A 140,064-nucleotide genomic window follows, 5' to 3' on the forward strand; every position below is an offset into this window, starting at 1 on the left:
GGACCGAACAGGATGAGTGAAGCTCCTGTACGACAATAAATAAATACGTAAATATATGGAAAGTAAATAAATACATCCGCATGCATTTTGCATATATTAGGCTATATTTTGTAAATAATAAAAAGAGTACACACTGGTACAAACCGTCTCTGGTCATTTTAAACTCTTCCATTGTAAAGATTTTTATATTTTTGAAAGAAGTCACCAAAGCAGAAAATAGTTGGTTTTTTTTTTTCCTTTTCTATATGACTACGTTTTAAGTAAGATATAATGTTTTTTTTCTGTGAGTTTGCAGCATCATTACTCCACTGACTTGTGGAAAATGTGCCAAATATTTTTAAAAACGACGTTCTGTTTCTCGGCGCTAGAGGGCGCAGCGAGCGGCAGGTTGAGCAGCAGGTTGAGTCTCTCGGGTTCTCGCCGGGTGCGGTGGCGGCGCCTGTAATCCAAGCTACTGGGAGGCTGAGGCTGGCGGATCGCTTGAGCTCAGGGCTTCTGGGCTGCCGTGGACTATGTCGATCGGGAGTCCGCGCTAAGTTCGGTATCGATATGGTGCTCCTGGGGGAGCTCGGGACCGCCAGGTCGTCTAAGGAGGGGTGAACCGGCCCAGGTCGGAGACGGAGCAGGTCAAAGCCCCCGTGTCGATCAGTAGTGGGATCGCTCCTGAGAATAGACACTGCAGCTCAGCCTGAGCGACACAGAGAGACCCAGACTTTTTGCGCTTGTTTCTGCACCATTTAGAGATGAACGATACGATTAAGTAGTCAGTGATCATGAAATCGTTTCACTCTCATCAACTCCAGATAATGGCGTTGTCTTGCTTTTTCTACATGTGGAACCTGTTTAATTAAAGAGAGTGTTTGTTAACATCAGGGACGCTGCTGTATGTCATGATTGCTACCATGTCGCCTCTCTCTGGAAGACACGTGATATTTCTGTTCGTGTGCAGCGTCTGTGTTTCTTGACCAGACGGAGGCGCTGTTTCACTTTAAATCATAAATATTTTCAGCATAGTAAAACATTTTCAAATATCTCTTGACTGGGCCGGCCCGGTGTCTACACACTTAATCGCTATTCATTATAATTCAGTCGTATGTAATGTATGTGACACGACTGAATTACATATAATAAGAAAGAACTGATCAAACTAATATAATTACATTTAACAGCAACGTAGAAAACAATCCTGAAAGAGATTTCCTCCTAATCTGGGCACAATATTCATCAGCATCAGGCCGTCAGTGTTAGTGAAAGATACGAGGCCCTGGAGAGAAACAGGAGAAGGATGGAGAGTGTTTATGTGGGGCCCGAGAGAAAGAGGAACAGGACGGTCTTGAGAACTTGTCCTCTGCTAACGTCTTCGATCCAGGTCAAGGTCAGCAAGAACAATCAGGAGCCTTCAAGTACTCTCTCTGCAGATCAACAACCCTTTCCGCTCAAGTTCAACACAGTCCAATCAAGTTCAGCGTCCCACAAGGTGGACATGAAAACTGAGGGTTGGTTACTGCCATAATCTCAAACATTAAAACAGAAAAACTGAATTTAAGGGCTCCCCTACGCTTTTTCAAGTTTTTAACGCATGCTTCACACAAAAAATTGATGTCAAAATTTTTAATTAATCACATTTTAATCTCCACAGTACAGCTGCTTTTGGATTCGTCTCATTTTTGCAGATTGCATAACTGTTTCTGTCTCGTTCCTGTTTAATGCTGTGAAGCTGCTTTTAAACAGTCTGCATATAAAGTGCTATAATTTGTGCTGACTTTAAGATGTGCAGGTCATTGCATCATTTTCTTACTGCAACATGAGCCTTGAGCGATATACACAAAAACTCAATTATGGCTTTTAAATATGTTTAAAATTTTTAATTTCTGTTTGAAAATGATTACGACTGAAAAGACATTTATTCAACGTGAGCAAATTATTATTTCCCTACATTTATTACATGACTTTTAAAAATTCATACTATAAGAAATTACTACGCAAAAATGTTTTTTTTCTTTTTATTATATATATATATATATATATATATATATATATATATATATATATATATGTGTGTGTGTGTGTGTGTGTGTGTATTATGCACTTTTCAATCCAACAATGTTTTAATGCATCAATCCTTCACAACAAAAATGATGACAAAAACATTTAAATAAAAATCTATTCATCTCAGTATAGCATCCAGGACACAATGCTGTCAAAATGATTTTATTATGTAGTTTAGGTACATCTGGCTGGTTTTGGTGCATCTTCATAGCTTGGATCTCCGCTGCTTGTTGTCTTTAGTTTCACCTGCTTTTTGTTCTTCACCAAAAGCTTTCATAAGTTGAAACTGTTTTCGAATCTGAAGGGAAAATTAAAAAAAGAAAAATCACCATGAGTTGCATTTAATCACACATTGCCATTTAATGCCATTTTATAACTTTACCGCATTTCACTTTAAACACCGTATCATCAACAAATGAATCAGGGATGCCAGAAGTGTTTCTCATTATTCACCAGCTGCAGCTGCTTGAAGGGGTCCTCAACAGCTTCAGACTCTTTCCAGTAAGGTGCGATCATTTGATACATCGAGCGAATCCCGGCCTTTATCTGAGCGTTCAGGACCTCGTCTTCATGTTCAGTGGTGAGCTCTTCCTCTAGTTTCAGTTTCTGTGGAACAGCTGTGATCTTTAAAGGCCGTAGCCTACAGAAGGAGAGGTCTTTTTTTGTGTCTAACGCTCTAAACGTGTGAATGTTTTTACCAATCTTTCTGTTTCTGCTGTGATGTCTTCCAGCTCTGTCTTCTTCTGCCTCAGCTCTTCGGAGAGGTGCAGGATACGAGTCTTCTCCTCCTTTATGTCCTTCTGCAGTTCCAGATTTGAGCGATCGATCTCTTTTAGTTCAGCTTTAAGTCGAGGTTTTCGTCTCTCAGGTACTCTGCTCTCACGGCATTCACGGCGTCGATCGGCGTCCTCAAACTCAATAAGAAAACAAAAGAAAACATTAAAACACGACTCGGTGTCTTTCTTTTTACTCCACCTGTCTCGTTCATCAGAAAACTGAAAACAGCCTGACGCTTTCTCTGAGTAGTTTCAGTATTTGTCCCCTTTCCAGACAAAAAAAGGAGCTATTAATACTAGGACTACCTTTCCAGGCATCTTTGCACTGCTCTCCCGGTTTAGTTTGGCCTGCCGTCTCGCCGGTGCTGTTCTTGTCTTTCTTGAGCAGGCCTTCATACCGTTTTCGTCAGTTCTTCAATGCTCTTTTCTAGCTTTTCGATTTTTCTTCCTCTTCCTTTGCATGTTGGATGGCTTGCAGCTTTTGGGCCTGATTTTCCTTTAGTGAAAGAAAGAGGAATACGAGGTTAGCAGTCATGTTTAACTCACTTTACTCGTTATCCATGCAGTGTTTCAGAGTCTAGTCTTACTTGCAGCTCCTTAGCAGTATCCCGTTTTAACTGCCTCAGTTCCTCCTTTTCTTTTGCCACCTTTTCGGCTCTTTCTCATAAACGCTCCCGCTTCCCCTGCAACTCCTGACAAGAACATAAAACACTACAGTCATTTAAAGTAGAACAGCTAAAATCTTTCTTTCTTTCTTTCTTTCTTTCTTTCATGCAAGCACCTTTTCCTGCTCTTCCAGGGCTATGGTCGCTCTCCTGTTCTCCTCGATGTCCTCCGCGAGAAGCATCGAGCTCGTCTTTCCTCCGACTCTTTCTCCAAATCCTCGATAGTCCTGAAAGATTCAGTATAAATCGCTGAATACACGAAGAGCTACATTTCAACGACTTCGATGAAACTCTATAGTCGACGACGCATTAATGCTCCTGATAAAAACTCTGCTTGTGGTGTAATGTACTACTTACGAGGCGAGCTGCTCGTCAAAAACCGACCGATAGTACTCTTCCGCGTTGAAACTCATCTTTTTTATCTCCCGCACACCGTGGACAAACTTTCTGCGAGTGTTTTATAACATTTAAAAAATGCGCTGTGGCGTTTGTTGTGTTTATGGTTAATTTTGTTGACGTGCTGTTGCCGGGAGACTAGTTTTATTTGTTTATATGAAATGCAATAGCAACAAATGCAATTTAATAAAGCATTTTTGTCACATTAAGAAAAGCACTTGACAGTAAAACATAGTTTTGCTGGAAACGTTCCTTCTAATAAATTCTACTTTTGGGGGCTAATACCTATCGACTAATATCTAAGATTACACGGACGCATCGCTTTTTTACTAGATGCCTGGAATCCTGTCCTCTGATTGGCTCCGGCTCTCACCGATGAGACTCTTTATTGGTCCAGGACCGAACAGGATGAGTGAAGCTCCTGTACGACAATAAATAAATACGTAAATATATGGAAAGTAAATAAATACATCCGCATGCATTTTGCATATATTAGGCTATATTTTGTAAATAATAAAAAGAGTACACACTGGTACAAACCGTCTCTGGTCATTTTAAACTCTTCCATTGTAAAGATTTTTATATTTTTGAAAGAAGTCACCAAAGCAGAAAATAGTTTTTTTTTTTTTTTTTTTTTTTTCCTTTTCTATATGACTACGTTTTAAGTAAGATATAATGTTTTTTTTCTGTGAGTTTGCAGCATCATTACTCCACTGACTTGTGGAAAATGTGCCAAATATTTTTAAAAACGACGTTCTGTTTCTCGGCGCTAGAGGGCGCAGCGAGCGGCAGGTTGAGCAGCAGGTTGAGTCTCTCGGGTTCTCGCGGGTGCGGTGGCGGCGCCTGTAATCCAAGCTACTGGGAGGCTGAGGCTGGCGGATCGCTTGAGCTCAGGGCTTCTGGGCTGCCGTGGACTATGTCGATCGGGAGTCCGCGCTAAGTTCGGTATCGATATGGTGCTCCTGGGGGAGCTCGGGACCGCCAGGTCGTCTAAGGAGGGTGAACCGGCCCAGGTCGGAGACGGAGCAGGTCAAAGCCCCGTGTCGATCAGTAGTGGGATCGCTCCTGAGAATAGACACTGCAGCTCAGCCTGAGCGACACAGAGAGACCCAGACTTTTTGCGCTTGTTTCTGCACCATTTAGAGATGAACGATACGATTAAGTAGTCAGTGATCATGAAATCGTTTCACTCTCATCAACTCCAGATAATGGCGTTGTCTTGCTTTTTCTACATGTGGAACCTGTTTAATTAAAGAGAGTGTTTGTTAACATCAGGGACGCTGCTGTATGTCATGATTGCTACCATGTCGCCTCTCTCTGGAAGACACGTGATATTTCTGTTCGTGTGCAGCGTCTGTGTTTCTTGACCAGACGGAGGCGCTGTTTCACTTTAAATCATAAATATTTTCAGCATAGTAAAACATTTTCAAATATCTCTTGACTGGGCCGGCCCGGTGTCTACACACTTAATCGCTATTCATTATAATTCAGTCGTATGTAATGTATGTGACACGACTGAATTATATATAAGAGAAAGAACTGATCAAACTAATATAATTACATTTAACAGCAACGTAGAAAACAATCCTGAAAGAGATTTCCTCCTAATCTGGGCACAATATTCATCAGCATCAGGCCGTCAGTGTTAGTGAAAGATACGAGGCCCTGGAGAGAAACAGGAGAAGGATGGAGAGTGTTTATGTGGGGCCCGAGAGAAAGAGGAACAGGACGGTCTTGAGAACTTGTCCTCTGCTAACGTCTTCGATCCAGGTCAAGGTCAGCAAGAACAATCAGGAGCCTTCAAGTACTCTCTCTGCAGATCAACAACCCTTTCCGCTCAAGTTCAACACAGTCCAATCAAGTTCAGCGTCCCACAAGGTGGACATGAAAACTGAGGGTTGGTTACTGCCATAATCTCAAACATTAAAACAGAAAAACTGAATTTAAGGGCTCCCCCCTACGCTTTTTCAAGTTTTTAACGCATGCTTCACACAAAAAATTGATGTCAAAATTTTTAATTAATCACATTTTAATCTCCACAGTACAGCTGCTTTTGGATTCGTCTCATTTTTTGCAGATTGCATAACTGTTTCTGTCTCGTTCCTGTTTAATGCTGTGAAGCTGCTTTTAAACAGTCTGCATATAAAGTGCTATAATTTGTGCTGACTTTAAGATGTGCAGGTCATTGCATCATTTTCTTACTGCAACATGAGCCTTGAGCGATATACACAAAAACTCAATTATGGCTTTTAAATATGTTTAAAATTTTTAATTTCTGTTTGAAAATGATTACGACTGAAAAGACATTTATTCAACGTGAGCAAATTATTATTTCCCTACATTTATTACATGACTTTTAAAAATTCATACTATAAGAAATTACTACGCAAATGTTTTTTTTTTCTTAAATTATATATATATATATATATATATATATATATATATATATATATATATATATATATATATATATGTGTGTGTGTGTGTGTGTGTGTGTGTGTATTATGCACTTTTCAATCCAACAATGTTTTAATGCATCAATCCTTCACAACAACAAAAATGATGACAAAAACATTTAAATAAAAATCTATTCATCTCAGTATAGCATCCAGGACACAATGCTGTCAAAATGATTTTATTATGTAGTTTAGGTACATCTGGCTGGTTTTGGTGCATCTTCATAGCTTGGATCTCCGCTGCTTGTTGTCTTTAGTTTCACCTGCTTTTTGTTCTTCACCAAAAGCTTTCATAAGTTGAAACTGTTTTCGAATCTGAAGGGAAAATTAAAAAAAAAGAAAAATCACCATGAGTTGCATTTAATCACACATTGCCATTTAATGCCATTTTATAACTTTACCGCATTTCACTTTAAACACCGTATCATCAACAAATGAATCAGGGATGCCAGAAGTGTTTCTCATTATTCACCAGCTGCAGCTGCTTGAAGGGGTCCTCAACAGCTTCAGACTCTTTCCAGTAAGGTGCGATCATTTGATACATCGAACGAATCCCGGCCTTTATCTGAGCGTTCAGGACCTCGTCTTCATGTTCAGTGGTGAGCTCTTCCTCTAGTTTCAGTTTCTGTGGAACAGCTGTGATCTTTAAAGGCCGTAGCCTACAGAAGGAGGTCTTTTTTGTGTCTAACGCTCTAAAGCGTGTGAATGTTTTTACCAATCTTTCTGTTTCTGCTGTGATGTCTTCCAGCTCTGTCTTCTTCTGCCTCAGCTCTTCGGAGAGGTGCAGGATACGAGTCTTCTCCTCCTTTATGTCCTTCTGCAGTTCCAGATTTGAGCGATCGATCTCTTTTAGTTCAGCTTTAAGTCGTAGGTTTTCGTCTCTCAGGTACTCTGCTCTACGGCATTCACGGCGTCGATCGGCATCCTCAAACTCAATAAGAAACAAAAGAAAACATTAAAAACACGACTCGGTGTCTTTCTTTTTACTCCACCTGTCTCGTTCATCAGAAAACTGAAAACAGCCTGACGCTTTCTCTGAGTAGTTTCAGTATTTGTCCCCTTTCCAGACAAAAAAAGGAGCTATTAATACTAGGACTACCTTTCCAGGCATCTTTGCACTGCTCTCCCGGTTTAGTTTGGCCTGCCGTCTACGCCGGTGCTGTTCTTGTCTTTCTTCGAGCAGGCCTTCATACCGTTTTCGTCAGTTCTTCAATGCTCTTTTCTAGCTTTTCGATTTTTTCTTCCTCTTCCTTTGCATGTTGGATGGCTTGCAGCTTTTGGGCCTGATTTTCCTTTAGTGAAAGAAAGAGGAATACGAGGTTAGCAGTCATGTTTAACTCACTTTACTCGTTATCCATGCAGTGTTTCAGAGTCTAGTCTTACTTGCAGCTCCTTAGCAGTATCCCGTTTTAACTGCCTCAGTTCCTCCTTTTCTTTTGCCACCTTTTCGGCTCTTTTTCTCATAAACGCTCCCGCTTCCCCTGCAACTCCTGACAAGAACATAAAACACTACAGTCATTTAAAGTAGAACAGCTAAAATCTTTCTTTCTTTCTTTCTTTCTTTCTTTCTTTCATGCAAGCACCTTTTCCTGCTCTTCCAGGGCTATGGTCGCTCTCCTGTTCTCCTCGATGTCCTCCGCGAGAAGCATCGAGCTCGTCTTTCCTCCGACTCTTTCTCCAAATCCTCGATAGTCCTGAAAGATTCAGTATAAATCGCTGAATACACGAAGAGCTACATTTCAACGACTTCGATGAAACTCTATAGTCGACGACGCATTAATGCTCCTGATAAAAACTCTGCTTGTGGTGTAATGTACTACTTACGAGGCGAGCTGCTCGTCAAAAACCGACCGATAGTACTCTTCGCGTTGAAACTCATCTTTTTTTATCTCCGCACACCGTGGACAAACTTTCTGCGAGTGTTTTATAACATTTAAAAAATGCGCTGTGGCGTTTGTTGTGTTTATGGTTAATTTTGTTGACGTGCTGTTGCCGGGAGACTAGTTTTATTTGTTTATATGAAATGCAATAGCAACAAATGCAATTTAATAAAGCATTTTTGTCACATTAAGAAAAGCACTTGACAGTAAAACATAGTTTTGCTGGAAACGTTCCTTCTAATAAATTCTACTTTTTGGGGGGCTAATACCTATCGACTAATATCTAAGATTACACGGACGCATCGCTTTTTTACTAGATGCCTGGAATCCTGTCCTCTGATTGGCTCCGGCTCTCACCGATGAGACTCTTTATTGGTCCAGGACCGAACAGGATGAGTGAAGCTCCTGTACGACAATAAATAAATACGTAAATATATGGAAAGTAAATAAATACATCCGCATGCATTTTGCATATATTAGGCTATATTTTGTAAATAATAAAAAGAGTACACACTGGTACAAACCGTCTCTGGTCATTTTAAACTCTTCCATTGTAAAGATTTTTATATTTTTGAAAGAAGTCACCAAAGCAGAAAAAGTTTTTTTTTTTTTTTTTTTTTTTTCCTTTTCTATATGACTACGTTTTAAGTAAGTAAGATATAATGTTTTTTTTCTGTGAGTTTGCAGCATCATTACTCCACTGACTTGTGGAAAATGTGCCAAATATTTTTAAAAACGACGTTCTGTTTCTCGGCGCTAGAGGGCGCAGCGAGCGGCAGGTTGAGCAGCAGGTTGAGTCTCTCGGGTTCTCGCCGGGTGCGGTGGCGGCGCCTGTAATCCAAGCTACTGGGAGGCTGAGGCTGGCGGATCGCTTGAGCTCAGGGCTTCTGGGCTGCCGTGGACTATGTCGATCGGGAGTCCGCGCTAAGTTCGGTATCGATATGGTGCTCCTGGGGGAGCTCGGGACCGCCAGGTCGTCTAAGGGAGGGTGAACCGGCCCAGGTCGGAGACGGAGCAGGTCAAAGCCCCGTGTCGATCAGTAGTGGGATCGCTCCTGAGAATAGACACTGCAGCTCAGCCTGAGCGACACACAGAGACCCAGACTTTTTGCGCTTGTTTCTGCACCATTTAGAGATGAACGATACGATTAAGTAGTCAGTGATCATGACATCGTTTCACTCTCATCAACTCCAGATAATGGCGTTGTCTTGCTTTTTCTACATGTGGAACCTGTTTAATTAAAGAGAGTGTTTGTTAACATGAGGGACGCTGCTGTATGTCATGATTGCTACCATGTCGCCTCTCTCTGGAAGACACGTGATATTTCTGTTCGTGTGCAGCGTCTGTGTTTCTTGACCAGACGGAGGCGCTGTTTCACTTTAAATCATAAATATTTTCAGCATAGTAAAACATTTTCAAATATCTCTTGACTGGGCCGGCCCGGTGTCTACACACTTAATCGCTATTCATTATAATTCAGTCGTATGTAATGTATGTGACACGACTGAATTATATATATAAGAGAAAGAACTGATCAAACTAATATAATTACATTTAACAGCAACGTAGAAAACAATCCTGAAAGAGATTTCCTCCTAATCTGGGCACAATATTCATCAGCATCAGGCCGTCAGTGTTAGTGAAAGATACGAGGCCCTGGAGAGAAACAGGAGAAGGATGGAGAGTGTTTATGTGGGGCCCGAGAGAAAGAGGAACAGGACGGTCTTGAGAACTTGTCCTCTGCTAACGTCTTCGATCCAGGTCAAGGTCAGCAAGAACAATCAGGAGCCTTCAAGTACTCTCTCTGCAGATCAACAACCCTTTCCGCTCAAGTTCAACACAGTCCAATCAAGTTCAGCGTCCCACAAGGTGGACATGAAAACTGAGGGTTGGTTACTGCCATAATCTCAAACATTAAAACAGAAAAACTGAATTTAAGGGCTCCCCCCTACGCTTTTTCAAGTTTTTAACGCATGCTTCACACAAAAAATTGATGTCAAAATTTTTAATTAATCACATTTTAATCTCCACAGTACAGCTGCTTTTGGATTCGTCTCATTTTTGCAGATTGCATAACTGTTTCTGTCTCGTTCCTGTTTAATGCTGTGAAGCTGCTTTTAAACAGTCTGCATATAAAGTGCTATAATTTGTGCTGACTTTAAGATGTGCAGGTCATTGCATCATTTTCTTACTGCAACATGAGCCTTGAGCGATATACACAAAAACTCAATTATGGCTTTTAAATATGTTTAAAATTTTTAATTTCTGTTTGAAAATGATTACGACTGAAAAGACATTTATTCAACGTGAGCAAATTATTATTTCCCTACATTTATTACATGACTTTTAAAAATTCATACTATAAGAAATTACTACGCAAATGTTTTTTTTTTTCTTATATATATATATATATATATATATATATATATATATATATATATATATATATATATATATGTGTGTGTGTGTGTGTGTGTGTGTATTATGCACTTTTCAATCCAACAATGTTTTAATGCATCAATCCTTCACAACAAAAATGATGACAAAAACATTTAAATAAAAATCTATTCATCTCAGTATAGCATCCAGGACACAATGCTGTCAAAATGATTTTATTATGTAGTTTAGGTACATCTGGCTGGTTTTGGTGCATCTTCATAGCTTGGATCTCCGCTGCTTGTTGTCTTTAGTTTCACCTGCTTTTTGTTCTTCACCAAAAGCTTTCATAAGTTGAAACTGTTTTCGAATCTGAAGGGAAAATTAAAAAAAAAGAAAAATCACCATGAGTTGCATTTAATCACACATTGCCATTTAATGCCATTTTATAACTTTACCGCATTTCACTTTAAACACCGTATCATCAACAAATGAATCAGGGATGCCAGAAGTGTTTCTCATTATTCACCAGCTGCAGCTGCTTGAAGGGGTCCTCAACAGCTTCAGACTCTTTCCAGTAAGGTGCGATCATTTGATACATCGAACGAATCCCGGCCTTTATCTGAGCGTTCAGGACCTCGTCTTCATGTTCAGTGGTGAGCTCTTCCTCTAGTTTCAGTTTCTGTGGAACAGCTGTGATCTTTAAAGGCCGTAGCCTACAGAAGGAGGTCTTTTTTTGTGTCTAACGCTCTAAACGTGTGAATGTTTTTACCAATCTTTCTGTTTCTGCTGTGATGTCTTCCAGCTCTGTCTTCTTCTGCCTCAGCTCTTCGGAGAGGTGCAGGATACGAGTCTTCTCCTCCTTTATGTCCTTCTGCAGTTCCAGATTTGAGCGATCGATCTCTTTTAGTTCAGCTTTAAGTCGTAGGTTTTCGTCTCTCAGGTACTCTGCTCTACGGCATTCACGGCGTCGATCGGCGTCCTCAAACTCAATAAGAAACAAAAGAAAACATTAAAACACGACTCGGTGTCTTTCTTTTTACTCCACCTGTCTCGTTCATCAGAAAACTGAAAACAGCCTGACGCTTTCTCTGAGTAGTTTCAGTATTTGTCCCCTTTCCAGACAAAAAAAGGAGCTATTAATACTAGGACTACCTTTCCAGGCATCTTTGCACTGCTCTCCCGGTTTAGTTTGGCCTGCCGTCTACGCCGGTGCTGTTCTTGTCTTTCTTCGAGCAGGCCTTCATACCGTTTCGTCAGTTCTTCAATGCTCTTTTCTAGCTTTTCGATTTTTTCTTCCTCTTCCTTTGCATGTTGGATGGCTTGCAGCTTTTGGGCCTGATTTTCCTTTAGTGAAAGAAAGAGGAATACGAGGTTAGCAGTCATGTTTAACTCACTTTACTCGTTATCCATGCAGTGTTTCAGAGTCTAGTCTTACTTGCAGCTCCTTAGCAGTATCCCGTTTTAACTGCCTCAGTTCCTCCTTTTCTTTTGCCACCTTTTCGGCTCTTTCTCATAAACGCTCCCGCTTCCCCTGCAACTCCTGACAAGAACATAAAACACTACAGTCATTTAAAGTAGAACAGCTAAAATCTTTCTTTCTTTCTTTCTTTCTTTCTTTCATGCAAGCACCTTTTCCTGCTCTTCCAGGGCTATGGTCGCTCTCCTGTTCTCCTCGATGTCCTCCGCGAGAAGCATCGAGCTCGTCTTTCCTCCGACTCTTTCTCCAAATCCTCGATAGTCCTGAAAGATTCAGTATAAATCGCTGAATACACGAAGAGCTACATTTCAACGACTTCGATGAAACTCTATAGTCGACGACGCATTAATGCTCCTGATAAAAACTCTGCTTGTGGTGTAATGTACTACTTACGAGGCGAGCTGCTCGTCAAAAACCGACCGATAGTACTCTTCCGCGTTGAAACTCATCTTTTTTTATCTCCGCACACCGTGGACAAACTTTCTGCGAGTGTTTTATAACATTTAAAAAAATGCGCTGTGGCGTTTGTTGTGTTTATGGTTAATTTTGTTGACGTGCTGTTGCGGGAGACTAGTTTTATTTGTTTATATGAAATGCAATAGCAACAAATGCAATTTAATAAAGCATTTTTGTCACATTAAGAAAAGCACTTGACAGTAAAACATAGTTTTGCTGGAAACGTTCCTTCTAATAAATTCTACTTTTTGGGGCTAATACCTATCGACTAATATCTAAGATTACACGGACGCATCGCTTTTTTACTAGATGCCTGGAATCCTGTCCTCTGATTGGCTCCGGCTCTCACCGATGAGACTCTTTATTGGTCCAGGACCGAACAGGATGAGTGAAGCTCCTGTACGACAATAAATAAATACGTAAATATATGGAAAGTAAATAAATACATCCGCATGCATTTTGCATATATTAGGCTATATTTTGTAAATAATAAAAAGAGTACACACTGGTACAAACCGTCTCTGGTCATTTTAAACTCTTCCATTGTAAAGATTTTTATATTTTTGAAAGAAGTCACCAAAGCAGAAAATTTTTTTTTTTTTTTTTTTTTTTCCTTTTCTATATGACTACGTTTTAAGTAAGATATAATGTTTTTTTTCTGTGAGTTTGCAGCATCATTACTCCACTGACTTGTGGAAAATGTGCCAAATATTTTTAAAAACGACGTTCTGTTTCTCGGCGCTAGAGGGCGCAGCGAGCGGCAGGTTGAGCAGCAGGTTGAGTCTCTCGGGTTCTCGCCGGGTGCGGTGGCGGCGCCTGTAATCCAAGCTACTGGGAGGCTGAGGCTGGCGGATCGCTTGAGCTCAGGGCTTCTGGGCTGCCGTGGACTATGTCGATCGGGAGTCCGCGCTAAGTTCGGTATCGATATGGTGCTCCTGGGGGAGCTCGGGACCGCCAGGTCGTCTAAGGAGGGGTGAACCGGCCCAGGTCGGAGACGGAGCAGGTCAAAGCCCCCGTGTCGATCAGTAGTGGGATCGCTCCTGAGAATAGACACTGCAGCTCAGCCTGAGCGACACAGAGAGACCCAGACTTTTGCGCTTGTTTCTGCACCATTTAGAGATGAACGATACGATTAAGTAGTCAGTGATCATGAAATCGTTTCACTCTCATCAACTCCAGATAATGGCGTTGTCTTGCTTTTTCTACATGTGGAACCTGTTTAATTAAAGAGAGTGTTTGTTAACATCAGGGACGCTGCTGTATGTCATGATTGCTACCATGTCGCCTCTCTCTGGAAGACACGTGATATTTCTGTTCGTGTGCAGCGTCTGTGTTTCTTGACCAGACGGAGGCGCTGTTTCACTTTAAATCATAAATATTTTCAGCATAGTAAAACATTTTCAAATATCTCTTGACTGGGCCGGCCGGTGTCTACACACTTAATCGCTATTCATTATAATTCAGTCGTATGTAATGTATGTGACACGACTGAATTACATATAAGAGAAAGAACTGATCAAACTAATATAATTACATTTAACAGCAACGTAGAAAACAATCCTGAAAGAGATTTCCTCCTAATCTGGGCACAATATTCATCAGCATCAGGCCGTCAGTGTTAGTGAAAGATACGAGGCCCTGGAGAGAAACAGGAGAAGGATGGAGAGTGTTTATGTGGGGCCCGAGAGAAAGAGGAACAGGACGGTCTTGAGAACTTGTCCTCTGCTAACGTCTTCGATCCAGGTCAAGGTCAGCAAGAACAATCAGGAGCCTTCAAGTACTCTCTCTGCAGATCAACAACCCTTTCCGCTCAAGTTCAACACAGTCCAATCAAGTTCAGCGCCCCACAAGGTGGACATGAAAACTGAGGGTTGGTTACTGCCATAATCTCAAACATTAAAACAGAAAAACTGAATTTAAGGGCTCCCCCCTACGCTTTTTCAAGTTTTTAACGCATGCTTCACACAAAAAATTGATGTCAAAATTTTTAATTAATCACATTTTAATCTCCACAGTACAGCTGCTTTTGGATTCGTCTCATTTTTTGCAGATTGCATAACTGTTTCTGTCTCGTTCCTGTTTAATGCTGTGAAGCTGCTTTTAAACAGTCTGCATATAAAGTGCTATAATTTGTGCTGACTTTAAGATGTGCAGGTCATTGCATCATTTTCTTACTGCAACATGAGCCTTGAGCGATATACACAAAAACTCAATTATGGCTTTTAAATATGTTTAAAATTTTTAATTTCTGTTTGAAAATGATTACGACTGAAAAGACATTTATTCAACGTGAGCAAATTATTATTTCCCTACATTTATTACATGACTTTTAAAAATTCATACTATAAGAAATTACTACGCAAATTTTTTTTTTTCTTATAATATATATATATATATATATATATATATATATATATATATATATATATATATATATGTGTGTGTGTGTGTGTGTGTGTATTATGCACTTTTCAATCCAACAATGTTTTAATGCATCAATCCTTCACAACAAAAATGATGACAAAAACATTTAAATAAAAATCTATTCATCTCAGTATAGCATCCAGGACACAATGCTGTCAAAATGATTTTATTATGTAGTTTAGGTACATCTGGCTGGTTTTGGTGCATCTTCATAGCTTGGATCTCCGCTGCTTGTTGTCTTTAGTTTCACCTGCTTTTTGTTCTTCACCAAAAGCTTTCATAAGTTGAAACTGTTTTCGAATCTGAAGGGAAAATTAAAAAAAAAGAAAAATCACCATGAGTTGCATTTAATCACACATTGCCATTTAATGCCATTTTATAACTTTACCGCATTTCACTTTAAACACCGTATCATCAACAAATGAATCAGGGATGCCAGAAGTGTTTCTCATTATTCACCAGCTGCAGCTGCTTGAAGGGGTCCTCAACAGCTTCAGACTCTTTCCAGTAAGGTGCGATCATTTGATACATCGAACGAATCCCGGCCTTTATCTGAGCGTTCAGGACCTCGTCTTCATGTTCAGTGGTGAGCTCTTCCTCTAGTTTCAGTTTCTGTGGAACAGCTGTGATCTTTAAAGGCCGTAGCCTACAGAAGGAGGTCTTTTTTTGTGTCTAACGCTCTAAACGTGTGAATGTTTTTACCAATCTTTCTGTTTCTGCTGTGATGTCTTCCAGCTCTGTCTTCTTCTGCCTCAGCTCTTCGGAGAGGTGCAGGATACGAGTCTTCTCCTCCTTTATGTCCTTCTGCAGTTCCAGATTTGAGCGATCGATCTCTTTTAGTTCAGCTTTAAGTCGTAGGTTTTCGTCTCTCTCAGGTACTCTGCTCTCACGGCATTCACGGCGTCGATCGGCGTCCTCAAACTCAATAAGAAACAAAAGAAAACATTAAAACACGACTCGGTGTCTTTCTTTTTACTCCACCTGTCTCGTTCATCAGAAAACTGAAAACAGCCTGACGCTTTCTCTGAGTAGTTTCAGTATTTGTCCCCTTTCCAGACAAAAAAAGGAGCTATTAATACTAGGACTACCTTTCCAGGCATCTTTGCACTGCTCTCCCGGTTTAGTTTGGCCTGCCGTCTCACGCCGGTGCTGTTCTTGTCTTTCTTCGAGCAGGCCTTCATACCGTTTCGTCAGTTCTTCAATGCTCTTTTCTAGCTTTTCGATTTTTTCTTCCTCTTCCTTTGCATGTTGGATGGCTTGCAGCTTTTGGGCCTGATTTTCCTTTAGTGAAAGAAAGAGGAATACGAGGTTAGCAGTCATGTTTAACTCACTTTACTCGTTATCCATGCAGTGTTTCAGAGTCTAGTCTTACTTGCAGCTCCTTAGCAGTATCCCGTTTTAACTGCCTCAGTTCCTCCTTTTCTTTTGCCACCTTTTCGGCTCTTTCTCGCAAACGCTCCCGCTTCCCCTGCAACTCCTGACAAGAACATAAAACACTACAGTCATTTAAAGTAGAACAGCTAAAATCTTTCTTTCTTTCTTTCTTTCTTTCTTTCATGCAAGCACCTTTTCCTGCTCTTCCAGGGCTATGGTCGCTCTCCTGTTCTCCTCGATGTCCTCCGCGAGAAGCATCGAGCTCGTCTTTTCCTCCGACTCTTTCTCCAAATCCTCGATAGTCCTGAAAGATTCAGTATAAATCGCTGAATACACGAAGAGCTACATTTCAACGACTTCGATGAAACTCTATAGTCGACGACGCATTAATGCTCCTGATAAAAACTCTGCTTGTGGTGTAATGTACTACTTACGAGGCGAGCTGCTCGTCAAAAACCGACCGATAGTACTCTTCCGCGTTGAAACTCATCTTTTTTTTTATCTCCGCACACCGTGGACAAACTTTCTGCGAGTGTTTTATAACATTTAAAAAATGCGCTGTGGCGTTTGTTGTGTTTATGGTTAATTTTGTTGACGTGCTGTTGCCGGGAGACTAGTTTTATTTGTTTATATGAAATGCAATAGCAACAAATGCAATTTAATAAAGCATTTTTGTCACATTAAGAAAAGCACTTGACAGTAAAACATAGTTTTGCTGGAAACGTTCCTTCTAATAAATTCTACTTTTTGGGGGGCTAATACCTATCGACTAATATCTAAGATTACACGGACGCATCGCTTTTTTACTAGATGCCTGGAATCCTGTCCTCTGATTGGCTCCGGCTCTCACCGATGAGACTCTTTATTGGTCCAGGACCGAACAGGATGAGTGAAGCTCCTGTACGACAATAAATAAATACGTAAATATATGGAAAGTAAATAAATACATCCGCATGCATTTTGCATATATTAGGCTATATTTTGTAAATAATAAAAAGAGTACACACTGGTACAAACCGTCTCTGGTCATTTTAAACTCTTCCATTGTAAAGATTTTTATATTTTTGAAAGAAGTCACCAAAGCAGAAAATAGTTTTTTTTTTTTTTTTTTTTTTTTTTTTCCTTTTCTATATGACTACGTTTTAAGTAAGATATAATGTTTTTTTTCTGTGAGTTTGCAGCATCATTACTCCACTGACTTGTGGAAAATGTGCCAAATATTTTTAAAAACGACGTTCTGTTTCTCGGCGCTAGAGGGCGCAGCGAGCGGCAGGTTGAGCAGCAGGTTGAGTCTCTCGGGTTCTCGCCGGGTGCGGTGGCGGCGCCTGTAATCCAAGCTACTGGGAGGCTGAGGCTGGCGGATCGCTTGAGCTCAGGGCTTCTGGGCTGCCGTGGACTATGTCGATCGGGAGTCCGCGCTAAGTTCGGTATCGATATGGTGCTCCTGGGGGAGCTCGGGACCGCCAGGTCGTCTAAGGAGGGGTGAACCGGCCCAGGTCGGAGACGGAGCAGGTCAAAGCCCCGTGTCGATCAGCAGTGGATCGCTCCTGAGAATAGACACTGCAGCTCAGCCTGAGCGACACAGAGAGACCCAGACTTTTTGCGCTTGTTTCTGCACCATTTAGAGATGAACGATACGATTAAGTAGTCAGTGATCATGAAATCGTTTCACTCTCATCAACTCCAGATAATGGCGTTGTCTTGCTTTTTCTACATGTGGAACCTGTTTAATTAAAGAGAGTGTTTGTTAACATCAGGGACGCTGCTGTATGTCATGATTGCTACCATGTCGCCTCTCTCTGGAAGACACGTGATATTTCTGTTCGTGTGCAGCGTCTGTGTTTCTTGACCAGACGGAGGCGCTGTTTCACTTTAAATCATAAATATTTTCAGCATAGTAAAACATTTTCAAATATCTCTTGACTGGGCCGGCCGGTGTCTACACACTTAATCGCTATTCATTATAATTCAGTCGTATGTAATGTATGTGACACGACTGAATTACATATAAGAGAAAGAACTGATCAAACTAATATAATTACATTTAACAGCAACGTAGAAAACAATCCTGAAAGAGATTTCCTCCTAATCTGGGCACAATATTCATCAGCATCAGGCCGTCAGTGTTAGTGAAAGATACGAGGCCCTGGAGAGAAACAGGAGAAGGATGGAGAGTGTTTATGTGGGGCCCGAGAGAAAGAGGAACAGGACGGTCTTGAACTTGTCCTCTGCTAACGTCTTCGATCCAGGTCAAGGTCAGCAAGAACAATCAGGAGCCTTCAAGTACTCTCTCTGCAGATCAACAACCCTTTCCGCTCAAGTTCAACACAGTCCAATCAAGTTCAGCGTCCCACAAGGTGGACATGAAAACTGAGGGTTGGTTACTGCCATAATCTCAAACATTAAAACAGAAAAACTGAATTTAAGGGCTCCCCCCTACGCTTTTTCAAGTTTTTAACGCATGCTTCACACAAAAAATTGATGTCAAAATTTTTAATTAATCACATTTTAATCTCCACAGTACAGCTGCTTTTGGATTCGTCTCATTTTTTGCAGATTGCATAACTGTTTCTGTCTCGTTCCTGTTTAATGCTGTGAAGCTGCTTTTAAACAGTCTGCATATAAAGTGCTATAATTTGTGCTGACTTTAAGATGTGCAGGTCATTGCATCATTTTCTTACTGCAACATGAGCCTTGAGCGATATACACAAAAACTCAATTATGGCTTTTAAATATGTTTAAAATTTTTAATTTCTGTTTGAAAATGATTACGACTGAAAAGACATTTATTCAACGTGAGCAAATTATTATTTCCTACATTTATTACATGACTTTTAAAAATTCATACTATAAGAAATTACTACGCAAATGTTTTTTTCTTTTTTTTTATATATATATATATATATATATATATATATATATATATATATATATGTGTGTGTGTGTGTGTGTGTGTGTATTATGCACTTTTCAATCCAACAATGTTTTAATGCATCAATCCTTCACAACAAAAATGATGACAAAACATTTAAATAAAAATCTATTCATCTCAGTATAGCATCCAGGACACAATGCTGTCAAAATGATTTTATTATGTAGTTTAGGTACATCTGGCTGGTTTTGGTGCATCTTCATAGCTTGGATCTCCGCTGCTTGTTGTCTTTAGTTTCACCTGCTTTTTGTTCTTCACCAAAAGCTTTCATAAGTTGAAACTGTTTCGAATCTGAAGGGAAAATTAAAAAAAGAAAAATCACCATGAGTTGCATTTAATCACACATTGCCATTTAATGCCATTTTATAACTTTACCGCATTTCACTTTAAACACCGTATCATCAACAAATGAATCAGGGATGCCAGAAGTGTTTCTCATTATTCACCAGCTGCAGCTGCTTGAAGGGGTCCTCAACAGCTTCAGACTCTTTCCAGTAAGGTGCGATCATTTGATACATCGAACGAATCCCGGCCTTTATCTGAGCGTTCAGGACCTCGTCTTCATGTTCAGTGGTGAGCTCTTCCTCTAGTTTCAGTTTCTGTGGAACAGCTGTGATCTTTAAAAGGCCGTAGCCTACAGAAGGAGGTCTTTTTTGTGTCTAACGCTCTAAACGTGTGAATGTTTTTACCAATCTTTCTGTTTCTGCTGTGATGTCTTCCAGCTCTGTCTTCTTCTGCCTCAGCTCTTCGGAGAGGTGCAGGATACGAGTCTTCTCCTCCTTTATGTCCTTCTGCAGTTCCAGATTTGAGCGATCGATCTCTTTTAGTTCAGCTTTAAGTCGTAGGTTTTCGTCTCTCAGGTACTCTGCTCTACGGCATTCACGGCGTCGATCGGCGTCCTCAAACTCAATAAGAAACAAAAGAAAACATTAAAACACGACTCGGTGTCTTTCTTTTTACTCCACCTGTCTCGTTCATCAGAAAACTGAAAACAGCCTGACGCTTTCTCTGAGTAGTTTCAGTATTTGTCCCCTTTCCAGACAAAAAAAGGAGCTATTAATACTAGGACTACCTTTCCAGGCATCTTTGCACTGCTCTCCCGGTTTAGTTTGGCCTGCCGTCTACGCCGGTGCTGTTCTTGTCTTTCTTCGAGCAGGCCTTCATACCGTTTCGTCAGTTCTTCAATGCTCTTTTCTAGCTTTTCGATTTTTTCTTCCTCTTCCTTTGCATGTTGGATGGCTTGCAGCTTTTGGGCCTGATTTTCCTTTAGTGAAAGAAAGAGGAATACGAGGTTAGCAGTCATGTTTAACTCACTTTACTCGTTATCCATGCAGTGTTTCAGAGTCTAGTCTTACTTGCAGCTCCTTAGCAGTATCCCGTTTTAACTGCCTCAGTTCCTCCTTTTCTTTTGCCACCTTTTCGGCTCTTTCTCGCAAACGCTCCCGCTTCCCCTGCAACTCCTGACAAGAACATAAAACACTACAGTCATTTAAAGTAGAACAGCTAAAATCTTTCTTTCTTTCTTTCTTTCTTTCTTTCTTTCTTTCATGCAAGCACCTTTTCCTGCTCTTCCAGGGCTATGGTCGCTCTCCTGTTCTCCTCGATGTCCTCCGCGAGAAGCATCGAGCTCGTCTCTTTCCTCCGACTCTTCTCCAAATCCTCGATAGTCCTGAAAGATTCAGTATAAATCGCTGAATACACGAAGAGCTACATTTCAACGACTTCGATGAAACTCTATAGTCGACGACGCATTAATGCTCCTGATAAAAACTCTGCTTGTGGTGTAATGTACTACTACTTACGAGGCGAGCTGCTCGTCAAAAACCGACCGATAGTACTCTTCCGCGTTGAAACTCATCTTTTTTTATCTCCGCACACCGTGGACAAACTTTCTGCGAGTGTTTTATAACATTTAAAAAATGCGCTGTGGCGTTTGTTGTGTTTATGGTTAATTTTGTTGACGTGCTGTTGCCGGAGACTAGTTTTATTTGTTTATATGAAATGCAATAGCAACAAATGCAATTTAATAAAGCATTTTTGTCACATTAAGAAAAGCACTTGACAGTAAAACATAGTTTTGCTGGAAACGTTCCTTCTAATAAATTCTACTTTTTGGGGCTAATACCTATCGACTAATATCTAAGATTACACGGACGCATCGCTTTTTACTAGATGCCTGGAATCCTGTCCTCTGATTGGCTCCGGCTCTCACCGATGAGACTCTTTATTGGTCCAGGACCGAACAGGATGAGTGAAGCTCCTGTACGACAATAAATAAATACGTAAATATATGGAAAGTAAATAAATACATCCGCATGCATTTTGCATATATTAGGCTATATTTTGTAAATAATAAAAAGAGTACACACTGGTACAAACCGTCTCTGGTCATTTTAAACTCTTCCATTGTAAAGATTTTTATATTTTTGAAAGAAGTCACCAAAGCAGAAAATTTTTTTTTTTTTTTTTCCTTTTCTATATGACTACGTTTTAAGTAAGATATAATGTTTTTTTTCTGTGAGTTTGCAGCATCATTACTCCACTGACTTGTGGAAAATGTGCCAAATATTTTTAAAAACGACGTTCTGTTTCTCGGCGCTAGAGGGCGCAGCGAGCGGCAGGTTGAGCAGCAGGTTGAGTCTCTCGGTTCTCGCCGGGTGCGGTGGCGGCGCCTGTAATCCAAGCTACTGGGAGGCTGAGGCTGGCGGATCGCTTGAGCTCAGGGCTTCTGGGCTGCCGTGGACTATGTCGATCGGGAGTCCGCGCTAAGTTCGGTATCGATATGGTGCTCCTGGGAGCTCGGGACCGCCAGGTCGTCTAAGGAGGGGTGAACCGGCCCAGGTCGGAGACGGAGCAGGTCAAAGCCCCGTGTCGATCAGTAGTGGGATCGCTCCTGAGAATAGACACTGCAGCTCAGCCTGAGCGACACAGAGAGACCCAGACTTTTTGCGCTTGTTTCTGCACCATTTAGAGATGAACGATACGATTAAGTAGTCAGTGATCATGAAATCGTTTCACTCTCATCAACTCCAGATAATGGCGTTGTCTTGCTTTTTCTACATGTGGAACCTGTTTAATTAAAGAGAGTGTTTGTTAACATCAGGGACGCTGCTGTATGTCATGATTGCTACCATGTCGCCTCTCTCTGGAAGACACGTGATATTTCTGTTCGTGTGCAGCGTCTGTGTTTCTTGACCAGACGGAGGCGCTGTTTCACTTTAAATCATAAATATTTTCAGCATAGTAAAACATTTTCAAATATCTCTTGACTGGGCGGCCCGTGTCTCTACACACTTAATCGCTATTCATTATAATTCAGTCGTATGTAATGTATGTGACACGACTGAATTACATATAAGAGAAAGAACTGATCAAACTAATATAATTACATTTAACAGCAACGTAGAAAACAATCCTGAAAGAGATTTCCTCCTAATCTGGGCACAATATTCATCAGCATCAGGCCGTCAGTGTTAGTGAAAGATACGAGGCCCTGGAGAGAAACAGGAGAAGGATGGAGAGTGTTTATGTGGGGCCCGAGAGAAAGAGGAACAGGACGGTCTTGAGAACTTGTCCTCTGCTAACGTCTTCGATCCAGGTCAAGGTCAGCAAGAACAATCAGGAGCCTTCAAGTACTCTCTCTGCAGATCAACAACCCTTTCCGCTCAAGTTCAACACAGTCCAATCAAGTTCAGCGTCCCACAAGGTGGACATGAAAACTGAGGGTTGGTTACTGCCATAATCTCAAACATTAAAACAGAAAAACTGAATTTAAGGGCTCCCCTACGCTTTTTCAAGTTTTTACGCGCATGCTTCACACACACAAAAAATTGATGTCAAAATTTTTAATTAATCACATTTTAATCTCCACAGTACAGCTGCTTTTGGATTCGTCTCATTTTTTGCAGATTGCATAACTGTTTCTGTCTCGTTCCTGTTTAATGCTGTGAAGCTGCTTTTAAACAGTCTGCATATAAAGTGCTATAATTTGTGCTGACTTTAAGATGTGCAGGTCATTGCATCATTTTCTTACTGCAACATGAGCCTTGAGCGATATACACAAAAACTCAATTATGGCTTTTAAATATGTTTAAAATTTTTAATTTCTGTTTGAAAATGATTACGACTGAAAAGACATTTATTCAACGTGAGCAAATTATTATTTCCCTACATTTATTACATGACTTTTAAAAATTCATACTATAAGAAATTACTACGCAAATGTTTTTTTTTCTTAAATTATATATATATATATATATATATATATATATATATATATATATATATATATGTGTGTGTGTGTGTGTGTGTGTGTATTATGCACTTTTCAATCCAACAATGTTTTAATGCATCAATCCTTCACAACAAAAATGATGACAAAAACATTTAAATAAAAATCTATTCATCTCAGTATAGCATCCAGGACACAATGCTGTCAAAATGATTTTATTATGTAGTTTAGGTACATCTGGCTGGTTTTGGTGCATCTTCATAGCTTGGATCTCCGCTGCTTGTTGTCTTTAGTTTCACCTGCTTTTTGTTCTTCACCAAAAGCTTTCATAAGTTGAAACTGTTTTCGAATCTGAAGGAAAATTAAAAAAAAAAAATCACCATGAGTTGCATTTAATCACACATTGCCATTTAATGCCATTTTATAACTTTACCGCATTTCACTTTAAACACCGTATCATCAACAAATGAATCAGGGATGCCAGAAGTGTTTCTCATTATTCACCAGCTGCAGCTGCTTGAAGGGGTCCTCAACAGCTTCAGACTCTTTCCAGTAAGGTGCGATCATTTGATACATCGAACGAATCCCGGCCTTTATCTGAGCGTTCAGGACCTCGTCTTCATGTTCAGTGGTGAGCTCTTCCTCTAGTTTCAGTTTCTGTGGAACAGCTGTGATCTTTAAAGGCCGTAGCCTACAGAAGGAGGTCTTTTTTTGTGTCTAACGCTCTAAACGTGTGAATGTTTTTACCAATCTTTCTGTTTCTGCTGTGATGTCTTCCAGCTCTGTCTTCTTCTGCCTCAGCTCTTCGGAGAGGTGCAGGATACGAGTCTTCTCCTCCTTTATGTCCTTCTGCAGTTCCAGATTTGAGCGATCGATCTCTTTTAGTTCAGCTTTAAGTCGTAGGTTTTCGTCTCTCAGGTACTCTGCTCTACGGCATTCACGGCGTCGATCGGCATCCTCAAACTCAATAAGAAACAAAAGAAAACATTAAAACACGACTCGGTGTCTTTCTTTTTACTCCACCTGTCTCGTTCATCAGAAAACTGAAAACAGCCTGACGCTTTCTCTGAGTAGTTTCAGTATTTGTCCCCTTTCCAGACAAAAAAGGAGCTATTAATACTAGGACTACCTTTCCAGGCATCTTTGCACTGCTCTCCCGGTTTAGTTTGGCCTGCCGTCTACGCCGGTGCTGTTCTTGTCTTTCTTCGAGCAGGCCTTCATACCGTTTCGTCAGTTCTTCAATGCTCTTTTCTAGCTTTTCGATTTTTTCTTCCTCTTCCTTTGCATGTTGGATGGCTTGCAGCTTTTGGGCCTGATTTTCCTTTAGTGAAAGAAAGAGGAATACGAGGTTAGCAGTCATGTTTAACTCACTTTACTCGTTATCCATGCAGTGTTTCAGAGTCTAGTCTTACTTGCAGCTCCTTAGCAGTATCCCGTTTTAACTGCCTCAGTTCCTCCTTTTCTTTTGCCACCTTTTCGGCTCTTTTTCTGCATAAACGCTCCCGCTTCCCCTGCAACTCCTGACAAGAACATAAAACACTACAGTCATTTAAAGTAGAACAGCTAAAATCTTTCTTTCTTTCTTTCTTTCTTTCTTTCATGCAAGCACCTTTTCCTGCTCTTCCAGGGCTATGGTCGCTCTCCTGTTCTCCTCGATGTCCTCCGCGAGAAGCATCGAGCTCGTCTTTCCTCCGACTCTTTCTCCAAATCCTCGATAGTCCTGAAAGATTCAGTATAAATCGCTGAATACACGAAGAGCTACATTTCAACGACTTCGATGAAACTCTATAGTCGACGACGCATTAATGCTCCTGATAAAAACTCTGCTTGTGGTGTAATGTACTACTTACGAGGCGAGCTGCTCGTCAAAAACCGACCGATAGTACTCTTCCGCGTTGAAACTCATCTTTTTTTATCTCCGCACACCGTGGACAAACTTTCTGCGAGTGTTTTATAACATTTAAAAAATGCGCTGTGGCGTTTGTTGTGTTTATGGTTAATTTTGTTGACGTGCTGTTGCCGGAGACTAGTTTTATTTGTTTATATGAAATGCAATAGCAACAAATGCAATTTAATAAAGCATTTTTGTCACATTAAGAAAAGCACTTGACAGTAAAACATAGTTTTGCTGGAAACGTTCCTTCTAATAAATTCTACTTTTTTGGGGCTAATACCTATCGACTAATATCTAAGATTACACGGACGCATCGCTTTTTTACTAGATGCCTGGAATCCTGTCCTCTGATTGGCTCCGGCTCTCACCGATGAGACTCTTTATTGGTCCAGGACCGAACAGGATGAGTGAAGCTCCTGTACGACAATAAATAAATACGTAAATATATGGAAAGTAAATAAATACATCCGCATGCATTTTGCATATATTAGGCTATATTTTGTAAATAATAAAAAGAGTACACACTGGTACAAACCGTCTCTGGTCATTTTAAACTCTTCCATTGTAAAGATTTTTATATTTTTGAAAGAAGTCACCAAAGCAGAAAATAGTTTTTTTTTTTTTTTTTTTTTCCTTTTCTATATGACTACGTTTTAAGTAAGATATAATGTTTTTTTTCTGTGAGTTTGCAGCATCATTACTCCACTGACTTGTGGAAAATGTGCCAAATATTTTTAAAAACGACGTTCTGTTTCTCGGCGCTAGAGGGCGCAGCGAGCGGCAGGTTGAGCAGCAGGTTGAGTCTCTCGGGTTCTCGCCGGGTGCGGTGGCGGCGCCTGTAATCCAAGCTACTGGGAGGCTGAGGCTGGCGGATCGCTTGAGCTCAGGGCTTCTGGGCTGCCGTGGACTATGTCGATCGGGAGTCCGCGCTAAGTTCGGTATCGATATGGTGCTCCTGGGGGAGCTCGGGACCGCCAGGTCGTCTAAGGAGGGTGAACCGGCCCAGGTCGGAGACGGAGCAGGTCAAAGCCCCCGTGTCGATCAGTAGTGGGATCGCTCCTGAGAATAGACACTGCAGCTCAGCCTGAGCGACACAGAGAGACCCAGACTTTTTGCGCTTGTTTCTGCACCATTTAGAGATGAACGATACGATTAAGTAGTCAGTGATCATGAAATCGTTTCACTCTCATCAACTCCAGATAATGGCGTTGTCTTGCTTTTTCTACATGTGGAACCTGTTTAATTAAAGAGAGTGTTTGTTAACATCAGGGACGCTGCTGTATGTCATGATTGCTACCATGTCGCCTCTCTCTGGAAGACACGTGATATTTCTGTTCGTGTGCAGCGTCTGTGTTTCTTGACCAGACGGAGGCGCTGTTTCACTTTAAATCATAAATATTTTCAGCATAGTAAAACATTTTCAAATATCTCTTGACTGGGCCGGCCCGGTGTCTACACACTTAATCGCTATTCATTATAATTCAGTCGTATGTAATGTATGTGACACGACTGAATTACATATAAGAGAAAGAACTGATCAAACTAATATAATTACATTTAACAGCAACGTAGAAAACAATCCTGAAAGAGATTTCCTCCTAATCTGGGCACAATATTCATCAGCATCAGGCCGTCAGTGTTAGTGAAAGATACGAGGCCCTGGAGAGAAACAGGAGAAGGATGGAGAGTGTTTATGTGGGGCCCGAGAGAAAGAGGAACAGGACGGTCTTGAGAACTTGTCCTCTGCTAACGTCTTCGATCCAGGTCAAGGTCAGCAAGAACAATCAGGAGCCTTCAAGTACTCTCTCTGCAGATCAACAACCCTTTCCGCTCAAGTTCAACACAGTCCAATCAAGTTCAGCGTCCCACAAGGTGGACATGAAAACTGAGGGTTGGTTACTGCCATAATCTCAAACATTAAAACAGAAAAACTGAATTTAAGGGCTCCCCCCTACGCTTTTTCAAGTTTTTAACGCATGCTTCACACAAAAAATTGATGTCAAAATTTTTAATTAATCACATTTTAATCTCCACAGTACAGCTGCTTTTGGATTCGTCTCATTTTTTGCAGATTGCATAACTGTTTCTGTCTCGTTCCTGTTTAATGCTGTGAAGCTGCTTTTAAACAGTCTGCATATAAAGTGCTATAATTTGTGCTGACTTTAAGATGTGCAGGTCATTGCATCATTTTCTTACTGCAACATGAGCCTTGAGCGATATACACAAAAACTCAATTATGGCTTTTAAATATGTTTAAAATTTTTAATTTCTGTTTGAAAATGATTACGACTGAAAAGACATTTATTCAACGTGAGCAAATTATTATTTCCCTACATTTATTACATGACTTTTAAAAATTCATACTATAAGAAATTACTACGCAAATGTAAATGTTTTTTTATAAATTATATATATATATATATATATATATGTGTGTGTGTGTGTGTGTGTGTGTATTATGCACTTTTCAATCCAACAATGTTTTAATGCATCAATCCTTCACAACAAAAATGATGACAAAAACATTTAAATAAAAATCTATTCATCTCAGTATAGCATCCAGGACACAATGCTGTCAAAATGATTTTATTATGTAGTTTAGGTACATCTGGCTGGTTTTGGTGCATCTTCATAGCTTGGATCTCCGCTGCTTGTTGTCTTTAGTTTCACCTGCTTTTTGTTCTTCACCAAAAGCTTTCATAAGTTGAAACTGTTTTCGAATCTGAAGGGAAAATTAAAAAAAAAGAAAAATCACCATGAGTTGCATTTAATCACACATTGCCATTTAATGCCATTTTATAACTTTACCGCATTTCACTTTAAACACCGTATCATCAACAAATGAATCAGGGATGCCAGAAGTGTTTCTCATTATTCACCAGCTGCAGCTGCTTGAAGGGGTCCTCAACAGCTTCAGACTCTTTCCAGTAAGGTGCGATCATTTGATACATCGAACGAATCCCGGCCTTTATCTGAGCGTTCAGGACCTCGTCTTCATGTTCAGTGGTGAGCTCTTCCTCTAGTTTCAGTTTCTGTGGAACAGCTGTGATCTTTAAAGGCCGTAGCCTACAGAAGGAGGTCTTTTTTGTGTCTAACGCTCTAAACGTGTGAATGTTTTTACCAATCTTTCTGTTTCTGCTGTGATGTCTTCCAGCTCTGTCTTCTTCTGCCTCAGCTCTTCGGAGAGGTGCAGGATACGAGTCTTCTCCTCCTTTATGTCCTTCTGCAGTTCCAGATTTGAGCGATCGATCTCTTTTAGTTCAGCTTTAAGTCGTAGGTTTTCGTCTCTCAGGTACTCTGCTCTACGGCATTCACGGCGTCGATCGGCATCCTCAAACTCAATAAGAAACAAAAGAAAACATTAAAACACGACTGGTGTCTTTCTTTTACTCCACCTGTCTCGTTCATCAGAAAACTGAAAACAGCCTGACGCTTTCTCTGAGTAGTTTCAGTATTTGTCCCCTTTCCAGACAAAAAAAGGAGCTATTAATACTAGGACTACCTTTCCAGGCATCTTTGCACTGCTCTCCCGGTTTAGTTTGGCCTGCCGTCTACGCCGGTGCTGTTCTTGTCTTTCTTCGAGCAGGCCTTCATACCGTTTCGTCAGTTCTTCAATGCTCTTTTCTAGCTTTTCGATTTTTTCTTCCTCTTCCTTTGCATGTTGGATGGCTTGCAGCTTTTGGGCCTGATTTTCCTTTAGTGAAAGAAAGAGGAATACGAGGTTAGCAGTCATGTTTAACTCACTTTACTCGTTATCCATGCAGTGTTTCAGAGTCTAGTCTTACTTGCAGCTCCTTAGCAGTATCCCGTTTTAACTGCCTCAGTTCCTCCTTTTCTTTTGCCACCTTTTCGGCTCTTTCTCGCAAACGCTCCCGCTTCCCCTGCAACTCCTGACAAGAACATAAAACACTACAGTCATTTAAAGTAGAACAGCTAAAATCTTTCTTTCTTTCTTTCTTTCTTTCATGCAAGCACCTTTTCCTGCTCTTCCAGGGCTATGGTCGCTCTCCTGTTCTCCTCGATGTCCTCCGCGAGAAGCATCGAGCTCGTCTTTTCCTCCGACTCTTTCTCCAAATCCTCGATAGTCCTGAAAGATTCAGTATAAATCGCTGAATACACGAAGAGCTACATTTCAACGACTTCGATGAAACTCTATAGTCGACGACGCATTAATGCTCCTGATAAAAACTCTGCTTGTGGTGTAATGTACTACTTACGAGGCGAGCTGCTCGTCAAAAACCGACCGATAGTACTCTTCGCGTTGAAACTCATCTTTTTTATCTCCGCACACCGTGGACAAACTTTCTGCGAGTGTTTTATAACATTTAAAAAATGCGCTGTGGCGTTTGTTGTGTTTATGGTTAATTTTGTTGACGTGCTGTTGCCGGGAGACTAGTTTTATTTGTTTATATGAAATGCAATAGCAACAAATGCAATTTAATAAAGCATTTTTGTCACATTAAGAAAAGCACTTGACAGTAAAACATAGTTTTGCTGGAAACGTTCCTTCTAATAAATTCTACTTTTTGGGGCTAATACCTATCGACTAATATCTAAGATTACACGGACGCATCGCTTTTTTACTAGATGCCTGGAATCCTGTCCTCTGATTGGCTCCGGCTCTCACCGATGAGACTCTTTATTGGTCCAGGACCGAACAGGATGAGTGAAGCTCCTGTACGACAATAAATAAATACGTAAATATATGGAAAGTAAATAAATACATCCGCATGCATTTTGCATATATTAGGCTATATTTTGTAAATAATAAAAAGAGTACACACTGGTACAAACCGTCTCTGGTCATTTTAAACTCTTCCATTGTAAAGATTTTTATATTTTTGAAAGAAGTCACCAAAGCAGAAAATAGTTTTTTTTTTTTTTTTTTTTTTTTTCCTTTTCTATATGACTACGTTTTAAGTAAGATATAATGTTTTTTTTCTGTGAGTTTGCAGCATCATTACTCCACTGACTTGTGGAAAATGTGCCAAATATTTTTAAAAACGACGTTCTGTTTCTCGGCGCTAGAGGGCGCAGCGAGCGGCAGGTTGAGCAGCAGGTTGAGTCTCTCGGGTTCTCGCCGGGTGCGGTGGCGGCGCCTGTAATCCAAGCTACTGGGAGGCTGAGGCTGGCGGATCGCTTGAGCTCAGGGCTTCTGGGCTGCCGTGGACTATGTCGATCGGGAGTCCGCGCTAAGTTCGGTATCGATATGGTGCTCCTGGGGGAGCTCGGGACCGCCAGGTCGTCTAAAGAGGGGTGAACCGGCCCAGGTCGGAGACGGAGCAGGTCAAAGCCCCCGTGTCGATCAGTAGTGGGATCGCTCCTGAGAATAGACACTGCAGCTCAGCCTGAGCGACACAGAAAGACCCAGACTTTTGTGTGCACAGTAATTCAGTTATGTTTATAAGAAACAGGCGAGCTGGGCGTAAAGTTAAGTTGTTTGATTGTAAAGCAGGTGATTCAAAATTTAGTATATGAAACCAATTGCATTGGTTTGTTAATATTAGGAAGACTACTGTATGTCATGTAAAATTATTGGTACTGGAGCGCCTTCCTCTGGAAGATACGTGATGTTTCTCTTCGCTTTCAGTGTCATTACATTATATGACCAGATGGAGGCGCTGGTTCACATTTTAAAACATTTTCACAGTCCGAAACGAGGCTTGACTTTCCTCAAGAACCGTTTTCTAGTCTAGAGTATATTAAGTGTACCTTTCTCTACTGAGATGGATAATAAATATTTGTTTTTAATGTCCTGGGCCTATGTCTGCACACCGAACCATCACTGATTTTTAGGCTATGGGTTGTGTCAGAAACGGATCTATTTCAGTCGTATGTTTCTAAAGATAACCTATATATAGTATATTAGTATAAAGAGGAATCTTTGCATTTACAATAGACGAATCCAAACTGAGCATTAAGATTTTATATTCATATGAGAAACTATAGAATTGTGCACTTTGCCCTTTCAAGCTGCTGTAATAGGACAAATGGTTCGTTGAAGATCTTCTTTTTACTTTTTCGTTAAATATATGAAAACATGGGTAAACAATGACATATAGTGTGAAATTCAATGAGATTCTAATAAAACTTCATAAAACTTGGGCCATGGCGCGCCCTCTATAGATCAAAATTTTATATTGCAAATACAGCTGAAGCCTTTTCTCGTCCAGATGTATTTATTTCTGTTGTTTCACTTTGACCATTCAGTCCGTGAGAGAAGACCAACTCATTTCGAGGAATCGGTTCTTTTAAACAGTTCATTTAAAAGAATCGGTTCAAAAGCGGATTAAACTTTATTTGCGTCATGACGTGGCATATTGCGTCCTTTGTCTAAATTTTTAAAACTAAAGAGTTAAAAAAAAGTTTGTTGGCACAAATTTTATAGTGCCTCATTTCTTAATTTCATTTCTTTCAGTCAAAATTTATCACATAAAAGCAATGTCAGAACAGTAATTGTCTATATAATTTGCATTTACTCTAATAATAAACCTGCTATTACGTTTTGTAGTGTCCATATTATTAATTTTTTAATTTCTTGCAGCTATGATTCATCACAAATGTATTATTTACTTCATATTCCGCCTCTTTTTTTGCTACTACACTAAAATCCTCAAATTACTATTGTTCTGCAATTTTACACTCGCGAAATTTGCCACAATGACCAACAGAAAGTATTTTATCTGCGAACTGCTTAAAACATTTACGCAATTGGACAATGGTTGATGCCATTGCGCTTCGAGTGTCCCGAGTTCGAATCCCAGCTAGCGGACCTTTCCCGATCTCCTCTCTTTCTGCCTACCAACTATCCTATCAAAATAAAGCCACAGACGGCCAAAAATAAATCAGCTTTTTTTTTGTCCACGACGTTTGACCTACATTTTAGACCCCTTAATCAGTAAACAGATTCAATCGGATTCGTGAACGACTCCGTTGGCGAATTAACCGTTCAGACCGGTTTTGTGAGTCAGTTCAACCGATTCACTGAAAAGCTCCGACTCCGAAGAACTATTTGGACGTCGCTAACCGAAGAGGGGGCGGGGCACAACGAGGACCATCTCCGACGGTTTGTATGTTGTTTTTCATGAGTTGTCGGGTGTCTCTGTCAGTCATACGGCTAGCCCTACCCCGCTTTCCGAGTCCAATAGCGAAGCCCGTGTCTCCGACTCTTCGAGCAAGCAGACTCCTAGTCCGTTTTAAATCGGTCTCCAGCGTATCGACATTATTCAGCATGCCTGAGCGGAGGCCCTTCGTGCGGTTGCCCACTGACGTCTACCCCGTCAACTACGGGCTGCGCCTCAAGCCCGACCTCATCGACTTCACCTTCGAGGGCAAACTGGAGGCAGCCGTGGAGGTAACGTTTAACCCGATGCCATGCAGCCCCTCAGCCCCCTCTGGTCTGGGCCCCAATGTCATGCCTTGTTCACGTTAAGCCTGGTTTTTCACTTTGCATTTTAATAACTGCTGATACTGTCGTTGCTGCTAATCTAACGAGCTACCTGCTAGTGCACAAGTCAGCGGCTTTACCCACCGCGTCTTTCACGTTTACTGGTCCAGCATGTTGGAATGCAATTTAATGTAAGATTAAACACCTAAACCCGGTGACCTCTGAGGTCTGCCGCTCGTAGTAAAGAGAATTTAGCAGTTAATTGCTGCCCCGCAAGCTAAAGCGCTAACTGGCGCCACACTGCTAACCACATTAGCCTGCAGAGCTGCTGTCATAAAGCGCGTAAATACACAAATGTATGTCGCAATTTAACAGCCTTCCAGGTTGTAGTTTTCACGTATTTGGCCGAGACGGTGAATCAGTTCCGTCTACAAGCTCCTGAGTCACTCTGAGCCTGTCTGACAGTTTACATGATACTTTATAGCTTACTATAATCACAGTGTAGTGCCCGAGGAAACACTAGGTGCAACATGGACTTTGTGTCTTGGAAGAGAATAACACACTTTTATTTAAAATCCTCAAAATATGAGGTTCATCAAAAGTTAATTGTTAGTTAGGTAGGACTGTCATGTTCTGATATGTTTGGTTTTATCAGGACAATCGCAGCACTTACTACCAAGTAAATGACTAAATGATCCTGTAAACAGATAGAAAAGATGGCAGAGGTCAGTAAAGAAGGCCAGATGTGACGAAATTGAAGTCTGGCCTCTAACATATCCCTCTGCATAAGATTGTTTGTGGAGCCTTTTTATAGAGACGGACAGCTCTACATGTTAAGTCATGTCGTACCCCACTCTAATGTAGGCCTGTTGTTAAAGTCGCCTTGCCGTTGATGTTGTCTTGATGCCAAGACTTATTGGAGCATGAGATTAACTACATCCCCCACAATGCAGTATGCATTATGGCCTTGATTGACTTGCATTTGAGTCTACTGCAAGTGGTGGCCTTTTGTCACATGGCCAGAGCACTCATTGCATCCAAGTCACATCCAGCTTCAACAAGCCACATGTGCTCTCTAAAGCTTCACCTTGGCAGATTCAAGCCTCCAAGCACAAAGCGTATCATTATTAAGGATCCATTTCACCGTAAATAAAAGTGTGGTAATAGTTCAGTTTTGGAATAATTAAAACAGTCCGTTTACTGGCTATGGCATGCATTTGTCTGTGAAAACTAGCTTATGGATGTGAGGAGAGCCTGAAAGCTATTGATCGTCCCGGGAAAGTTTCACTTCAGCCTTATGCAATAAATGCAGTCTTAAACGGCCTATTGCAACATAAGAGGCCATGCAAACTGTTGTTCTTTTTATTCATAATCTGATTATATATGCACACGTCAGAATTTCATAGCAGCAACAGCAGGAGATGGCCCTTGAGCCTCAGCAAAGCCGTGAGGATTCAGGCAGTTCTTTTTCCATGTGCGTCGTATTTACTTGTACTCCTGGAGATTTCCTACAACAAAACAGGAAGAGGGGAGTTGTACGATCTATGATATGCTCAAAGATTAAAAAAAGTTGAAGCAGATTAGGGTAATACACACAAGGGTTATTGAAAGACGTGTCTTATGCTTATCAATGCTGCCTTTTTTAAAAAATACAGTGAAAACTAATGCTATTGAAAATGAAGCAAGCTCATTTCTGTTTTAGTATGTATTTAAATGTAATAACATTTCTGCGATGCAAAGCTGAATTTTTCAGTACCATTACACCATCCTTCAGTGTCATGTGATCCTTCAGAAATCATTCTAATATCCTAAATTTGGTGTTTAAGAAACACTTGTTATTATTATTACATAAATACTTGGAGAAAACAGTTCTGCTGTTCTTCTTTTTAAGATTCTTTGATGAATAGAGAGTTTTTTTAAACTTTGTATATGCTTATGTCACTTCTCAGTGCATCATTGCTTATCAAAATTATTCATTTATTTAAAAAGTAGTAATGCGTATACAATTTGAAGTTAATTTCTCTTTTTCTGTCAGAGCAAGAGACTTGTTCTGTATTTACCAAACCAGGAAGGTTTTTTTCCCCCGCTGTGATTGGCTCTATTGTATGTAGGTGACGTGAGTTTGTTCCATTTTTATGGCTGTTATCTGATACAGTATGAAACAAAGGAAGGTTTCCGAAGCTTGCAAAAGGCAATGAAGTGTTGCTAGAAAAGAAACCACACACCAAACAATGAAAACTGGAGATCATGAAACAACCGGAGCCACATAAACATTAAAACTGAACTGTATGTCATTGTTTTTGACAGGTTACACAGGGGACGAACCAGATTGTGATGAACTGTGCTGATATAGACATAATTACTGCTTCTTTTGTGCCTGAAGGGGGGGAAGGTGAGTGGCAAACCGCAAATCCACATTTAGTTGATGTATTTGCCTGACTTTTGCCTGATTGCTGGTTCGACCTGCATTAAATGCTTTATAGTCTGTTTTAGTTTTAGGATTAACTGCGCTCATTTTCTCCCCGTCCATTTAGAAATTAACGCTACAGGATTTAACTATCAGAACGAGGATGAGAAGGTGACCCTATGTTTCCCCAGCACTCTGCAAAAAGGTAATGTGGCCTGGAAGGAGCCTGCTGCACTCATGTCAACAATCTCCGTGTAATTAGTTGCTATAGTCGGTTTATTGTCGCATGAAAGCGGCTCCAACAGCTTCCTGTTAAAAGATGAATGGGCCTTCCTTGCTCCGTCCTACTGTTTTATGTGCCTTTTGTTTTGTTTTAATCACGGGCTTCTTGTTTTTCAGGGTCAGGATCATTGAAAATAGACTTTGTTGGAGAGCTGAACGACAAAATGAAAGGCTTTTATAGGAGTAAATACACAACTTCTTCGGGAGAAATCCGCTTCGCTGCCGTCACACAGTTTGAGGTAAATTCATATCAGGGTATCGGTTCATTCATTTGTTTGCTCGCTCGCCTTCTCCGCTACTGTTTGCTTTAACCCCCGTCGTCATTAGTCACGTCCCTCAGTCGCTCTTCCTGCTCAATCATTCACTTTCCACTGAGAACTTCAGCGTTCGTCTCGACGGAGGAAAATACATTCAGCATATGCTTTTATCCCTCTGCAAGTGGGGAAAAACAAGCAATTCATTATACAGGAGCTGATAATGGAGTCGTGCAGAAGTAAAATTGTAGTAAAATTAAACCTGTTACATAATGTGTTGCTTGGCCGTCAATAGTATGCCTATTGTACCATTTTAATACATTTGCATGATTCACTTTAATGCTTACATTACAAATCCATTAAGGTGATTTAGATACTCTGGCTTATTACATTTTTACTTGGTAGATTTGAATGTGGAAGGGACAATTAACTGAAAGTTTAGCCTCTTAATTTAACTTAATCAGGCTCGATGATAAGGATGTTTCTGCTGACTCGTGGCCAGTGTGAGAGAGTTGATGGAAAAGTAATTTGCCCTTTCACTTTAATGCTTCATTGCCACTGAAAAATTTACATGCATTGATCTTTTGCATCCATTTTTATGGCTTGTTAAGCTTATGTTTGTTTGTTTTTCTGTGATGTAATTTACGCTGATTTAGCTGCAAGGTAATGTTGTCTAACTGACTAACATAGGTAAAAGTCTTGTTATGTGAGTTAATGTTTTGCATCACATGGCGTCATTTACCAGCAAAAGTGTGTATTATTTATGGTGTTTTATTACAAAATTGTAATTGTCACCTAGACAAAAAAAAAAAAAAAGGACACAAAATTATAACCAAAACATTAATAACATTTTTGCCATTGCCAAGCAAAGGTGTTTTTATTTATTAAGAAAAATGTAGCCAAAATATTTAGTGCATTTAACCCCCCAAAAAATCTACTGGACCCAGTGAAAATGTTGGCAGGGCTTTCTTGCAAAAGTGTGTTTTATATAACAGCAGTGTTTTATTTCCAGCTTGTTGCATATTTTTGCAGTTAAAACGTATTGTGAATTTAATTAAAAAAATTAATCAAGAATAAAAGATAAATTAAAATGTACAAATCCCAACTGCTGCCCTGACTGGGCCTTAGGAGTAAAAAAAAGGAAAAGTCAGAATGTAGTGCATTTGTGGTTTTTGATGCCATGCAAATATCCTGGCACATGTTCGAATCACTTCAACCCTGAGTCCTCTCTTCCTGTCTCGCCGTCTCCATCTCACTCGATGTCTCTCACCCCCTCCAGGCGACGGACGCACGTCGAGCTTTCCCTTGCTGGGACGAACCCGCTATTAAAGCCACTTTTGACATCACCCTTATCGTCCCAAAGGACAGAGTAGCCTTGTCAAATATGGTACGTGTCATTTTTTTCTTTCTTTCTTTTTTTGATCTTTCCCTCTGGAAACAAATGTCCCTAAATGACTAGATTCGCATTACTGTCAAACGCGTGTGCATTATCTAACACAGGTCCAGAGGCATTGTGCCTCCCGTTTTCTGACTTATTACACTTGTGCAGCATACAAGTTTTGCCCTGTGACGTGTGCCATTCGCATTCCTTCTCGGTATTGAAAACGAATTTTAGACCACTATATTGTTCTAATAACCTTTGCTGCTAGTTTTTACCATTCTTAGGAAGTTATGTTGTTGTTGTTGTTGTGGTTTCATCAGTTTTAATGTAAATTAGCCAGCCACAAATGGGCATTTGTCACACTGTTGCCGAAATACAAGAAATAATTTTTTTCTTTTTCTGCGTAGAATGTTGTCGATCGAAAGCCATATCCTGAGGATCACAGTCTGGTGGAAGTGAAGTTTGCCACTACGCCCATCATGTCCACCTATCTGGTGGCATTCGTCATCGGCGAGTATGACTTTGTGGAGAGTCAGTCATCAGATGGAGTGACAGTCCGTGTGTACACCCCTGTCGGAAAAGCAGAGCAAGGAAGATTTGCACTGGAGGTACGGCAGGCACTCTGTCAGTTTGTCATTTTCATTTTTTTTTTTGTCATGTCAAAATCAAACTAGTTTAGGTTTTTGCAGTCTAAACAGCAAAACCTCATGGAAAATTATAATACTGTGTATAATGCTGTATTCCCCCTACAGAAATCATATAAAATGTATATTTGTAAAAAAAAAATTTAAAACATCAGATTACATTTAAAAATGTTTTTAAATCGTTTCATGTCAAAGACGTTAAGATGTCCGCATCATAAGACATTTACAAAAGTGATTTTAATGTTCATAGAAAGCACATTAAATGTGCTTAATAAGTGCCTAATTTTAAGGTTTCGGATAAGTTTTTGGAGAATAAATTGTCATTCGTTTTAACGCCATATATGTCGAAAAATTCAAACAACATGCTTATTCTGACTTGTACATATATAAGAGAGCAAGGGAGTGTTATTGTGGTTTTAAATTGGTAAAAATGACAAATGGCCAAAACCTAGGATATTGTCAAATTGAACGAATGTAAAATTACAACTAATTAGTATTTGGGGTAAAAGTAATTAGTATTTTAATATGTCATAAAACTTAATTCAATTTTAGTGTCTTCTGTAAATTAGTGAAAAATGCATCATATTTATTTTTTGCTCAGAAAACCAAAAACAAAATTGCAATTGAATTTAAACAGAAAACTTTCCAATTTTGGGGGAAAAACAACAACAATTGATTACACTTTGTGTACAAATCGCTCTTATCTTAAACCATATGCATTTAAGGGCACAATAAATTAATCAAATGTCTGTAAAAGTGTAAAATAAAATAAATAAATAATAGATAAATAAATACAAAAATACATATTTTAAGTTTTGCAATGTTTTACTGTATTTTTGCATCTATTAACTTAGCCTTGGTCAGCTTAAGAAACTTTACTAGCCCCAAACTTTTGAACTATTTTTCTAAATATTATTAATATTATGTGATATTCAAACCAAAAGCTGACAATTATTGTCATTTTGGACTGGGATATTAAAAATAAAGCGATACAGTAAATAACATCACAGCATTGTAATGTACAACATTAAAAAAATGCTTAATGCTAGCTGTGATTATAACACTTTAGTTATCAAAGTATCATCCCGTGAAAAACGTTTTTATTTGTATTTTTTTCCAGGTTGCTACAAAGACCCTTCCGTTCTACAAAGACTATTTCAGTGTTCCTTATCCGTTGCCTAAAATTGATCTAATTGCTATTGCTGATTTTGCTGCTGGTTTGTATCATTTTCATTAAATATTAATCATCTCATAGACATTGTTATATTTAGCTTTAACCTTTGGTGCTCTTGCGTCCTGTAGGTGCCATGGAAAACTGGGGCCTTGTTACTTACAGGTGACTTTTAAATGAAATGATTAAATGACAAACCTAACACTTGATAAATCATCACGGAAACCCAGAGCCTTGTGCTTTTTGAAAGCGTCTGTTCAGGAGAGCTTCATTAATATTTCATCTGTCCTGGTAGCATGTTAATCTCAAGCTATACCTGAGCAATACGAGCCACGTTATGTTCTAGATTCTGTTCTTATGTATCTTCCCATCACAGGGAGACGGCTCTGCTGATTGACCCAAAGAACTCGTGTGCATCGTCCCGGCAGTGGGTCGCTCTGGTAGTCGGCCACGAGCTGGCACATCAGTGGTTTGGGAACCTGGTTACTATGGTGAGCATTCGGATGTATATAGTTTTTGTAGGTCACAGTGGTATTTGAATAGAACTGTGTTATTCTGGGTGCTGAGAAAATGTCTGTCGCTGCAGGAATGGTGGACTCATTTGTGGCTAAATGAAGGCTTTGCGTCTTGGATCGAGTACCTTTGTGTGGACCACTGTTTCCCTGAGTACGACATCTGGACCCAGTTTGTGTCTGCCGACTACACTAGGGCTCTGGACCTGGATGCGTTAGATAACAGCCACCCTATTGAGGTCTGCAACAGATGAGCGTAGCTTTCTCGTTCCGCCCCGGATCACCCGGTGTGCGCCTGTTTTGCTTTCGAGAGTTTGTGTGGACTGCAGGAAGTTTTGATTTGCACGTTGTTTGTCAGTCTGTTTGTCTGCTCAGCCGTATCACTTACAGCATTTAAATTCCAGACCCAGATTTAGCCTGATGAAATATTGATCTCCGACTCATGTTTCAGAGCGTATGTGTGTTTTGAATTGTAGGTTGACGTCGGACACCCTTCAGAAGTGGATGAAATATTCGATGCCATATCGTACAGCAAAGGGGCCTCTGTCATTCGCATGCTGCATAACTACATCGGCGATGAGGTGAGAGGTCGTGTTCAGCCGGGTACCAGTGTAAATCTGTCAGATAGGTGCTCAGTGTGGGTCCTCCAAGGTGTGCTGGAGTCAGTGACATTCTGGCTTTTGTAATTTGACAGATTCATTTTTTTTTTTTTTTATTGGGTCATATGATGTAATGTAATTTTAAAAAAATCTTTTTCTTTTTAAATGTATGACTTCTCCACAACCCCCTAAAACTGTTTGTTTAAACACGCCCCCACTTCTCTATGTCACAGAGTGGGTTTATTTTCATAACACTGCCCAAATGTTTACATAAAGAAGGCGGAACTAATATTCTTGCTCCAGTATTGCCACGTTCAGCACACACTGTGTTTGGTTATGAATGTGAAACTGCTAGGGATGCACGATATTGTATTTTTGCCAATATCCATATGCTTAATTCGGCCGATCACAACGCGTTGGATATCTGACCAATCAGAGCACACCTCGGAACACTTCTCAGAACAGTGAGCTTTGTAAAAATCCATGTGCTTCAGGGAGGCAGTGCTTAGAGGAGAAACAATAATATGAAAATGTGTTTTTTAAACGTTAAACTCCATAAACACATTACACCAAATACACAAAATAATGTTCTTTTAGCAACATCATATGACCCCTTTAATACTGACTTTTAGATTCATTTACACTTCCTTACAGTTATATTTAAGTCTTTAATGTCTGATTGAATTATCTTTATTCTAGGATTTTAGAAAGGGAATGAACACGTACCTTTTGAAGTTCCAACACAAAAATGCATCTACTGGTAAGTTTACACGCCACAATCTTTGCGTAGATTAAGCTTTGACCCTCTAATATTTTTTATCTTGATGACTAAACAGCCTAATGACCTTGTAAACCCAAGATAGACTTTAATGATTGTAACATAACCTGTTCACAATTATTTGACATCCAAATTTAGTTGAATTAGTAAATTAGTAGAATTTTTAGGCGTCTTATAGTTTTTATCTCATATAAGGATAGGGATTTCAGCATGAAAATAACCAAATAAGATGTAAAAAAAAAAAAACACCAAACAAAACAAAAATAGCCTATCCTGTTTTTTTTTTTATAATTGGTTACACTCGGGTATACTTTACATTACAGAAGAAAACATCTGTCGCTACTTCTGCTTCATGACATGAAACATTAATAAAAAGGCTTAGACTGTTTTTGACATGACCAAAACTCAAATCATAAATCACAATTATTTTTTTATGACAATTACTTGTCAGGCTAAACTGATAATTATGACAGTCCTAGCAGTTATCTTGAGCTATGGAAAGCTTGCTGTTTGTTATGGACAGAGTGCCCTGTGTATCAGTTTTGCTAGTTAAACTTGGGATGATGTTTCTAAAATGTAGGGTTTAACTTGATCTTCATCTGTGTTTCGTTTGAATTGCTAGGAATGTACACATCTGGAGTTTGAGGCGCACAGTGAATTGTAAAAGAAAAGAAAAAAACATGAATATGTTGGAAAATGGCTTCATAAGGAAATGATTAAGCATTGCTTGTGGCCCACGATCCGATCCAAACAAGTGATTACAGCTGTAGTAATTACATAGTGTAACATTGTAATTCGACATGACACAGTATTTGACGGGAGTGTTGTGGGCGTGTGTGTGATCATGCAGCAGTGTAGTTATTGTGCTTTGTTAATTGTTGTGTAGTCAGAAATGAAGGGTGTGACGTTCTCTTTTTCTCTATCCCAGAGGACCTATGGGAGTGTTTGGAGCAAGCAAGTGGAAAACCTATTGCTGCAGTGATGAATTCCTGGACCAAACAAATGGGATTCCCTATTATAGTAGTAGATCAAGAGCAGGTAACAGTTACAAACTCGTGGATATCAATGTTTGGTTTTGTTCTGATTTGATCCAGCACTATGGAATTGTGTGTCTGTACATATACATATATACACACAAACACATAGACATTTTTTTAAAAATGTTTTTTTCCCCTGAAGTTTCAAATATAATTTAAATACCCCTCGGGTATTAAGTAGCCTTGCTGAGATGGACTATGAGCTTCTCAGGGAGCATCTGGTAATAACAACTGTTGTCTTGGCAATACAAGATTTAATCAGAGCTGAAATAATTGGTTTGGGCTTTTTTTTTTTTCCCTCCAGCATGGCAGTGACCGCGTGCTGAAAATCTCTCAGAAGAAGTTTTGTGCTAGTGGACCACGTAATGGTACATGCATGATAGCAGTAAATCTATTTATGTAGCCTGTGACTTTAGTTTTTTCAATTGGATTTTTGCGATTTTATACTCTAATATGTGTTTTTATGTTCTAGATGAGAACTGCCCCAATTGGATGGTTCCCATCAGTATCTGCACCAGTGAGGACCCGAGCTGCACTAAGATGAAGGTTCTGTTGGACCAGCCTGAAACCACAGTTAACATCACCAACGTTGCACCTGACCATTGGGTCAAGGTCAGATTGCTGCGTTGCATATATTTTATGGAAAAGGCTGTTTAAAATGCAAATATCTGAGAAGATTAGAAAGGCTAAAATCACGTTGTCTTCTTCCACATGCAGATTAATCCAGGTACCGTGGGATTCTACAGGATTCAGTACAGCTCAGCCATGCTGGAAAGTTTGCTGCCTGGTATCCGAGACCTCACACTACTGCCTGTGGACCGCCTGGGTCTGCAAAACGACCTCTTCTCCCTGGTGAGATGCCACGCATCAGTCTGAATCAGTGTTTTGCAAGTCAGAGTAGAGGCTCAGGTCTCCACCTTGAGTCAATTCTCAAGATTAAGGCTTGAGTGAAGTGTCAAGTTACAAAGTCTTATGGAAGTCAGGTTCTTTCAAGCCTCTAGGCCTGACTAATACATTATAAATTATGAATCGAATCATGTGGGTTTTGTAACTTTAGCACCAACAAAAAACCTTTATATATATATATATATATATATATATATATATATAAAAAAAAATACTAAAGTCAATGGTTACCCAAAACAGTTTCTGCAATATTAGAAGTATAGAGGAAGTTGTTATTTTAATGTCCTTTGGATAACTTCTGTTGTTGTTTTTTCAAGATGTGCATAATACAAATATATATCCCAGCCCTGTGTGTGTGTGTGTGTGTGTGTGTATATCACCAAAAATTATCCAATTAAAGGGTCAGTTCACTTAATGTAATTTCTGTCATTCTTCTGCTTTTATGGTATTTTTTCTTTCCATGTTATGATAATAAATGGGGACTGTGTTACTCACATATCACATGTTCAGCAGAAGAAAGAAACTCAAGGGATTAGAGGAATGATGATAGAAGGAAGTTTGGATGAAATTTCACTTTAATTGTATTATTTTGTATTTTAAGTATAAAAATGTATACTTTAAGTATATTGTGTGTGTTTTACTTATTTAGTTTTTGGTGTGGCTACACACCCTTTTTTCCCCCCAAACTTTGCTATCTTTGTGTTCAGTGTTGCTGAAAAGAAAAGCAATTTCAGCAATATCATTATTTGTTCTGTTTCTTCTCCCCGTCCATTACCGCTGTCTGTTTTTAATAGCGTCTCTCTCTGTCTGTCATGCCCTCAGGCTCGAGCAGGTATGATCAGTACTGTGGAGGTGTTGAAGGTGATGGAAGCATTTGTGAATGAGCCAAACTACACGGTGTGGAGTGACCTGAGCTGTAATCTGGGTGTTCTGTCCTCTCTGCTCTCACACACTGACTTCCACGAGGCCATCCAGGAGTTCATCCGAGATCTCTTCACCCCTATCGGCATGAAGCTGGGATGGGACAGTAAAACCGGAGAGGGTGAGAGCCGGAAGTGAACACACATGAACACTGTGTATCGTAAATATTCACCCTCATGTCATTTCAAACTCGAACTTTCTTTCACCTGTGGAACATCAAAGATGATATTTTGAAAAACCCATTCACTTGCATTATATAAATAAACGCACTGAGACTTTTGTTCCACTGAAGAGAAAATTAAGACAAGACAATTTTTTTTATACTTTTTTTTTTTTTAAGTAAAAAATAAGTTTAAAGGTGTCATATTCTGCACTTTTTCTCTGCAATCCACTGTTGCACCAAAACAGTCAGAATTTATTTTCATATCACCAATTTCTCATCATCTTCAATTTAAACAGTTTTTTTTAATATCTTCTATATATAAATGACCATGCTTATGATAGACTAAGTGCAATGAGTGACAACGCTCCTGTCATTGTTAAAAACTAAAAGGGAGTTGATATAAAATTGTTATATCATGGCGATTTCACTAGCAATTTTTTTGGTTTTTAAATATATGGTGAGGATTTACACGATTAAAAAAAGTTTCTGTAGTAGGTAGCAGGAAGATTTATATTGCATTTTGCACTTTTGAAACCATTTTGGTTGCGAAGTCGAAAACAAATGTTATCAATTTATTGACTCGTTATTTTAATGAGTTCAGTTTGTGTTCATATTAAGTACTAATAAATAAAGTAAATGGTACTATGAATGTGTGTATTAATTAAAAAACATGACTATGGCTTTCAAGTATTTACTTCATCTAAATGAAAAATATATAAATCTAAAAAAATTACTAGAAGTAAGTAAGTAAGTAAGCGTGCCTTGGTAGTCGTTGTTATCGATGCTACAGTGTTCATTGCCCATTAACTGCTCACTGCCTCCACCATCTTCTGCTTATTAAATTATTTTTTTAAAACTTTAGTTTGATAATGGATGCCACAATAAATGGGTATCATCTTCTCCATACAGCATTAGCAGCAGGAGTCAGATTTCACTTGTCATGTGGTTAGTATAAGGAGAGATGACTGACAAGAAAATGACAGAGCAAAAGCAAAAGTTCCTATTTATATATTAATATAAGTTAAGTTTGTCTTTGTTTTATTGTTACTGTGTTTTTCATCCAAATTAATAATGAACCACTAACTAATGGAAAAAAAGTTTAGTTTACTAGACTGCGATATACAGCCCCTCACATGACATGCAAGAAGATATATATTTTGTTTCAGTGAAATGCTTAAAGGAATAGTTCACAGGAGTAATTTGATCTGTGCATTGTACAGATATCTTCATTAATGCTGTTCTGTTTTAGCTCAATGGTGTTTGTTGGATCATCATCAGTCGTTTGTTAAGAGACGCTCAAATTAAGTGTTCTTTTGTTGGTTGCCCCTCTCCCTTGTGTGTTGTTTAGGGCATTTGGACGCCCTGCTGAGGGGTCTGGTGCTGGGGAAGCTGGGTAAAGCGGGGCATAAGGCCACACTGGAGGAGGCCCGGCGGAGATTCAAAGAACATGTGGAGGGTAAACAGATCCTGCCTGCAGACCTCAGGAGTCCAGTGAGTCGTCTTGTGTTTCTGCTCATAGTACAGATACATTTACATCCGTGTGCACAAATAAATAAATGAATCGAATAGATGGTGCGTGTTAGTGTCCGTTTTATGCAGACAGTGTCAAAAAAATACAGCAGGAACAGCTGTGTGGATGCTAGCGCTTGAATAACGGTATCGATTTCTCATTTTAGTCGATGATCGATGATCTGGAAACGGCCTTTTTAAAATACTGTCATTATTAGCACAAAATACAGACAGTAAAATAGTTTCGGTGCTGTTTAATGTGAACTGTTTTGAAGTTGTTAAATTATACACACGATCATAAAGATGATCGTCTCATCTTTATAGCACAAACTAAACATGAATGAACATGACAAGGTGTGTTTAAAGAAACCGTAATACTTACTGAAATATATCAAGACTTGAATGTTCATGATGTCCAATCAATAGTCAACTAGAAAAAGAAAACTAGAAAGATGCGTTTTGCTACATTTATTGCATTTTTACTTGTTGTCTTTGTTATTTAATGTTTGAGGGAGTCTGTTATTTAAAGGTTACGGGAGTCACTCTTTGAAAGTTTATATTTCAACAAGAAATTGGAGTAGAAAGATGATTACTTGATTATAAGATCACATTCATTTTCAGTTTCAGTTATTGTTTTTGTTTGCATTAACACAGTTAATTATTATTATTATTATTATTATTATTATTATTGATTACAATTCCCGGTCAAGTGCATCCTGATCTTTGTTTTGCTTTTCTCCTTTTTATTCTGGTGCACACTAGTACTATGACCTACAAATTTTAGAAGGACAAGTCTGTTTTTGCAAATGGTGTTCCTGAATTGTTTTTATTAGCACTTGTTCAGCATGTCTCTGTAAACGGAGGTGTTTTTTTTTTGCATCCCTGTAGGTGTATCTAACAGTTCTGAAGCACGGAGACAGCACAACGCTTGACACAATGCTCAAGGTGACGGTTAACATGTGTCTAACCATTAGACAGCGACAGCCTTAAAGGTGCAGGCGAATAAAATGCGTCTCTCATGTTCCGTGTTCAGCTTCACAAGCAGGCAGACATGCAGGAGGAGAAGAACCGCATCGAGAGAGTGCTGGGAGCCATTCCCGCCCCTGACCTCATCCAGAGAGTGCTTAACTTTGCCCTGTCGGTACGCAAAACACACACACACACACACACACACACACACTTACTGTAGAAAATAGGTCAGACCGGAACATTTTAAAGCACCACAACCACACTTTGCAAGAGTGTGAAAATTTCGAAAAGGATAAAAGGATTGACACCAAACAGTCAGGTCTTTTTGGGTGAGCCTTTGCTACGTATTACATATCCTGTTATTATTGTTGAATTCGTGATATTTTATGTATCGAAGGGCAAGTATTATTTAGTCCCTGTGATTCATGTTTAAAGCTGCAACGCATCAGTTTTCACGAGGAGATCAATAAAGCACCATTTCATCTTTGAATTAGGCTATCGTTCTCAAGAAATCCGATCTGATCTGACACGCTCTAATCTGAGTCTGTGGGAATTAAAAATCTCCAGAAGTGTGAACGGTGGCGCTGAATGCGGCTGTGGTATTTTTAGGAGGAGGTTCGTCCCCAGGACACCGTGTCTGTAATCGGGGGCGTAGCTGGAAGCAGCAAACAGGGGCGCAAAGCTGCATGGAAATTTGTTAAGGACAACTGGGAAGAACTTCATAACCGTTACCAAGGCGGCTTCCTCATATCAAGACTCATCAAGGTGACAACAATATAGTGATACTTACTAAAAAAACTGTATATTACCTAATTGATTGATTATGTATCATGAATATATGTATGCAGTTTTTCATTTTGTTTGTTCACTGCAGCTGACGGTGGATGGGTTTGCAATAGATAAAATGGCTGCTGAAGTTAAGGTGAGCACCGTGTCACTTACAGTAATAGCAGCGTACATTTACTTATGTTCTGCTTCAAAATTTTCCAGAGGCTAAATATTGCTTTTAATATGGCTTGCATGCCATAACAATGCAAGCAAACTAGTCATTTGAATTGTTTTTTTTGTGATGAAGCAGGTTTACTATTTGCAATTAGTGAATCAGTTTGTACATTAATGAGTCCTTGTACAGTGGACAAATACATTCATGTAATGTATGCAAATAAGAAAGAAAAAACTGTTTAAGTTGAATGTGAATTGTTCTAGGGAACATTTATTAGAATAAAGCTTTTATTTATTTTTTTTATGGTAAGTTTAGCCATTTCGATGAGTTTTGAAAATGAATATACATTACTACCATTCAGACGTGTGTGGGTTTTAATGGAAAATATTCAGCAATTTTAAATTGATCAAACAATAAACACGTTCATAATGTAGTGTTTATTTTAAATAAGTTCTATTATTTTATTCATCAAAGTATATACGAAATCACAGAAATGAGAAATATATTTCCGTAAAAACAAAGGTCATTTTAAATGATATTGTAAAATATTCCTGTTTTTACTGTAGTTCTGAAAATGCGGGATTTATTTTCCAAAAAATATAATGGAAGTTAAAGTTTTCAGCAGGAAGTTTTACGTTTTCAAATAATAAAGCAATAGTTAAGAATTATTGAAATTAAGATAAAATGTATCGATACAAATTACTGCTGTCAAACGATTAAGTGCATCCAAAAAAAAGTATTTTTTTATATAGTATATGTCTGTGTCCCGTGTATATTTAAATACACACTCGTACAGAGTTGCATGGATATATTTATATAAATAAATGCAATATACAAATAACATTTTTCTTGAATGTATACATGCATATGTGTGTGTATTTATATATACATACACGCATTTTGTAAACAAAAACGTTCACTTTGATTTAATCGTTCGACTGCACTAACACTGTATTAACAGAACTGTCTGTGGTTTCTCTGCTTTCAGAGTTTCTTTGAAAGTCATCACGCGCCAGCGGCCGAGCGCACGGTACAGCAGTGCTGCGAGAACATTCTCCTGAACGCCGCCTGGCTGAAGAGAGACGCGGACGACATCCACCAGTACCTGCTGCAGCGGAAAGCGCCCCCCGTCTGACCTCTGAACTCTGACCCCTCCCTGACCTGCTCACTCACTCCCAAATGAGCGTCATCTGGCTATCTTCAGCGAAAACAGAAACGATTACAAAACTGCAACTTCCATCTTAAGAATTACCCAAGAGTCAATAAAGAGAAGCGAGACTAGGAAACCCAGACTGTTATTCACTCTCGAGTGCGGCGTAGTTCCCCATTCTGCCGGCGGGAGGCGCAAGTGCGCTCGAGCAGAGCTGAGACTGAACGCGAGAGATTTCTCCATGTTATTTTATTACGAGCTGGTTAATGCATGTACACACGTGGTTCCCTCAGTATGGCGCTCCTCTCATACAGTGGTATCATTACGCAATCATCTCCTTCCTTACACTCACAGATAGGAAAAAAAAAAGCAAGCATGACGTTGATATGCTCAGTTTTTAATTTGTGTTTATCTTTTGTTCTGTACAAACGACGATCTCCTCCTGTTTTATTAGTAATGGCTATATACGCGTTTTACCCATAATCCTCTGCGGTGTGACTGGGCAGAATGGGGGTTAAAGGTCGGGATGCACGGGTGACTGACTCTACGGTAACGGCTCTGAATCCCATCGTTAGCAACGGTTAGGACTGAAGACGCATAAGCATGGTACTGTGTGTATATTGTAAACTGCGAGCATTAGTTCTGAGACCTTCGATTATTCTCAAATGTGATTATATATACATGATGTATGATCTCTGATCTTTGCCCTTGTCTCCTGTACGTCACTGTCACCTTTTCTGCAGCACTTCCAGCAACCGAAATGGATGATAAATTACACCGGTGTCATTAGCATGGGCCGTGACGATACAAAGATTTTATGAAATGATTATTTTACCGTTGCTGAAATAAAAAAAAGCATTGAGGATTTGTTTGAAGACACCCCTCCAAAAAAATAAAAATAATCACGACTCAAGAGGCCTTAAATTAGTGAACCTGATTTGCGTAAATGATTATCTTACAAGCGGAGATGCGTATTAGCAAACCGGCAGACTTCATGATCATCGAATTCTGTCCGAATCTTTCCCCCGACATGCGCTTTTGTTTAAAATACAATTGATGTTCATTAAGATGAGGGGGAAAAAGATGGGCACAACTGTATTGTGGGAATGCTGTGTTGGATTTGTACATGTGAGGTATGACTCTTCATGCTCTTATACTTGTGTGCATTTTGTAAACTATATACAGATGAACATGTATCCCTTAAATGTAGACTATGCCATAGAGGTTCACGCAGTTCAAATGAGTGTTTCAAAAACATATCACTTACGGATATACTTGTAAATAATGATTTAAATCACGTGCAGCAGGTACAGTGGGAGGAAAGACCAGGACTTTGATCAGTTTTGGGACACTGAAGCACAGATGATGATGATGATGATGATGAACGTTTACCTGTGTGTGAATAGATTGATGTCAGGAGCTTGTGTTCACTGTGTGCACCGTGCATACTATGACTGACTATGACTTCGAACGTTAACGCGTCTGGTTTCACAAGAGTTCAATTGCAGTATTGCCGGAGACAACATAAAACTAGGCAATAAAGGAAATCACATCTGATGCAAGAGAGAAACCTTGTGCAATGGGTTGCTTGCGTTTATCGACCTATTGTGAGAAAACATCCTTCGTTAGAGCTTTAACACGTTAGCTGGTAGGTTAAAGGAATAGTTCACCCAACTATAAAAATTGTGTCATTTACTCAAATAGTTGCAGAGAACACAAAGGAAGATATTTTGAAAAAAGTTAGTTTTGGGTCACCATTGACTTCCATAGTAGGAAAAAAAATACTATGGAAGTCAATGGTGACCCAAAACAGCCTGTGACGACTGCTTTAACAATCAAATGCAGTCGTGAGGAAAACTACAATTTAAAATTTTACAGTTATCACGGGAAGTAATAAAATCATGGAAAACAGTACACTTATAATGACGTAATGTTTTTAAGATGCAGTTATGAAGCATTTTAAGAATGTTTTGGAAATGCATTTATATAAAAGGATTCTTAAAAATTTACTTCAGAATCAAGACTGTATATTTTCATCGCTGTGGTTATCGCTCGTTTTAGATACTGTAGTACCGCTCCTCTCCACTAGTGGGCGGCGCTAAAGGCAGATTCACACATGTTCGCTATTTTTCAGTCGCCCGAAGGAGACCGACGAGAACATGGCGACTTCCATATGTAGGACGTTGAAATACCTTCAACCGGTAACATGTCAGAATATAAAGGTATGAAATTACAATTACGTCTCATCTGGGCGTCTTTTGCAAATACGCAGTGTGATGGCGCGGTACTGCTCCCATAATTTTAGCGAATTTGCCCACGTATGCTGAAATAATGTTGATCGAGCGTCAACTACGGTTTATAAACGCTAAATGGATTTATTTACCTGTTTTTTTTTCTCTTTGTAAAGTGTCATATATACATGTAAGCTGTACTAATGTACTGTCAAAATCTCTGGTGTAATGCAGTGCGCGCGGCCGCCGCAGCCGATGTTGGTTCCGATCCGTACAAAGAAGCGCTACTTCATTCCTCCGGCGGTCAACGTGAAGCAGAAAACCCAAAGCGAGCATGAGCTTAAAGCCCGGGCTGCTGGTTTGGCGGTCCGGCAGCAGTACATAGAGAGAGCCATCAACATCTCATGCACAGGTACACGCCAAAATCTGTCTATTTGTATTTTATTTACATGTTGCTGCAAAAACAGTTTTCAATGGATTGAGAGCAGAAAATGTTTCTTAAGGACCAGAGAAGCCTTTTAGAATGATTTCTGGAGCATCATGTGACAATGAAGATTATAATAATGATGCTGAAAATTCAGCTTTGCATCACAAGCATCGATGTAAAATAGAAATGCTTATTATCAGTTTTTCACAATATTACTATTTTTGGTCAAATAAATACACGTCTGGTGAAAATCTGAAAGATGAAATTTGGTAATATGATTAGTGTGTTATTTAGAAGGATTGTTCTTTAGGTGATAAGCCAGCATTACTTATTTAACAGTTGTTTTTAATACTTGTTAACACGTCTGTCTGAATGGTACAATTCATTCAAATAAATCAATGATTATCTTAGCACTGTTTCATCTCTGTGTCTGATATGTAGTGGACAGAATGTTGGCGCTAATTAGCCATAACTCAAATATTGCTCTGCAAAGAGCAGCTAGTTTTAACTTGACTATAACTTGGCGCCAGGCGGTTCTCTTAATTTTCATATGTGTTTTTTTTTTTTTTTTTTTTTAAGCGGGGATCCTTGACCCGTACGTTCCTCCTGAAGGAGATGCGCGCCTCTCCACGCTTTCCAAAGAAGGTCTGAAGCAGCGCACGGAACAGCTGCGTCAGAGCGCAGCATCACAGCTGGCGTAAGCAGCACCGCAGCCTCAGTGACTCTCTGTATACGTCATATTTCAGATGCTGGTGTAATATTGGTCTTTTCTGTTTGACCAGGATTCGGAAAATAAAGACCCATGACCCCGAGTTCTCCACTAAAGCGTTCCCAGCAATAGCTCAGCAAATGTTCATAGATGCTCATGCAGCGCTCACACAGTAAGAAAGAAATGCTAGTTACTGCTCCGCGGGTTTATTCTCCATTTTTCCGATATACAAGATCTGCATTAATAAATAAGCATCGCTTGTTTTTGTAAATGTCCTCTTTTTTCATCTTTCTCAGATTTAACAAGGAAAAGCTTCACTCTTTGGTGACAGAGAGGTGTTACCCTGTAAGTAAATCAGTATATGAAAACCCCTGAACATATTTTATTTTAGCAAGCTGGCAAAGCAACTTCATTAACCAAAATAATTGAAAGACGTACCACTGAAATATGTGTATACTTAAAATTGCTATAACTAAAAAAAAAATCTAAAAAGAAAACAAAATGTAAAATATAAAAAATTCCATAGTAGTATCTCAATGTTACTAAAATAACACTAGCCATGTTTCCAGTACAGATTTGCACAAAACTTTGGCAATAGTTTATAAATGTTGATTTAAAAAGAAAAAAGTATTGTGAAATGACAAGTGTTTCCATTTTATGTATTTATTTATTTATTTATTACGTACACCATGTGACCTGTAAATGAAACTGAATTACTTGAAAAACACATAATGCAAGCTTAAAAACATTTTTGTGACGTATAGATTTTGTGGGATCTTTTTAATGGATAAAATGGGTAATGGAAACACAGTTACTGACTCCAATGTGTCCTTTTTCAACATTTCAGATTGTCCAATGTGTGTGCATGTTTTGCAGGAGATGGTCCGAGGGAACCGTTATAAGACTTTGCGATGGCACTTCGTTGAATCTCTGGAGCCGCCGCGGGTGGTTCATGCAAGGTGTCCTGAAATGATCAGCAAGGGCAACCTGTACGGTCAGGTGACTCTCCGTCTGCATTCTAGACAGGTCAGTGATTTAAACTAATAATTATGTGACTGCATAGGAGCACCCAGATTGAGCTCATAATACCAATCCAACTCTCAGACATTGGCAATCTATGACCGCTTTGGCCGGTTGATGCTTGGGGATGAAAATGAACCCAGGGACGTCCTGGAATACCTAGTGATGGAGAGGCATCTGGTCAACCCGTATGGGCGCTGGAGACTTCACGGCAAGATTGTTCCAGCATGGGCTCCACCAAAAGAACCCATTATTAAGGTAAAAATAATATAAATGAGAAAATGTTGAGTGTTTTAACTGAGACTTAACATCTGACATCTGATTTCAACAGACTGTCATAATTCCTGGTCCTACGCTGAAGCCTGGGGAGGAGTTTGAGGATCTGCATTACCAGATCCCAAAGCCCAAGGCAGTGCAGTGGTACAAGTAATTCTGAATGCAGTGCCATACTCCATCCAACACAGGTCCATTCTGTATAGATTTCCAATAATCAAAATAAATATTGCTGTATTTATAAAAAAAAAAAAAAAAAAAAAAAGCTTTGGTGGTTGTTGTCTCTTTTTAAATCACATTTTGCACTGTATGTGCATATTGATTTTGTATATGCGGTAATCAACTCAATGGTAAAGTAACTCAATGAACATCAACACCTTAGTGTTTGCAGTTTAAAAGTTTATTTCAGAATACTCAAGTGACACATTATTAAGAATATAAAAATAAATGTTGCATTTTTTACATTGATAGAAGTTAATGTAAACTTCCTTTGGCTACTGTTGAAAATTGACTGGTTCTTACAAAAATCTTACCTCATACAAAAGCACAGTCTTTATGTTCCTAGTTTGAAATGTTCACATTGAAACTCAAAAATAAACAGTTTTCTAACTCTAGTAGGAATTACAAGTGCAATCTAATGTCATTACCTTTGCTTATAGCTGTTATTATTTTTCAGAAGTAGCATGTAAATAGGTTGAATTAAACATGTCATGACAAAAGTTGTGTTGTAAACCCTGAACATTTAATTTCAGGTCCTCATATAAGATTTAAAACTGAGTTCTATGAAACATTGTTTAATTATAAGTTTATCAAAATTAATCATCCTATTTTTATAGATCAAGTACTTTTCCCTGGTCCAAGATAAAAAAAAATTAAAATTGTGTTATGTTATTTCACATAGTATAATGTAAAGTGTTACGTTTATTTTCTTTCTTTTTTTTGAATACTTGACTCCTTGTCAGAAAAATACAATAGTGCTACCCTTTAGATTGTAAATTAACCAGTTTGGTCGAAATGCCTTATTTGAGACATGAAAAATGCTACAATTACTGTTAAATTTATGTTTATCTAAACCTTTTGAGCAGAACATAAGGTCTTAAAAGCTGTACCTGTTTAACAGCTCTAAGCAACGTTGATGTGCATATCAGGACAGCTCATCTTAACTTTTTTTTACTGAAAATGTGTTAAAATTTTCGAAATGTTCCGCCCAGGGTTTGTTGGTGATGTAGGCTTTACCGACAATATAATCTACGTAGTAAAATGAACACAAATACACACAAAACAATACCAAATTAAACAGGGTGTTTGTATTAATGTAAGGCCAAAAGGGAATGTGCACAGGAGAGCAGTCTGTCATAATAGCAGTCAGTCTTCAGAAATAGTTTGTTAAGCTGCAGAGGGAGAAAATTGGCATATAGGTGGAATCATTTCTTTAATAACAGTCAGTGAAGTGTGCTGATGACATTGGAGGGACATTCTGCATAAAGCAGGAAAGTGTCCCAGTGACCAGTGGTCCCATTTTGCCACAAGTCTTTCAAGCTGAATAAAGCACAATGATACTGCCCTTGCAGATCACAAGTCTGGAGGGAAGATGAAGGCCTCTGCAGCAGTTTCTGCATCACCGTCATCTTCCTCTGGTATTGTCTCCTCCCAAGTGAAGACATCTAAATTGTCATGCACTGTAATAGATTCTTGTCTGCTTGCTCCCATATCCCAAGGGCACAGTGCATCACGTCGAGCCAGAGGAGGGTTAACTCTCATCTCTTCTGCTGTCTGCATGCCTGTGTTTGAAGGGTGTATCTCACTTATATCTGGGGCAGTTTGACTTGTGCTGGTTTCGGTTGCTGGTGGTGTCCCCATATCATTTTCCCTTGGACAGACAGATTCTTGAGCACTGTCTTGCCTTTTTGATAAGACAGCATGAGTGCAGTCCTGTGGCACAGATTGTTTGGGTGATTGTTTTGCCTCCCATGCACAGGCATCTGAGTAGACACTTTCTTGTTTCTGGAGGGTCTTCACTGGCTCACCAGTCTCCCATGGACAGACATCTGCATGGACACTTTCTTGTTTCTGCAAGGCCTTTGTTGTCTCTCCTGTCTCCCATGGACACACATTTGCACGGACACTTTCTTGCTTCTGCAGGGTCTTGACTGACTCACTTGTCTCCCATGGACACACATCTGCATGGACACTTTCTTGTTTCTGCATTTTCCTTGCTGGCTCTCCTGTCTCCCAAGGACAAACATCTGCATGGACACTTTCTTGTTTCTGCATTGTCTTTGCTGGCTCTCCTGTCTCCCAAGGACAAACATCTGCATGGACACTTTCCTGTTTCTGCATTGTCTTTGCTGGCTCTCCTGTCTCCCAAGGACAAATATCTGCATGGACACTTTCTTGTTTCTTCATTGTTTTTGCTGGCTCTCCTGTCTCCCAAGGACAAACATTTGCACAAACACTTTCTTGCTTCTGCAAGATCTTGACTGGCTCTCCTGTCTCCCATGGACAGACATCTGGATGAACACTTTCTTGTTCCTGTAAGGCCTTTTGAGGCTCTTTTGTCTCCCATGGACAGACATCAGGATGGATCCTTTCTTGTTTCTGTAAAGTCTTGACTGGCTCACCTGTCTCCCATGGACAGACATCTGCATGAACACTTTCTTGTTTCTGCAAGTTCTTCGTCATGTCTTCTGTTTCCCAAGGACAAACATTTTCACGAACACCTTCTTGCTTTTGTAAGGTCTCAACTGATTCACTTGTCTCCCATGGACAGACATCTCCACAGACACTTTCTTGTTTCTGCATGGACTTCACAGACTCACTTGTTTCCCATGGACACACATTTACATGAACTGGCCCCTTGTTTGTAGCACCCACCTTCTCTTCTGACCTCCCAGAATCCTCTGCTTCCCACGGACAAATAGTTGCTTTCTTAGGCATGGTCTCTATTAAAGTCTGTTTTATAGCATCTTTTGCGTTTGGCTCAGACTCACAGGGACTTACATCAATTACAGGTGGGGGTGGTTCAGGAAAATCACTTTCTTCTTGTTTCAGTATATGACTTGGTTCTTCTAAACCCACATCTCTCTGCATCTCTTGGTCTACTGGACTTTGTCTTGCATTGACATAAATTACCCTTTCACCGTGTTTTATTGAGTCACTAGAGTTTTTGATGGATCCTTGTCTAACCTGGGAGATATGTGTGTCTAATACATAAGAGCATGCCTCAGACTTCACATTTACCTGCTTCTGGGTGTCTTCAGTCATAGGGACTTCAACAGTGGTATTATATATATTGTCTTCAGGGGCTCTTGATGGCTCACCATCTGTTTCCCAAGGGCACACATCAGCATGTATGCTCTTGGTTTGCAATTGCTCTACTTCCACAACCTCCCAAGGACACACTTCAGAAATGCTGGTTTGATGAAAAGGTTTTGGGACATCCCACGGACACACTTCTGTATTGGGAACAGCCAGTAATGATTTCAGTTGGAACTCAGGGGGTTTGAAGACATCATTACTTACTGTCGCAGATAGTACTTGTTTGTCACTGTACTGTCTTTGTAACACACTGTCATTCAAATTCTGCTTCCTGACCTCCAAGACCACGTCCTCTGACTCCCATGGACAGATGTGAACTGGAGCAGAAGGAGCAGAATGTTTGGGACTCCTTTCAGGAGAATCAGTAGATGGCAGTCTTATCGCTGTTTGTTTGACAAGGCAAGGTTTTGTGCCTACGGTAGTCATAGCCCGTCTGTGTGTCTGAGGGGTACGCTTGTCTGAAGCTGCACTGCCTGGGGACAATCTCATGGATGTAGACAAAGATTTCTGTAGTGTTCCTTCCCTAACATTACTTTCCTGTAGGCTTTTCTCTCTGCTCATACTCCTTCCAACTTCCCCAATGCCCTTTGCCACAAGTAGACTTTGGGTAGTGGAGCGGAACGAGAAAACCCGAAAATCCTTCGGCTTACCAGAGATTGTGAGTGGCGACCCTGGAGCACTACAGGACATTGAAAGCTTGGGTTTTGTGGAATCAGCATCTGACTGAATACCATTCCCAGTTTCTGTTGCAGGAGGAGTAGGAGGTGGCAAGAATTCCCATGGACAAACATATAACATCGTTGGCGACGAGGTAGCACCAGGTGATTTGGGTTCTTCTTGTTTGGAAATAGAATATGTGACATGTTTTTGGTTCTTGTTTGCAGGGAGCTCCTCTGAGACCTCCCATGGGCAGACCTCGGCCTTGTCAAATGACTCTGAGAGCAAGGCACTTGAAGTCTGCCTCTTTATATCAACATCCACAGTTAGCTGGGGCTTATCTGCTGGGGCAGCTTTGCCAGCAAGCGAGACATTTTCAGTGCTTCTACAAGGAGTCACAGAGCGATGGTCATTGCGTTCTATGACGCTAAGTGACTTCTGAAACCTGCTAGGCTCTGGAAGTAGAAGGTTAGTGTCTACCGATAGATTGTGGGCACTGGCAGACTTGCAGACTAGCAATGTTGCGTTGATGGATCCTGAGTCAGAATGAAGTGAAACCCTTTTCTCTGTGCTCCTTATGGAGGAGTTTAATAGGGAGACCTCTCTTTCTGGGGTACAATCATAGGCACTATGGGACTTCCGCAGCTTTGGCGAGGGCTGCATTAAAGTTTCATTCATCTTGTTAATGCTTGCGGTTTGATGACTTTTGTAATAAGATCCTGATCGGGGTATACTTCCTATTGCAGCATTGACATCCTTATCTTCACGACTGCATTGCCTGCTTAAACTTTCTGGGATCTCACTGATCCGTTTTATAAGGGACCGTCCAATACTAAGGCGAGAACTGCGCTTCTTTGGAAGGTGGGGATTGCTGTTTGCCATCCTCTTGGTCTTGTGGACTTCCAGCTGAGAATACAGTTTCTTCAGCTCATCCTGGTGCAGAGGAGAAAAAGGGTTTCAGTTGAGGAAAGCTGGAGGGAGCAGTACAGTAGGATTGTTTTTGTAATGGTATGTCCACAACATGATGTTCAAGAGGCTCCAAGTTACAGGGTAGTATTTTAAAAGAGCGCAAGTAAAGGTAGAGGAGTAGGAGAATGTAATTATTTTGAAGGTGATTTTTAATAATAAAATTCCTCTGAACATGTTGACTCATGGGGACAAAGGTTTGAGTCCAACCTGTGTCATGTCCCAATTCCATTCCCCTTTTCTCACCCCTTGCTGCACTCTTTTCCATAGAATAAATACAAAAAGCTAAACTGCCTTCTTTTATTATTATTATTATATGTTTAGTAAATGTTCATGAAAAGTTAGTATCACATTTTAGACTTATTAGTTTAGATTATTGGATTTGCTGTAAAAGAAAAGGTCATTTTGCATTTATGCTTTTATGTAATGCATTAGTATGAAATTCCATTAAATATTGGTGTGTTTGATTTTATTAATATGTAGTTAGTAGAGCTGCTGCAGGACAAGATGTTTTACCCGAATGTCATCAGGGTCCAAGCTGTGGTCACTCCAGCAGTTAGAGTTGAAACTACTGTTGAGATAAGAACACGAGCGTCTCAAGTCCACCTCATCCTCATATACCTCTGCAGCTATTTCCTCTCGCCCGGGCCGAGACATGTGGAGAAACTGAAAAAACCCACCAATGCTTGATTTTTACTTGGAACAGGCAATGTTAATGTGAGAAATGTATGATATGTGCATATGTTTTTCAGAAAGTACTTAATAAATAGAAGCTGCATCTATTTTAAATACTTATGCTATTTACTGAAAGTAAAACCTTGCAAAAGTAAACAATGATACTCTTTGACAGTACCTTGGGTACAAAAAGCAGGCCGAGCGTTACAGTAATCGTGACATGCGTGTGGGTGAAGAACAGCAAGAGCATCCAGTCAGGATGAATTGATGGTCTTGCAAATCTGAAAGTTACAAAGAGAAATAAGTCAATAGTGCAACCTTTTACGATTAGTGATAAATCAGAACAAATTTATTCCCCCACCTGAAAAGATGAAACATGGAGGAGAGCAGTAGCTCGTTGTGGATTGCGATGCTCATGTAACGTGGTTCGTGAAATGCTGAAGGTACCGTCTTCACTGCACTGCACAGGAAACTGCCCCAGCATAGAAATAACAGTTCCGCTGACAGAGAAATATAGCTTTTTGTTAACTTTAAAGCTTTTATTTGTCACATATACGAACACAACAGCAATGTGGCAGTGAAATGTTTGAAATGTGAAATGTCTTTGTTCTTTTTATGAAGGGAAAAAAGGTATAAGGACAATGTGACTTTTTTTTTGTGTCATATAAATCGTACATATCAAGGGATACTCCAATTGGTCCAAACGAAAGGTGCTTTTCCAAGGTCTAAATACAATTTATAAAATGCATGTACTTTAAATTAAATTAAATTTAAATTTCCTGTTTTATAGTTTGCTTGTCAAATTAAATAGTTTTACTACGTTGACCAAACTTATTTATTTACCCAAAAACGTTACTGTTTAAGTCTTGTTTAAAAAAAAAAAGTGATTTAAATACAGTTGCATTGGTTCTAACTTTGAATCTGGTGTTGCTCTTTAATGTTAAAGTAAAATACAAAAATTTGCCATTGACAAAATGTATTTACATACAACATTAATATGAGTTACATATCAAAAAGGATTATCTGTTTAATAGAAAATATACAGTGTTATAGTGTAATAAAGTGTTGTAGGCTATGGTGTCACAGCATAAATAATCCACAGTTTGTTGTGTAAGCGTGAATGTCTTTGAATGTTCAAAGGCGTTCTGAGTGTGCCAGAGTGATTGTGTAAATCTATTTTATCTCCTGGTGTCATTTCAGGTCAGTCCCTCATTCACTTAGTCTAATTTATGACATTATAGCAGTAACATTATTATTATTTGTTGTGGTATGTTATTAGTATGGTAGGTAGTGGTTAATGCTGAATCATATCCAATGACAGCGGTAAACGGTGTTCAAATCATCAGCTAAATGCTTCAAAGAACATTAAATTATCCAGGAGCATTCATCCTTTCATTTGTCTGATCTACTAATGTGCCCCAGTTTCAATTAATCTCTCTGCCAGACACTCAAGAAAACCGATGGACTACTGCCACCGGTCAAAAATGACATCACTTACCCACAGCCATCATGTAGTCCCACCGGTCCAGGTCGCACACGTTGAAGCCCTGTCCTTCGGAGGTGGTGGAAATGATCAGCAGTGGAACGTTCCTGTCTCGATTCTGAAGGACGCCCACGGTCCATGCACAAAGGAACCAGCTGACAGTAAGCACTATAACTCCCAGCATCCTCAGCACACCTGTGGTAGTGATGTATGGCACTCTCTGGGCCGTACGTGACAGAAACACCTTCAGAACCCTGGAAACAAACAAAAAAAATCATGTGAACTCATTTGTAGCCTTGTAAAAGCCATGGAATGAGCTCATGGAGTGCAGAAGCTCTATTGTAATCAATAGAATGGACAAAGATTAGCGTTAACATTCTCCACCTTAAAGTGATCGGCCAAACCAAAGAGACTTGAAACTTGGAAGGATCATCTACAATGTCACCAAGGCTCACCCCCAGGTGCTACAGTGCTCTAAATAAACTGTACGGAATTGCACAGAACTTATACACCGTCAAGTGCCTTATGTTGTTGGAATCCTTCGCTCATGATGGACAAAATCAGAGGATGACAGGGTGCTCAAAAGGGGCAGAGCTACTTTTACTAAAACGTCTATAACTCTTGAGAGTTAACTGAGATATCTTAGAACACTTATGTAGCTCAATCTGAAGTAAAATGAAAAAAAAAGTAAAAATATTGGAGTTTGGCCACTTGGTGGTGCTATACCAGTTTTAAAAAAACAAAAAAAAAACAAAACATAAAAAGTACTATAACTAATCTGATCGACCTGACATTGCTGAAGTTGATATGTAGTGTCTTCATCCAAAGTTTAAAAAGGGGCTGTGAGTACATGTGTATCTAAGAAAAAACATGCACGTGACTGGATAATGAAATTCATCACCTATAAGACAAGGTTCATTTGAACTAACCTCAGTGAGCCTGTTTGTCTCTCGGCCCTATAGGTCTGTGGCAAATTTGAAAGAAATTGACCAAAAGGCCTCTGTAATCAGAGCCTTTCACATATATATACAATGTTCATATCATACAAAACACAACTTTGCCTCAAAAACCACTGCTGTCAATAGGTTTTTTGCGCAACTAGGCAGCCTCTTATTGGACACTTTTGTTAGCCAACTATATTGATTATTTCTATATATCTATTATTGCCATTCTAGAAATAATTGAGTTTAATATTGAGTTCGAACTGCATATTGAGTTTGAGTTGAATAAATTATTGAGTGAATTTATAAATGTCTTGAGAATAGCATCTTATTTTGCAGCATTTCATCTGACAGATGTGCAGGTGAGACCGATGGAAGGGAGGAGTGAGTTTGATAGATCTCGTATGACAGGAGTGAAGTGCTACAGACCGGTACATCTTGAGCATCACAGTTCCATAAACAATGGCGAAGCCAAGCAGACGAACCCAGCGGAGCAGAATACACCGGAAAGTGCTGGGTTTGAAATATAAAATAAAGACCTGAAAACAAAATCAAGAAGCTGAAATTATAGGTGAAAAGCACAAAATACTTATTAAAATTTTTTACGTATTTTGAAAATGCAAGTCTTTTGTATGATTGCTTTTTTAAATACCCAATAAAATGGTTTAAAATATAAAGTATATTACTGTTATGCAATGCTAAATTTTCAACATCTTCATGTCACGTGATCCTTCAGAAATCTTTCTAATATGCTGATTTGCTGCTCGAGAAACATTTCTTCTTATTATTATATTAACATTGAAATCAGCATAACATTTTGGTGGAAACTGACCATTTTCTTGACAGGATTATTTAAATAGAAATTGTGGCATTGTTAATGCATTTACTGTCAATTTAAAAGTGGCCACAATGTCGTATTGGAATCAGTAATTTCCTTCTTTGGAAAAATGTTACCTTTGTCTTAAATGTGATTTTGTTTTGCATAATAACCTCATATATATCCTAATTCAAAGTTTTTGTAGTATAATTACCAACATAGTGAATTTGTTAAATGTTCATTTTTGCAGTAAGCTAACTTTCTAGCAACCGTAAATATTCTCATTTTTGATCATTTTCTGCCTGCTAAGTGCAGCCCTAGCCATTATGATGTCAACTGCAGTCCAGTAATCTGAAAAGAAGATTTGAATCATACACTCACAGGGAAGTAAAGCAACAGAGAGCCACACAGGATCATCTCCAGCAGCAAAAGCCCTGACGATCGGATCCGCTGAGAGACAGAAAGATGGAGAGAAGATGAGGGTGAGAAGTGGAGAGGGGAAGCTGAGGTGAAATTACTAAAGCTGTCAAGCATGCATGAATTTTGTGCACATGTGGGGCGTGTCTTAAATGAAGCATCAAAACACATTGTACCATAATATTTAAGATAATAGATGCATAACATATACATCAAAAATCTTGCGCTAAAGAAGTACCTTGGTTCTCCTGCATTGATATGCCACCAGCATGCTGATAAGAACAAGCATCATGAAGAGACCCTGCACAGCCAGAACACCTGTCCTCAGGAGCCAGTCTTCCTGCACCCAACATGGAGCTCCATCCTCACACTCATCACAGCCGGCCCAACAGGGCAGACACACTGGGACATCTGGGTAACAAGCTCGGGTACTGTTCATACTGTTGTTCCCTGCAACACCATATACTATCATTTCTTATTCTTTTACATGAATACATTTTAAATATATAATTATACAGTATGTTAAAATATTATGTTGTAAATTTTATTTAATTTTTGCAGTAAGCAAACTTGTTAGCAACCATAGAAATGGTCATTTTTTAAATTATTTTCTGCCTCCTAAGTGCAGCCTTAGCCATTATAATTTCTTATTCTTTTAAATGAATCAATTTTAATATATATATATATAAATAAAATATAAATATAAATAAAATAGATGTATGTATGTGTGGGAATATGTATATGTATCTATCATATATATTATAAATTAATAATAAATAAATACAAACAGCGTGAGTAATTGCTTGCAGTTTTTGATTTAACATTTACATTACATTTTTATATAAAAACCTATAATAATACAGCTTATCAAAAATACATTTAAGCATTAATTAGTTAGTTTGTTCAAAAATAATGACCTCTCAGTTTGAATGACGTTATGGTTCTTACATTTCTGCCACATACATAAAGACGTCATTTCTCGTTCCAGAGAAAAAAAACGTGTTGAAGCATTCTTTCTCCTATAATTTGACTCTTTCCCAGTCATTAATAATAAATAAATAAAAATAAAACTGCAGCTAACCTGACAATCAGTGATCACCATGAAGTTGATTATAATATAATTTTATTAAAAAAAATTTGCATCTAATTTGAAAACTTTCAGCTATAATGATCATACATCATCATTTACTATAGTAAAGAAGTAATAGGTTTTGAATTATTTTATTTAATTTTATTCATATTCATATTATTTCATACTAAGTATTTAGTAAAGTAAAAGTACAACTGCAATTAATGAATTAAGCTGATCATTTTTAAATAAATTATTATTTATAAGTTTTAATTCAGAATCCATATTTATTTGTCACTGGGCTTATCAAAAATACATATTAGTTTAATAAATAATTCAGATACTAGTCATCATATGATTGAAGCCACTGTAAACTCACAATGTGACTGATTTTTGATTGTTTCAAGATTCTTACTTTTGCTTTCCGTGTCTGGATTTGGACTGTAGTAGCCCTTTTTACATCGGCAGCAGTACTGACCCACCCGGAAGCCCTGTTGAGGGATGGATTCACACTGAGGGGAAGAGAAAGAAAGAGACATGAGTCTACCTTCATCGGTAAGCAAACGTCTTGCTCCCAGAAAGGAGAAATCAACACTGAGTGTGATTGTGCTCTCTCTGCTTTCTGACACTAATTGCATGTGCAGTCAGTCCCTCATCAGCGGTTTATCTGTGAGAGTCGGCTGACCCACACATCAGACTCACTCTGAGTTAATCTAAGCTAAATCCTAAATGGAGGGGTAATACCTCCATTGACAGAGCTTTATCTGTTTATTCAGGGAAATCCAGCACTGTTCACATACATTTATGTTATTTTCCATTTTACCTTTATTTAATCAGGCAGCTCACTTAAGAACATGACTCTTATTTATAAAAGGATATTATCATTGTGGAGAGGAACGAAAATATATTCAGTTTCTTTTTCGGCCTTTAGTTATTATTAAACTCATTTAGCTGATTCTTGAAAATGAGTAATATATTACACCCGTGCGTTTTACAGTGATTGACTCCATTTATTGAAACGGTTTGGTCTGTTCTCTTAACTTAATTTTGTTAAAGGGGTAGGACACCCCCAAAAAAGGTAATTATTTGCTTACCCAACCTGTGTGAGTTTCGTTCTTCAGTTGAACACAAAAGAAGACAGTTTGAAGAATGTTGACAACCCAACATTTTTTGGTTTCTATTTGACTTCCATAGTATTTTTTTGCCGTAATATGGAAATCTGTGTGGACCAGCGACTGGTCACCAGCATGCTTCACAACATCTTCCTTTGTTTTCAACTTAAGAAATGAACTCTTACAAGTTTGGAACAACTTGGTGTTTAGGAAATTATGATGTAATCAGCATTTCTTTTTAAATGTTTGTATTGCACTGATTGTTGAATTTGTATCTTCCGTGTAATAGTCTGTGAAACTATATCATATTTCTTAAGTAAAACCAACACTACTTCTTGCCTATGTCATTTTGTTCATCCAAATAAGCAGAGTTTGAGTCCAACATCATATGTGACCTTATTCATGGGACTATATCATGCATCATGTCAAACTAATGTTTCATGTAATTAATGCATCATCATGACACTGTTCTATTAATATGCTGCTCCTTTCGTTTATAGGCGGATCAACTCAATTCTCATTAAATTCGTTCAGTGTGCCAAATCCTGCCGTTGCTTAACCTGCCAACACCTGTGAGCTTGTGCTCTGGTAGGACGGGACGATGGGGGGGTCTGGGTCTTGTGAAAGGGGGGTCAGAGTTAGGTGGATGAGGGGGGGGTTTGTGTGTGAGCATCACAGGATTATCAACCTAATCCTTCAGATCATCCTGCACCCAGTGCTCACATCTTTAAATAGAAGGTCTGGATGAAAGTGGGAGGATGGTGATGGAAAACAGGAAATGGTAAATGTATATAACAATCCAGCAAAATCATGAGCAAAGCAGGTGATGTACTAATGGATTTCAAACTTAATATCCAGATAATATACATAGAGAGATGCCAGATCTGATGGCGACAGGCTTAATGAAACTGTGTGTGGTTTTAAAGTTATAATAACAATAGTCTTTTCAAAAGTTTTTTTCAGGGGAGTAAAAAAAGGAAGATATTCTGAAGAAAATTGGTAACCAAACAGTTTTGGTTATCATTAGCTTTAATTGTATGAATTTAATAAACACATTTCTTAATTTGTCAGCTTTTATGTTGAAAGTCATACAGGTTTGAAACAACATAAGGGGGAGTAAATGAAAGCATTATTATTTTACCCGAGTTATACATTGAATTTTTAAGGAGCAATTTGATTTGAGTGGATCTCTGAATGTGTTCTGGACCAGATTGTCCCTGGTTAGTGAAACCCAGCCATGCAAAACCAGCCTATTTTTGGGTTAAGGTGTCTCTTTTTTCTTTCATTTTGACAATGAAAACATGATGAACTGACAATCTTGCGGCATTTTATTAATCTAGATATACTAATGGATATAAAATAAATGATGACAGAGTTTTCCTTTTTGGTCAAGCTGTCCTTTTAAATAATATTTAGAAATTTTAACTTATTGTAATGTGTTGATTAAACTCAGTGACACTGGAAGCCATGGTGCCTGCAGTAAGTCCTATATGAAATGACTGAATTTGAGTTCAGTGTACAGTACACTCACCTCCATGCTGGTCCGATTACATTGATGTGTGTTTGAAAACCAGAAGTCTCCACTGGCACACTGATCCACATTGAATCCCTGGATGTTGACGTCGACACGGATAACACCCCTACACCACCAAAACAAAGATACGGTAATGATGGAAGACTGTAATGCAGTTCACTCAAAAATGGTCATTCATTCTGTCTCATTCCAAACCTGATGACTTGCTTTTTTCAAATAAATAAAATAGATCATTTTTGTCTGTAAAATATGTATTTCTTTAAATTGTATGGACAAAAAAACACTGAAACATTAAAAGGAAAGTAATTACAGAAAGTAATGTGAACAATGAACAATGAAATATTTACACACACTTGAGAAACCATTTCAGCATGAAAGTACACTTACCTGAATTCTGGGTTTAGGTCTGGCTTCAACCCATAAAATGGCATTGAAAGACTAAGTAGCCATCCTGGCAAAAAACGGCCATCAACGCACTCAAGGAAAGGGGCTTCGCCCCACTGAACCCCACTGCTATTGATCACATAACTATCTCCACGTGCCCACTTGGGAGTGTCTAGGGTGCTTAGGTCATTTAGAAGAACCCGTTTCGACAAGGCATGGAGGGGTGGAGCGCTGGACTTAAACATATCAAACCAGCTTTGGTCAGGAGCAGGAGGACGAAAGCTGCTCCAGGCGGATGTCAGGTCCTGCAGAAGAATGTCTTGGGTTGTGCCTTTGGAGGCACGGAGCACCAGCTGCGGCTGTTGGATCGTGGGGTCAGCGTCGAATGTTAGAAAAGCTCGTCTGACTAGGCCCGGCCTGTCTCCTTCGAGCATGGCCCGCACCAGTGCATGGTACCACTCGATGTCCTCTCGTACACTGGTTTCCCTCAGCTCACTAGCTTGGAATATCAGGTTGAGAAAGTTGGCAGCATTGGTCAGAGATGCTATGGCTTGGTGCAAGAGAGGGAGAAGGTCTCTAGGCGGAGATCCCAGTCGAACAGGCAGCTGGAAACTCTTTGTGCATGTAGAGGCAGCCAAAGTAGATGAATTGCCAGTGTAGAGGTAGCTCTCCGCGGCAGACTGGTCCTCCTCCGTGATCGCTTTTACTGGACTGGTGGGTCGAGCACTGGTAGACGAGCTCTTTCCTGCTACGGTATTTAGGTCAGTGGGACAAGGTGTTGGGGTGATCTCCAAGCTGGACGTGTCTTCAAGTTCAAACACAGTGGTGGTCTGAGCAGAGAGCAGGTTGGGAAGTAGCAGCAGCAGAGGTAGTAGTCCAACACACCGGCCCATCCTTGAAGCAAGTGCTCCTCCAATGCTTTTTGTGAAAGTAAAGATCATCTTTGTGCTGTCTCACATCCTGAAAGACACTTAGCCTTCTTGTCTTCTCTATCCCTGGATTTGTTTCTTCTCTCCTCTTGTTGTAAGCTGATTGACAGGTGTCAGTGCTGATAGAGTTCTCGATTTCACAGACAAGTAAGCATGCATTCATGCACAGACCGACTATTCATTTTTGAAGGTGAAGGAGGCCATGCTTAAACTCCATTGCGATCAGTCGGTCGGGTCCACCCTAGATGCTGGAACCAACACAGCGTGGAGTTAATAGGCCTGCAAGAAACTGGAGTGAGAAACAGAGATGAACGAGAAACCGTCAACATACCCCGCATCTCTCTGCTTACCTGTTCACTCGCTCTCCAAATCTGTCCCTCTCTCCCATCTCTCCCAATCTCCCGGTAGTGGTGAGCTCTGAGAGTGGCACATCTGTTAATGTTGGATTGTTATGATGAGTGTATGTGCATGAGGATGGGCTGATGGATGAGAGGATGGGAGGGTAATCCTCTCTGTTGGGGTATGCATCAGAATCTCACCGCTTTGTGGATTAACCCAGCATTCCCCGGCTGGGTCAGTCATGAGTGGTCTTTTACGGACTGTGTATGTGCGTGCGACTTTGTGCATCTGTGAATATGTGCACGCGGCGGTTTACAAGTCTGCATCTGCCTGACAGATAAAGTGCACTGAAATGTTAATCTCGGATAGACGGACTGCGTTCTGGACCGCCAAGTGTTTAGTGCAACAATCAGGGAAATTAGAAAATAAAGGAAGAAGAAAACATGTTCCATATGTGTTATACATGAATGAACGTCTGTCAGATGTGTGTGTGTGTGTGTGTGTGTGAGAGAGAGAGAGAGAGAAAGATGATTCAGACAAATCCAGTCATACCGGGTAATGCAGGCGAATCCTTGTTTTGGTGCCATGGCAACAGGGTTCTGAGATTCAACACTCATTCCTGTGGGGCCCCACCCCCACTCAGGACTGCAGAGGCTGGGGCTGTACACATATGTGCATCTATATACAAGCACACAATTATCAAAACAATAAACTGTGTAAATGATTTTTTTTTACGGATGAATATGTGTTTTCAGCTTTGTGCACAGCTGCATGCATTTGATCGGAGAGGATGTAGTCTTCTCGTGTGATATTTCTCTGACGGCGTTCTGTGAAAACACATCTTCCTCTGGATATTTGAGTAAACCCATAACTGTAATAAAAATCCACTCTTCGTGTTATGAGATGGCAGGTTTTAAAGGGCTCTTGTGGGCATGAGTAAATGTTTGTGTGCAGCGACACCATTCGGTCCATCATCGAAATCGCATTTCGCAAATACAGCGCAAATGAAAAGTCTTGACCACAGAACAATGGGTGAATGTAAACAATAACTGTATTGTATCTCTATATGCGTTTTAATAGCCCTGTACATACGCGCAATGATCCATAGGCGTAGCTGACATAAAAATACTTTTGGAAAAAGTATTTGCCGTATATATTATATTTGCAGTTTGACAGGCTATAATCCAAATTATCATACTAGTTATTTACTGGACTATAACATCAATTGAAATAAATTCACCTATAAAATAAATGCATCAATTAATTAAAAACACCTAAAAGGTAAAAACATAGTATGTGTTTGTAATACGAAAAAAATACAAATAATAAAAAAACAATGCATTTTTTTAAAAACAAGTTTTACACGTCCTACAAAATATGACGTCCAGCATGTTTGATGTTCTCTTGATTGATGCTTTGCGTTTTTAGCAGCTACATGAGGATGAGAGTCATTATACAAATGATGATATCATGCAAGTCATTTGTCGTTGACTCATAACGCAGCCGATTTGCAGGGAGAGTTTCGCTGGCGCTGGAATCGTGCGGAAAGGCGATGCCATTACAATTGATGCATCATAAACATCAGTGGGTAAGGCCATCTTCCAGACAACAGCGCGGTAAATGACAAGAAAGCAACGTTACAGCACGGTGCACGTCACTAAGGGGGACAGCACATAGCCTGCAGCCAAGTGGACAGCAATGGCACCGATAAGACCAAACACGAAACGCATCGAATTTGCGGAAGTGAGCGAGCGGGTGGGGCCTCGACAGTAATGTGACCACAGACGCCGTTAGGATTGCGTGAAACGAAGCGTTATGTATGACCCTACAAAGACCCGTGGAGGTTTTTAAGGCCGGACGCGAAATGAGACGAGGACGTGCGCAATGTTGAAGGAGCGACTGAAATAGAGTTTATATGCACTAATTGTCTGGCGCTGAGTGAGGGGGCTAACTAACTAACACCAAGAGGATTACCATCATCATCATCACCATCATCACCACACGAGCGAGATCTCATGACTGGAAGCAATGTGAAACGCTGATATCGCTCATTCCTTCAGTATATTGAGGAATAATAATGAACAACGCGCAAGATATGTCTCCCGATTTTGTCTTGATGCGCCTGGTCTCCGCGGCCGAGGATGACCGCTTGGACGAGGAGAATGGGAATCTGTCGTCGGTGGCTATCAAGGGGAACTTTGAATGCACGCAGAATCACGGCCACATCTCGGCCGTGAACAAAGCTCCGCAGGCCAGCGGAACGGAGGCACCTGACTCGGGAGTGATGGCGACCAGACCTGCGCTGTCTGCGCCGCCTCCTCCTCTTCATTCAGCCGAGGCCCACGGTTACGATCTCACCCACCGGGGTGGAATGGGGCCTCAGCTGTTGGTGTTCAGAAACATATCGAGAGACTCCGAGGGATTCGCCGAGAGCAGCTCGGAGGATCAGCGCAGGGCTTTTGAGGACCAAGCGGCGCTCGCTTCCGAGTCCGGCGCTGTGGATGCTCAGCATCCGCCTACATGGACGCTGCATCCGCAGCTCAAGCTGCCAGCGGTTGCTACGGATACGGATGGAGGCGAGCTGTGCCACCGGCATCGCTTGATCACCGACAACCAAGACTGGCCGCCGGTCGTGGATCACAAAGCGAGCTCGGTGACGGCGCAGCGGCAGCTCCATCAGCTGCCGGACGGTCCTGTGCTGGAGCTGGCGAGGAAATTCGGCGAGCTGGGAGTCGCTCCGGTTCCCGAGTTTCTGCTCAAGGATGGCGAGCTGCAGCGCTGCTCGTGTCAAAGCGTGCTCGGCTCGGCTGGAATCAGGCAGGGAGAGGACCCTACCGAAACCAGCGATGCGCTGCTGGTGCTGGAGGGCCTCGGGTCAGAGGAGGTGAACGGCCTGGGCATCAACGCGTGCCAGAAGACCGAGTCTCAGAACGCGGAACCGGGAGCTTTTGCGCTCAAGTGTTTCCCTTCGGTGGTGTCAGGGGGACTTTGCTCGCCGGCGTGTTGCTTGTTACGAGACTCTGTAAACACAAGGCCTCAGGCTCCTGCCGGCGACAAACTGACTCCCGAGGTTCCGTCCCAAACCGAACCCAGCCAGGGTACCCCATGCTCCAGCCAGGCGTCGACGCCGAAGGCCCGGCCGGACCGGGGCGCGACCCGGGCGCATCTTTCCGCTGCGAGCGGAGGAGAGAAGACTTTGAAAGTACCAGGGAAATCCAGGAAGGGCTCGCTTAAAATCCGTCTGAGCAAACTTTTCAGAACTAAAAGCTGTAGTGGCTCTAACAACCTTTTGGACAAGAGACCGTCGGTCACGTTCTCCATATCCTCGGCGGGCAGTTTAGTTGACATGTCCGGAGCGAGCGGTGGAGAACAAGACGCGGCCAGGTGAGTCCTTCCGCCCAAAACAACCTTAATAAAAATACTGGAGGTTTAATCTTTTGTATAGGCCTACTTTGATTTGCACGTACACCTGTTTTCCTGTGACTGTATGACAGTTTCTTGTTTGTTTTCATGCAACTTAAACTACACACCTTAAATTCAAGTCTAAATCAGTTGTTTTTTTATATTGCTTGATGAATAGGACAACCACCAGTGTTGGGAAGTAACTAGTTTCATATAGGAACTAAGTAATGTAATTACTGGAATCTGCTAGCTACTGAGAAAAAAAAACTAAAAATGTTTCAAAGGGAGTTGCATCTGAATATTTTCACACACACATATACAGAAATAACTGATTTCTGTCCCAGCTGCAATGACTGCTTTAAAATACGAGACACCAATGTTTTGAGACGTTTAGGACAGAATAGAACATTTTTGTTTTACTGATTTTTGGGGGTTTATGTATACGCTTATTTTTTAAGATTAGGCCTACATTTTCCCCCAATGCATTGTTAGATGACAGTTTTTCCTGTCATATACAAGGATTTGATTAACATGCCTGCCTTAAATGTTCAAAAACATTTGAAAACCATTTAGAAAAGTAATCAGAAAGTAATTACTATTATTATCATATTTATTTTTTTAAATTAATTACTTATTACACTTTTGTAATTCAAAGTAACTTTCCCAACTCTGACAACCTTAGTCCAAATTATGGTTAGTAACCTATTTTGTGGCTAGTAACCCAATTTTAAGTTGTGGTACAACACATACCTTAATTTGCCATTAAATCTTACGCGGAAATTGTTTTATGGATATAGGTTTATGATTTAATGCAAGGCTTTTACTAGCATTCATTGTTTACTAATCTTTTACCTATGGCCTTTCTGCTTGTTGTGCAGCTTTACATTTGTAAAAATTTCTATCGAAGTTTTAGACCCTCATACTTACCGGTGATTAAAATTAACCAGGAAATGGGACACTTTTAGCATCATCAGCTAGTACTTTAAAAAATAACATCTTTTAGTCAGGATCACACGTAGGTGCAGTTTCTGTAAGACGTTTATAGTGTGATTATGCTTATAAAGCGTTGTACATTTTAGACTCACGTACAAAACAGAATTAATCAAAAATTGATATGCTGTCTTAAATTGCTTGTTTTCTTTCTGCAGCCAACCTGGACTAACAAGGGCACAAAGTGCCTTTTCTGCGGCCTCTTTTACTCCTGTTTTTACAGGTAAACAAAGATTTAAGGGAACGTAATAGCGTGGAAGCTAAAGGAATCCTTGGAACACATTAAATGAAACAAACCGCTAATGAGCTTTCACAGTGCATGGGAAATATATTGACACAGACACACGATTTGGATGAGATTAGTACCAATTATAGGCCATCATTTTTTTATTATGTTGTAACATTTTTGTAAAGAATGCTGTTAATGTCGTTCTTATGGCTCTTGTATTATGGCTGTGGTCACAGGGGAGACCGTGTCTTTGGTTGATGTGGACATCTCTCAGAGAGGCAGGAACTCCCCTCATCCTCCCACTCCTCCACCTCCTCCTCGGCGGAGCCTCAGTCTGTTAGGTGAGCTCCATTACAGAAGTTCACACATCTCCTTCGTTTCTGCTCTTCTTCATTCATACCTTTCACATCTCCGTCTGTTCACACTCTCGTAATATTTCTCCCCCATTACCTCGCGATATATTACCTTTATGCTTCGCACAGACATCTCTAGCTTGTTGTTTTAAACGCTACCGTTTTAAGATTTTTTTTAAAATGCTCTTTAAACAGTTCCTTATGTTTAACTAGGCTGCATTTGTTTTATTAAGTGTAATTGTATATTGTGAGCAACCATCGCTATTAAAATAAAAGTGTTATATTTTAATATAATGTAAAAAGTAATTTCTTCCTGTGATGGAAAGCTGAATTTTCAGCTGCTATTAACGTCTTTAGTGTCACGCGATCCTTCATAAATTATCTCACAATGCTACCCAAGAAACTTTGCTTATTATTGTCAATATTGTGGAACAAACTTTTGAACATGGAATTAACATCCATTTTAGGAGCACTAAATATAGACATAAAAATTTTCATTTCATTTATATCCTAAGGAGATTAAGTTACATAAGCTTCAGTATATTTAGAAATAGAGTAAAACGACTTATTTCTTTATATTGGTTAAGTATTTGTGCGCTAAATCTAGGACACTGACTGAAAGAAACAGTAGCGGATTTGTTAAATTTAATGATGACTTACATTTTAAGAGATAAATATACAGTTTTAGTCTGGGGACCTTCAAATTGTTCTTAAAGTGTGGAAAAGTTGGAAATGCGCTGATAGAAATAAATGCATAAATATGCTCAACGTATTTTGTGACCATTTAAACCAAACACATTTGTAATGTTAATGCTGTAACATCTAAGAACCGCCTACTCACCTGTCAATCAAATGTTCACTCCATTTCAAACTTTCCCAGTTACGTGTGGCTTTAAACGGAAACAATTATCTGATAATGTTGGATAATGCGTAAATGTTATTATTATTCATTAACGTGTGTGCTTTTTAAATGTTTTTCTTTTTATTGCTGTAAAAAATGCAATGTGCGTGGTGTTAAAAACAAAGCCCCTCTCCTCAAAAACCCATCAGAGGTGCTCGAAGAGTGAGTTTTTAACCTCACCTCTGCCATCAAACCTAAGGTGCAGTGTAGGACTACTACATGCTCGTTCTTTCACTTTGTCCTTTCATTTCTCTTTCTTATTCATTCTCTTCATTTCATGGTTACCGGAGTCTCTGATTGCATTCTGCAAGCATAAAATTCAAAGTGGGTTACTGTGTAAGTCTAGTTGCGCTTTGACTTCTGCGGTGTTTGGCTCACAGGCGAGCAGATCCGTTTCTGATAAAGTGAGGCCTCTGCAGGCGCTCTTCCAGTTCACCAGTTCAGTGTTTGGTCTTTGGTAGTGAAGATCGAAATGATCACAGGACTGGAGATGTAGCTACCGGATCTGAATATTTCTATATGATGAAACAATCTTTGTCGTGAGTGAATGGAGATGATTAGGTATGTGGATTATTCAGTCACTGTGTGTTTGAAGTTGATTTATCATGTTCAGGTCTGAGGTTTTAGGGAATATTCTGGGTTTCGGTACAAGTTAAGCTCGATTAAATGCTTTTGTGGAATTATGTGAATAGCGGGAAAATTATTTTGACTTGTTTTGTGCAAAAAAAAAAAAGTAAAAAGTAAAAGAAAAACCGAGGTGAAAGGGACTTATTTGTGGAGGATGTAAAAGAAGAAAATAAAATTTTATAATATTAACTTACATCATAACTTTTGCTACAAATGGTGTATTTTTGAGCTATAAAGAGGTTTAATTAATTGTTACGGATGTTATATTAACACTCACGTGTTCACGTACTGTGGCTTTACTGTTGACTATACAGTGACTATAATTCTTGTGGCAAACATTACTTAAAAGCGTTGGATCACAGATGTTCTTAAAAGAATATGCATTATTAGTGTAGTAAAGTAAAAAACAACAACAACAAAAAAATGTGTTATTTAAAAAATAACCTGAAATAAAATAAAGTAGCTGCCAAGGCAACATTTCTAATTTTAATTTACCTTACCTTGTGCTAAAATGACTAAATATTAAATAAACTGTATTAAAAAATTACAAAAGCATACAACGAAGTTACAGAAATTTTAAAAATGAGAATGTGTAAAAATAAAAGCTGAATCAAAGCTACATTAGTATCTCGCATAGAAACCGGAACATTTTGTAAAGTACATTTTTAGCATAATTTCTTTCCCAGCTGGGAAGAAATGAATTTCTCGTTGTTGTGAGTGTGTGATTGAATGCACATGCCAGCGTGTAGATTTATTTTTACAGACGCCCGTGTTTTTGCCCCACGTTGCTGTTCCCCGTGTCATGTGCTTCCTGTCACGGTGTCTTAGTCTTCAAGTGCTATAAGAGGATCAGATATTGTCACATAATTGGAGGATTTGTCCTGCTCCTTTATGGTTCAGACAGGCAAAACTACATGTTGCTCACGCATAAAGCGCAGGTCAATGAATGCAATCTTCGCGTTAGTTCCAATGCTGCGATGTAATCTAGCAGCGTTTTGATCTATTTCTGGTAATGTATGCAAGAGTGAAGGAAGTTGCGGCCCCTTTGCTCTGAAGACGAGTGGTGTTAGGGTTGAATTCGGTCATGTTCTGATTCCTCTTCATCGCCTGTGGCACCTGTCTCATTCTAATAGACCTGAACCTTCTCTTCGCTTCTGTCTCCCCTTCTATTGCTTCTTTTTCTGTGACATCTCCTTACTCTCCTGGCTCTGAACCCTCCCTCCTGCTCTCTTCCAGACGATATAGGTGGGCCGCAGCCTGGGCCTTTCCTAGTGAGTGTTATGGGGGCCTCCCTGCAGTCTCTCCCTCTGCCTCTTCCTCCTCCTCCCCCTCTCCACGCCACCATCCAGCATAGTCTCAGCCTCAATGGTAAGACTTGGGTGCAGTGGAGGGGCCGGTGTGTGTGTGTTTCAGGGTGTCTTTCTGGTTCTGAGAGCAGACTCCAACCTCCCTTTCCCCTGTTTTTTCGGAGGCCGGCTCAGTTTCTGCCCTCAGAAGCACCTTTATTCCATTCATTAAATGCAAAGAGAAGCGTAATAAAGTGCGAATGCAACTGTGGTATTCTTGTGAAAGGCAAAGACAATACATGCCACCCACCACATGTATCGTTTTGCTTGACAAAGGCTTTGGTTGATCGTGTGGTTTCGTTTTTCAGTTCCTGCCGTTCGGAGGAAAAAGGTGGTTTAATGTGCGTTTGTGAAGAGAGGAAGTGTGAGCGATGGTGTCATACTCTAGAGTTCAAACTTAAGCTTCTTATAATAGAACTTATGTATAAGATATAAAGGAGGTTAAAGAGCATGTACACATGGTTATTGGTAGTTGATATGACATTTCATCAGTGTGCTATCAGTGTGATGTGCTATATTGGAGGCCGGGGCAAGTTGTCACAGGGGGGAGTTGATTTAAATAGAAGGGTTTTGGTAAATTAACAATGGTTTTATATTATACACCCAGTTCAGAATCCTATGAAATTAGAATCACCAATCAGCTGTTGGGCAGACAAGTGCAAAAAATATAAAACTGGGACATGTTCCTGGGCAATGAAAATGTTCAGTTGTTTTTTTGCACAATACACAAATGAAATGAACATTCAGAAATAAACCTGCAATGGTAAATATTCACCATTGTAAAAAAACGTGACAACTAGCCCTGGTCTAATTCATCTAAATAATATATATTATGTTCTTGTCTAATTGTTATACGTAGTTTATGTACAGCTTGATATTAGACATTACAGACGCTTCTAGTCAATTGCAGGACCAAAATTATACACTTTCCTGTTTATAAATAATTTTTAATCTAACTGTTAATTGTTTTGTACTGTTATACTGGTATACATTCATAACGTTGCAAAAGATTTCTATTTCAAATAAATGTTTTTTCAACCATTTCTCAAAGAATCCGGACCGAAAATATTCATTAAGAAGCACTTATATAATAATAAATGTTTCTCGAGCAGAAAATCCGCAAATTAGAACAATTTATTCAACTTATTACTGATGCCGGATATTCAGCTTTGCCGTCACAGTAATGATTTACTTTTTTAAAATACACTACATATTATATTTCACGGTATTACTAAATTTATTGTATTTTTGATTACATTTTTCGTTTAGCTAGTTTTAGAATGCAACTCAATATTTGCAGTTGTGTTTAAAAATGCTTCTCCTTTGCCTCAGATGCTTTCTTCCGGGCACTTCCACATTCGGCCCCATCACCAATGGAGACTCCGGCTCCTGCTAGAGTGGCCCCGCCCCCAATCATGTGTCCACTGAGAGGGGCCGATTCCAGCAGCTTCACTGCCAGCCTGAGAGAGCTGGAGCGGGTGAGAAAAACGGTTTCCCCTCGGATGATTGTCATTTGCCGTTTTCAGTTACGCTTACTTTTTAACAATGAAATATGACTGCGGCTTCCTGCGGTTGTGGGTTTCGTGTGTGTTTTTCACCGTTGCGTGATCATTGTGTGTTTGTGTCTGCAGTGTGGCTGGTATTGGGGGCCGATGAACTGGGAGGATGCCGAAATGAAGCTGAGGGGAAAGCCAGATGGCTCGTTTTTGGTGCGGGACAGTTCAGACCCACGATACATCCTCAGCCTCAGCTTTCGCTCACAGGGAGTCACACATCACACACGTATGGAGCACTACAGAGGTAAACACACACACACACACACACACACACATACTATGGTGACCATATGTGCCATTTTCCCCAGGATTCTATATTACCTAAAATATTTAGGTTTTAGTTTCGTTTACGTGTGCAGACTAGGGGTATGTGATACTGAAAAAATATCTATATCTCTATATTTTCTGGTATTTTATCAGTAATGATAATAAGACGATATTTTGCTGAGTGTGTTATTGTGCTGGTACCTGAAGGACTGCCATAGAAAATAGACTTTTTGATAGTCTTCGTATTTTGTGCGGAGGTTAGTTCACACTGATAGAAATGAATATTTTCCAATAAATTTTAACTGGGTTATACATTTTATGGGCATTTTACCTTTATAAGCCATTCTTTTTGACGCTGATATTTGAAATTATTTAAATAATAAAATATACCATGAATGTCAAATCGCACATTGTTAAAACAACAATTACTATATATTAAATGCAGTTAAAGTGTCTACTTTTAAGGTTTCAAATAAGTAACTGGAGACTAAAATGTCAAAATTTGGTTGAAATAATGTTACGTTGTCATTCAGTGTAATACAGTATTCATATAAAAATTCAAACGTTTATTCTGTGTTTTACATATTAAAATATATAAAGCATATTACATTTTATTGTGTTTTAAATCAGTATTAAAATCTTACTGAAAAATAGGCAAAATCTTAGTGGCAAATTTTAAATGTAAAAGTACAATTAATTGGTATTTGGGGTGAAAGTAATTTGTCTTTTAATGTGTCATAAATTGATTTTTGTTGTAAATATACCTTAAACGGAATCACATTTTGGGGAAACGTGTGATATATGTTTTTGTTTTGGTTCAGAAAAACAAAAGAAAAATTGCTATTAATTTAAACAGAAAACTCAATTCAAACAAGAATTTAAAGCAGCGTTACACTTATTGTCAAAGACACGTTTTCGTGTTTAACCCATATACATGTTTGTAAATGTGCTCAAACTATTTTAGTGTAGCTAATAAACACACGAAAACCACATCCTCCAGGGGTTTCAGATTCAGATCAGATTAGTCAGATTAAACTGTGTTGCCTACACCACCTGAACAAAAACACTAGATTTCCGGTTGAAATTATTATACCATTTCAGGTTGAAATAGTAATATTAATAAAAACGGCAGTACATATTTAGTTAACACAATCATGTGGTCTTAAATGAATTCATCTTTTCACTTTGTATGAATATTTTTGTCTTTGGGAAAATAAATGTTTTGGATCAAAAATAAGTATCATTTTAAAAACAGCTCCTAAATTTGTCTGCAACCGATTTGTAGTGTATTTCTTTCCCTGAAAGTTTGTTTTTAACACTTCAGGAACCTTCAGTTTATGGTGCCATCCTAAATTTGAAGACCGCTGCCATTCTGTGGTGGAATTCATCGAGCGAGCCATCATGCACTCTAAAAATGGGAAATTCCTCTACTTCCTACGTTCACGTGTACCTGGTAAGGCTGCAAATATCACTTGCAGACAGGATTAACAGCCATTTCTACTGAATAAAAAGCATTTGATTGTTTTGTTCGCTGCAGGAAAAATATAGGAACAAAAAAAGGAGTGTTTTTGTTTTTTCTTATAAGATTATTGGTTCCCTCGATGCACGCAAAATAATTATTAGTTATAGCCTAATCCTGTCCACGTATGCATTTTTATAAACAAGTTGCTGTTATGTTATGCCATGGTATGTTATGGACATGAAACACATTAATTGTGTTTTATTTGGAGTCGGGTATGAGTTTGGCCTATATATATAAATAACATATAATGCGCACAGTTTATTTTTTCTTGCATGTCATGTGCAGGGTATAAATCTAATACACAAAGGACGGGACACAGTTGGCTAATTTGATTATCAACAATTGAATATTTCCCCCTTTTTAAGGGGTAATGCAGACAATTTATGTGTTTAAAACCAGCTGCTTTTCATACTACATTAAATTAATGTTGCATAATGTGAATAATAGTTTCAATAGATTAGATTTAGATATATTCAGCAACAAAAACTTGATACATTTAATTCCTTTGACGCAATCCTATTTTGTATAGTATTTGGATAGTATATAGTATTTTCTATATTATTATAGTATTCATTAATGTTTTAAATGATTTTTTATTTCTCGAATTTCACTTTGCATTTTAATTTACATTTTTGTCAATTTTATTTTATTGGCTTTTTAATATTTCTGATTAGCTTTAATTTATTTTCATTTCAGTTTTAGTCATTTTAATTCATTTCATTTTCATTTGAATTGTTTTCTTTTAGGTAGTTCTATGCATTATTCATATTGTTTGTAAACAGCAAAAGCCGGTTTGAGGTTGTGCGAAATAAAAGGTAATGAAATGTGTGCCGTCTGTTTTAGGGTTGCCCCCGACTCCCGTGCAGCTGCTCTATCCGGTCTCACGCTTCAGCAATGTGAAATCACTCCAGCATCTGTGCCGTTTCTGCATCCGACAACTCGTCCGTATAGACCACATCCAGGAGCTACCCCTTCCTAAGTATGACTCACTCACTTTGGCTTATTTACATTTCCAATACACAAATAAAACGGTCCAGGTCCAGAAACGTAGTAAATACATCGGTAAAACAGGATGTGACATCAGTAGCTCAACTTTAGCTTTGCCACGCTATGAGAATACTTTTTTCAGTTCATGGTTTCAGTTTATGGATCTTTGATTTCATCAAAAATATTAACATTTTTGTTCTGAAGACGAACGAAGGTCTTACGGGTTTAGAACGACATGAGGTTGAGTAATTAATGACCGAATTTTTGTTTTGAGGTCAATGTATTACAATGTATTGCAATTTTGGCAAAGCTGAATTTTCAAGCAGCTGTTGCATTCATTGATATTATCAGTCAAAATCATTTCATCATTGTAAATACAGTATATAAGAGATGCTTGAAAGACTCGTTGCTGACCTTCTGTCATAATTTGTCATAAATTAAGTGAAGAACACAGTTTAACATATACATAAAGAATATGGCGTTCAGTTGCCCTATTAAAGGTATTTTAAAGTAAATTATATTCACTGAAATGTATAAAATAGTACTGTCAAACATGATTAATCGCATCCAAAATAAATGTGTTTGTTTATGTAATATATGTGGGTGTACTGTGCATACTGCATATGTATTATGTATATATAAAAAACACACAGATACAGCATATATTTTGAAAATATTTACATGTATATGTTTATATTGGTATAAATTATATTTGTATGCATGAAATATATAAAGGTGTCATTTTTCAAAAACATATACATGCATGTGTATTTATATACATAATAAATATACACAGTACACACACATATTATGCAAATAAAAACACTTATTTTGAATGTCAAGAGAAATCATTTACAATCCTATTTTTGTCAATACTGAGCAAACTTTTAGTTAGTAATTTGCATGCGTTGTTGGGATTTATTGAAATAAGCATACATAACTTCGCCTACAAAGTGCCTAAAAAGACTAACTTTTATTATTTATTTCATCTTAGACCGCTCATTGTCTACTTGAGGAAGTTCTATTACTATGATCCAGAGGAAGAGATGTACCTGTCAATCAAAGGCATGCGCCAGGCGGCAGGTGTGGAACAGGAAGCCGAGTCTGAAACATAGCCAGATGGCTCCTTTTCACTGTACGTACCTGCATCTGCTGTACGTTCATTATTTTGATGCTCGGTGCCAGTATGTTCAAATTACAGAACACAAATGGATTGTCTTTTAGGCTTTCTGTGTGTGGATAATAGATGGAACAGCGCATGGACACTTCCTGGTGCACAGCTCTGCTCCAACTCCCTGCCAGTCTTCCAGCAGAAGCCAATGAACATCAGCCGACTGGCCCCTCCTCTTTGACCAATACGCAGACAGAAGGAGAACAGAGGAGTGCTGGAATACTGTCTATGTTGAGCGGGCAAATAAATCCAGAGACTGACATGACAGACTTGAAACAGCAAACTGGACAGCAAACAGTGGACTTGAAAAAATAATTAAGTTGAAGAAAAAAAACAAAACAAAAAACGATCAAGGACATTTGACTTGGGGTACTAGCAAAAGCCTTCATCTGTAGGTTATATTACACTGAAGTTTTTAAACTGGCCAGTTTGTGAATCCATCTCTGTTTGGTTCTTCTTTCTTTCCTCATCAGGCCCCTGACCCCTGGGTGGAGTGTGTGACCCCTTTATTTGTCCTTTCCCTGATTGTAACTCCTTCAGTCTGATCAGGCCACATGAACTGTATTTTGAGTAAAATACAAAGTAAACTTGAAAATAAGTGGTGGTATATTTGATGACTTTTCCCACATTATTTATGATTTAAGATTATAATCGCGAATTGTCTCGCCACTGGACATATCTGTTTTTCCTTGCAGATCACTATATTGAGTTACCCATTTTTTAATCATCATGGTGATTCCAAAGTTTTTCTTTAAAAGTGTTCTGTATTAAAGCAAGGCAGTACAGGCAAAAACATTGTTTTCCATGCACTGGTTAATTTTGAGATTTTAAGAATTGGCATGATGTTAGATTTCAGACCAGTGGAAAGAAACCATCCAAAATATACAAGGTTATTTTATTACACTTCTTCTTTTCGTGTCTGTTGATTTCGATTATGATGTATATCTTTAAAGGCCGTTTTCTTTCATGCTCCGAGCTAGTAATATCTTCTACTGAAGCGCTTTCACATAAACAAACTTTCCAGTGTTTCCTATTTATATTCTAAAGGGTTTTAGGGAGGAGTTTGGTCATATATCATTTGCCAATTGCATCATTTTATTTAAAAAAAAGAAAAACAATAGTGAAAAGCTTTTGTTCTGGTTGTTTTCTAAATATTGGAGTTGATATATTCAAATTTTTTCGCCGTAAAAACACTCTAATAGTCAACTAAATGAAATAATTTTGAACCCAGTTTCATTTAATGTTCAGATTTCTGTTGTGGAAATGTAAGCAAATTAATTCACATTTAAACATAACCTTTCATAAACATTTGTGGTTATAAATGTATTGAATCAATAATAGAATCAACTGGGAAGGTACGGTGATATTATTAGTTACATTTTTACCTGGAATGCCTTGCCTCAGAATACCATGGGATTTGACTGTGATGATCATTAAGTATGATTGTATTACTATCTGCTACTGTCATTGTCATAGTAACACCACAGTCCTTTTTTTGTTGGGGACATCATACACAATTAACAAACTAAATGGGTGCATTGCATTGCATGGATTTTTATTGTTTTTTATATACAGCTAGTTATAAATACTATAACCCAGCCCTAACAGAAAACTTATATTTTTATAATTTTACAAAAATCTTTGCATTTATAATTGATTTTCAACTGTGCAAGTCCAAAAAGGAGGCTTATCCAGATTTAACTTTTGTCTCCAAAATATGGTTAAATACACACACACACACACACACATTTTTTTTTTCTATCCTTTGCTGTTATATATACAGCTAACGATGCCTAAACATCAAATCGAACTGCCACAAAACAATTGGCATATACAAATATGCAAAATGTGATGTTAAAAAGTCAACGATGCACCATATATGCACCCATGTATTCTTATGGAGCACCTGCTTTGTATTACAATAGAAAAGTAACAAGTTCTAGGCTGATCGATCGAAATTCTTGTTTATTACTTTTGATTGATATGCTTTACCCTTTTTTAACTGGGCGAGCTAAACGTCCATGAAATCAAGCCTGTGTATTATTGGTTCATCATATTATTTTGACTTCTTTACAACGCCCACCTTTCTCTTGAAAACTCGACAATCTATTGGCCAAAAATATATCCTTCATCTGTCATAGAAATGCTGCCTTATCGCATTGGTCGGAACAAACGTCAATCGAACAAATGCCATAATGTGATTGGTCAGGTCAGCGAGCTCGCGTTGATTGACAAGTACCCTGATTGGCCAGAGGTCGCGGGTGGGGCGGTATCTAGTGTGGGCTCTTCAAGGCTTCACGGAGAGTGAATGTCGTCATGAGCGGTGGGTAGGAATTATAACGTTGGTGTTTATATTACTATGTTACTTTCTTAAACATTTTCTTGAGCGAACGAACCGATATACATTTTATGTCGTAGCTAGCACACACGAGTTAAAAAAAAAACATGCGTAGCATGGCGATTGTACCAAATGCACACTTCCGGAATCACGGTTCTTTTCCGCAGCGAAGAGTTTATCTGGCTAGTTAGCGCTTTAGCATGCTAAGCCAGCAGTTTCCTCCTCCATCAGCGCACTCTCGAGTCTGTTTGCCCGCAGACAGAATAACGTTTGAAATAGCGCACTGCATGCTCGCAGAAAGACGAAAACGTCTAAACGGCTGGTTAATACATAATAAGATTGGAGATTAAAAGGATATTTTAGAGAATTCGGTTAGCATAGCTCAACCACTTGCAGGCGTCTGACGTTTAACGTTAGCCCGTTAGCGTTAGCCGCTGGTTTCAGCTTGCAACTAAACTGTATGTTGATTATATATAAGCTTAGAAACACCACTTCCTTCTCTCCCAAATGTGCAGTACCCGCACAAGCGTTGGTTATCGGCGGTTGTGCCCTGGTTTTCAGCCTGATTAGCTTGTTACGAGAGCAAGTTATTCTTCAAGTAAAGTTGCAAAACCGTTAAACGCGATGGCAGAAAGCTCGCCGTGGTCTAATTCCTTTAGGCTTGCTATGGTTTTGATCCCGTTCAAATAAATGCGAATAAACAGTTAATTTTGGTCCAGTTAGCCGCCTAGCGAGAATCATAACGTCAAGTGTTTATTTGGTTTGGGGTCTGAGGTCTTAGTACATGCGGGGTCAATGGGGTCAGTGCTGGGTGTTTACCATAGATGTATATATACCAGAGCAGCGGCTCTTGTAAGCCCTAGTTCTGATGAAGCCCAGCACTTCAGGACCAGGATTGAGAACATCTTATGGTGTGCTATTAGTGGATTGAGTTTTAAACCCTGTCCCGCTGAATCACTCCTCTCCAGGGTTTAGATTATCACAGGTAACGCCTCCTTGGCTTCGCTGTCATAACTGAAAGTGCATGCTTTTCTGTTTTGTTTTGCTTTGACCAGAACAATCTTGTTTTTTGATTCGTTCGGTGTTTCCAGTTTCTGTGCAAACATTGATCACTTTGGAAAATAAGGAGACTGCAGGCATGCACACAATTAATTTGACTGCATTTTTACTGTCAAATGGAGATTGATCGTTCAGAGAGTTTGGATGGTTTCTTTGCATTAATAGATTCACCTTCTTCTCACAGATCTAAAGGACAGTATGGCCACCACTGTCGCAGTCAGCCCCAGTGAATATCTTCAGCCCTCCACCACCACTTCTCAAGTAAGGTCCCGTCTGTCTGTATTTTTAGACTATATCTTGAATGTAATGGCAATGTTAAACCGATAAGCCAATAATTAATTTCATGTTACCGATGAAAAGTAATTTGAAAGGCTTTAGTGAAACTACATTAACTGGTTATTCTACGTTTTTATAAATTTCATGTAAAGACATTCAAATAAAATGATGTAGAAATACTGAGAAAAAAGTTTAGCTATAGGTAGTGTAATTCAGATTCTTATTTTTATTTATGAAAAAGGGGTAGAAATAATAAGTTGAAAAGTTCACAGAATCTAAACATTGGTGTAATTTATTTTATTGGTTTCTTTAGTGTGAGAACTTGAGATATTTGTGAATTCGCTGATGAATAAGATGTTATTACATTTGTAATGTGCCACGGATGTCGATATTCATTTTGAAAATTATACTCGATAGATATTCAATTATATTTTTCTCAAAAAAATAAAATTTGACAGTGTCATTAAATTGATTGTTTTTAAGATTGATTTCAAGTAGAAGCTAAACGACAGAAATATTGTTGGAATTTAAAAACGTAAAAAAAAACATGGTACTGATTGGTTAATTGCTGCGTTCCACTCTCAAATATTTACAAACACTGAGTTAGAATTTCGTGCGTCTTGTTCAGTAAGATTTTACAAGAAAAGATTTTCTTTTTTTTTTTTTTTTCATTTAAAAAATCCTAATTTTAACTTCTGTGTTTGCTTGTTTTTATTTTGTGTTTATGCTTCTCTACTCATGTTTATGTAATTATTCCAACTGCTGACATGGCAATAAAAATAACTCAATCCAGAATCCATTCAGTCAGCAGAGATCAAACATGTCGAGCCGATTTTAGAACACATTTTTTTCATTTGTCACACACGTCCTAGCAACAAGCACATAATGCCCAGTTTTTCTCTTTAACCATTTACACGCTGTTCTTATTTTAAAAGTCATGTGATGTATTCTGGCCTTAAACTGTATATTTGACAGCTGTGCCCCAAAAAACAATAGCTATGCCAGTTTAATATCTTTTCTTGTACTCTGCAATCTCTTTCATCACCATGAAAGAAACACTGCTCTGTTCTTTTCATGATTGCGTTCTAAAAATATCAGTTAGCCGAACTCTGTTAAATATTTCCTGCTGCTAACTGTGTATCAACACACTCTCTCATATAGGATTCTCAACCCTCCCCGTTGGCGCTTCTGGCGGCTACCTGCAGTAAGATCGGGCCTCCGGCCGCCCAGGCTCCAGTCAGCACTCCACCGTCTCAGCCAACCACTCGCCGCCTGCACCCCATCAAGCCCGCCCCTATTGCTCCGGCTCCACCCAAAAACCTCGGATTCCTCTCAGCGAAGGGAAATGTTATCCAGCTGCCCGCGGGACTGGGTTCATCAGGGGCCAGCCCGATCGTCTTCACTATTCAGAGCCCTTCACGTCCAGCAGGCACATCCACTGCCAACATCCAGTACCAAGTGATTCCTCAGTTCCAGGGCTCTCAGACCATTCAAATGATGCCTCAGGGAGGACAGATCCAGATCATCCCCGGAACCAACCAGGCCATTATCACCTCACCCGTCACAGTTCAGACTGCCACGGCGGCTCCGCAACCTCTGGCCCCGGCCCCCCAGCAGAAGACGGTGGCAATCAAGCCGTCTTCTCAGAAACGGCGGCAGAACAATGCCGGCGTGAACGCTAATGTTGTACGGCTCCCCGGTGGACTCACGCTCCCACTCAATGTTAGTACGGGCGAGGTGGGAGGAGCGCAGGTTGTTACAGAGACTGCTGCTGCTCCAGTGAAGGGTAAGAGAGGCAGGAAGAGACAGGTGGCTATAGCCCCACCCATTCCGACCCCTCAACCCGCCTCACCACCACCTGTAGCTGAACAGGTTGAAGCCTTGCTAATAGAGACCACAGCCGACAACATTATTCAGGTAAGTGAGTTTTTGTAGTTCTGCTGTGGCTTCCTGCTTAAAATTGTGAAATTCTTGTTTTAATAGCTAGTTTCCTTGATGTTGTTTTATCTGGCAGATAGCTACGTCAAAATGACCTTTATGGTTTACGCTGTTCTATGTCGGCATGGGTCTCAAGGGAAAAATCAAGGGATTTTTTTGTTATTTTCTTTGCATAACCGATCCTGTTAAAATTAGATTGAAAGTATGCTAAAATATGCATTTTTTTTTTAAGATCATGACATTATTATTATACATACAAGTACATTTCATCACCAGTGCAAAATAATTTCTTCTCAGCATTTAAATATACATAAAAAGTATTACTTAATAAATTTGTATTACAAATTTGCTTGTAATGTGCTGTGATTTTTTTTTATTTATTTAATTATTTTTTTATTGTATGGTCAAGTAACTGGGCTTCATTTTAGTTTTAGTGTACTTTTAGTTTTATATAAAATTCACCCCGGACGTATGCAGCCAGCTGTTTTTGTCCCTAATAATGTCGTCCTGTCCCAGGCAGGAAATAATCTCCTGATCGTGCAGAGTCCAGGGGGGAGTCAGCCTGCTGTGGTGCAGCAGCTGCAGTTGGTTCAGCAGAAAGCAGATCAGCAGGTTGTTCAGATCCCCCCGCAGGCTTTAAAAGTTGTACAGGCCGCCTCTGCCACACTTCCTCCTGTACCACAGAGGCAGACAGTCACACCCAGTGTGCAGGTGTCTCCTCCAGAACCAACGCAGGTACTCCAGAAAACAACATTATGGTTTAATCAAGCTTTAAACTAAGGCAAATAAGATTGCATTGCTAAAAAAAAGTTAGAAAAAATAAGTTATTTAAAGATTTCGTTCATGTGTTTTGCTCCCCCAGGTGCTGATTAAAACAGCCTCAGGTGAATGGCAGGCTGTACAGCTACAGGAGACAACTGTTACCACGCCAACAACACCCACCAGCACACCCACACCTGCTGTGGTCACTAAGAAGTCTCAAACGGGGACACGGAAAGAAAGAACTCTCCCTAAGATCGCCCCGGCTGGAGGAGGTCTGATAACGCTGAACGCAGCCCAGCTGGCTTCTGCTGCTCAGGCAGTTCAGACCATCAATATTAATGGTGTCCAGGTGCAGGGTGTTCCTGTGACGATCACCAACGCTGGGGGTGAGTGAGTGAGTGAGTGAGTGCGTGAGCTCTTAATTTCGACGGATATCCAGCTCGTGATGTGATGTTAACGGGATCTTGGCTGCATTTTGACTGGTGTCTTTCAGGGCAGCAGCATCTCACAGTGCAGACGGTTCCAGGTGCGGGTCTGCAGCTGGGCGGAGTGCAGACACAGACGCAGACCATGCAGGTGGAACAGACGCAGACGCTCGCCCTGGAACTGCAGAGTCAGCCAGGAGAGAAAAAGCGGCGGATGGCCTGCACCTGTCCAAACTGCAAAGACGCAGAGAAGAGGTGGGAAAGCTTCACATATAATGGATTTGTTTGTAACTGGGCTAAGATAGGTCTTTGGATAGAAAGTTTTGGATTTAATTACAAACATGCAGCTTTTTGCTTCACAAGACGTAAATTGGTGAACTAAAGCCATGTAGATCTTTTGAAATGTAGTCAATTAATGTATTAAAATATAAGAATTAATTTGCAACAAAACATTGCATAGTATAAATAAATATATCCTAAAATAATAAAATAAATAAATAAAATTGAAATTGTTTTTTTATTAGTTTTTGGCGTCAATAATTGTTCTAATCATCTTCTTTCCCCTTTAAAAATATGTTAAATGTACAACAGTAACCTAAAAAGTGGGAAAGTGCATGTACATATATTATATATATATATATATATATATATATATATATATATATATATATATATATATATATATATATATATTATTATTATTATTATTATTATTTTTATTTTTTTTTTTTTTCTAGTTAATGTATTTTTTTTTTTGATAAATATCAATTAAATTCAAATTGTCAGCAAACTGCTCTGTGTTCTTTTCCATCTAGATTATCTATCATTAGGTTGTAACTGTGAGGCAGATCTCAGATCAGATTTGACAGTGACCAAGTTTCTCAGTGGCCCGATGTTGTTCACTTTTACTTTTATATTGAATGGTTTTCATTGAAATACTGATCACGTCAAAAATCACTTTCTACTTGCTGCAGGCCGGGAGAGGTGGGGAAAAGAAAACACATCTGCCACATAGCAGGCTGCGAAAAGACCTTTCGAAAGACTTCTCTGCTGCGAGCGCATGTCCGACTGCACACGGGAGAGAGGCCCTTCGTGTGCAGCTGGGTCTTCTGCGGAAAACGATTCACACGCAGCGACGAGCTGCAACGACACGCCAGGACACACACGGGTATGCAAGCTTCAAACACACACGCGCGCTAAATACAAGCGTGACGGATCAGGGCCGAAATTTTCATGCTTTTTTTTTTTATCTGTTTGCAGGAGACAAACGCTTCGAGTGCAATAAGTGTCAGAAACGTTTCATGCGGAGTGACCACCTCACAAAGCATTACAAAACGCACATCAACACAAAGAGCCTGTGAGCGACGTCTCTCACAGGGTTTCAAGGACTCCGAGGGGGATAAGAAAGGAAAACGCTGCTCCCGGGGGTTTGTGAGATGGGAGGAAACGGAGGTCAGCCCGCCCTCACGTGTACGACGGGGCCCTGGAAGAGCATCGTTTCGACCAGCCGTTTCAGGGTAAACTACTCCCGCTGACCACTTTTTTTTAACTCGCCCTCGTCAACAGAGGAACTTAAAGTGTGGCCCTCAACTGGGATTCATCAAGAACATGGATGTCAGTTGTGTTTTGGCTGATTCCTCTGTAATACAGAGCAGATAAGACATCTGTCTCTGCACCAACAGACACTCCAGCCAAAAAAACAAAACCGCTACTTTTCCCCCGGACTTACAGCTTCTCACATGATTTTGGTGGTTTTAGCTAAACCAAGCCCCTCCTCACATGAAGTGTAGCAGCTAATGGACAGTGTTTCCTGGCTTTTATTGTGTAAATGTTTGTTTTCATACATACAAACATACATTTGTACATACTATGGCAAATTTGCATACGCTTTGGACAAACTCTTTGACCCAGTTAAATTATATTCAGTTGATAAATGATTTTTTTTTTTTTTTTTTTAAGTCTGCTTTGGAATTTTAAACAGAAGCTTGAAACTTTGTATAACTTTGGTTGGTTGTTTTTAATATTAGTGGAGGTTTGGCAAAGAAATATTTTGGCTTTTACATACTTGTCCATGTTAGACAATCATGTCTGATGTAGAGGAGATGAACAGGAGGGTAAATATCTTTGGACTTGCTACGTGCGGAAAGATTGATCATCAAAATAAGGAATAATTTATTTATTAAGAAAAAAAACGGCGTTGAATGAATGCAGGTCGTGTCTTTATGAAAAGATTGCAAATGTGTCCATTCAAAAAAATTGATATATATAGTAGATAAGATGATCTTGTGTTTTATGTTCTCATGTAAAGCAGGATGAAATGTCTCGCATAACAGGATGAAAATGTGATTGTTGTTACATTACACCAACTGAAATGTTTTATTTCATTGAAGGTACACGCAAGTCCACGCTGATGGATTTAATGGTTCACTAAATTCAGTCATTCCATTTAAGTTCATCCAAGTTTTTGTCCAAGCTCTCTAAAAGAGGCCTTAAGAAGAAAAAAAAATCTGTGCTTATGTATGTTTGTATAGTGTCCGAGTTCACGCTGTTGTGTTTGGGTGTAAAATGTAGGATAATTGTTACACAAACGTGTATTGGCTGTTGTTGCCAAACATGAAATATGTGGACTGTGTACAGTGTAAATGAGAAGGAAAAAAAAGTTGTATAGTTTCATTCCTATAATATCTAAGACTAATAGATTACCCTTTTTATTGACTAAAAGTTGCCTTAGTCTGCAGCACCCCATATTTAAAGAGATTTGTCTTTTTCCAGGGAACTGCATTTGTAGACCTGCTTTTTTTTTTTTTTGTCTAACTTATAAAGTGTGAAGAAATGCCAATTTATGTGCACTGACCAAATTCAGGGTTTTCACTGAGTGGATAATTTAATTTTTGGTTCATGTACCTACATCTGATTTGACAGAATAAAAAAAGTTCTTTATCTATCCTTGATAAACCCCACATTTAAAGAGCCCTGGCTTTGAAAATCGGTAGGTAACCCTGTGTTTGTATAACTTGTATTGAGGAGCTTAGACCAGAGAACTTGCTATCTTTTTCTACAGTCAGACCACCGCTCCCACTCACCCAATAAAGCATAACACAAGACACTTGAGTGTTTCTCTGTTTTTCCACTCACTCTGATGTTTAAGTCAAGATTACATAGTTCATACTAGCATCAACAACAGAGCCCATTTTAGAGTTAATAATCTTCTTATTATATTAATAAGATTGGAGGAAGAACTTTAAATTTCAATATATTTTTTTAGTTTCTTGCAGAGAATTACTTTTTTGTGATTATTTGTAAATATAGCAGTGCTATATATATAGCAGTGCGTTATATACTTGAAACCTGAAACCTTAATTTTCATGTTTTCATTTCATCTTTTTGGGTGAAAAAACATTTAAAGTGACACGCACATCTTTGCTTTTAAAGGTGTAGGCATAATGTTATTAAAATTTGGAAAGTAACATTCCATACATTATCAGAGCTTGGTAAACATAATTATTTTATTTGTAGACAGAATTAGACAGGTGAATTAGCCTAATGCGTTATAGTTAATGTTAGTTAGGTGTAGTTCTTAATTTATCATTTATATTAATCATAAATATGTAAAACAAAAAAAAATATATATATATAATGATCATATGTCATAATTTGACATTGTAAATTATTTTGATAACAATGGGCCACTTATATACCAAACTTTCAAAAAAGACCTATTGTAATTAATAATTATAAACAATCACATTTAACAGTATTTACTAACTAATAACAATACTTCTGTTGCAAGTTTGCATGTCATGTCATGGTTTATACTCATGGTGGCCTATTTTAGGTCTCACTATATAAGCTTAAACAACTACAAATCAAAATATATATATACTCTTTCTTTCATTTTTAGCTGTTTTTTTACTACACTGTACAATTTTTTTGTCATTTCCTTGTTTGTGCTCCACAGTCTTTACGCATTTACAACTTGTTCTGTCTAACATCTACTTTCTTTTGGATTTGTATGAAGAAAGAAGTAAATTCTATATAATTATATATATGATATATATATATATATATATATATATATATATATATATATATATATATATATATATATATATATATATATATATATATATATATATATATATATATATATATATATATATATATACATATATATATGGTGATTTTTATTTAAAGGTTTCTACATAAATATATGCACAACAACTGTTAATAAACTGTATGAAAAGATTCTGACTTTTATTATGAAGGGCAGATACGCTACTACGCTGCAGTTTGAAGTGCTCGCAGTGTTTGGCTTCACGCTCAGCGCGTAAGTGAAAGATGCCTGGAGAATAACAACATTGCCGGTAAATCACAGGTAAGAAACAGAAAGCGCGATATTTTGAAACAAAAACGTCCTACAAAGTATAAGGTTGCAAAATGATCTAGCAACAAGAGAGTTGTACGAACTGACGTCCGACGTGACTTTGGCTGCGTCTGAAAACCTGGGCAGCTGCCTACCTGGGCAACATCTATGTTGCCCAAAGGTGCTGTATAGGCAGGATGCTCACCAATTACTTGTTTTACATCCAAACCTTTTTTCATCCCTCAGGGGTCTTCAGAAGACCATGGGGGGAAATACAGATGTGTTTGGAGCAGCAGAGTTCATATCAGAGCTCTGTCACACTAATGTGGACAATCCTTTTCCTGTGTGGCAGAATGGCACCATCAGTCCTTGTGTCAACCAGCTTCTGCTGGGATCACTGTCACATGCTGTTATCGCAGTCAGTAGTGCCTGTTACATTAGTGTGCCCAGGTGAGTGTAAAACTATCATATAAGTCCACTTAAAAATCATATAGGAAGAAAGAATTAATCTGATCCCAAGTGACAGTAAACACACCATGTAATACACAAAATGTAACAATGTAACTGTTTTTAATAAGAATTTTTAATAAGAAATGAATCAGCATATTAGAATAATTTCTGGATCAAGTTACTCTAAAGACTGGAGTAATGATGCTGAAAATTCAGTGTGGCGTCACAGGAACAAATTGTATTTTCAAAAATATATATTACAGTAGAATACAGTTATATTAATTGTATATAACATTACATTATTTTATTTAGTTTTTTTAATCAACTTTATTTTGATCAAATAAATGTAGCCTTGGTGAGCATTTCCTTAAAAAAAAAAAAAAAAAAAAAGAATTTCTCAGGCTGGATGATATGGTCAAAAATTATATCATGATATATTTTTTTAATTTTGATTGATACAATATAATTCCGATATCAATATGAACACTGTTTATCTGAAATGGAATTTTTTTAACATTATAAATGCCTTTATCATCACTTTCGATCAATTTTGAGCACCCTTGCAAAATAAAAGTTTCAAATTATATAGTTTAAAAATACAAACTATACTGACTCCAATCTTTTGAATGGAAAAAGCTTTTTATTTCTGATGATTTCTGATCTTTGGACCCTTCTGTTAATCGAAGAATCCTGAAAAAATGTACTGAGCTGTTTTAAATATTGATAATCAGCAAATCGGCACATTAGAGTGATTTCTGAAGGATTATTATGTTTTTGAAAAACATTTAAAAAAAATAATGTCACCATTATTGAAAATAATTATGATACATATTGATATTGAATTATCGTCCAGCCCTAATTTTACCTTACACTTTTGTAGTGTATGTGTGAAACATCGGTATGGTTATAATGGCTGTTCAGTGATTTTTCTTGGGTGAGTGGGAATCCATGCAATTGGAAAATTCACAAAAGGCTGAAATATTTTTGCAATATTTTTTTAATGGGTTCAAGTTGAAAAAATGGATTTACTGTGATGACCAACAGCTGATTTTTTTGAAAGTGAGCTGTGCTTTATGCATCACTACATTACTAAAGTCATGATCCAGTCAATGGTTAGAAATACATCAGTATATTGATTTTTAAATGGGTTGCATATCATGTCGACTTTCATTTTATTCATGATGATCTTTTTTTGATAATCCTTGTTTTGTTACCCACAGACTCACCCATGTTGTATCCTCTCTTCCCATTGGCTGGGGGTTCAGGGCCATCTCGACCTTGCTGATGACTCTCTTGTTTATTGGAGACTTGGTCCTGGTTTATAAGCTCCAGGCTCCAGGCTTATATCTGGACGTCTTTGCCGATGGATGTGGCGTACTGGCCTGGCTGGTGCATTTCGGGGCCGTTTTGTCATTACAAAGGTCCATGTACAGAAGAACTCGAGGTCCTGCTTTGCTTCCGGTGCTGCTTATTCTCTCCATCCCTAATCTAGCTTTTATCCTCACCGCTTACGTTCAAGAAATCGATCGCCTTGGAGTCTTACAGCCACTTCAGGTTGTCCGTCTAGCTCTGACAGCAACCAGGGCTGCTCTGGTGTTGGTTTACCTGCTGGGTTATATCTTTCCATGTTACAGGACTCAAAGAGACCTTCTGTCCTGTAATGCAGAAGACGTAGCTCCATTAATCGTCACCTTTGAGGCCGACGGAGGGGTGAATGTAGCTGAGGATGGATGTAGCTGGCTGTCCAGGCTCCTCTACCTCTGGCTGAACCCTTTGCTCAGACGAGGTAAACGTGGAGAGCTGGAGAGGCCGTGTGACGTCTTCCAGCTGCCGCATCGGCTGCGTACCAAAGCAGTCACTCTTCGGTTCTACCAGTGCTGGCAGAAATGCCTTTATCCGAGAGGTCTGGAGAGACCCGAGAGACAGGATCGGCTTCTGAGAGGAAACCTGCAGGGCAACAATTGGAGTGAGGCCGAGCCGGAGAGGATGTGTGAAGGTGGAGCACAGCATGAAGTCAAGCTCCTGCAGGTGTTGCACAAGGCCTTTGGTCTGCGCTACTACCTTCTAGGCGTGTTGAAGTTGGTAGCAAGCATGCTAGCCTTCGCAGGACCCCTGCTCCTCGGTGGGTTAGTGGGTTTTATGGAGACAGAGGGGGCGCCACTGAGCAAGGGTGTGTGGTGTGTCGCGGGGCTCTTTGCTAGCACCTTTGCTGCTGCCGTGCTGAAGAACGTCTTTGTTTATGAAGTATCGAAGGTGGCGCTGGAGGCAAGGGCTGCTGTGATTTCCACCATCTACAGCAAAGCCCTAAAAGTCAGCTCGGCTGCTCTGGCACGGTTTAACATGGGCGAGGTGGTCAACTTCATGAGCACTGACACAGACCGGGTGGTGAATTTCTTCAATAGCTTCCATGAGGTTTGGAGTCTTCCCTTCCAGTTTGTCCTCGCACTTTACCTGCTTTACCTACAGGTGGGCGTGGCCTTTTTGGGTGGAGTGGGTGTGGCCGTGCTGCTCGTGCCTTTGAATAAAGTCCTGGCATCCCGAATTCTGGAAAACAATAAACATATGCTTTTGCACAAGGACGGACGAGTGAAGGTGTGACTGCATTGCATTTGTTAATGTTTTTTCATGCGTTGTTAATATATCTTTTATTTTTGCTATAATAGTTATAGTTAATGCACTGCTGTTTAAAACATTTAGAGTCAGTAATATTTTTTTTTCTCAAGTAAGAGAGAGAGAAATTAATTATTGTTTTATTCAGCAAGGAATTTGATCAAAAGTTTCAAATCTGTTATTTTAAACTTTTATTTATTAAGAAAAAATAATAAAATAAATAATGTATAAAATAAATAAATAATAAATATATAGCTTATACTGAAAAATTAATGCTGTTCTTTTGAACTTTGAAAAGTTTTTATCCACTTCAAATGTTGTATGTATATAGGTTTCTACTTAAATATTATGCAGGACAACTGTTTTCAACAGTGATGATAACAACAAATTTTTCTTGAACACAAAATCAGCGTATTAGAATAGAATAAAACAAAAAAAAACCCTATATACTTTTGAACAGCCATGTAGTTTCTGGGTAATTAAATCTGATGTCGGTAACACTTGTTAACTATTAACTATGACTTTTCTGTCTATAAATTCAGTAAGGTAGTTTAGGTATTGTGTAGGAATAGGGATGTAGAATAAGGTCATGTAGAATGAGGCATTATTATGTGCTTAATAAGCACTAATACAAAGCTAATATTTTAGTAATATGCATGCTAATAAACAACTAATAGGTGCAACACATAAAGTATTACCCCAACGTCTCTTTTTCTTTAGCTAATGACTGAGATCCTCTTTGGGATTCGGGTCCTGAAGTACTACAATTGGGAGGAGCACTTCACTCAAAAGATTGCAGAATCCGGAAAAAAAGAGCTACATCACCTGAAACTTCTGAAGTACCTGGATGCTGTGTGTGTGTACACCTGGGCTGCTCTGCCCGTGGTCATCTCTATTCTCACCTTCATCACATACGTCCTGCTGGGAAACAACCTCACCGCTGCAAAGGTGTGTAGGACGCTTTAAATGAATATTCCAGGTTAAATCAAAGTTCAAGAGTTCATATATATATATATATATATATATATATATATATATATATATATATATATATATATATATATATTATATCTATTTATTTTTAATATTGCTCTATTTATCCTGCATTTTCTATTTTGTTTGGCAGGTGTTCAGTACTCTGGCTCTGGTTGGGATGCTCATTCTGCCTCTCAACGCTTTCCCATGGGTGCTGAATGGAACCCTAGAAGCCAAAGTGTCTTTGGACCGTATACAGCGCTTCCTCACACTACAGGACCAGGACCTCGCCGTCTATTACAGTCAAGGTACATGACTTATTTAAGGTTAAAACTAGTTCATACTTGAAAGAATAGTTCACCCAAAAATTGACATTTGCTGAAAGTGTACTAAGATGTAAATGACTTTGTCTTTTCATGGGAACAGATTTGAAGAAATTAAACATTGCATCACTTGCTTACCAATAGGTCCTCTGCAGTGAATGGGTGCCATCAGAATTAGAGTCAAAATGGTTGCTAAAAAGTCCATTTATAAAAATCTTGAAGCAAAAAGTGAAGCATAATCCATTATTATGGTGTTTGAAAAAAACTCATTCTGATGGGACCCATTTACTGCAGAGGATCCATTAATGCTGTTATGCTAAATTTCATTTTTAGCAAGTACTCATTTTTGGTTGAATTATTATTTTAAGCACAACCCAAAAGTCTAGTGCTCGGTTACATTTCTCTCATTGACTGTTCATCCAATGGCAGATTCATTAAATTAATAATATGCATAAAACACTGTTTAATGCATTTACTTTATGCATTTTATATCAGTCATGATTTTTCTGCAGTGCGTCCTGAGGACCCTCTGTCTGCTGTTGAGATGAACCAGGCGAGTTTTTCCTGGAAACAGTCTGTCAGTGTAGCTGATGACAAGACAGAGGATGGCTCCCCACCACACAGCTTTTATCTGCATGCACTCAATCTCAGCATTAAAAGGGTATGTGCTGCAGCAGGAGCAATTAGCTGTTTATTCGTACTTAAGTGGACCATCAGAATATCAGTAGCTTCACTTTAATTTATATAAATATATTTGTCTCCTTTAAAAGTTTTCAAATGTGTCTTCAAATATTTCGACAAATGTTTGAATAATGAAAAAGCGTATACAATGTTTCTGATTTCTGGCTCTAGGGCTCTCTGGTGGCTGTGGTGGGAAAGGTTGGTTGCGGGAAAAGTTCGCTGTTGGCCGCCATAACAGGAGAGCTCATCAGGTACTGGTTTATAATATGCGTGTACAATGTATAAAGGCAATTTAAAGAGAAAGTGTAAAAAAAGTGAAAAAAAAATATTCTGCACACTATAGCTTGTAAAAAAATCTTTATTAACTACAGTGTTTCAGTTGGTGTCTTGATAAAGGTATATAAATGTAAGGAATTATTATTTTATATATATATATATATCTTTTTAATTATTTAGTTATTTTTATGTACCCTGGAGTGTGTGGAATAATTTTTCTTTTTTTGTCTACTAAAATAGAACAAAACAAAAATAAAATTTGCTCAACAGGCTGCATTTTTTCACCAAAACAGAAATAATGTGAATATTATTACTATCTAAAATAGCTTAAATATAAAAACAGTTTTGTATTTTAATCTATTTTAAAAATAGAATTTCATTTACTTTGGTGATCTATCAGAAATCATTCTAATATGCGGATCAAGTAACATTTCTTATTCTTACTAATCTTGAAAAAGGCTGTGCTGCTTAATAAAAAAAAAAGAGATGAAATTTTCCAGCATTCTTTGATTAATAGAAAATTCTAAATAACAGAATTAATTTAAAAAGAAATCTTAGACGTTTCTTTATGGCCACTTTTGATCCATTAAATGTGTCCTTGGTGAATAAAAGTATCAGTTTCTTAAAAAACTTCATGATTTTGGGCTTTGCCTCGTGTAGGAGTGGAGGGGAAGTATCTGTTCAGGGAAGAGAGCAGGGATTTGGACTGGCTGTTCAAGAGCCGTGGATCCAGCATGCAACAGTACAGGACAACATTCTTTTTGGCAGGGACTTTGACAGCACGTTCTATCAAGCTGTGATCGAGGCCTGTGCTCTTGCTGACGACCTAAATGTAGGTGTATATCTAGCTATCCTTGCCAGCAGGTTTTCCATTTTCTTTTCTATGAGTAAAAGCTGTGTCTGACACTGAGTCGTACTGTTTTGTTCAGATCTTGCCTGGTGGTGATCAGACGGAGGTTGGAGAGAACGGTGTCACTCTGAGCGGAGGACAGAAGAGCCGCCTCGCTTTGGCTCGGGCTGTTTATATGGTACCGTTTCTAATTTATTTAAAACCTCAGTTTGATGCTCAGACAAAACGTTCTTACAGGTTGAGGCAAAAATATGATGCATTCTCATGTTTCAGGATAAAGAAATCTACTTGCTAGATGATCCTTTAGCAGCTGTGGATGCTGATGTTGCTCACCACCTCATGGAGAAATGCATCTTGGGAATCCTCAAGAACAAGACCAGAATTCTTTGCACTCATCGGATAGAGTTCGTTGATAAGGCAGATGTGGTGGTGCTGATGGACAATGGGACGATTGTAAAAACAGGTACTAGTTTTCACAAAACAATCACTCTTGGTTCTTTAAAGTGCCCCTGCTGTGGGTAATGAAAGATTCATATTTTGGTTTTGGGAGTCCCTAGCAACCGGTTGACATGCATGCATGGTCAAAAAACACTTTTAGTGTCGTATAATAAACATTTTTTTACATTACTTGCTTAATGACTGCCAAACGATTTGCTCAATGAGAAATCTTTCCAACCTCTTCTTTGCAGGATGCTAATCTGCCGTGATTGGTCGATTGGTCTCATTTTCATTTCATCCTCATTTTCTGTAATGCCTGTTAAAGCAGCGTTCGCGAGCTTAATGCTACATTGTGTACAGCGTTTCCGGCGAAACCAGAGTCGACTCTTTCTTTTGAGAGACAATAACTTTATACACGGTGCACTTTTATATTTAAAACTTTGCGGGATGTTTTCTTTCACAACAACTGTTTTACACACTGCATAAAAGTTCATTTTCCAGAAATCCATAATAGGGGCACTTCAAATAAAAACCTTCTGAGTTTACTAATGCATGGATTGCTATTCTAATAAGTATTGTTATTTTTGTTTTGGTTAAGGGACCCCGAAGGAAGTTCTTTCTTTGGTAAAAGCCCCTAAAGACTGCAAGAACAACAGCAATGCTAAGGAGAAAGGTATGGATTCTCTTTAAATGAATGAGTGAACCATATCCATTAACTTAAACAAACCTTCTTTCTCAGATTCTATGGGCCGAGAGAAAGAGGAGGCCAGTGAGCCGGAGCTAGAGGCAGAGATTAAGATGTTTGGGGAGGAGCAGAAGCAAATGGGCAAGCTGTCCTGGGCTGTTTATCGCTCCTATTGGAGGGCAGTGGGTGGATGCATGGCTGTGGCTGTACTGCTTTCTCTTTTCCTAATGCAAGGTAATAGCAACTGTATCAATATCAGCTGTATGTATTATAAAATAACACTACGGCACTACAATAACTACTTGGATTTGTCCTACACAGCCTCCAAAAATGTGTCCGACTGGTGGCTTTCTCATTGGATTTCCCATTTGAAGGACAATACGACTGAACTGGTGTCACTGTCGGCTGATCCACTCTTAACGTTGACCTGCCTCTCTCCTGAGAGACTTATGTGAGTTAGATGTTTCATAAATGGTTTTAATCATGTAATGATTTTATTTAATGATTCTATTCTATTATTACAGTAACATTCAAGAGTTTGGGGTCTGTAAAAAAGTTTTTAAGAGCATATGGCTGCATTTAGTTGATTAGTAATACAATAAAAATAATAATATTTTGAATTACGAGCATGTTAAAACCGTGTCAAAAGCATAATTTTTTTATGGAAGCCATGATAATTATTTTTTCTGGATACTTATAATAGCATTTATTTGAAACGGGCATTATTATGTCTTTACCATCACATTTCTTCAATTTTATGCATCCGTGCTGAATTAAAGTATTCATTTATTAAACAATCCCATAACGTATGAACAATAAAGTACCAGAAAACTGAAGATAAAATCATTAATTCATCTTTAAATAGGCATAACATTATATACTTATATGAAGTTATATGAGTTTATTTGCAAAAACAGATAACTCAAAAATCATGTTTTATCAGTGTGCATTTCAATTAAGCTCAGTTAAAATAACTAAAAACAGCTAACTAACACAATAAAAACATGATAGCATAATAATAAAACATGATAAACATTTTTAAAAACACAGTTATCACAGTTCTTTATATATTTTCTACAGTATATTCAAGTATTCCTATTTTGTTATTCCCCCCCCCCGAAATAATACTTTTATTTGACATAAAAAAAACATTTTTAACACAAGAATATCTGGATATCTCATTTATATCTATGCCAAAAATCTTATTTAATGTCTTGTAACATCCTCTTTTAGGTGGATATCACCTAATTTGCAGACATTTTGTTTCTGTGTTGTGCCACAGTTGCAGCTTGTTTAACTTGTCCCAATTAGATTATCTACATTTACTCTCTGATCAGGTTTCACACACCGGCCCGAGGTTCAGAGACTTCGGGGAATGTGAGCTCTGAGCTGAAGTTTTACATGACCGTGTATGGATCTCTGGCGGCAGCAAACACCGTCTTCACAGCTGCCCGAGCCTTTCTCTTTGCTTACGGAGCGATCTGTGCTGCGACTGTCGTTCATAAGAGACTGCTATCCAGTGTGCTAAAGGTAATGATCGAAAACCCAAGGTGATGCTAAACTGCCAAAAAAATATAATGATGATGTGTAAACACATACAACTTTCATATGTCTCTTCCATTTTAGGCCACTATGACGTTTTTTGACACTACACCCTTGGGCCGCATCCTGAATCGATTCTCCTCAGATATTTACAGCGTGGACGACTCTCTGCCCTTTGTTTTAAACATTCTCCTGGCCAATGTGTTTGGGCTGCTCGGGATGCTGCTTGTCATGAGCTACGGGCTGCCTTGGGTGCTGCTTCCTTTACTTCCTCTGGGGGTGCTCTACTACCAAACTCAGTGTTTTTATCGCCACTCGTCCCGTGAGCTGAAACGTCTGTGTAGCCTCACGCTCTCTCCAGTTTATTCACACTTCTCAGAAACGCTCAGCGGCCTGTCTACAGTGCGGGCCAGTGGACACACTACCAGGTCTGAAAACTATACCGTTGTACGCTGATCATTTCATTTGCATTCATTCAAAAGCTTTGTTTGGTTTAAAGAAATATCTGGGTCACATTTCCAGCAAAAAAAAAATATTGCATAAAACGAATGATGCTTTTTATGTTGTGTTGTTTTTTTTACCAATTATTTTGTGATTAAATTTTTTTTCAGCATGAATTAGAATCAGTAAAGAAAATGCTACTATTTTGCATTCTATATGAAATAATTATGACATACTGCATTATGATTTTTTGAAAAATTATGATTTTCTGCATTACAAAATAATTATTATTACAGAAATTAAAATTATAATTTCATTTGATATCTTAATAACTTTTTTCTTTAAGTTTTAAGTTTTATTTGTCATATGTACAAGTGTTAGTGAAAGAATGTACATTGACAATCTTTTTGTAAGGCTTAGGCAGCCTGCAGCCTAATTATATTTCTAATATAATAGAAATAAATTAAGAAACAGAAATGCAGAAAATTGGTTACAACAGATTTGCATCGGAATACAATACAATAACCATAAAAGTAAAAATTAAAATAATAATAAAAAAAATAAATAGTGGAAAATTTTGCTTTGAGTTACATAATTAATTATGTGCAAGATTGGAAAATCCATTGAAAAGATTCAGTTATATATATATATATATATATATATATATATATATATATATATATATATATATATATATATATATATTATTTATTTATTTATTTATCTCAATAACACAAACAAACTCAAATGTTCCCTCAATATCAAATAACATCTACTTGATAAAGGTAAAGTTAAGTTTGATATTTATCTGACAGTGCTGAGTAAAATCGTATTTTTGTGTGTTTGAGAGCAGATTTGAGGAGGAGAATGAGAGGCGTCTGGAACAGAATCAGCGCTGTCTCTTTAACAGTAATGCTGCCATGCAGTGGCTGGACATTCGGCTGCAGATGATCGGCGTCACCGTAGTAACCGGCATCAGCGTGATCGCTGTGATCCAGCATCAGCTCAAATCCATCGACCCAGGTTAGCCTCTTAATAAGATAAGAGTATCAGTTCAAGGCATTTAGCAGGCGCTCTTTACCAGAAGCTTTAGCTTCATGTCAGACAGCCACGTTCAACAGAGCAACTTTTGGGGAAATGATAAATTCAAATAAGTTTAGAAAATAGGTCTGTGCAGAATTGATAACTTATCCTAACTAATCTATATCTTAACTAATTTTCAGAGCAACATCTTATCTGAAATCATTTGAAAAAAACTTGTCTGCAGACAGATTCACATATTTTTGAACTTTATTGGTTCTTTTAGAATATTTAACTCATCTCTACTACAGTATTGTCCAGTTTAAGAACATCATCGTCCAGTTCATCCATAAGACCTTCAAAATGGTCTAATGTGTTTGCTGAAGTCTCTTCTCCGTTCTTTCAGGGCTGGTGGGTCTGTCTCTGTCCTATGCACTGTCCATCACCAATCTGCTGTCAGGCCTGATTTTCAGCTTTGCTCAGACAGAGATGCAGTTAGTGAGCATAGAGCGTACAGAAGAGTACTCCACCAACATCCCGCAGGAGCCTCAAGAAGCCAGCACTGAGGTTAGAGGACTGATATATTTACCCTAAAAACTGAATCAGAGCCAAGTGTGATTAAACAACCTTTTTGGTAATAATTTAAAGGAATAGTCATTGTTCAGCATAATTTATTCTTCTATAATCTTGGTTATTCAGTCGATTTGCCAAAAGAAAGCTTTTTGCTATTTTCGGCTGAACTATTTCAGTTGCCATTCAGTGCATCCCTAATATGTTGTGAGACTTTGTATATCATTCAGAATTAAGTGTAACACATAAACTTATCATGAAATCTACATCTGCAGGTTTTACAATCGTGGCCTGAAAAGGGCCGGGTTGTATTTGTGGATGCTGTATTGGTGTACAGGCCAGGCTTGCCAAACGCTCTTGACCGGGTCAGCCTGGAGGTGTTACCTGGTGAGAAGGTGGGCATTGTAGGGCGCACAGGCTCAGGAAAATCCTCACTGTTCCTCGCCCTTTTCCGTATGGTGGAGCTGAACCAGGGTCAAATCCTGCTGGATGGAGTTGACATCAGCACGGTCAGACTTAGTAACCTGCGGTAAGGGGTCAAGTCACTGTATGTTTGAAGGTTTAAAATGCAAAATCAATGCCATTTTTATTATTTAAATTCAGCAAGGATGCATTACATTTTTCAAAAGTGATGGTAAAGACATTAATAATGTTATGAAAAAGTTTCCACAAAAACATAAAGCAGCACAGCACTTTTCAACATTAATAGCAAAGAGAAATATTTCTTGAGCACCATATTAGAGTAATTTCTGAAGGATTATGCGGCACCAAAGTCTGGAGTAATGATTCTGAAAATTGATCTTTGCCATCACAGGAATAAATTGCATTTTAAAATACTCTATATTAAAATAAAAACTAATTATAAACTGTATTTCTGATCAAATAAACACAGCCCTGGTCATCATAAGTGACTTAAAACATTAAAAGCATAAAAAAACAATACAAACCACAAACATTTGAACGTAGGTTTCACATATATGACCCAGGTCTTAAGTTGCTGGGGTATTGTGCTTTTCACATGGTCTCTGCAAAAAAATAAAATAGATGATAAAGAATTTGTTGTGTTTGGGTTGCCCTCTGTAGATCAAAGCTGGCCATCATCCCCCAGGATCCCTTCCTGTTCTCCAGCACAGTGCGAGAGAACCTTGATCCTCACGGCCGTCATCCGGACTCCAGGCTGCTGGATGCCCTTGAGCAATGCCACCTGGGAGATGTAGTACAGAGGATCGGTTAGAGTCAAACACTTCTGTTGCGTCTTACTTGACAGGATTTATTTACAGCATGAGAAAATGCTGTCTTTTAATAGTCTTTTTTTGTTGTTGTTGCTTTGTCTATGTCTCTCATTACAGGTGGCCTGGATTCGGAGGTTGGAGAGAGGGGAAAGTCTCTGTCTGTGGGCCAGAGGCAGCTGCTGTGCCTTGCCCGTGCTCTACTTACAGAGGCTAATGTATGAAACTAATATATAATAAATACACCATAAACCATGTCAAATAAACAACCTTACCTTTTTACTTTAATGTTCTGTTTTAATAGATTTTATGCATTGATGAGGCCACGGCAAGCGTCGATCATAAGACCGACATGCTTCTGCAGAAAACTATCAGAGAAAAATTCAAGGATAAAACTGTTCTTACCATCGCTCACAGGTATCAAATAATTGTATACTTGCATATGATTTCTATATGATTTTTAAATTTAACTTGGCTATGGAGTGAAAATAAAGAAGGAAAATTCCAACTTATTTTATAGCAATGCAAAACTGATTTTCTTAAAAAAAAGGAAAAAAAGCAGATAAATAAATAAAGTGCACAGTTCTGTGAGGCATTTCTTAAATAAAACAAAGCAGATAGTTGTAAAAGAATATTTGCAACTATTTTATGATTGTTAACCTTAAATTACTATAATTATCTCAGTTAACCTTTGTACTGAACAGTCAAGCATACTAGCAAGCCATTTAGTAACATTTAACATTACTAGTAAGTGCATGAATAGTTTTAAGAGAAGCTGCCAAAGAAAATGGTTCATCACTTCTTTGAAAGTTTGAAAAAAAACAGTTTTCAGGGTATATTTAGTTACTGGGTGTTGTCTTGTTTGATTGATGGAAAAAAACTGATAGTGAATACTTTTTGAATTAACATAGTATGTTAGAATTTAATTAGAATAAAATTTTGTTGCCATACATACCCAACCAGTCTTTCTTATCCCACAGACTAAATACAATTATGGACTCTGACCGAGTGCTGGTGATGCATGCTGGGAAGGTGGTGGAGTTTGACAGCCCTGCTGCTCTTTGCCAAAGAGAAGACTCTGTTTTCCAGAGACTCTTACGTGGTGGGGAAGGCAGAGATTAAAATGTACTTACTGTATTTCCAGCTAAGAATGTAGTTGGAGTCTCATGCATGACCACTGCATATGTGTGAATACCTGCAGTTTATCATGTTATACAATGTATACAATGTAAAACTCAGGGAGAATTGTTTGTTATTTTATAAACGGTCCCATTTGTATGGAATTGTTTTAGAAGTAAATGGTTTTTTTTAATTATTGGTCTGTTTTCAGATTTTTTTTCATTCTTGCAAACTAAGATGTGAGATTCCCACCATGTTCTAATATTTATTTCTGTGGTTTGAATGCATTCTCTCTTCTGAGAATTCACAATGCCTAATTGGTTTCATTAGAGGTGTGAACGTTCATAAAAAGCTGTCTCCACCCAGTGACTACGCCTTGTACAAGGTGAACGTTTTCCAGCTTGTATGAGTCATATGGGAGTACATGTGTGCATAGTTTTACCCTATTTTATAACCATTTCTTTTGATTTCCTCCCATCAGTTTAGAATTAGGGAGAGGTTTGTTTTTGTTATGTGACCCTGCCTCCAATGCAGAACAGGTAGTGATGCTGAAGCTTTATGAGGTATGCGTTTGTCCTGGTTAAACCAGTTGGTCCACTCTTCAAGTGTATTACTTGCTGCAGTGAGAATATCATAAACAGTGAGAAGAGGACAGAGGTAAACGCGGTCTCATCTAGTGAAAACTACTTTCAGCATGGCACTTTATCACTGCTGACACTGAACAAGGATTGTAGCTCAAAGGGATACAAGGTAAGGCTGTTTTATTTACAACAGTACTTTGGACTGAAGTATGTTGCGTAAAGCGGTTTGCATGGTACTTAAAGTAAAGTTTAGTTGTTTACCAAGCGCAGATGTCCAGCTGTTTTTGTTATGAATGACTGCAGCACTCGCACAGGTTATGCTGATTTAATTGTTTTTTACTTTAGTTTGAGAGTGGTTTAATGTACATTACACTTTGGTTATGTGTTAAAGCACAGGGATGGTTACAAGATATTTAAAGTTGTGAAGTACATTAAATCGATTTCTTTGAGGACCAGTTTTTTTAATATTGTTAATGACTATTACATGTGTCTGAAGTCCACTTTCAGGTCCTATACCTTAACTTAGTGTTTACTGTAAATATACAGGTTATTAAAAAGGTTTTGTGTATGTTAAATTCATCATATACTGTAGATAATGGTTAGTAATTGGATGTTATTTGAAACCTGTTTCAATGAAATGAGACAATTAAATAATGGTAATAAATAGTTGAGCAAATTATGAAAATATGTGCCCTTACAGATGAACATGGGAGCACCTGGTACCTCTACGATTACGCATGTTTAATACAGAGGGTGTGGTTAACAAGGTGAGGTCTGTTCAGTTTCCTTTGTCTGGCCTAACCTGTTCCTAACGCCCTCGTTACACTATCCCTGAACAATTCCTTGAATACCTCACAGTTTTATCTAACTGCCAGTGGGATAAATACAGATGTTTTGTTAAGCCTTAACGTCTTTAAGAATGAACTGCACACCAAGATATACGTTCTTGTGTCAACTGGCAAAGTGTAAAGTAAATTTAAATGAAGTTAGTGTTGTTCGCGCAGTCTTGCTTCATATTGCAGCAAGGGCTTATTTCAATCAGTGGTGTTCATAGTTGCATCATTTCTTTTGCATCAACAGGTTTGAGATTGAGGCTCTTCTTTGCCATAAATATATACTAGTGATATGGTATGTAATTCTTTTAATCCAATATGTATCTCAACCATATTTTGTGTGATCTATCAAATATATTTGAAAGTTTATATGCTTGTTATTATTAATAATAAATACTAATTTAAATGCTAGTAGCACATGTTTATCACCAAAAATCTTTAATTCTGTTTTTTATCATTTTTTTCTATACATGCATTGGATTTCAAAAAAATAAAAAAAAAACCACACAGTGATATTATCTTGTATCTTGCAGGCCCTTCGAAGAAGCTATTCTGACAGCTTGCTACTAGAAGATGACAATGTGTCTGTAGAGGGTTTGGAATACACAGACCTGCACTTTCATGAAGGTACAGTTTCATAACTGTTTGAATATGAAAATGTTTTTTTTTACATGTCATTGTAAATTAATTAAGCTTTAGATTGCTGGTTCGCTTTTACGGGTCGGAAAATGGCTTGCTATGAACATTGATATGGTAGTAATTTAAGAACTACTGTTCTTAATAACATTTCACGTTATTTTACATTTCCATTAAAGATGACGAAATTGTGGGTGCAAGTCATCAGTTTGCACTAAAGAGGAATGAACCAAAGAAGAATGAAGCTGTGGACATTTTAATGTTGATTGATAATGACAAAGAGATATCGAAACATGGTTTGAAATCCAGCAAGAGCTTGGAAAGCCTGGATATCAAAGCTCCAAATGAGGTCTGTACACATCACATTCACATTTTTTTTCCTCATGAAACCCCCAAACAAATGAATTTACAGTTCAAATGTATCAACAGGTGTGGAAGGATTCATATGACAGGCTCTTCAATGCTAAAGTCAAGAAATACATGAAAGGAAATAAAACTCTTAAGGAAAACAGACATGGCGTACACAATGGGCCAGTGACAATCCAGACACTTGACCGCAAAAGCGGGCAAGTAAATGTTTCTGCTTTACTTGAGAATGCAGATCGAATGCGTCTTACTTCATATGAAACAGAGTTTGGCGATCAAGCAGGGCCATTCAAGCAGGGCCATTATGATGCCAAGGATTTTACGGGTGAATATGACTCCGAAATGTTAGTACAGGGATCTGACCTGCTGAGATCAGCAAAGCTCAAAACCAGTATTTCAAAAGATGTTCCATCGCATCATTTCACAAAGAACTTGACCACTGTTGATAGGGAAATCAACAAAAGTGGAGGAACATATACAGATCCAAAAATAGATGTTGGTATTAATGCACCAGATTCAAATCTTACACTGTCAAATACTCAAGGATCTCCTGTGATGCACCTCACAAAAGGACATTTCAAAGGCCCAAAAGCAGTGCTTAATTCTTCTGATATGGATATGGATGTACCATCGGGTAATGTCAAGAAGCCAAAATTTAAACTGCCAAAGTTTAGCCTCTCTGGAAACAAGAATACAGACATCAGTTATGATGGAAGTATTAAGGGGTCAAATCTGGCATATCCTGAAGTAACTGCAGGTCTTAATGGCTCAGATTTACAAATTGATGGACCAAAGGCTGATTTCAGAGGTTTAAAAGCAGACCGTCCAGACATTGATTCACCAGATATCACAGCACTTGACATGGATGTTGATATTCCTGAAGGTACATTTAAAGGACCAAATTTCAAGAAACCTAATCTTGACTTAAATGCCCCTAATCATAAACATGACATAAATGTTCCTTCTGGTAATCTTAAACTGTCAAAAATTGGCTTCTCTGGTAGCAAGCCAGACGGACCTGATATTAAATTCAAATCTCCAGACCTGAATCTCAAAAGCCCCAAAATTAAGGGAGGAATCGATACCCCAGACATAGATCTGAATCTGCCTCAAACTGATTTGAAAAGCATGAACCTAGATATAAAATCACCTGAGATTGATGTTAATGGCCCATCAGGTAAATTGAATGTGCCAAAGCTAAAGATGCCCGGTTTTGGCCTGTCAGGTTTGAAGGAGCCATATATGAACATGGATGCTGACATTGATAAGCCAGACCTCAATCTGAGTGCATCAACTCCCAGACTAAATGCAGGGATAAACAGTCCTGATATTGACATTCACGGACCTAATCTCAAAGGTCAAAAAATCGATCTTGCGCATCCAGACTTGGACATGCCATCTGGAAAAATGAAAAGGCCAACTTTCAAGATGCCCGATTTTGGTCTCTCAGGACCTAAAATGAAAAGGCCCGACTATGATCTGACGACTCCAGACATGGATCTTTCAGTCCCAAAGTTAAAGGCAGATTTTAATTCACCAAATATCACAGCACCTGATGTGAATGTTGATTACCCTAAAGGGAAAATTCAAGGACCAAATTTGAAGACACCCAATATCAACATGAATTCACCTGACCTTGACATAAATACTCCTTCTGGTAAACTGAAGATGCCAAAATTTGACATCTCTGGTAAAAAAGCAGAAGGACCAAATCTTAAAATCAGATCTCCAGACCTGAATCTCAAAAGCCCCAAAATAAAGGGAGGAATCGATACCCCAGACATGGATCTGCCTCAAGCTGATTTAAAAGGCCCAAACCTGGATATAAACTCACCTGATATTGATGTCCATGGTCCCTCAGGTAAATTTAATATGCCAAAGCTAAAGATGCCCAGTTTTGGCCTGCCAGGTTTGAAAGGGCCACATATGAACATGGATGCTAATATTAATCAGCCCGATCTTAATTTGAGTGCATCAACTCCCAAAATAAATGCAGGGTTAAACAGTCCTGATATTGACGTACATGGACCTAATGTTGATTTCAAAGGTCCAAAAACAGATCTTACATTTCCTGACATGAACATCCCATCCGGTAAAATAAAAGGTCCCACTTTCAAGAAGCCTGACTTTGGTCTCTCAGGACCCAAAATAAAGACTCCTGAATATGATCTAAAAACCCCTGAAATGGATCTGTCAGCTCCAAAGTTTAAGGCAGACTTTGATTCGCCAGATATCACAAACCCAGACTTCAATGTTGATATCGCTAAAGGGAAAATTAAGGGACCAAATTTCAAGAAACCCCATCTTGATGTGAATGCACCTGACCTTGATGTAAATGCCCCTTCAGGTAAACTGAAGCTGCCCAAGTTTGGTATCTCTGGTAGTAAGCCAAAAGTTAAATCACCAGACCTAAATCTCAAAAGCCCCAAATTTAAGGGAGGAATCGATACTCCAGACATGGATCTGAATCTCCCTCAAACTGATTTGAAAGGCCCGAACCTAGATATTAAATCACCTGATATTGATGCTCATGGCCCTTCAGGTAAATTGAGTATGCCAAAGCTAAAATTGCCCAGTTTTGGCCTGTCAGGCTTGAAAGGGCCACATGCGAAGATTGATGCTGACATTGATAAGCCCAACCTTAATCTGAATGCAACAACTCCCAAACTTAATGCTGGGATAAATGGTCCAGATTTTGATATTCATGGACCTGATACTAATTTTAGTGGTCCAAAAACAGATCTCGCACTTCCAGACATAGACATGCCATCTGGAAAAATGAAAATGCCTACTTTCAAGATGCCTGATTTTGGTCTCTCAGCACCAAAAGTAAAGACACCTGAATATGATCTGAAGACTCCTGAAATGGATCTGTCAGCTCCAAAGTTTAAGGCAGACTTCGATTCCCCAGATCTCAACATTGTAAGCCATAAGCCAGGGATCACAGCACCTGACATGAATGTTAATTTCCCAAAAGGAAAAATTAAAGGACCAAATTTCAAAAAACCTGACCTTGACATAAATGCACCTGATCTGAAGGGAAACATAAATTCCCCTTCAGCTAAGCTGAAGCTGCCAAAATTTGGCTTCTCAAGTAGCAAGCCAAAAGGACCTGATCTTAAAATCAAATCTCCAAAGCTGAATCTCTCTAACCCAAAAATGAAGGGAGGAATCAGTTCCCCAGACATGGATCTGACTCTGCCTAAAACAGATTTAAAAAGCCCAAATGTAGATATCAAATCACCTGATATAGATTTGAATGGTCCTTCAGGCAAATTTAATATGCCAAAGATGCCCAGTTTTGGCTTGTCAGGTTTGAAAGGACCACACATGAATATGGATGCTGATATTGATCACCCCGGCCTCAATCTGAGCACATCAACTCCCAAACTAAATGCAGGGATAAATAGTCCTGATTTTGACATCCATGGACCTGATGTTGACCTCAAAGGCCCGAAAACAGATCTTAAACTTCCAGACATGGACATGCCATCTGGAAAAATGAAAATGCCAACTTTCAAGATGCCTGATTTTGGTCTCTCTGGACCCAAAATAAAGACACCTGACTATGATCTAAAGACCCCGGAAATGGATCTTTCAGCTCCAAAGTTTAAGGCAGACTTTGATTCACCAGATCTAACGGCACCGGACATGAATGTAAATTTCCCTAAAGGTAAACTTAAAGGACCTAATTTCAAGAAACCCAATCTTGATATAAATGCACCTGACCTTGACATTGGTGCCCCTTCAAACAAATTTAAATTTCCAAAATTTGGCTTTTCTGGTAGTAAGCCAAAAGGCCCAGATATTAAAGTCAAATCTCCAGACCTGAATCTCAAAAGCCCCAAAATAAAGGGAGGAATCGATGTCCCAGACATGGATCTGAATCTGCCCTCATCAGATTTAAAAGGCCCGAACCTAGATATCAATTCACCTGATATTGATGTTAATGGTCCCTCAGGTAAATTGAACATGCCAAAGCTAAAGGTGCCTAGTTTTGGCCTGTCAGGTTTAAAAGGGCCACATTTGAACATGGATGCTGATATTGATAAACCAGACCTCAATCTGAGTGCATCAACTCCCAAACTACGTGCAGGGTTAAATAGTCCTGATATTGATGCTCATGGACCGAATGTGGACCTTACTATTCCAGACACTGATAAAACTTCTGGAAAAATAAAAATGCCCACTTTAAAGATGCCCAAGTTTGGTGTCTCAGGACCAAAATTAAAGACGCCTGACTATGATTTGAAGACCCCGAACATGGATCTGTCAGCTCCAAAGTTTAAGGCAGACTTTGATTCTCCAGACCTGAATCTCAAAAGCCCCAAAATAAAGGGAGGAATTGATACCCCAGATATGGATCTGACTCTACCTCAAACTGATTTGAAAGGCCTAAACCTAGATGCCAAAACACCTGATATTGATATTAATGGACCTTCAGGTAAATTGAATATGCCAAAGCTAAAGATGCCCAGTTTTGGCCTGTCAGGTTTGAAAGGGCCAAGTATGAATATGGATGCTGACATTGATCAGCCCAACCTTAATTTGAGCGCATCAACACCCAGACTACATGCAGGGATAAACAGTCCTGATATTGATGTACATGGACCTAATGTTGATCTCAAAGGTCCAGGAACAGATCTTACTTTATCAGATATTGACAAGCCTTCTGGAAAAATGAAGATGCCCAATTTAAAGATGCCTAAGTTTGGTGTCTCAGGACCAAAAGTAAAGACGCCTGACTATGATCTAAATACCCCTGAAATGGATTTGTCAGCTCCAAAGTTTAAGGCAGACTTTGATTCCCCAGACATCAACATTAAAGGTCATAAGCCAGATATCACAGGTCCAGACAAGAATGTTGATTTCCCTAAAGGTAAATTTAAAGTACCAGACATAAAGGCACCCAATATTGACATGAATGCACCTGACCTCGACCTCAAAGCACCTTCAGGTAAATTAAAGCTGCCAAAATTTGGTTTTTCAGGTAGTAAGCCAAAGGGCCCAGATCTCAAAATCAAATCTCCAAAGATGAATATCACAAGCCCCCAAATAAAGGGAGGAATCAATACTCCAGACATGGATCTGACTCTGCCTCAAACTGATTTAAAAGGCCCAAATCTAGATTTCAAATCACCTGATATTGATGTTAATGGCCCTTCAGGTAAATTTGATATGCCAAAGGTAAAGATGCCCAGTTTTGGCCTGTCAGGTTTGAAAGGACCACATATGAATGTGGATGCTGATATTGATCACCCCGACCTCAATTTGAGCACATCAACTCCCAAACTAAATGCAGGGATAAATAGTCCTAATATTGATGTACATGGACCTAATATCGATCTTAAAGGTCCAAGAACAGATCTAACTCTTCCAGATTTTGACAAGCCTTCTGGAAAAATAAAGATGCCAAATTTAAAGATGCCTAAGTTTGGTGTCTCAGGACCAAAAATAAAAACGCCTGACTATGATTTGAAGACCCCTGAAATGGATCTGTCAGCCCCAAAGTTTAAGGCAGACTTTGATTCTCCAAACCTGAATCTTAAAAGCCCCAAAATATCGGGAGGAATTGATACCCCAGATATGGATCTGACTCTGCCTCAAGCTGATTTAAAAGGCCCGAACCTAGATATCAACTCACCTGATATTGATGTCCATGGCCCTTCAGGTAAATTTAATATGCCAAAGCTAAAGATGCCAAATTTTGGCCTGTCAGGTTTGAAAGGACCACATATGAATGTGGATGCTGATATTGATCAGCCAAACCTTAATCTGAGCGGATCGACTCCCAAACTAAATGCAGGGTTAAATAGTCCTGATATTGATGTACGTGGACCAAATGTTGATCTCAAAGGTCCAGGAACAAACCTTACTTTACCAGATATTGACAAGCCTTCTGGAAAAATGAAAATGCCTACTTTAAAAATGCCAAAGTTTGGTGTCTCGGGACCAAAAGTAAAGACACCTGATTATGATTTGAAAACCCCTCAAATGGATTTGTCAGCTCCAAAGTTTAAGGCAGACTTTGATTCCCCAGACCTGAATATTAAAGGTCATAAGCCAGATATAACAGGTCCAGACATGGATCTTGACATGAATGCGCCTAGCCTCAAAATCAATGCCCCTTCAGGCAAACTGAAGAAGCCAAAATTTGGGTTATCAGGTAGTAAGCCAAAAGGCCCAGATCTTAAAATCAAATATCCAAAGCTGAATTTTAAAAACCCGAAAATGAAGGGAGGAATAGATGCCCCAGACATGGACTTGCCTCAAACTGATTTAAAAGGCCCAAACCTAGATATCAAATCACCAGATGTTGATATTAATGGCCCTTCAGGTAAACTGAATATGCCAAAGTTAAAGATGCCCAGTTTTGGCCTGTCAGGTATGAAAGAACCACATATGAATGTGGATGCTAACATTAATAAGCCTGACCTTAGTTTAAATGCATCAGCTCCTAAACTAAATGCAGGGTTAAGTCGTCCTGATATTGACTTAAATGGACCAAATGCTGATTTTAAAGTCCCCAAAACAGATCTTACTCTTCCAGACATTGACAAGCCTTCTGGAAAAATGAAAATGCCCACTTTGAAAATGCCCAAGTTTGGTATCTCTGGGCAAAAAACAAAGACACCTGACTATGATTTGAAAACCCCTGAAATGGATCTATCAGCTCCAAAGTTTAAAGCCAACTTTGATTCCCCAGACCTGAAGATTAAAGGTCATAAACCAGATATCACAGGTCCAGACATGAATCTTGATTTCCCAAAAGGTAAATTTTTAGGACCTGACTTAAAGACACCCGATCTTGACATGAATTCACCTGACTTTGATATAAATGGCCCTTCAGGTAAATTTAAGATGCCAAAAATTGGCTTCTCGGGTAGTAAGTCAAATGTTCCAGATCTTAAAATCAAATCTCCTGACCTGAATCTCAAAAGCCCCAAAATGAAGGGAGGAATCAATACCCCAGACATGGATCTGACTCTGCCTCAAACTGATTTGAAAGGCCCAAACCTAGATATAAATACACCTGATATTGATGTTAATAGGCCTTCAGGTAAATTGAATATGCCAAAGATAAATACGCCAAATTTAAATACAGGGATAAATGATCCTGATATTAACATCCGTGGTCCTAATGCTGATTTCAAGGGTCCAAAATCCAATCTTGTATTTCCAGACATGGACATGCCTTCTGGAAAACTAAAAATGCCCAACCTCAAGATGCCTGATGTTGGTTTCCCAGGACCGAAACTCAAAACATCAGGTTATGATCTGAATAACCCTAAAATGGATGTGTCAGCTCCAAAGTTTAAGGCAGACTTTGATTCACAAGATCTCAGCATCAGAGGTCATAAGCCAGACATCACAACCCCAGATTTGAATGTTGATTTTCCTAAAGGTAAAATTAAAGAACCAAATTTCAAGAAACCCAATCTTGATTTGAACACTCCAGACTTTGACATCGATGCACCTTCAAGTAAATTTAAACTGCCAAAGCTAGGCTTTTCAGACAGCAAGCCAGAAATACCTGATCTTAAAGTCAAATCTCCAAAGCTGAATTTCAAAAGCCCCAAAATAAAGGGAGGAGTCGAAACCCCAGACATGGATCTGACTCTGCCTCGGTCTGATTTGAAAGGCCCAAACCTAGATATCAAATCACCTGATATAGGTTTTAATGGCCCTTCAGGTAAAATGAATATGCCAAAGTTAAAAATGCCCAATATTGGCCTGTCAGGTGTAAAAGGGCCACATATGAATATGGATACTGATATTGATCAGCCCGACCTTAATCTGAGTGCATCAGTTCCCAAATTAAATGCTGGGATTATTCGTCCTGATATTGACATTCACGGTCCTAATGTTGATCTGAAAGGTCCAAGAACAGACCTTACACTTCCGGACATGGACATGCGATCTAGTCAAAACAAAATGCCGGCTTTTAAGATGCCTGATATTGGCTTCTCAGCACCCAAAGTAAACACACCTGACTATGATCTAAAAACACCTAAAATGGACCTCTCAGCTCCGAAGATTAGAACAGAATTTGATTCCCCAGACTTCAGTATCAGAGGTTATAAGCCAGATATCACAGCCTCAGATATGAATGTTGATTTCCATAAAGGCAAAATAAAAGGACCAAATATCAAGAAACCCAATGTTGATGTCAACGCACCAGACTTTGACATTGATGCACCCTCTAGGAAGATGAAACTCTCAGGAAACATGCCACAAGGAACAAATCTTAAATTCAGTTCTCCAAAGATGAATCTTAAAACCCCTCATATTCAAGGAGGAATTGATAGCCCTGATTTTCATGGCCTGGGGTCTGATGTTGATTTTGGTACCTATACACAAATGCATGCTAACAGCTTTGCAGTCCCAAGAAGTAAAACAATGGCAACCAAAACGTATGGGCTTGATGCTCCCTCAAGAGACGTCAGAATACAGACTCATCAGAAATATAGTGCCCCAGAATTTAACATGCAGGACCCCAATTATGACTTGAACAGAGACATGAAAGTTTCAGGAAAAGCTCAGAGGCCTACAATGCAAAAACATGTCTCTGGTCAGAGCAGAATCTCTGGATTGGGCCCAACATCTTCAGATGTTTACTACAATGATATGTCTGGGCCACTCATGTCAGGACATCGTAAAACAAAAGCAAGTAATTTTGATATTGATGGCAACTGGAACAATACATCATTGCCTAAACTTCAAGTTTCAAGAAATAGAGAAAATGCAGCTGTGAGGAATCCAAATATGGGAATGAATACCATGCAAAGATCAGGTGATAATGCTGGTGGTTATAGGAAGATGGGTCCTACACGTTATTACACTACTGATGATATATGCTACACTTACAAAGGGATCCCTAGAAAAGATGGATGGGGCAACGGGCAAATAGATCATAATCGCAGACAGACAATGAGACACCTGCAAATACATGCAATGGATCTGGAGGTTCCAGATAGCACTTTGAAAGGGTCAAAATTTAATGTTCTTAAACTAATATAGTAAGATCATTAAAATTAAGGGATGTGGGAGACAAGAATAAGCTTGTCCATGGCAATCACATTTACAGGGCTGATAAGAATAGCATATTAAAAACTATGAAAATGTTATATTTATAATGTTAACATAAACCTGCACTTACAGTATCATAGATCATTAGGTTATTATATAAGTTTGAAAAGAGTTATATATATATATATATATATATATATATATATATATATATATATATATATATATATATATATATATATATATATATACATATATATATGTGAAAACATTATTATGGATCTTGCCTGGTTGAATATTGTAAATCGTATATATTTTGTAAAATATGTAAAATGCTACAGTAATGTATAAATACAGTGTGGATGAATTATACACATGTAAAAATGTTTTGTCTGGAAAATGGTATGTTTGAGTAATATCTTGATTCTTGCCAAATTGTTTTTTTTTTTTTTAGTTTTCACACTTTTTTGTGTTATTGTGCTCATTGATACAGTAAGGTACACATAGGGTGATTTGTTTTTAAGGATGTATACAAATAATTTGTGAAATATTCCTACTCACATTGTTTATTTCAAGATACAAAATCAGTTGTAGTAGAACACTTAAAATGTTATGCAATGGAAATAAACATAAAAGTGTTCCATTTTCTGCAGTGGTTATTTTGAGTATTTACCTTAATGCTACTTTTAAAAAAAAACTAGCTATATTATGACCTGCATATAAGAGTATTTTGTAGTCAGTCATGATAATTTAAATGTTTTGCAGTGTTGGTATTCTTTGTAAACATTTTAACCCACGTTTGAGAACTGACCGTAAATGTAGCCTTTGACATGAAAATCTCAAAAGATTCACACTTAAAAGATAGCAAAGAAAAAGAAATGTATGGTTACAATTTTCTCATGCACTTCTTGGCACTAAATTGCGACTGGTCTTGTGTCTGTCATCTATTTGCACAAAGAATTTTGCTGAACGCATTTTGCACTGTACTGTGTAGATTCTTGTGTGCTGCTGACTTGTCTGTTTTTGGAGCTGCGGCCTGGAGGGTGGAGCTTTATCAGGTGTTGTTGTGATCATGGCATTAGTGTTGAAACCCAGCAGGGTCATGCTGTTCTATCCTTTACTGTAGCCTACATCTTTTACCTGAGATACCAATGAATAATTCCAATTCATGTACGTGTTGTGAAAAATTATCGTAAGCTAAAGAAGCAATCAATTATGTATTGGACCTAAATGCGAAAAGGTTTTCAAATTATTTTTAAAAGCAAAGCGACACAATTACTTGTCGAAAAAATGATTCTGACTTTATTGTTAATTTGACTAATTATTAGAACTAATTACAAGTTATTGGGAATACCATAAAGTTCCTGTAGTCACCAGTGTCGTCAAATATATAAGTAGTTAGTAACAATAAACTACTGTTGAGTTTTGGCAGATGCTACAATCAGATTACCACTGCAGCGTGACGCAAGGGGAAAAGGTTAGCCGTGTGGTGGCAGGTCTTGCTTTCCGGATGCAATCGGATTTTTTCGGCCTCGCGCCTCCATTTTGTACCGACTCGGTGATTTCCGGGATTTCGCAGAACTGGGTTCGCTAAAGCCCAGAGGTCCACCGCTGGAAGAGTATCGCCCTCAAACACTGGGCAGCGATGTTAACAGCAACAGGACATCCGGTTTTGTGAATCTTTGCCTTTCGTGCTGTCGTTTTACGCTGTGAACTGCTGGGAATAAGTTTACAGAGTTGCAATAACCAGCTGTCAGTATGACAGCGGACCAGTGTAAGCTTTCTTACTGACTAGTTACTTAGTTACCGGTTTTTTCGGTGGTTAGTCAGACTGCGGATCATCGGCGAAAGAGCAGCAGGTTACTGTCTAACATTAATGTTGTTTGGGACAGGATCTCACATCGACCGACAGGTAAGCTTTGCTAACGTCTTAACAGCCGGAAGAGTGAGAAGTTGACCTATTTGTTATTTATTGTACTTAGTACGTATTTAATAAATAAACAAGTGACTTTTCGCAAAGTTTGTGCACGTATACGGCTTCGCTGGGGTTGTTTTTATTTATCAGCGAGTCGTTTAGACCGGTTTTGTGAACCGGTTCAACCGATTCATTACAAAGATCCGACTCTTAAGAACAATTCGTTTACGAATAATCATCGGTTGCGCTGTTCACAAAGTAGTTATTTCAAAAGTTTTGGTTTTACCTAATCCATAACTGTACGTGCTTGAACCTGTATTGCATTTCACGACTGTTCAGGATCGTGTATGGCATGACAGGTATAGTCTGTGTACTGTTCAAGTATTTGTTGACTCAGTGATGCATGATCATGTTAACCAACACAGACAACACGTCATGTTTTAACAAACTGGTTGAGCTTCTTCCATTATTAATTTCCTTTATTTTGCTGTAAAATTACTCTCGGCGAAACAAACTTTTTAATTCTGTGAACACATTGTTCTGACATGGCAGTGATTTATGATACTGAACACAAATAGTATATGCTATAGATATTTGCATTATGCTTTTGAATCTTTTAGGGATAAATAAAAGTAGACCTTGTTATGATGATACAAATAAACCTTTCTCAAAAGCCTAATGTATCATATTTGGTACTTTTGTATTTTAACCTGATTTTTTTTTAAAAGTATGCATAATCAAGTAAACTGAAGTTGCTTCAGTCTAGTAAGTGTTAATCACGAAACATCACTAAGGATATAAAAGTTATTCTAATGTTTTCTTTTTATACTATGTTTTTAGAATCATACTAAAAGGCATTTTGCTTGCAGAAAAAAAAAAGAGTATAAATTATTAATAAGGCAACTGAAAGCATGTAGAAGATTGTGTGCTGCAGCATTTATTTTTTAGCAATGCTTTGACCACATGGATAATGTAGGTTTAGAAATTCAAGTTTTAAATGCTAATAATAGTGTAGGCTTTATATAGGGTTAAACGCTTCTGGTCATGGGACATTTACAACTGTCAAGCAAAAATGTACATACAACATCACGTCTGAACTTTACTGTTGATTACTGTGTAAAATGCTTTTTTTCCTAGACCTGTCAGTGGCAAAAGTGCATTTTCTCAGAAAATGTTATTTGACACCAGGCGTTTTGTTTTGCGATCTTGATGCGACTCTTGCTTTCCAGATCAAATTTAAGCACAGAATCTTTAAAGACTAGACTCCTGCTTCCTTGCATATTTCACATATGCTTTTATGTGTACCACAAACAGATTCTTGCAAAAGTTGGGTGTAATATTTAAGGCAGATTTGGCATGGCTGATTAGAGCGGAGATAGTTGTTCGCCTGTTTTGGCCTGTTATGCGATAATGTAAGGAATGCCAGGTTTGTTTTTCTTGATCGAATGTGTTTTGCAGCCATCATTTTCTCGCTGTCAGGTTGTTTCGAAATCTTTATGAATTTCTTTCTTTTGGCTGAACAGCACTGAAGATGTATTTTTTTTAATACTTATATTTTCCATTCGCCACTTTGGAAGTGCAGATCATCAACTATTCATTTACCAGCATTCTTCAAAAAATCTTCTGTAATGTTTAGTATAACAAAAAAGTGTAGTGTCCGTGTGCTCGCGATCACGTGTAATCATACATGTTTGTGTAGTGCCTTAGATATGTTCATAAATAAAGCCATGATTAAATGGAGCAGCATTGGGCGTTTCGATTACAGCATATAATAGCTTGAATGTACTAAAGATGAGCCATTCGGGTCACAAGCACACAGGTGTTATACGCGTTTTGCAGTGCTTCACCCATTTTAACGCTCTCTCAATTCCATCAGCGGCAGATCCTGCTTAGTGACATTCCAGTTAGTCCTGCTGAAGTTTAGTATCACTGCACATGTGAGCGAGCACTGCCTGAACTGGTGGGGAAATTTTTGGAGTGCTTACAGGAAGTTTAACCTGTCAAAAAAAAAAAAAACCAAGAGGAATGCAGGTTTTTCGTTTGAGTATTTTTTTGAAATGTAGTTAGTATGTGGAGCCTGCTATCTGCTGTTGTGTAGTTCCTGGAAGAGTTTGGGAGGTACCGTGCCGCCATATTTGTGACGTTAATCACTAATTTGTCACTGGGATTCGTCACTGTTTTTGGATTGTTTTAGTTACAGCCATCTCTTGATTTTTCTGCTCATGGAAGTCTGATGGCTGTAGTTTTCCCACCTTGCAGAGTTTTTGTGAGAACCTCAGACCGAGCGCTGAAGATTGAGGTGACTGTCGACGTCTTCAGTATTTTCCAAGATGCCTATTCCTCCACCTCCCCCTCCGCCTGGACCTCCACCACCCCCCACCTTTAGCCAGGTCAGTATAAAGCAAAGAACGGGTAGCATGCGTTTTGCCTCACTGCCGCAATTTATCCTCTTTGTTACTTCCTTGAATTAATGTTTCTAACTCCCTTTATGTGACCAAAAAAAAAAAAAAAAATATATATATATATATATATAGATAGATAGATAGATATGTAATTAAAATATTTCAATTAATAATTTTAATTTTTTCTCATAAAATATTAATAATATAATATGACATGATATTATATTTAACTTAAAAATGAGTAATAAAATATCATTAGATTTTTGGAGTTTGAAAAGTGACACTAATTGTCATAATAAAACAAAAAAAAAAATTTTTTTATAAGTTTTTATGTCATTTTTATCATGTTTTTAAAAATCTTCTCACTCTTTGTGCTCCACAAAAAAGAATAAAAATTCTGAACATTTTTTTTTCTTAAAGATAAATTCAAGTCGATTAAATGCATTTTTAATGTAGTTTTAAAAAAATGAATAGATACGATTTATATTAACTTACAAATGTGTCGACTTCTCAGGCAAACACCACACCTCCAAAATTAAATCGAGATGAAGCTAAAGGAAGAGGAGCTCTGCTGTCAGACATCTGCAAAGGCACCAAGCTGAAGAAGACCACTGGGGTCAGTGACAGAAGTGCACCTGTCCTTGAAAGTACGTCATCTGTAAAGCATTACTGCAGAAAATACAATTAATGTTTGACGAGACCCAGCTAACCGTGCAGTGTTGTGTTTTGGTTTTTTTTTTTGGCAGAGGCTGGAGGTCGAGGTGGCAGTGGAGGAGGTGGAGGTGGAGGTGGAGGTGGAGGTGGAGGTGGAGGTGGAGGTGGATTTGGAGGTGGTTCTGGGCCAAAGGCCATGGGAGGACTGTTCAGTGGAGGAGTGCCTAAACTACGACCAGTCGGAGGTTTGTTTCGCTTTCACAGTGATGTAATATCACAGTGTTTGCAATCATGGATTTTTTATTAAGGCTAGCAGACACACTACTAATAGTCTAATGAAGGCTGCTTGACATGTAGTTGACAGAGTTACTTAATTAAAATTAACTGATATTCTAAAAATAAATAAATAAATGTTCAAAGCAAATGTGTCACATGTGCCAAGATATGAGACTATGAGAAATATATTCCATTGTAACTTGGATGAATCATGTTCATTGTGTGTTATAAATTATTTAGTTGAAACCACAAACACATTAAAACTGTTCTTATGAATATACAACATATAATAAAGTTATTTATTATGTATTATGCGTTCATTATAATGCCTTAAGAATATCCTTATCATGTATTAGAAATACAGGCTTTATAAAAAAAATAAATAATTAAAAATCAAATAACAATGCTTAAATAAAATTCTAATTGAAAAACAAAAACAAAATGTAAAGATTATGTTGCATAGAACTGAATAATAATATATTGATATATATTTTCTGGTCGACTAGTTGTCGTTCATTTAGCAGCAGTCGACTAATAAACCATTTAAAACGTTATTATGAGATTTGAATTGTCTTCATCCTATTAAGTACACAAGCACACACATAAAGCTTGCCGCATCGCATCAGCAGAAGTAATAATTATGAACATGTCAGTGAAAAACATTTGAATATTTTAATCAACTTGTGCTTTCTTTGTTCTCGGTGTAAAAGATGAAGTCTGTGACACTCATCTCTGCAGTAATGCATCTGTATGAATGTTTCTTGAGTATTACATAATCTAAGATTATTTGTTTTCCATTTGAATTGGTTCATTTGAAAGTAGACATTTCCCTGTCTATCTCTATAGATATATGTTAATGTCTGTAAGGCAAAGATATCCGAGAAACAGAGAGCGCATCCTGCTTGCTTTCATTAGTTCATAAAAGTGCGATTTGTTTTTTATTGTGATTGCACACAAATAAAAGTAAAGTCGTTTACAGATTTGAAATATGTATTACTCTTATCTGTATGGCCAAAAATGGGTTTCGTTTTCAGTTTCGCTTTTTGGCCAAGTGCATCCAGAAATTAAATTTTCAGCATCGGCTTTTAATTTCAGTGTAAGCCCTGATTTTTATTTTCTATGAAGATGCACTAGCAAACACAATCACCATACTAGCTTTAGAGTGATTCCTTCTTTACAATTATGAAGTCGACTGGCTAAAATGTAATCCTTCACGTCGCAATATAAATTGCAGGAAAAAATATTGCAATGTCTCAAACTGTTTGATTGTGTCTACACAGACAGCTCTGTAGGACGGTCAGCGCTGAGGCCGCCCGGCTCTCGCCCGGCAGTCCCTCGTGCCTCGAGTCATTCTGAACCGGACAGCTCCGGTCGTGGTGATGGAGGCCGCTCCTCTCCTCCAGAACAGCCACGAAATCATCGTCCCTCCGTGCCGGACATCTCCAAATCCTCAAAACCCACCAGCTCCGCTCCTCCTCCGCCTCCTCCGTTCAATCGCGGTGGCAACCGCGGGCCTTCCTCCGCCCAACAGGGTTCTGGGGCACACAGTCGTGAGAAACCCCTTCCACCACCGCCTGCAAGCAAGGGTCCTCCACCGCCGCCATCTTCAGCTCGGGATGGGCATCCTAGACACCCTCCTCTTTCATCTCGCTCCTCTTCATCCTCCTCCACTTCCTCAAACGCTCCTCCACCTCCTCCTCCTTATCGCCAGCCGACCACTGCTGCAAACGGTGACCCGGCCCCCGAGTTGCCACAGAGACGAAACTCGTTGAACAAGAGAAGCCATGGCAATGCCAACGTCCGTAGCCAAGCTCCTCCTCCACCATCTGCCCAGCTAAACAGACGACCCCCGCCACCATCACGAGATCCAGTGGTGCGAAGCTCAGGTAAAACACAAACTGAATATTCTCCCGCTAATACATATAATACATACCATTAAGTACATATCACTGCAGTTTCCAAAGGAATGAACACTAGAGGCAGTAAAACTCTTGACACATTCTATTCCTTTTACACAAATTTACAGAGTTTGGATTAATAAAGCATAATTTTCGCACAATTGCTTATGTTATGATTTTAAAACAATATTAGTATGCTGGTAAAATTTGGAAACTGATGCTGATGCTGGCAAAATTTGGAAGCTAAAGAATCGCTCACATCCAGCTTCATATACGTGTGTTTTCATAGCTCACGGAAATTTAGTTACAAAGCAAAAAATAATTGATTTCACAAAAATATAAAGTTGAGACTATTATTATTACTGAATAAACCGCCGATAAGGTAATTAATGCTATTAATTAAATATCAGTCCCAAACTAGTTTTTGTTATTAAGCTGGGTTGAGCCACCAACAGTCATTGAAACATAAAAAATGAGTGCATATAGTGCTTTTTTTGACATGCACACAGCACTGATGATCTAAAACATTACCATGATCAAAAATGAAGCTACAGTAGCAATACTTAAAATGTGTTGCAGCCAAACTTTTCATTTATCTCCCTGAACAATACAAAAATCTGATTATCCAATTACTAAAATTTAATTAGTTTTAAATGGCAAATTAATAAATGATGAGAATTTCTCATGAACTCAATGGTTTTTAAGTAAATGTAGATCTAATTTTTTACATAAAACGTTCATTCAGCTCCTCAGGTTCCTCCTCCTACGAATCGTAACGGGGTTCGGGAAACACCACCCCCTCCACCTCCTTATCGTGGCGGGCCACAGACGTCTTCTGAACCCCACAGTCGAGGGAAGCCTCCTCCTCTGTCCTCTGCTGGACGTCAGCATTCAGGACATGCACCTCCTCCTCCTCCACCTCTCCGCAATGGACATACGTCATCTGCCTCCAGGTCTTTTGTTGGTGAGTTCCATCAGATGATGCAATCTTTTTTGGTGGCGTCAGTTCAGTTCGTTTCTTAGCTGCTAATTTGTTTGTTTGTGGGCTATTCCCGTAGATCAGAACTTTGATTTCCAAAGTGAGTCTGTAGTCTACTGTGCATCAGCACATGAAAATAGCCCTGGAGTCAAATGAGCTCTCAGCAATTCAAATGCAGCCCCTTTATTTCCTCATTACAACCGTCACCAAAGCCTTCTCAGAACACGGAGATAAGTAGTTCTGAAAATACAGGTTTCTCAAACTAGGGAACTGCCCGCCTTACCAAAATGATAAAAATGTCCAATTAAAGTAAAAAGAGCTGCTAAATAGAAATGAGGATATAGTGTAATATGATTATGAAATCACAAGAGGCTGTATTTGAATATGTTGCATTAGGTGAGTTCATTTACACGTGAGCAGCTCACGATGCAGTGTTTTCAGTGTCCCATGCAGTTTGGTACAAATTCCACCTCTGACTGTTGCTTTTAATGTAGGATATATGGGATAATTGCAATATATGACAAAATAATTACAATATATTTTTTTATGACCAAATCATAAAGGCCTGTAGTATAAAGAAGTAATTTTATACAAAAAAAAATCAAAATAAATTATTTGTTTACCTGCGTATCATGTTACAGTAAGAAACACATGAACATGCAAATGTGTTGGTAAATAAGTGAAATATTAACTTCTTTATATTAAAATCTAGAAAGTGTTTTGTCAAAGATTCAGCTGAAAAAAAAAAGGAAATCTGTGGACAATATAGCTAAAGAAATATCAGCTGTTTTGATTTTGTTCTGTTACTGGTGGGATTATTTTGGATTATCAGAAGAATTGTTGTTTTCAATAGCTGTTGTGTCCATTTTTCAAATGTTTAATAAAATTTTTTTTTTGTTTGCTAAACTATTTCGAAAATCAATTTATTAAACTAAACTATTTTATGGTTTAACTATTTAGTTTAACCTGAACTATTTTATTCCTGTGTATCTGAATTTTGAACATTATGTCATGTTTATGTTAAATTATGTTTTCAGTCTCACGTGATCTTTCAGAAACTCTTTAGAATATGCTGATCGAAAAACATTTCTTCTTCTTGTTAATGTTAAACATTTTTTGTAACGTAAAATGTTTACTGTCACTTTTGTTGAACTGAATAGTTTACTTTCCTCAAATTTTAAACGGCTTTTTACCACAGACCTGTTTTCTGTTTTAATAATAACAAATTATTATTTTTAGGTTTAATAAAGGATTTACTACATTTGATCTTTTTTTAACAAATAAATGTAGCGTTCGAGACGTTTTTCATTGTGTGTACACTAATATTGAATGTATAGTTTTGGATTTTTTAAGAATCTGCAAAAGAATGAAATAGATGGATTAATTATAATTTTTTTTCACAAGTTTTTGAGCTAGCAAAAACATCTTTTATCCAACAGCCACATACTAAATTTCATTATTGTGCTCATCTTTACTCGGCAGTTAAACATCAGAATATGTTACGCTGCTTCTCTGTTAAGTAGTGCATAAACTGATAATGTTTTCTAATTCTTAAATGTTTGATGTCTCTTCTCAGATGATTTTGAGTCCAAGTACGACTTCCACCCTATAGAGGACCTTCCTCCGCCTGAAGAATACAGACCCTTCCCGAAGATCTACCCCAGCCAAAGCAACAAGGGTAAAGACCTTACTTTAAACTCTGACCCATCATTCCTCCGTAGAGATAAACACCTTCTTATTTCCTCTTTATCTCTATTCAGGTTTAGTGAGAGGTGCTCCTCCACTGCCTCCTGTTGGAGGGAAGTGAACACTGTTCAGCGAAGAGAAGGACCAAGAAGAAATGACACAAACGCATAAATATGTAGTATACATTAATTGTACCTACAAATACATTGAATAACGTGACATCTTTCATAGGACAACACTATAAACACCTACATGATCTCTGATCCAAACCACTCCAGAATGCTGTACCTCTAGACCCGAAAACACTGTGCAATATTCCCGCGCTGCCTAGAAATGCACCTTTTAATATCGTGTCAGATGACAGCGGCACAGCGGACAACTCCAGGTCACACGAAGCTAGATGTGTACATTCCACCCGTTTTTCACAAAAACCAAAGTTTTTTTATTCATTGCGAAAATGTGTAGCACTTGTGTCAATGACTATGCATATCAGACACGAAGTCTGTATTTCTCTGGACAATCATGCAATTGTATGTATTTTTACTCTTAATTCTTTCCAAATCGGTCAGGAATGAGTTAAAAAGTGTTCGCTTACACTACAAAGGCCGCGAAACGGCCTCGTTTCTTGTTCATTCCACAGTTTTGTTTTCCTCGACACACTACAGAGTCAAAAACTACAATAGCCCATACGGTCACGTGGAGCTGATTTGAAAAATAAATTAAATAAATCAGTTCTGTGTTGAATTGAAACTATGTTTTTACTGACCAAATATACACTAAGTGCCATCGAAGACTTGGTCTTGTTGGAGATTTTTTTTTTTGTTAGTTTTTTTTGAAACAGTATACGGATGGTGCCATCTTCTGGCTCATCTGCACCCTTTCTCCTGCAGGGTACCAATGTTTCTGGGTCATTTACGCATTGCTTTTCATCATTAGTGTTTTAAACCTAAACTGAATTTCAGGAAATACAATTTTAGTCGATTTTGTACAAAACACTAATGGGCATATTTTAATTCTGTGACATTGTGTTATATGTTATAAAGTGACCAAGTATGTTAAGAATGTTCAGGCACTTCTGGCCATTAATATAGAAGCTATTAATTGGGATTTGGTGACCAATCAGTCTGACTTGTAAATGTCAATTTATCCGTTTCTGAATGTGTTAAAATATGTGTCGGTATAACTCCAATAAAAAAGATGGGAATGGGATTTAATGTGCTTCTTTAGGATAGTGGTATGATATAAATGTGTTGATCTTTGCTCATACAGCTTGCTTTATAAATAACATTAATAACCAGTTAAACTAAGTTATTAATCTGTCTAAATAATGAAAAGAGACCTTTTTTGTCACACTATTTCTAATCGTTTTTAAACACATGTACACAATATGAAACAAGATATCCTGTAAATTTGTGTATTTTGATAGCTTAGTTGAATAATTTAATAACCAAATCGAACACAATCAGCTGATTACATGATTATACAGGGCCTCCATTTTCACTGAAATGTATGTTCATATACAAATATGACAATCATTGATGGCACTGTTGTTACAGACGCAAAGACAGCCTGTAGATCTAAGGAAATTAAGCAATGATCAAACAGAAAATAATTAGATTATTCTATGGAACTAATTTTTTTTGTTTTTAGAGACTTTGTCCCAGGAGAATTCAAGCATGTTCTCCGAAGAGATAAGTTGTTTACAAAATGTTTATGGCACTTTAAATAGGCTTTATTTGCCACATTTTATTTATATTAATACAGTATATTTGACCTGCAGAGTAGAAACAACACTATTATTTCACATATTCTAAAAAAAATATTGCAATAATTGAACTAGTATAGTGAAGATTTGGTTGTTGTTTTTACCTCACTATTCCGATAAGAAACATGTGTAACAGCTCTTTTATAGCTGAGTGAATACGACAAAAACAATACAAAAATGGCCATAAAATTGCCAAAACCTTTCAATAAATAAGAGCTTGTACTAACAGTATATCATAGATCAGGTAATCTAGAAACTAATGTATTCAGAATATTGGAGCATGTGTCTTTTAAATGTGTGCGCCAGGCAGAGATGATGTGGAAACCTGGTTTACACAAGGTAGATTAAAAAGTGGTAGAACGCCTTCCTTCAATTTATGTGTGAAAAGCAGGAAAAACGTTCTTAATATTTCCCGGGAAATTCTTTGCGCCAAAATACCAACAAAGAATTACCCGCCTTTACAGTCAAGTCAATGGGGGAAGGGACTAAGAATCCTATTGGTTCCTTAAAACCAACAAAAACTCCAACAGCCAATGGAATGCGTTGTCATGAGCTCTACGTCACACGCCAGCGCATCAGCTGTTTAGAGGAGGACGACGCTACAGAAGATTTGGCGCTAGTTTGACGGCGGGGAAGTGAGTGCAGCGAGGAGCGGACTCAGAGCTCTATTACTTAGCATACTGCAACGATCGTCAACACAAATTCAGCTTTAATCAGGTAAGACATCAAATATATTAATTCCATCGTTTTAAAAGACTGTTGTGTCGTGTTTTTTAAAAAGTAAGATTAGTTTTGTTGAATGTTGTTATGCGTGTGAACAAACAGCTTGGCGCCAAATGACCCACAGCGGGAACTGCTCGCTTCTTTTTAATTCACAGTGTTTGTTAGACATGTGTTTTAAGTAAAATAACATTTTGTTAATGTAGGTGTTTTCAAAGCGCGTTCGTGGGGGGAAATACCGACAAGGAGACGTTAACAAAATAGGCAATCGCGAAGTAGGTTCAGGCCGCCAAAATGGAAAGGAAAATACAACTTGAGATCTTTTGATCCGTGTGATTTTTCACAAAATGGTCACAAATGATTGTCTTTTGTTGTAAGGCTTGATGATATAAAGCAACCAACCCCCAACAGGTTTTATGCTAACGTTAGTATGGCTTTGTTAATGACTCGCTCCTCAGAGTCTACACTACTTGCTAAATTCTTGATGAATTATCTCAGTTTCAACAATTTTGATGCTACAAATGTATTTAAATCGCATAAGTAGGTCTGACAAATAACATATTGCAAACTATTGTGCTTTGGATATCCCTGATTAAAAGTCATCCCTGTTCTTTTCCTTTCAGATCTGCTCTCTTTTAAAACCAAAAATGCCCAGCACTCGCTCACAGAATCAGCCCACCCTTCAGTTCCCCCGAAGAAAGTCTTCCAGATTGGGTTCTCGACCTAAAAGCTCCTCTGAGAATGCAGTGGACATCCAGACCACCCCGCTGTCCCCTAGAAAGCCAAACGTTGGAGATCCGCTCGGTGTCTGTCCGTCTCCGAGGAGCTCCGTGTTGAAAAACGCCTCTTTGTCTGAGAGGCTGCCACTGAGCCCCCGCAAACGTACAGGTGTGTAAATCATCACCTTCAAACGGCCGTCGCGGTTGCTGTGCTTACAGTAATGTGGCGTGGTTTAGGTTGTGTGTTGTTAACCGTGCTCTTGTTTTTCAGGTGACGAGAATGGCTGTAACCTCCCGGTCTCTATGCTTGGCTCTCCTCCTAAGCAGCGCTGCGCTCCTCTGTGCTCTCCTCGTAAACTGTCCTTCACTGAGAACACGCCGGTCTTCTCCTCACCCCCGCGTCCCACCCAGGCCTCACCCAAAACTCCTTTATCTCCTATTTCGTGCCCATCGCCAAAGCGGCAGCAGGAGACCCCCTGCTCAAACCCGATCGCCCGCACACAGGGAAAGCTCCCTGTCACTCGACTCTTTCCTGTGAAAAGTATGTTTTGTTTATTGTTTATTAGCTAATTTGTGTAGGTGTATAAATAAGTAATCTGTATCTGTTTTTTTGTTTCCTCCAGAATCGGGTTATCAGGGTGTAAAGCAGGCTCTTCACACTGCGGTACCCGAGCGTCTTCTCTCTCGTGAGGCAGAGAGAGCTGCCATCATCTCCTTCCTGGAAAACCATGTGGTGACGGAAAAACCCTCCAGCCTCTATATTTCTGGTGCTCCCGGCACAGGAAAGACCGCCTGTCTGAATTGTGTCCTCCAGGAACAAAAGGTGAGCTCGAGAGGAAATACGGGACCTGAAAATCTCAAATCAAATGGAACTACTGTTTAAGAAAGACCCATTCAATTGTTCTTGTGCCGTTTTGAATTTTTCAGCATTTCACAAAAATATTAAGAATCACGGGCACTGATAATATAGAAATATTAGAATGATTTCTGAAGGGTTGTGTGATACCGGTGGCTGGGGTAATGGTGCTGAAAATAAATATAAATAATAAAAAAAATTTCTTTGAGGAAATGAAAATAAATGAACAAAACTAACTTCCTGACACCTGTATATCAGCCTTTACTTTTAAAAATGTGGTTGTAACGTGAATTTAAAATGAGATGATCCATAAAAAAGAAAGCAAGTGTTCTTATCTGGTCTTTGTTTCCAGGCTCTGTTGAAAGGCGTTCAGACTGTGGTCATCAACTGTATGAATCTGCGTAGCTCACATGCCATCTTTCCGTTGCTGGGAGAAAGACTGGGGGTGTCGAAGGGTAACAGCGAGGCTCGGCTGGAGAAACTTCTGACCAGCTCTGGGCCCACTGTGTAAGTCGACTCATGCTAATTTGTTTTTTGAACTCGTTAAATACTGTGAGCAAGGCCATTTTGTGTTTGATTCATTCTAACTATGGTGTTTTTGCGTGCAACAGCCTGTTGGTCCTCGACGAGATGGACCAGTTGGACAGCAAGTCTCAGGAGGTTCTCTACACGATCTTCGAGTGGCCTTTCCTGCCCAGCTCTCGTGTTTGTCTCATTGGTAAGATAATCGTGCATTTATCTCCCCAAATTTGTGGTCTGTTTCTGTTAACAATCTACACAAAGAGGGTCGTTTTGGACGTCTGCTTACCGGTGAACTTTGACCCCCCCCCAGGTATTGCTAACGCACTGGACCTGACGGATCGTATTCTGCCCAGACTGCAGGCCAAACCTCACTGCCGACCCAAGCTGCTTAACTTCCCTCCCTACAGCCGTGAGGAGCTTAATGCAATCGTTCAGGACCGGCTCACGCAAGTACGCCTGCTTCCATATTTCCTGTTATTCATACTTCTCGTGTTCAGAGGTAATAATGCGCTGATGTGTTTGTGCGTTCAGGTGTCAGGCGAAGGTGTTTTGGACGCAGCGGCCGTTCAGTTCTGTGCCAGAAAGGTTTCAGCCGTGTCAGGAGATGCCCGCAAAGCACTTGACATATGCAGGTAAGAGAACCGGTTTCAGATGATAAAACCGGTGACTGTCGGCTTCGTAAGGTTCTCACACATCTGTGTGTTTCTCCGTCAGGAGGGCCGTGGAGATCGTGGAAGCGGCCGACAGGTCTAAAATAGCATCCGAACCTACGGCAAGCCCTAAAGGTAGGAATTATTTTGCATTTGACTGTGAAACTTGCATTTGATAGGGTAATAAAAGCTACATGGTTTTATATACGCTACCAGTCAAAAGTTTGGAACCATTTTTAACGTTACTGTTAGTTTCTTATGCTCTTATCTTCTTATTTGATCAAAAATACAGGGGAAAAACAAATTAAATGCATAATATGCTGATTTATTTATCTATCAGTGCTGGGAGCGGTTGTGCTGCTTCATTATTTTTGGATCCTTTTTTTATTCTTTGAATAAAGTAAAAAAAAAATTATTTAAAATAGAGGTCCTTTCTGACAATATACACTACTGTTTGGGGTCAGATTATTTTTTTTTATATATATATATATATATATATATATATATATATATATATATATATATATATATATATATATATATATATATTATATATATATATATATATATATATATATATATATATATATATATATATATATTACATTACTCAATTTGTGGCAGGCCAAACGGGTAATTCTGATAATAAATCAACATTAGAATGATTGAAGCATTACTTTAGATTGGACATTTAGCTTTGCATCATAATTTGCTTTTATGTCTTATTTATTTTGATCTAATAAATTCAAGCTTGACCATAATATTGTCATTGGGGTGTCTGCAGATGTTTAATCATGCAAAATCTCCTGGTCCCAATTAACAAGGGGATCGTCTCTACTCTCTCGTTGCAGTGTCGCGGGTGAGCGTTCCTCAGGTGGCACGAGTGTTATCAGAGGTGTATGGTGACCGTATGGCATCCAGCAGCGGGGACGGTGAGAGCTTTCCTCTGCAACAGAAGCTTCTGGTCTGCTGTCTACTGCTCATCATCCGCAACGGCAAGAGCAAAGAGGTCCAGTTGGGCAAGGTGAGGCTACATTTGATTCAACATGAAGCTTGTTTCTAAACCCTGTAACTTGAGGAAGTGAAGTCATGGATAACCCTGTTTGTGTTCCTGCAGCTGTGTGAAGTGTACAGTAAGCTGTGTAAGCAGAGGCAGGTGGGCGGCGTCGGACAGACCGAGTGTTTGTCTCTCTGCAGTCTGCTGGAGAGCAGAGGAATCTTCACTCTCAAAAAGGCCAAGGAGGCTCGACTGACTAAAGTAAGAGCGGTTGTGAGTTATCAAAAGTAGAATGTAGTTTACACAAGCCGAGATAGATATATAAATTGACTCAGTGTCTTAATTCATTACAGCTTAATGTGGGGTCTAATTTAATCTTCTTTTTGTCTTCTTCCTCCTCCTCACTAGATATCCCTGAAGATTGAAGAGCGTGATGTGGAGAATGCTTTGAAGGACCGAACTCTCCTTGGTAGCATATTAGCAGCTGGTCTGCCGTAAATTACATCAGACTTTAAGTCCATTCTTATTTTCTTTTTACTTATCAGATTTTTAATGCTTTGATGTGGAAGTCTTGTTTAAAATGAGACGCGCTGTTTCAGAGTAATGATTTGATCCAGAAGGGTTAAATTTTTTTTTTTTTTTTTTTTTTTTTTTTTTTTTTCTCCTCCAGTATGTTTGTGTCAAACATGTGCCTGCCTTTTTTAAGTGTAGGTTAATTTTTTTTAATTTTTTTTTTATGTATATTTAAATGGGCATAAATTCTTCAAAATAGGAGACATTGCCTCCCATTTTATTTTGTGCATCAGCTTTGTGTTAGTTTTGGTGGGATGTACACTTTTAATAAAGCAGAATGTACACTTGTTTCTGAGTTACTTGGTTCTCTCAAAAAAAAAAAACCCAAATCTATTTTTTTTTTTTTTTTAAATTCTATGGTACAATTTAAACCAAGCCAGTTTTTGATTTTTGGTTTGCCAACCTTTTTTTGTTTTGTTTTAATTCTACACCCTGTGTATGTTGACCAACAAATTGGCTTTTCACAAACCAAAAGCCGAATATGGATTGTAATGAACAAATACATAAATATATATTTATATGGCTTCTTTCAAAACAAAGTTATAAAGTGCTTTACAGACCAGTACAGTAACAAAATACATCAAATTTAAGAATATAAGATGCAAGATTTCTCATACTAATACCACAAAAATCAAGTCAGGAAGTGGTCAAAGCATGAATGATCTTTTCCAAATCTACAAAAGAAAAGAATGACTTTCTTTGTTCGTTGTCTCACCTGAACTTCATAGAAGATTTCTGAGTCAAAAATGACACAAGCTGCTTTGAGTGTTATTAGATGAGGCACCCAGACTTGAGAAAAGATGATTGTTATTAGCACTACTGCGACCACACAGGGTACTTAAAAGCAAGTCAAATTTTTTCAGCATCCAAAATTTAATCTCATAACTGCATAATTTGACAAGTTCATAAAGTAAACAGAGGGGACCCGAAATTGATCCCTGAGGGACCCCACAAAATAAAAGCGCACAAGAGGAGGATGGATCTCCCAACTTTACGGAGAAAGATTTTGATAAGAAATATCGGTGTCAGAGATGTGTTCTGAATTGGTGTATGGCAGGGGTGTCAAACTCAGTTCCTGGAGAGCCGGAGCCCTGCAGAGTTTAGATGCAACCCTAATTAAACACACCTGATCCAGCTAATCAAGTACTTCAGACATACATAGTATATGTGATTTAGCAGGGTTCAATCTAAACTCTGCAGGGCTCCGGCTCTCCAGGAACTGAGTTTGACACCCCTGGTGTATGGTGTAGTAAGTTTTAAGTTTTTAAACGACATGCATTATTTTTAACCCATCACTTCTGTCTGATACATAGGTCCATAATAACGCTTCACACCTTCAGTGAAAAAGTCTGTCTTCTCACATAAAAATGCACCCCACATATTTGTTTAGACCTGATCTACGCTGGTTTCACTTGTAAAAAAATACAGTGATCACTGCATGTTTCTCTCCTGATAAAGACGATGACTTCCACTTTATCACCGTTTATTGACAGACTGGAGTCTTGTAGATTATTGTGGCGTTCTTAACTTTATCTGTTCTCATTCCGACGGCACCCATTCACTGCAGTGTATCCATTGGCGAGCAAGTGATATAATGCTACATTTTTAACTCGGTTAACCTAAAAATGAAAATGTTTCATTGTTGGAACAATTTCTTTATTGTAAATTTTTTAAACACCATTTCAACCTAGTACTTCTAAAATAGTAAAATGAAGCACGTCACAAAGTATTAGTTAACATGATTTTATTTTGTTTTTTTTTGGACAAAGTGTGAAGTAAAAACGCTACAAAGAATCCCTTTGTCTGTTCTGTTTGCCTCCTAAGAGGAGTTAGTAAATGAGAAGCTAGTTTAACTCTCAAAGTTTAATTGTTTGGTTAAACATTAGTCCCTTTCAATCAGCACAGCATTTATCACGCAAATAAAAAAAAAAAATCTCCATAAACATTGCAATGCAAAACAAACAAAATCAGTATTTCCTTGTCTATACATTAAGACACTTTTAGCAAAAACAAATATATGGAGTGAAAAAAAAAACAAGTGGGAAAAAGTTAACGTAAAAAAACTCCATTATTTGACAGTCTCAGCAAGGGAGGAAACACAGAGATGCACTGTATTGAGTCCTAAGCGCTGTAGAAAATCAACATGCCAGACATTTCCGCTCACAAAAGCCAATCAGCTCTGATCACCTGTCTAAAACCACCGTGAACGAAGCTATAAAGCTGACCTCAGGTCAGTTATTGTGAGAGCACAAGTCTAAATCATTGATTGCATTTTCCAAAATCTTAAAACTATAAAAAGCAACGTGATTATCATTATAAAATATTATAATAAAATCTCTTTGGCATAGTTAACCAGTCCTCTTACCAACAATGTATTAATGCACCCATAAGAAACACTAAAATATAACATTTTCTACAAAAAGACGTGTAAATTGCATCATGCTGTCATCCTTTTATAAAGGCAGGTTAAAGTTGTGCTCGATTCTGTCTCTCCCAGCACAGTGAGAATTGCATATATTACAGCAGTGTCAGTGTGTGTTTGCTGAGAAATGGACCACAGGCGTCCAGCCATGAAAAAAAAACAACTCTGCCAGGACTGTCTGTCTCTTCTATTTTTCCTATTCCTCTATCAGTGGCATCATCGGGCTGTAAAATAAATATAACACTCAGTTTAATGCAGACTTTAGCACAACAATCCCGTTTGAGTATTAGAAAGACAGGTACTGACCTGTTAGTAATCATGGTAGGGTCTGGCCATGGAGTTGTAACCCATGCCTGACACAAAATCCTCTGGCATTTCTGGATCTAGCTGCATACTCTCCATATGCATGCCATCACTGTACCCTTGATATGCCGCAGGGCCGTAGCCATCGAGATCTGTGTGAGACAGCACAAAAAGTTAGCTATCTGCACAATGTTGTTGCCATACAGTCGTTAGAGACATAACGGGCATTCATGGAGATAATTAGCTGACAAATCATAGTGAGAGAGACAATATACTAACCATCCTCTGGAAGGCCAGGTTCTATTATGGTGTTGTGTGCCTAAAACACAACAAGAAAACGGTCAAAAAACCTGCACTCTATGTACATATTTATATCATACACACATACATACATATATACATACACACACACACACATACATATACATACATACATACATATATATATTTACACATACACACAGAGAGAAAATATTGGAGAAAAAAAAAGACCAGAATGTTTCTGAACTGTAAGTTTATATCTCACAATTCTTAATTTTTCTCAGAATTGCATAATATAAACGTGCAATTATGAGTTATAAAGTCAGGATGGCCAATTCTGGAAAAAGTCGCAATCGATTTTTTTATTGGATCAGATATAATAAAATGTCTAAATGTGTGTTTAATTGTTAAATACACTCGCAAAGCATTTCATCTCCACAACTGATATTTTTGAAAGCAATATCACGTTTAATGCGTTCAAATCATACGCCAAATAGCCTCCACGCCACCAGGGGGCAGACTCACCAGCTCCCAAGCAGCGGGGTCGTGTTTGAAGAGCGAGTGCGTGAGCTCCACTGACACTCGTTTCTTATAGTCTGGGTTTTTGTCCTCAGAGATTCGGAAGAGAACGGCAGCGGCATAGGTGGCTGGAAGAAAGAATGCACCCTTATTACGCGCTTAAGTCCAAATTATACATCAGTGTTCACGTGAATGCGTAGCTTTATTTATATATTTGATAGAACACATGCACAGCTTTAAGCTTTGACTAGCGTCTACGCCAGAAAACAGTATTCGTGTACTACTTTTTGGCATATTGGGCTTCTTCTCCCACTCACCGATCCCTTCGTTGTTGGAGTGGAGGAGCTCCATGAGAGGAGCACAGGCTCCTTCCGAATCAATGATCTCAGCCGACTGCTTGTCGAGAGCCAGTTCGCACAGAACACCAGCTGCCACACGCTTGACGTTATCCAGAGGAGAATACAACAGCTGCAGAGACAGGAAACAGATGTCTGTTATACACTGACCATGTCAGATGCACGGCAAACACTGTACAAACCCACTCCTATACATACACATAAAAACACCCATAACACACTGTGGAAAGACTTACCTGAACAAACAGAGGAATGGTGTCCATGCTGGCGATGGTGGCTTTGTTAATAGGATCTCTGGCCATGATATGAAGAGCACCAGTACAGCCCTCCACGATCTCCTCCATTCTCACTCCATCCTGAGAGACAGAAAAGGACTGTATGTTGCATTCTGCTGGAAACTGTTGCGCCGCTTAATATTTTTTTGGAACGTCTGATACTTCAGGATTCTTTGATGAATGCAAAGTTAAAAAGGAGAGCATTTATTTCAACTTTTAAAAAGGCTTTCTTTTTGAAAGTAATTAAAACCTTATTGAGCGAGGATGTTCTTTTTAACTTTTTATTAATCGAAGAATCCCGGAAAAATATTGCGATCATTTCAAAAATAAATGCAGAATGATTTCTAAAAGATCATGTGACACTTTGGACTGGAGTAATGGCTGATGGAAATTCAGCTTTGCATCGTTAAAACTATAGAATATAACTATATTCTATACATGTTTTTTTTGATCAAATAAATGCAGCGTTGATGAGCAGAAGAGACTTCTTTCAAAAACATTACAAGTCTTACCGATCCCAAACGTAAGCGGTAGTGTACATATAATCATATGATTAACTACTCAGAATATATACTGATTCAAATCTCAGAGGTTGGTGAAATCTGCACCACAAAGAAGCAACTCAAAGAGTCTTTTGACTGGGAATTGTACTACACTGAGCTGAATGTTGATTCATTACAGTTATTTGTTCAGGAACTGTTTACACATTTATTCAGTAAAAACAACCGACTCTACAATGGCTGAACTACATGTTTTTGATTCACCAAAAAGAATCACTTCATTAGAGTCATTAGTTCAGGAATCGACATGTTAAGAATTCATACCTGGTATGTTTGTTGAGCAGAGGAACCGTGTTTCTGTGCATCTTGATGAGCCTTCGTAAGCAAAGTGACCAGTTTGGGAATAGCTTCGGCATCTCTCAAAGGAGCCTGATTGGCTGGACACAGCGCCAGGTTACGAATCAGACCAACCACAGCCTGTGATGAAGACAAACGTGGGGTCAGCAATGGTTAAACTGCACGACAGGAGAAGTACTCATTCAGGGCCACCTATTATATATCATCCTGGGCCTTGCAAATTTAAGCAGTGACCTTGTTTCAAAATTAATAAACCTAGTTTTTAATTTTTAATAAACCTAAATTACATATTAAAAGCAGTTTCAGTCTACATATGGACCCCTCACATACGAGTCCAAAAATAATGTTAAATATTTTTTACTTTGCGTAATGCTTCATCCATACCAACAGGTGTCAGTATAAAGTCCAAAACCACTTTATATCAAAATAAAAATCGCATTCCTTAATCGCATCCAAAATAAATGTTTTTATATACATAGTACATGTATGAACACTGTGTATTTTTATTATGAGTGTATAAATTAACACACAGTATATATTTTGAAAATATCTGTTTTTACCTGTATATATTTATATGCATATACTTTATATTATATATATATAAATACATTAAATATATTAATGTTTATTAATCATTTGACAGCACTGGTAATCTTAATCCAAATTAGTCTTAATTTTCTTGCTAAAATATTATTAATGAAAAGATCATTCCTTGGGTAGTTGACAATCCAACCGATTGCTCATTATTCACTTACCTTAACAACTGGCCAGTAGAAGGGCTGATTGAGCAATTTGACAATAGCCGGGATCCCGTAATGCATTCGTACGGCATTCTGTGCGGTCTCGGCGTCCGGGTGCCGGCTGGTCAGGTGACGCAGGGCGCAGACAGCTGGCTCGATCACGTCTTGTTTTGAACCGGCCCTCACGATGGTGTGAATCAGGGCCTCCACGCCGTTGCTCTGGGTCACCTGTGTCTTGTTGCGTGTGTTGTTGCAGGTGAGGTTGGACAGGATGCCTGTGGAGCAGGTTAACATGTTGATGTCTTCGGAGGACAGCAGGCCGACCAGCACTTGGAGCAGATTTTCCATTCCGTCCTGCAGGGGGGAGAGAGAGAGAGCACGTGTTGGCCTGATACAGCTCACAAATACAAAGAATTTCTGGTGTTTGTGTTAAAAAAAATAAAAAATATTTTTTAAGGGTTTTTTTTTTTTTAATCGAACTGGGACAGTTGACATTAAATTCAATTCACTGAAACTTAAAGATTTCAGACATTGAGCGCTTTGTTCTTTAAGACTAAGACTAACAAAAGTTACTGAAGGGGTACAAAACTCAGTCCGTATCTTCACTGGGTTTCTTCAGCATGTTCATTTAGTATTAAGCTTGGAAACATGGAAATGAATGAATTATTGTTAATATATTAAAGCAATATATCTCCAAATTAAAATTCTGTCATCATTTACTCACGGTTAAGTAGTTACAGACTTGTGTGAATTTCTTTGTTCTGCTGAACACAAATTAAGATATTTTGAAAAAAAGTATGTAACCAAGCTGTTTCGGTTCACCATTGACTTCCATAGTGGAAAAAAAAT

The 140,064-nt window shown here is 38.7% G+C and overlaps 11 protein-coding genes and 1 long non-coding RNA gene across 22 annotated transcripts in view; 7 read left to right on the plus strand and 5 right to left on the minus strand.

Moving 5' to 3' along the window:
- Positions 1 to 19,404: 19,404 nt before the first annotated feature.
- On the minus strand, positions 19,405 to 20,908 carry LOC122354561 (golgin subfamily A member 6-like protein 1). The gene is made up of 6 exons (XM_043252799.1): positions 20,822 to 20,908; positions 20,620 to 20,724; positions 20,337 to 20,528; positions 19,954 to 20,169; positions 19,711 to 19,863; positions 19,405 to 19,544 (listed from the first exon to the last, which is right to left on the minus strand). The coding sequence occupies exons 1-6, from the start codon at positions 20,885 to 20,887 to the stop codon at positions 19,464 to 19,466; spliced, it is 813 nt and encodes a 270-aa protein (XP_043108734.1). The 5' UTR covers positions 20,888 to 20,908; the 3' UTR covers positions 19,405 to 19,463.
- A 7,051-nt stretch (positions 20,909 to 27,959) lies between these two features.
- On the minus strand, positions 27,960 to 31,172 carry LOC122353770 (stress response protein nst1-like). Its single transcript, XM_043251649.1, has 9 exons — positions 31,165 to 31,172; positions 30,471 to 30,712; positions 29,607 to 29,694; positions 29,365 to 29,476; positions 29,175 to 29,279; positions 28,892 to 29,083; positions 28,511 to 28,726; positions 28,269 to 28,421; positions 27,960 to 28,111 (listed from the first exon to the last, which is right to left on the minus strand). The coding sequence occupies exons 1-9, from the start codon at positions 31,170 to 31,172 to the stop codon at positions 28,019 to 28,021; spliced, it is 1,209 nt and encodes a 402-aa protein (XP_043107584.1). The 3' UTR covers positions 27,960 to 28,018.
- Positions 31,173 to 32,419: 1,247 nt separating this feature from the next.
- npepps (aminopeptidase puromycin sensitive) lies at positions 32,420 to 49,972 on the plus strand. Of its 2 annotated transcripts, XM_043252785.1 has the most exons (23): positions 32,420 to 32,743; positions 35,084 to 35,168; positions 35,311 to 35,388; positions 35,583 to 35,704; positions 36,999 to 37,106; positions 37,508 to 37,708; positions 38,865 to 38,961; positions 39,047 to 39,080; positions 39,292 to 39,406; positions 39,502 to 39,666; positions 39,904 to 40,008; positions 40,726 to 40,786; positions 41,733 to 41,842; positions 42,146 to 42,209; positions 42,314 to 42,453; positions 42,559 to 42,693; positions 43,570 to 43,789; positions 45,180 to 45,322; positions 46,229 to 46,285; positions 46,374 to 46,481; positions 46,919 to 47,074; positions 47,184 to 47,231; positions 48,241 to 49,972. In XM_043252785.1, the coding sequence occupies exons 1-23, from the start codon at positions 32,462 to 32,464 to the stop codon at positions 48,385 to 48,387; spliced, it is 2,781 nt and encodes a 926-aa protein (XP_043108720.1). In that variant the 5' UTR covers positions 32,420 to 32,461; the 3' UTR covers positions 48,388 to 49,972. The 2 variants fall into 2 exon arrangements, with proteins under 2 accessions (XP_043108720.1, XP_043108721.1); XM_043252786.1 differs by lacking the exons at positions 47,184 to 47,231; positions 48,241 to 49,972 and having other exon boundaries at positions 46,804 to 46,927.
- A 305-nt stretch (positions 49,973 to 50,277) lies between these two features.
- mrpl45 (mitochondrial ribosomal protein L45) lies at positions 50,278 to 53,311 on the plus strand. Its single transcript, XM_043252798.1, has 8 exons — positions 50,278 to 50,624; positions 50,868 to 51,045; positions 51,640 to 51,757; positions 51,843 to 51,941; positions 52,066 to 52,114; positions 52,646 to 52,795; positions 52,874 to 53,047; positions 53,121 to 53,311. The coding sequence occupies exons 1-8, from the start codon at positions 50,562 to 50,564 to the stop codon at positions 53,217 to 53,219; spliced, it is 930 nt and encodes a 309-aa protein (XP_043108733.1). The 5' UTR covers positions 50,278 to 50,561; the 3' UTR covers positions 53,220 to 53,311.
- A 135-nt stretch (positions 53,312 to 53,446) lies between these two features.
- On the minus strand, positions 53,447 to 68,316 carry gpr179 (G protein-coupled receptor 179). Of its 3 annotated transcripts, none has more exons than XM_043252782.1 (12): positions 67,715 to 68,316; positions 66,439 to 67,612; positions 66,049 to 66,157; positions 63,821 to 63,917; positions 62,575 to 62,786; positions 62,301 to 62,369; positions 61,532 to 61,641; positions 60,177 to 60,415; positions 59,040 to 59,178; positions 58,857 to 58,959; positions 58,520 to 58,669; positions 53,447 to 57,970 (listed from the first exon to the last, which is right to left on the minus strand). In XM_043252782.1, the coding sequence occupies exons 2-12, from the start codon at positions 67,374 to 67,376 to the stop codon at positions 54,635 to 54,637; spliced, it is 5,502 nt and encodes a 1,833-aa protein (XP_043108717.1). In that variant the 5' UTR covers positions 67,377 to 67,612; positions 67,715 to 68,316; the 3' UTR covers positions 53,447 to 54,634. The 3 variants fall into 3 exon arrangements, with proteins under 3 accessions (XP_043108717.1, XP_043108718.1, XP_043108719.1); XM_043252783.1 differs by having other exon boundaries at positions 66,439 to 67,643; XM_043252784.1 differs by lacking the exon at positions 66,439 to 67,612.
- An 888-nt stretch (positions 68,317 to 69,204) lies between these two features.
- socs7 (suppressor of cytokine signaling 7) lies at positions 69,205 to 81,652 on the plus strand. Of its 3 annotated transcripts, none has more exons than XM_043252788.1 (10): positions 69,205 to 71,087; positions 72,254 to 72,318; positions 72,561 to 72,665; positions 75,442 to 75,573; positions 76,884 to 77,029; positions 77,183 to 77,351; positions 78,699 to 78,827; positions 79,740 to 79,875; positions 80,878 to 81,018; positions 81,130 to 81,652. In XM_043252788.1, exons 1-9 carry the CDS (start codon positions 69,781 to 69,783, stop codon positions 80,996 to 80,998), a joined length of 2,310 nt encoding a protein of 769 aa, XP_043108723.1. In that variant the 5' UTR covers positions 69,205 to 69,780; the 3' UTR covers positions 80,999 to 81,018; positions 81,130 to 81,652. The 3 variants fall into 3 exon arrangements, with proteins under 3 accessions (XP_043108723.1, XP_043108722.1, XP_043108724.1); XM_043252787.1 differs by having other exon boundaries at positions 69,206 to 71,087; positions 81,108 to 81,652; XM_043252789.1 differs by lacking the exon at positions 75,442 to 75,573 and having other exon boundaries at positions 69,206 to 71,087; positions 81,108 to 81,652.
- Positions 81,653 to 83,316: 1,664 nt separating this feature from the next.
- On the plus strand, positions 83,317 to 90,956 carry sp2 (sp2 transcription factor). The gene is made up of 8 exons (XM_043252793.1): positions 83,317 to 83,377; positions 84,636 to 84,712; positions 85,889 to 86,644; positions 87,182 to 87,400; positions 87,528 to 87,813; positions 87,921 to 88,107; positions 88,827 to 89,020; positions 89,113 to 90,956. The coding sequence occupies exons 1-8, from the start codon at positions 83,371 to 83,373 to the stop codon at positions 89,211 to 89,213; spliced, it is 1,827 nt and encodes a 608-aa protein (XP_043108728.1). The 5' UTR covers positions 83,317 to 83,370; the 3' UTR covers positions 89,214 to 90,956.
- Positions 90,957 to 92,123: 1,167 nt separating this feature from the next.
- Positions 92,124 to 117,104, plus strand: LOC122354546 (ATP-binding cassette sub-family C member 10-like). Of its 6 annotated transcripts, XM_043252781.1 has the most exons (24): positions 92,124 to 92,227; positions 92,462 to 92,665; positions 93,886 to 95,257; positions 95,996 to 96,223; positions 96,402 to 96,558; positions 97,086 to 97,234; positions 97,426 to 97,505; positions 98,191 to 98,362; positions 98,460 to 98,558; positions 98,654 to 98,843; positions 99,417 to 99,491; positions 99,558 to 99,737; positions 99,825 to 99,954; positions 100,841 to 101,033; positions 101,130 to 101,473; positions 102,340 to 102,509; positions 102,913 to 103,073; positions 103,352 to 103,605; positions 104,160 to 104,305; positions 104,426 to 104,523; positions 104,610 to 104,722; positions 105,286 to 106,174; positions 106,706 to 106,772; positions 107,086 to 107,134. In XM_043252781.1, exons 2-22 carry the CDS (start codon positions 92,478 to 92,480, stop codon positions 105,425 to 105,427), a joined length of 4,641 nt encoding a protein of 1,546 aa, XP_043108716.1. In that variant the 5' UTR covers positions 92,124 to 92,227; positions 92,462 to 92,477; the 3' UTR covers positions 105,428 to 106,174; positions 106,706 to 106,772; positions 107,086 to 107,134. The 6 variants fall into 6 exon arrangements, with proteins under 6 accessions (XP_043108716.1, XP_043108713.1, XP_043108711.1 ...); XM_043252778.1 differs by lacking the exons at positions 92,124 to 92,227; positions 92,462 to 92,665; positions 93,886 to 95,257; ... (16 more) ...; positions 104,426 to 104,523; positions 104,610 to 104,722 and adding exons at positions 107,372 to 107,465; positions 107,654 to 107,823; positions 107,904 to 117,104 and having other exon boundaries at positions 105,427 to 106,174; positions 106,706 to 106,777; positions 107,086 to 107,133; XM_043252776.1 differs by lacking the exons at positions 92,124 to 92,227; positions 92,462 to 92,665; positions 93,886 to 95,257; ... (16 more) ...; positions 104,426 to 104,523; positions 104,610 to 104,722 and adding exons at positions 107,372 to 107,465; positions 107,654 to 107,823; positions 107,904 to 117,104 and having other exon boundaries at positions 105,427 to 106,174; positions 107,086 to 107,133.
- On the minus strand, positions 102,964 to 104,158 carry LOC122354567. Its single transcript, XR_006252125.1, has 3 exons — positions 104,024 to 104,158; positions 103,461 to 103,600; positions 102,964 to 103,103 (listed from the first exon to the last, which is right to left on the minus strand). It is a non-coding gene; the product is annotated as an uncharacterized LOC122354567 (long non-coding RNA).
- Positions 117,105 to 118,393: 1,289 nt separating the features above from the next.
- Positions 118,394 to 127,889, plus strand: wipf2a (WAS/WASL interacting protein family, member 2a). Its single transcript, XM_043252796.1, has 8 exons — positions 118,394 to 118,782; positions 121,045 to 121,175; positions 121,702 to 121,834; positions 121,934 to 122,086; positions 123,398 to 124,003; positions 124,761 to 124,979; positions 126,571 to 126,672; positions 126,755 to 127,889. The coding sequence occupies exons 2-8, from the start codon at positions 121,116 to 121,118 to the stop codon at positions 126,799 to 126,801; spliced, it is 1,320 nt and encodes a 439-aa protein (XP_043108731.1). The 5' UTR covers positions 118,394 to 118,782; positions 121,045 to 121,115; the 3' UTR covers positions 126,802 to 127,889.
- Positions 127,890 to 129,030: 1,141 nt separating this feature from the next.
- On the plus strand, positions 129,031 to 133,769 carry cdc6 (cell division cycle 6 homolog (S. cerevisiae)). Its single transcript, XM_043252794.1, has 12 exons — positions 129,031 to 129,162; positions 129,789 to 130,053; positions 130,156 to 130,425; positions 130,508 to 130,707; positions 131,093 to 131,247; positions 131,352 to 131,458; positions 131,573 to 131,712; positions 131,794 to 131,894; positions 131,977 to 132,047; positions 132,764 to 132,936; positions 133,030 to 133,170; positions 133,318 to 133,769. The coding sequence occupies exons 2-12, from the start codon at positions 129,813 to 129,815 to the stop codon at positions 133,405 to 133,407; spliced, it is 1,689 nt and encodes a 562-aa protein (XP_043108729.1). The 5' UTR covers positions 129,031 to 129,162; positions 129,789 to 129,812; the 3' UTR covers positions 133,408 to 133,769.
- A 1,440-nt stretch (positions 133,770 to 135,209) lies between these two features.
- The window catches only part of jupa (junction plakoglobin a), a 21,945-nt gene continuing 17,090 nt past the window's right edge, over positions 135,210 to 140,064 (minus strand). Inside the window, exons 9-16 of the mRNA XM_043252792.1 lie at positions 139,231 to 139,569; positions 138,443 to 138,595; positions 137,580 to 137,699; positions 137,305 to 137,455; positions 136,994 to 137,115; positions 136,487 to 136,526; positions 136,211 to 136,359; positions 135,210 to 136,128 (exon numbers count right to left, since the gene is read on the minus strand). Of these exons, the coding sequence (XP_043108727.1) occupies positions 136,214 to 136,359; positions 136,487 to 136,526; positions 136,994 to 137,115; positions 137,305 to 137,455; positions 137,580 to 137,699; positions 138,443 to 138,595; positions 139,231 to 139,569 (1,071 nt within the window). The 3' untranslated portion in view covers positions 135,210 to 136,128; positions 136,211 to 136,213. The remainder of the gene's footprint in view (positions 136,129 to 136,210; positions 136,360 to 136,486; positions 136,527 to 136,993; positions 137,116 to 137,304; positions 137,456 to 137,579; positions 137,700 to 138,442; positions 138,596 to 139,230; positions 139,570 to 140,064) is intronic.

This window comes from Puntigrus tetrazona, chromosome 11 (genome assembly GCF_018831695.1).
Source record: "Puntigrus tetrazona isolate hp1 chromosome 11, ASM1883169v1, whole genome shotgun sequence".
Classification (NCBI taxonomy): Eukaryota; Metazoa; Chordata; class Actinopteri; order Cypriniformes; family Cyprinidae; genus Puntigrus; species Puntigrus tetrazona.

Excerpts from the sequence above, each read along its gene's own strand:
- LOC122354561 (XM_043252799.1), bottom strand. The coding sequence starts at position 20,887 with ATGCTTCTCGCGGAGGACATCGAGGAGAACAGGAGAGCGACCATAGCC. Across the intron at positions 20,725-20,821 it reads CCCTGGAAGAGCAGGAAAAG|GAGTTGCAGGGGAAGCGGGA; the intron begins GTGCTTGCATGA and ends TGTTCTTGTCAG. Across the intron at positions 20,529-20,619 it reads ATACTGCTAAGGAGCTGCAA|GAAAATCAGGCCCAAAAGCT; the intron begins GTAAGACTAGAC and ends CTTTCACTAAAG.
- LOC122353770 (XM_043251649.1), bottom strand. Across the intron at positions 28,422-28,510 it reads CAGCAGAAACAGAAAGATTG|AAACTGAAACTAGAGGAAGA; the intron begins GTAAAAACATTC and ends GCTGTTCCACAG. Across the intron at positions 28,112-28,268 it reads CCTTCAAGCAGCTGCAGCTG|ATTCGAAAACAGTTTCAACT; the intron begins GTGAATAATGAG and ends TTTTCCCTTCAG.
- npepps (XM_043252785.1), top strand. The coding sequence starts at position 32,462 with ATGTTGTTTTTCATGAGTTGTCGGGTGTCTCTGTCAGTCATACGGCTA. Across the intron at positions 35,169-35,310 it reads TGTGCCTGAAGGGGGGGAAG|AAATTAACGCTACAGGATTT; the intron begins GTGAGTGGCAAA and ends CCGTCCATTTAG. Across the intron at positions 39,081-39,291 it reads TGGGGCCTTGTTACTTACAG|GGAGACGGCTCTGCTGATTG; the intron begins GTGACTTTTAAA and ends TTCCCATCACAG.
- mrpl45 (XM_043252798.1), top strand. The coding sequence starts at position 50,562 with ATGGCGACTTCCATATGTAGGACGTTGAAATACCTTCAACCGGTAACA. Across the intron at positions 51,758-51,842 it reads AGCGCAGCATCACAGCTGGC|GATTCGGAAAATAAAGACCC; the intron begins GTAAGCAGCACC and ends CTGTTTGACCAG. Across the intron at positions 52,115-52,645 it reads TGACAGAGAGGTGTTACCCT|GAGATGGTCCGAGGGAACCG; the intron begins GTAAGTAAATCA and ends CATGTTTTGCAG.
- gpr179 (XM_043252782.1), bottom strand. The coding sequence starts at position 67,376 with ATGATCTTTACTTTCACAAAAAGCATTGGAGGAGCACTTGCTTCAAGG. Across the intron at positions 66,158-66,438 it reads GACCTAAACCCAGAATTCAG|GGGTGTTATCCGTGTCGACG; the intron begins GTAAGTGTACTT and ends TTGGTGGTGTAG. Across the intron at positions 58,670-58,856 it reads GCCTGCTTTTTGTACCCAAG|TTTCTCCACATGTCTCGGCC; the intron begins GTACTGTCAAAG and ends GGGTTTTTTCAG.
- socs7 (XM_043252788.1), top strand. The coding sequence starts at position 69,781 with ATGAACAACGCGCAAGATATGTCTCCCGATTTTGTCTTGATGCGCCTG. Across the intron at positions 71,088-72,253 it reads GGAGAACAAGACGCGGCCAG|CCAACCTGGACTAACAAGGG; the intron begins GTGAGTCCTTCC and ends TTCTTTCTGCAG. Across the intron at positions 72,319-72,560 it reads TTTTACTCCTGTTTTTACAG|GGGAGACCGTGTCTTTGGTT; the intron begins GTAAACAAAGAT and ends CTGTGGTCACAG.
- sp2 (XM_043252793.1), top strand. Across the intron at positions 87,401-87,527 it reads CTCCTCCAGAACCAACGCAG|GTGCTGATTAAAACAGCCTC; the intron begins GTACTCCAGAAA and ends TTGCTCCCCCAG. Across the intron at positions 88,108-88,826 it reads TGCAAAGACGCAGAGAAGAG|GCCGGGAGAGGTGGGGAAAA; the intron begins GTGGGAAAGCTT and ends TACTTGCTGCAG.
- LOC122354546 (XM_043252778.1), top strand. Across the intron at positions 107,466-107,653 it reads AGACCTGCACTTTCATGAAG|ATGACGAAATTGTGGGTGCA; the intron begins GTACAGTTTCAT and ends TTTCCATTAAAG. Across the intron at positions 107,824-107,903 it reads ATATCAAAGCTCCAAATGAG|GTGTGGAAGGATTCATATGA; the intron begins GTCTGTACACAT and ends ATGTATCAACAG.
- wipf2a (XM_043252796.1), top strand. The coding sequence starts at position 121,116 with ATGCCTATTCCTCCACCTCCCCCTCCGCCTGGACCTCCACCACCCCCC. Across the intron at positions 121,835-121,933 it reads AAGTGCACCTGTCCTTGAAA|AGGCTGGAGGTCGAGGTGGC; the intron begins GTACGTCATCTG and ends TTTTTTTGGCAG. Across the intron at positions 126,673-126,754 it reads CCCCAGCCAAAGCAACAAGG|GTTTAGTGAGAGGTGCTCCT; the intron begins GTAAAGACCTTA and ends ATCTCTATTCAG.
- cdc6 (XM_043252794.1), top strand. The coding sequence starts at position 129,813 with ATGCCCAGCACTCGCTCACAGAATCAGCCCACCCTTCAGTTCCCCCGA. Across the intron at positions 132,937-133,029 it reads AAGAGGTCCAGTTGGGCAAG|CTGTGTGAAGTGTACAGTAA; the intron begins GTGAGGCTACAT and ends GTGTTCCTGCAG. Across the intron at positions 133,171-133,317 it reads AGGAGGCTCGACTGACTAAA|ATATCCCTGAAGATTGAAGA; the intron begins GTAAGAGCGGTT and ends CCTCCTCACTAG.